The sequence below is a fragment of the Drosophila ananassae genome, chromosome 2R (genome assembly GCF_017639315.1).
Source record: "Drosophila ananassae strain 14024-0371.13 chromosome 2R, ASM1763931v2, whole genome shotgun sequence".
NCBI classification, from domain to species: Eukaryota; Metazoa; Arthropoda; class Insecta; order Diptera; family Drosophilidae; genus Drosophila; species Drosophila ananassae.
In genome coordinates, this window is record NC_057928.1 from 5,797,015 (window position 1) to 5,924,386 (window position 127,372).

At 41.8% G+C, this 127,372-nt stretch overlaps 11 protein-coding genes, 1 long non-coding RNA gene and 2 pseudogenes across 12 annotated transcripts; 8 read left to right on the plus strand and 6 right to left on the minus strand.

Moving 5' to 3' along the window:
* Window positions 1-34,900: 34,900 nt before the first annotated feature.
* Window positions 34,901-36,342, minus strand: LOC6493813 (60S acidic ribosomal protein P0). The gene is made up of 3 exons (XM_001958453.4): window positions 36,247-36,342; window positions 36,046-36,139; window positions 34,901-35,979 (listed from the first exon to the last, which is right to left on the minus strand). The coding sequence occupies exons 2-3, from the start codon at window positions 36,097-36,099 to the stop codon at window positions 35,080-35,082; spliced, it is 954 nt and encodes a 317-aa protein (XP_001958489.1). The 5' UTR covers window positions 36,100-36,139; window positions 36,247-36,342; the 3' UTR covers window positions 34,901-35,079.
* A 771-nt stretch (window positions 36,343-37,113) lies between these two features.
* Window positions 37,114-41,130, plus strand: LOC6506132 (dnaJ homolog subfamily B member 4). The gene is made up of 2 exons (XM_001958450.4): window positions 37,114-39,187; window positions 39,250-41,130. The coding sequence occupies exon 1, from the start codon at window positions 37,266-37,268 to the stop codon at window positions 37,656-37,658; it is 393 nt and encodes a 130-aa protein (XP_001958486.3). The 5' UTR covers window positions 37,114-37,265; the 3' UTR covers window positions 37,659-39,187; window positions 39,250-41,130.
* LOC123256975 lies at window positions 39,256-41,130 on the plus strand. The gene has a single exon (XM_044714395.1). It carries the CDS (start codon window positions 39,256-39,258, stop codon window positions 40,951-40,953), a length of 1,698 nt encoding a protein of 565 aa, XP_044570330.1. The 3' UTR covers window positions 40,954-41,130.
* Window positions 41,131-41,610: 480 nt separating this feature from the next.
* LOC6493810 lies at window positions 41,611-43,992 on the minus strand. The gene is made up of 3 exons (XM_014909057.3): window positions 43,331-43,992; window positions 42,157-42,444; window positions 41,611-42,094 (listed from the first exon to the last, which is right to left on the minus strand). Exons 1-3 carry the CDS (start codon window positions 43,377-43,379, stop codon window positions 41,967-41,969), a joined length of 465 nt encoding a protein of 154 aa, XP_014764543.1. The 5' UTR covers window positions 43,380-43,992; the 3' UTR covers window positions 41,611-41,966.
* Window positions 43,993-44,015: 23 nt separating this feature from the next.
* On the minus strand, window positions 44,016-46,104 carry LOC26514605 (annotated as a pseudogene).
* Window positions 46,105-46,960: 856 nt separating this feature from the next.
* Window positions 46,961-50,597, plus strand: LOC26514637. The gene is made up of 5 exons (XM_014910163.3): window positions 46,961-47,245; window positions 48,155-48,244; window positions 48,306-48,665; window positions 48,730-48,977; window positions 50,315-50,597. The coding sequence occupies exons 1-5, from the start codon at window positions 47,057-47,059 to the stop codon at window positions 50,394-50,396; spliced, it is 969 nt and encodes a 322-aa protein (XP_014765649.2). The 5' UTR covers window positions 46,961-47,056; the 3' UTR covers window positions 50,397-50,597.
* Window positions 50,449-52,757, plus strand: LOC6506133 (annotated as a pseudogene).
* Window positions 52,758-54,883: 2,126 nt separating this feature from the next.
* Window positions 54,884-59,041, plus strand: LOC6506135. The gene is made up of 5 exons (XM_001958445.4): window positions 54,884-56,137; window positions 56,245-57,007; window positions 57,094-57,797; window positions 57,864-58,429; window positions 58,491-59,041. The coding sequence occupies exons 1-5, from the start codon at window positions 55,403-55,405 to the stop codon at window positions 58,561-58,563; spliced, it is 2,841 nt and encodes a 946-aa protein (XP_001958481.1). The 5' UTR covers window positions 54,884-55,402; the 3' UTR covers window positions 58,564-59,041.
* A 251-nt stretch (window positions 59,042-59,292) lies between these two features.
* LOC6493809 lies at window positions 59,293-60,585 on the minus strand. Its single transcript, XM_001958444.3, has one exon. The coding sequence runs from the start codon at window positions 60,098-60,100 to the stop codon at window positions 59,477-59,479; it is 624 nt and encodes a 207-aa protein (XP_001958480.1). The 5' UTR covers window positions 60,101-60,585; the 3' UTR covers window positions 59,293-59,476.
* Window positions 60,480-61,455, plus strand: LOC123257039 (phosphatidylinositide phosphatase SAC2-like). The gene is made up of 3 exons (XM_044714396.1): window positions 60,480-60,605; window positions 60,818-61,189; window positions 61,255-61,455. The coding sequence occupies exons 1-3, from the start codon at window positions 60,595-60,597 to the stop codon at window positions 61,310-61,312; spliced, it is 441 nt and encodes a 146-aa protein (XP_044570331.1). The 5' UTR covers window positions 60,480-60,594; the 3' UTR covers window positions 61,313-61,455.
* A 746-nt stretch (window positions 61,456-62,201) lies between these two features.
* Window positions 62,202-91,336, minus strand: LOC6493808 (tyramine/octopamine receptor). The gene is made up of 3 exons (XM_001958442.4): window positions 90,260-91,336; window positions 63,165-64,689; window positions 62,202-63,054 (listed from the first exon to the last, which is right to left on the minus strand). Exons 2-3 carry the CDS (start codon window positions 64,548-64,550, stop codon window positions 62,662-62,664), a joined length of 1,779 nt encoding a protein of 592 aa, XP_001958478.1. The 5' UTR covers window positions 64,551-64,689; window positions 90,260-91,336; the 3' UTR covers window positions 62,202-62,661.
* Window positions 91,337-92,224: 888 nt separating this feature from the next.
* Window positions 92,225-92,464, minus strand: LOC123257040. Its single transcript, XR_006506965.1, has 2 exons — window positions 92,412-92,464; window positions 92,225-92,353 (listed from the first exon to the last, which is right to left on the minus strand). It is a non-coding gene; the product is annotated as an uncharacterized LOC123257040 (long non-coding RNA).
* A 5,380-nt stretch (window positions 92,465-97,844) lies between these two features.
* Window positions 97,845-98,181, plus strand: LOC6506137. The gene has a single exon (XM_001958441.4). It carries the CDS (start codon window positions 97,878-97,880, stop codon window positions 98,112-98,114), a length of 237 nt encoding a protein of 78 aa, XP_001958477.1. The 5' UTR covers window positions 97,845-97,877; the 3' UTR covers window positions 98,115-98,181.
* Window positions 98,182-99,056: 875 nt separating this feature from the next.
* On the plus strand, window positions 99,057-101,335 carry LOC6506139 (glucose-6-phosphate 1-dehydrogenase). Its single transcript, XM_001958440.4, has one exon. The coding sequence runs from the start codon at window positions 99,265-99,267 to the stop codon at window positions 100,873-100,875; it is 1,611 nt and encodes a 536-aa protein (XP_001958476.1). The 5' UTR covers window positions 99,057-99,264; the 3' UTR covers window positions 100,876-101,335.
* Window positions 101,336-127,372: the final 26,037 nt, after the last annotated feature.

Here is a 127,372-nt window from a genome sequence, read left to right on the forward strand (position 1 = left end):
GTGAGAGCCGGAGAGTGTGAGTGCGTCGGAGTCCGGAATTTGATTTATTGGAATTCGCCGTATATTTTACAATTTAGCGGCCATAATTCATTTTGTCGGTTTTGGCGATGCGCTCGCTCTGAGAGGAGCATTAAGATATGCATATGCACTTTGACACATATGATATGCACCCTATTCACATAAAGGGGATTATATCGCCCATTTACGGATGCTGCTGTCCAAGGTGCACCAGAGATGTGGGTTGAGATAAGACGTTCAAGTCTATACTCAATGTATGCATTCAAAATTAATTCTATTTTTAATTTCTTTTCCAGGTGGCCAGTTTCTATAATTTATTGTTCACATTTTAACCGTTAACCGTTAACATTTAAACCGTTTTGGTAATGAAAATATATATATGAAAATATATATATATTTAAACAAGAAAGGAAAGCTAACTTCGGGCGGAAGCGAAGTTTAAATACCCTTGCAGTTGAGTCGCAGTCCGCTAGGGGACGCCACGCATCTTACATTATTAGATATATAGCGGATAGCATATAGTCGGCCGATCCGTATGAAATTTGGCAAATCAGATTATTTTGTCCAAAATAGAATCTGTACCAAGTCCCATCTTTCTAACTTAAAAAACACCAAAGTTATGGCAATTTCGATCGTTCTTTGACAGCTATAAGATATAGTCGGCCGATCCTTATGAAATTTTGTACACAAGATATTTTGGTCAAATATAACATGTGTAGAAAGTCCCAACCCTCTAACTTTAAAAACACCAATGTTATGGCATTTCCGATCAATCAGTTATATGGCAGCTATAGGATATAGTCGACCGATCCAGGCCGTTCCGACTTATATACTGCCTGCAAGAACAAAAACGGATGTGTGCAAAGTTTCAACTCGATAGCTCCAAAACTGAGAGACTAGTTTGCGTAGAAACGGACAGACGGACAGACGGACATGCTCATATCGACTCAGGAGGTGATCCTGATCAAGAATATATATACTTTATAGGGTCGGAGATGTCTCCTTCACTGCGTTGCACACTTTTGACCAAAATTATAATACCCTTTGCAAGGGTATAACAAAATTACTTGACTGTCAAATAAACGGTGGAAATAATCGAAGTCACCGTAAAGTACATCGACTTGGTAAACTTTGCTGCTGTCTAATTTCCTCTGAGAAGGGCTTATGGAATTGGCTCGTTGTTTTTAAAAAAACATTTACCAAAATGTTAAAATAGTCATTAACAAAATTGAAACGGTAGTGAATATACAAACAGCCTTGGTAGTTTATAAAATTGTATGAATGCAAATGACCTAACTCCACTCACAGAATTAAGGGGGCAGGATGGTTTCAGAGGCAGAAAAGAAACAGATTTTTGCGAATTTTTTACACGATAAATGGCTATATCGGTTTCTACGCAAACTAGGCTCTCAGTTTTGGAGCTATCGAGTTGAAACTTTGCACACATCCTTTTTTTCCTTGCAGGTAGTATATAAGTCGGAACGGCCGGGATCGGTCGACTATATCCGATAGCTGCCATATAACTGAGTGATCGGAAATGCCATAACTTTGGTGTTTTTTAAGTTAGAAGGATGGAAGTTTCAATGGATTCCTCTTTGGGCAAAATATGCAAAATTTCATAAGGATCGGACGACTATATACGACTATATCCGCTATGTATATAATAATATAAGATGCGTGTCGCCACCTTGCGGACTGCGACTCAACTGCAGGAGTATATACATAAACTTCGGCTCCGCCCGAAGCTAGCTTTCCTTTCTTGTTTTGAGCTTGCTCATGTATGTGTGCAATAAACTTGAAAATATAAAGTAAATTCTTTCAACTTTTACTTTATTTGTCTATCGGACGACTATATCCTATAGCTGTCATAACTTTGGTGTTTTTTAAGTTGGAGGGTTTGGACTTTTTACACATGTTATATTTGGTCAAAACATCTTAAGGGCAAAATTCATAAGGATCGGCCCACTATTTCCACCAAACCATACTGTGGAATGTTTTTTTAGATGGAAAGATGGGACTCAGTAAAGATTGCATTTTGGGCAATCTTATCCGATTTGCAAAATTTTATTAGGATAATTGGCATAACTTATTGTTTTTGAAGCTAGAATGATGGGTCTATCTACCGTTTTCGTTTTGGGCAATCTAATCCTATGTTTCATAAGAATCGGCCAACTATATCCTATACCTGCCATATAACTGATCGATCGGGAATGGCACAACCTTGCTATTTTTAAAGATGCTTGGGGCTGTTTCCAATATTTTTATTAGAAATTTTTTTGATGGTTAAATTCTCATAAAGATCGCACTATATACGATCCGATATATATAATAATAATATAAGCTTCTGCTTAACTGCAAGGGTATATCAACTTCCGATACGCTCGAAGTTAGCTTTCCTTTCTTGTTTTTTTATACCCTTGCAGAGGGTATTATAATTTTAGTCAAAAGTGTGCAACGCAGTGAAGGAGACATCTCCGACCCTATAAAGTATATATATTCTTATATAGCATGTCCGTCTGTCCGTCTGTCTGTCTGTCGGTTTCTAGGCAAACTAGTCTCTCAGTTTTGGAGCTATCGAGTTGAAACTTTGCACACATCCTTTTTTTCCTTGCAGGTAGTATATAAGTCGGAACGGCCGGGATCGGTCGACTATATCCTATAGTTGTCATAGAACGATCGGAATTGGCATAACTTTGGTGTTTTTTAAGTTAGAAAGATGGGACTTGGTACAGATTACTCTTTGGGCAAAATAATTCAATATGCCAAATTTAAAAAGGATCGGCCGACTGTATACGATCCGCTATATAACTAATAATATAAGATACGTGGCGCCACCTAGCGGACTGCGACTCAACTGCAAGGGTATATCAACTTCGGCTCCGCCCGAAGTTAGCTTTCCTTTCTTGTTATTTTTAAGAAATAATTATTATTTATCCCGTGCCGGGCAGCCGGCCGGGGTCGCTTCAAAAAATTATTACAATATTTTGAAAAAAAAAATTTGTTGAAGTCTCAAAACATCCTGCCCTCCTACGAGATATCGAGATATATATATAACTAAAAAATCTCAAAGAGTTGATTATACATGACACATTTGAATGGGATAGAGAATTCAAATGTTCAGAAAAGTGAAAACGTAATACCGAATTTTAGGTCATAATATTGGTTTCAGACCCCACCCAAATTTTTTAAGAGATGTTAAGGGGGCAGGATGGTTTCAGAGGCGGAAAAATAGCAGATTTTTGCGATTTTTTTTTTTTATGTCTGAGTAATTATATCAATTCAATTTTTTTACACGATTAATGGCTATATTTGTAGAGTATCTAGGAATTTTTATTTTTAAGAAATAATTATTATTTATCCCGTGACGGGCAGTCGGCCGAAGTCGCTTCCAAAAATTGGTCTCTTGCGGTGCGTAAAGTCTGGCCTTACAGTGTTATCGGAAATAAAAAAATTGAATTGATTTACTTAAAATATTAGTTTCTTGTGCGGATGAACGAAACCATTTTGAAAAATATGCGATTTTGAATTTTTGGCGCGGTTGTAAAGTCGGAGGTACCATTTTTACATAAAAATCCGCCCATTATTGCCCGTAAAAATGGTAAAAAAACAATTAAAAAAAAAAGCGTTCGTTCATCCGCAAGTATTTGTTGTATTAAAGATGTGTGCAAAATTTTATTTAGATCCGAGCATTACTTTTTGAGTTACGTTACGCACCGACTTGAAAAAGTTGTTTTGAGAAAAACGCGTCTAAAGTTTTAAAAGCAATGGAAAGTTTATGGAGAGAAAGAAACTAGAAAATCGGTATCTCAGCAAGTTTTAGTCCGATCGACATGAAACTTTCACAGGATATTCCTAAGATAATGTTCTATTATATAAAAAATTTCTGAAAAAAAAATTTTTTTTAAGTCTCAAACCATCCTGCCCCCTTAATAATAATTTAAAATTAGTAAGGAGCCCGAAAATTCAACAACCGTTTCAATTAACAATATTTCTCGTTATGGAGAAGCAAATAAAGGTATGTTTAATAATAGAAATAATAAATTTAAAAGCACTGGTGGACTTTTGCACCAGTTATGTTTTTATAAATAATCTTGCAGATGGAAGGAATTGATGCAAAATACTTGGAGGCCAAATTCGAGTTCTATTAGTCTCGCTTCGAAAATTGTCTTTTAAAACAAAAATGGTTTGATCAATAAATTTCTAACAAAGTTTTTACTTAAATGCATTTATTATTTATTTTATAATGAAAGCTTTAAATATCATTAGTTTTTTAGAATTAAATTGTTTTCTTCAGTAAAGTTTATAAACAATTCATGCTTAAGCTTGTGTGATAATAGAAGGTATTAATCCAAGCCCTTCGGTGAATATTATGAATCTTAACTTATGTTACTTATGATACTTTGTAATACTTTTTGTAAGTACTTTTGTAAGGAACTTTGTAATGCAGAATTGATTTCTTTTAATTGTTTGTTGTACACCATAAATGGTGCGCCTAAATAGGTTCATAATATGATTCATAATATGATTTCAGACGTAAGTCTGTAAACCTAGATCCGAACTATTTTCCTCAGTTTTTAGCTCAATAGTTTTCAAAATTGTTAACATTTCCTAAAATAAATCGATGTCATAACTTTGCAGCATTTTTTTAAACCATATTTAATCTTCCTAAAACCACCGGCTCTGAATTCCGGCACCTTTCGCCCTTTTCACCATCTCTCTCTGGCCTTGGAGCGCATCTCTTTCGCACCATCGCCCAGCCATCACCCGGAGGCCGTTCCCGTGGTGTCCCGGGCATATTGCAGTTAGCAGGGCCACGCCAGAGGGCGTAGATTTGGGCCCGGCCTGCGGTTATGTTAATGAGCTTGCACACAATTAGCAGCTGCTGCTGATTCTGACGCCGCCGCCGCCGCCGCCGCCACTGCAGCAGAAGCAAAGGTCGAGGGGCGGGATCCCGAGGAGGACACTCCAACCATTTCCATGTAGTGGCATTTGCGCTTGTCACTTCAATTATAGTAAATATTTAATGCCGTAGCGGGACGCTGGAGGAGGTGGAAACGGAGCTGGGAACAGCGGCCAGGCTGTGGACAGCGGAAAGCGGAGGGCACAGGCCGTGACTATATTATAATCAACGCACAATCAGTTGAGCATTCTAATAAATAAATAAATAATCCTGGTCCTTGCTTTAATTACACAACGCAAAATTAAATTGAAAATAAAATGCCGCAGATTGTGTTGCGGATAGGGCTGGGATTGGTCAAGGGATAAAGGATACCAAAGGACATTTTAGGGCTGTTGACATACACCGGTTCGCATATGTTTTAAGAACCAAATGTTCAATTAACTTTGATGGTGGAATTAGTAACGGATTGTAACACAACGATTGTGCTTTTCCAAGTGTTTAATCAATATTAAATTAATTTATATTGCAATGCTAATGGCCAAATTGTGGTTGGGTAATTATTACATTGTTGTATTACTTCTGAATCCGATATTCTTGAGAATTGCAGCAATGTTTACAGAATATTTGAGTGGTCAGAGGTCGTTGTCGGTTAAGTTAAGTCACACATTGTGCATTCCAGGGCATTAGAATGTCTGGCATTGTCCCTGTTGCTCTGATTTTTTCTCCGTGCGATACTCCGATGAAATGCATTTGCAATTTTCATTTGAATATTTCAAACACGAATCTAAAAACCGCCAGCCAGCCCACCAGCCAACCAGCCAACCAGCTAACCAGCCAGCAATCCAAGTTCCTAGTCAGTCAGCCATGGTCTGGCATCATTTGAGCTATCGAACTGAAAAATGTCCTTTTAAATTACAAAATTGCAAATTAAACTGCAGAAGCTGGGACGGGCGAAGGTCCCAACAATCAGTTCGCAGTCTTTGTCTGCACCGAAGCACATTCCGTTGCTCCGGTTCTCGGTCACATAATTCAATTCCAGACGAAATACATGCAATTTCTTTTGCCAGAAGAGAGCAGGGCAATACATAAGTAAAACATAATTGAATTCAAATTTGTGCAATCGTAAGTAACTAAGATACAATTATGTACGTGGCTGGTCTGCTTCATTCTGTGTAGTATGTCTCTCGGTCTCTGTGACTTTCTCCGCCCCAATCCCCTTGCTAGACGACTGTCAGGTCTCGTCATGACTACATTTTGACACACAATTAAAAGGCGCCGAGGACACACGCACATGCAACACTAACACTAACCCACACAGGACGCAGGACGCAGGACTCGTGAGTCGGGGCTCAGGCAGACAATGAAACGTAATCACACTAATGGCTCCAGGAGCAATGAAGCGCACGTAATTGGTAAAGAGCTCTCCAGGATGCGACGTAGGAGTGTTGAACATCGCTGACTGCAGTGTTGTGTAGTGACGGGCCAGTGTTGCGCAGCGATATGTGACTAGATCCGCCCATGCAGGATGTTAATTCTTAATTCGAATCAAAAAAATTGTATGTTTTATTCAACTATGATTAGAAGATCCTTTCCGTTAAATGCATCTTCCATTATTTTTTTTAGATCAAATTTAATCTTCAGACCCTTTTGAGTTCCCACTTCAGAATAGAATTTTTGGAAACACCTGTACTAAGTACATTCTTAAATTAAGAATGTCATTAATTTGGCAATGGTTTCATATGTTTGTATGTGTTTACCAAAGTGAAATATTTAAAAAATGCACGTGATTGAATTATAAATTAGTAATATCCTCCATCCTCCTGTTGAATAAATAAGCAGTTGCCTAATGACTGCCAATCAAAAAATAAACTAAAAGGTTATTTTGTGTGGCACCAATTGCACTACATGCCGTTATTCGATAATTGCAATCTTCAATCAGCGATATTTCCTTGAAAATCACATGCACCTCAACCTGTACACCCACTGCACACCTCTCCTGCCGAACCTATTATGTAGAACAAGCTTTTGTGTCGCTATATTGGTTAGCTCGGTGGCGGTCCTAAAGAGTTTTCGGGGTCCCGCTGGGCTGGCATACATTGCATTTTCGTATAGCACAGTTTTTAGGGCGTAAGCAAAAGTCGTTGACGTTCGTTGCCAATACCGCACTCGCATCCTCAGCGCGACACTGAAAATAAAATCTCTGAGATAAATATTATAAATAACTGAACAATTATGTAAGACTTCAGAACTGTTTTCCCTTGCCGTTTATAAATATATTTAATTAGCTACTCATTAAGATACTTATGGTATTGGTAGACTTGTTGGTATTCTGGAAATATATCCTTTACTATACGATTTGTATCCTAAAGCAGGACTTGTTTCTTCCCGCCCAACGCCACATAGACGCACACATGTACACCGCTGCAGTCGTACAAATGATGGCATGTGATGTGATGGGAAGAAAACTGCGCGGCAAAGAAATGCAATTACATGTTACCGTTGCTTTCTCCGTGCGTGTGGGTGTGTGTGTGTGTGTTAATGCACACACGGCCGTGTGTGAGTGTGTGCTTTATTAATGAGTTGAGTTTCAGTTTGAGTTTGAGCTGGGGCTCGGATTCCCCCCGTGGGCCCCCAGTGTGTCCTGTGAAGTTATGCCCCGAGCAAAGTTGCAACTTTGGCAACGGCATATTGAAAAATGATGCAAGTATCTCCATTCTTCTGCCGCCTCCTCTTCCATTTTAATGCGAAAATGAGCGACTGTCACTGGGATAGATGGATAGATGGATGCGGGAGAACTTTGAATTCGGGAAAGTAATGGGAGGGTGGGCGAGTAATGAAAACTTTTTGCTCCTGCTGCTGAATCTCCAGGAATGTCGTGTGTGGTAAATTAAAAATCAATAACTCATTTGCCAAACGTTGTCGGGCGAAGTAACACAAAAGTTGTCACAACCAACAACGGCAATGATCATCAGCCCCCGGATAACCATCGTGATGGGGATACTGCTTAAGGTGTACGCTTTTGTAATTTGCATCGCTGCAGAAAGAGTTATGAACAATATTAAAAGGGTTGGGGGCACTGCATCTTGGATGGGAAGGGGAGATGGAATTGTGGGCTAATAGGCATCAAGGAAAGTTTTTCTGGATTCTGCAGAGACTCCATCCCTGAAAGTTTCGTAATGAGACTTTTGGTGATTAAAATGCGATTTTATGAATGAGTGAAATTGGATTTTAGGACATGAGTTTGCAATTTGATTACCTGATTTCAGCACAAGGTTTATGTATCCAAAGGTTCAGTATCCCAGCAGCCAAACGGAATGACAGCTAACTTTTGGCCCAGTTTAGCTCCTTTTGACGACAAATCGTTTGAATGCACGTCTAATCCCTATAATTGATGCTGTTAGCAGTTAACCTACATTCTAAATACGCCAAAAGCACTCCGCATTCAATCCAATTTCCTAGTCCAAAACCGCCCATCCCAAGGACCCTTCGATATCAGTTCAGACCTCGCACAGATAGGGCAGCAGAGGGAAGGGCCCGATCCGATAGTTTCACTCACTTTAGTCACTTTACCAGTGAAGTGGGCCGAAAAACCACACAACTGACAAATAATGCTAATGAGCGTACAAAAACTGCCATTTGCTAACCAATGAACTTCCGTCAATTGTCGGCGGGAGGGCGAAGGGAGGTCGGAAATCGGATGCAATGGCTGCAGAAACGGCGGCACTTTGCCAAGAGCCTCCGTCCAGACAGGCAACCGAAATTTCGCTACAATAATAGTTAGTAGGGCGACCGCACGGCCCGAGTCCCGCATCCCGCATCCGGCAGGGCGAAGCCCGAAGGACACGGCTGCAAGTAGCCGGGCGTTGATTGGACCTTCTGCCGCTCTCATCCACGTCGGTGTCTTCTACTAACTGCGCCTGCCCGACTGCCGACGGGCATTTATGTCAGTTTGTCACGATAGGCGATGGAAGCGCAGAGATTACCTTGGTTCAAGTTAACAACGGATCCAAGGCACGCCAGACACCAGGATCCACACCCCAGCCTTCAAACTCCCGTGCCGCCCAGGCCACAGCCACGTCCTGGACCGACCTCGTCCTCGCCCTCATCCTCATTCACATCCAGATCCACGTCATCAAAATTCAGCGCCAGCCAGTGCCTGAGCCCACAGGCTAGCTGGAAAAACAGTCGACACAATGAGGCACAGTGGGATGCAGAGCCACTCGAGTTGCAAACCCCCTTTCTTTTTCTCCTACAATAAGATTTAGGTCCACTTCGATGCAGTAACCGATTTCAACAATAAGGTATCCGAAGATCATATTAAGATCGTATTCCAAAATTTAAGAAAATATATCAGATAAGTTTAATGATGATTTGGTAAACTATTTTTGCAGAAAAAGAAAAAAAAAATATTTAATCATTAAAATGTAATTTAAGGCATAATTTTCCCAGATTATATAGACTGTTGAGAGGTATTCAAATATATGGTATGTATTTTGAAAATTATTATAATAAAATATATAAATATATTGATAGTTGATGGAAAAAAACAAATTACTCTGGATCTTGCTAACTTACAGGATAAATAACAAGTTCTTTTAAGGACATAAGCCCACTGTGCCATGAACTCTGTGAGGCTTTGGAGTTCGAAAACTGGCAAAACGTTTTGTGCTCGCGTGCAAAGCTGTTCAATCGCATTAAAATCAGTTTGCTGCATCTTCACTGACTGCAGTTTTCGGGGCAAGGACAACACCGGCATGCCATTGCTGTGGACTGTGGCGAACGGAGCCAGGGCCGAAGCCGGAGGGGCGGGAGGTCCTTGCTCCTCGCCTGTTCGCTCGATTGGCTGCTGTCAGCAGCATTTTATGTTAATTTTCATTAGAACTGCCGGCGTGGCTCTCCGGCTGCCCAATTTGTATGGAAAGTGAATTTGAAACTTGGTTGCCCACGTCTGGTCTCCCCGCCACGCATCTCGCCGCCTCCCGGCCATTCCAAAAAAGTGTGCCAATTCCTGGTCTTCAAATGTGTGTGTGTGTGTGTGTGAGTAGGCGGCAATAAAATTGGACAACAAAGTATTTTTCAATTAGCCATGAACCGGGAGTTTTTACGCTGGGGAGGGTGGAGAGGCCGGGATGAGCTCGTAAAAACAATAACTGTAAACCTGTATGGGCCTCCGCTCCATTCCATGGGGGTCCTGGATTGTATTGTAGAATTGCTGCAATTGTGACACTGAAACGGTCGGCAGAAAACATAAATTGTTTTATGGGGTTGTTTTAATATGGGGACTCTCATGCCGAACACCGTCCTCCCTTTGGAGCTAGCTCCATTTGAAAAACAATTACATCAACACCCAAGCACCATGAGAAAAAATTGGTCAGCTTTCTGGCTCATTTTTAATTTTTCTAATTAGTTTCATGATTAAATATTCTTATTTTATTAGAGGAATTAATTTTGAAATTGTGTTGTACTTGTCACTAGGGTTTTAAGAGGTGCAACACAAGTATATATTTTACTAAGTTAAAACATCCAAACGACATTTAAAACATAATTCCTGAATAAAACATTAAACTTTCTTAAACAGCATTTCTTTCTTTTTGTTAATATTAACTCATTGTTACCAAGACTATTTACAATTGAATGAAATCACTTATTTTAAGTAACATTAAGTAATATACATATTTATTATTAATTTTTTATGTTGTTCTCTGGGCAGTTAGGGGATATTGAAAGCTCATTTAAGGCAATTGGAATCGAAATTAACTGCAGAACCCAGCACATGCCGGATTTTGTGCTTTTTGATTCATTCGATGATTCGGTTCGAACATTAGGCACTCATCAGCGCGTCATCATCTTAATGAATTTCCATAAATTTGGCGATAATAATTAAACGATAGCATTTCCCCGGGCCTGTCATAGTTCATTAGTGCAGGGGTGCCACGACCACCCACCCATCCCCACACCCAAGGATCAGCAGCAGCAGACCGCCCACCCCCTGCATCAATCGCTTGCTGTTTATGGCTGCCTAATTACAGCAATCAGAGAACGAAACGAAACGAAATGGAATGAATGGTTACCAAAGGCAGTTGCTGCGCGATTTTCCCACAGTCTCACATACGGAGCCCGAATGTAGTTGAAAAAATAATTTCCACTTAATACTAATTAGTGGACATGGAGTGGTCGGGGCTGGGGAGTTTCGGGGGGCGTGTCGAGCGGCCTAGAAGAGCTCACAAATCGCGCAAGCAAGTCAGTGCAGTAGTGGGCTTTATAGGCCTCTGTGCCGCTTGCTTCATTAAGCTGCATTTTCAGGCCAGTCAGCTACAGAATCGACAGAATTGAGAACATTCATTATGCGCCCCACACACACACACTGGGTACAGTGTGCATTAGCTAATGGCTTTTCTTTAAATTGGTCACATAAACAGCTTTACTGGAGTATGTGTATTTTAATCCTAGACGCTACACTCTTAAGCGAAAATACTTTTGTTAGAAACAGAATCTATCTGAATCTGAATGTCATCTTTTTAAGATAAATTTTAAAGTTTAGGTTAGAGGATCAAAAAGGATCAATATATAAGATGAGAGTTAAAGACAAAAAATATGAGACCAGGTAAAGAATTAGTAAAATAAATAAATGTAGAAACGATGCGCTTGAACATTAGTATGAACCTGGAAGTGGATCCACCTTCGATCGTTTTCGATCGATGATTCCCTCTCGTAGGTGTCCGCACTGTACCACCTCCACACGTATGTACATATGTATGTAAGGGCGCAAGTGGCACTTGACTTGTTCGACATAAACATGAAAATGATGATGTCACATTTGCACAATTGGCGTACAGCATCGCCTCCAGCAACAACAACGAAGGGCCAGTAATTGTTATTGTTGTGGGCCTTTCCAGGGATATATATGTATGTATGTATGGGGTATGTATGGGGAAGCCCCAAAATCACCCAGGACATCACATCCCCTCGCTCTGCAGAGTGTACTTAATGTGCGTAGTAGATCGGGCAAGCGTAAATCTGTTGATATGGCGATTAAAAATCGAACCGCCAAATAAAAAAGCGGTTATAACAATGGCGGACACTGCCACACATTGGAGGGGATTTTATTTTTTTGAATCCAATCCCGCTTCGGTAGGAGTGGCATTGTTGTTTGTATGTTCTGCAGCCGACAGGACAGGCGGCGGCGATAAAACAAAAGCCGCTTTTCAGTTGAAAAGTTTAATTGAACAATGATAATGTTGGGCAGCGTTTTTTACTCGCCAGTCGCGAGCCGCGACAACCAAATGCCGGCGTATAAAAATAACCCCGACGTATAAAAACATACAGATTTATAAATGTAAAAGTGTGTGTATGGCTAATGGCTGGGCACTTTGCCATCACAACACACCGAATTGGATAAAAGCCGAGCCAATATTGTGATAGGTTAGAGATCGAGCACCGTAACGCGTTCGATAGTCGAGCCATTATCGGCACTAATCAACCCCCCGGACTTGCGGACTTGCGGACTTGCGGACCTCCAACCCCTTAACACTCAGCGTTCTGTCGTTATTTTCCCGGCACTCGCAACTAATTCGGCCCCGAGGCGCCCTAACTCCGTTTGAACTTATTGTCAAAGTTTGGCAACGCAGCGCAAAAGTGACGAGAAATCAGGAAAATCAATTCATTGCACTTCCATTTGCAGGGAGATGTCCGAGCGAGGACCTTATGGCAGCATAATTTCCTCGAGATGGAAACGAGATGGAGATGGTGCACTCGAAACATTTATTGTGCGAATTGTGTAATAAAATGTCTAAAAATATTTCTGTTTTCCGTTTGACTTTCAAAATATTATGCTTATGCCGCATTTAATAATGTGTCGCTTCATCAGATAATCCCTGGATTATTAAGTACATGTGGGAAGTGGAAAAAACACATCTATTTTTAAAAGTGCACTTTTCGCAATGAACTGAAAAGTGCCTCGGGATATACTCCTGACACTCCCTGCAACTGTTAAAAGTTTCTCCAGCGCTGGCACAGTCCCCCCGGTAAGACCCCTTTCGGGCTCTGCCAGCAGGGGGCTGCCTCTTAGCTCATTTGTTTGCCTTTGTTGATGCCACAACAATTGGCGAGGCATTTGTAATCTGAAATCTGAGGCTGCGCAAGTTGAGGCTGCTGCTGCTCTGAGGCCCACTCTCCCTGGCCGTGATTAAATAAAATCTATTCCGCTGTGGCGCCTCATCGTATATATATTTATACATTAATTAAGACTTTGCAGTGCGACTGACACATGCGAGCAAGGGCAAGGGGCAAGGGGCAAGGGCAAGGCAAATATGACAAAACAATAATGAAAGCTTTGACACGACTAATTGCCTGCGGCGTTTGCTGTCTGCTCGAGTTTCGCTTTCCGAAACTCTCTCTTCCGTTGGCACTTTCCACTCGGCGAATTTGTAATTGAAATAATGCAATTTCCGTTACTCGTTTCGAATACATTTCGCAGGAAATCTCAAAGGGCTCGTCGAGTCGACACTGGCCCAGCCCGGCCCAGCCCGGCCCAGCCCGGCCCGACCCTCGACCTCGCTGAAAACTTAAACCAAAATTCATTAAAACTTTGCATTGTTTCCCCATCAAATCCAGTTGTGCGTCTCCTTCCCGCCCACTGTCTAACTATCTCCCTCGGTTCGAGGCTGTGTGTGTGTGTGGGGTGTGGGGGTGTGCGAGCAAGCGATTCTTATTTGAATAGGTATCCATTTTATTGTTTATTCTAGACTTTTGGTATAAGCATGTCGCGACTAATTCCAATTAATTCAGCAGACAAATATCCTCGAACGACGGAAGCGCAAAACTTGCAAACTTCCTGCCAGGCCCCTCACTGCCCTGCCCTGCCCTGCCCCGCCCCTTTCCGCAGCCGCCGCCCTCGAGCACTCCTAGCGAAATGCTGACATGCAAGCTTGTTCACTCACCAGAGCAGCAGGGGAGGCCATGTAGGGGTAGTGGGCGGACTGGGTGGCCTAGAGGGGCTCTCAGCTTTTGGCTTCGGCTAGATTTGGCTAGTTGTTTGCCATTGATTGTTGCCGTTGTTGTTGCTGTTCTTGCAGCTGCCCAGGTTGCTGTTACTGTTGTTCCCGGGTTTGTTGTTGTTTTTGTTGGCAAGGTCGTTCTCGGTTGCAAGACCAAACCAACAACCTGAGAGTAACGCACATTGGTTAGGATCTCATTTTAAAAAGTTAAATATTTGCAGTCTCAATAAATAATTTTCAAAATATCATTCATACATAATATAATAACGAATGAGATTCACTCAAAATTTCGAAATTCTAATGCCTAAATTTCTAATTCTAATTATGGCTCTTAAAATGAATTACATTTATTTTAAGAGCCATAATAATTTGATTTATATTAAAAAGTTTTGCTAATATTCACAAAAAAAAGAAAGTTTTTCAGAAACTCTATTTCATAACTTTTTACTTGAACAAAAAAATCCGATTTTTATTTCTAGTTCAAATATTATAGTTTAGCATTAAAACTTTTCCAAAAATGAGTTTTTAAATAGAGCTATTATAGGATATTATGGAAGTCTTCATGCCATATATAATATTATAAGCAGATCCAGAGCGGACGACTCACACCTCAAAACTGCGCTGTTTGTCTTGGAATTTACCCGGATAGGCCTCCAGAGTCATTCCGGCTATTGACTCCACAGGTGTCGACGCATTTCTGGATGTCTATTCATATTAATATCACTGCACTCAGTCGACGGCTGCGGAAGGACTTCATTGATATGTCAGAGGCACCTTCTGACTCTCCGCTTGGATGTCGGGAAACTGGACAGGGTCTGTAAGTCGTATCAACACTATGTCGTTCTGAAAATCTCCTTCTATTTAATTCTGATGGAAGATCATCTCACCGACCGGAAATCAACCGGGACTTTCATGCACTCCCTTTTCCATCCAAATAACATGTACTCTTCAGCATCACTAATGCTTGGCTGTCCGATGCAGACACACAATGTGCAGTCGTCAAAATTATTTGAACAGACATTAGTCTGTTCAAGAAAAGTTCTTTTTGTTTAATTCACATTTTATATAAAAACTACCTAAAGTATTCAGAGTTCCTGTTTTGTATTTGTTATGTTTAAGTGAAGTAAGGTTAGCCACAGCCTGGTCTGTATGCTAACTATTTTGTCCTTAAAGACCTTCGTGTCATCTCAATTCTAATCCCTTAGAAATTATTGATTCTTCACAGAAAAAAGTTTTTCTCGACTGGATTTCTCTGCATAGTTTAAAGGATCTCGCAGCATTACTTCATTTTTTCAAATCACAACTGAACTCTTGGGGACTGAAAAAATTGAGGATGCTTGTTACTAACATGTTTTACAATTTCTTCTAGTTCGTTAAGATTTAGTTTAATAATAACTCATACCTTTAAAGCCAATATTAAAACATTCTTTAGAACTGTTTTTCAAAAATCTATTTCACTCTCCTTAGAAAAATAAAAAGAGAAGTATGAAACAGTTAAAATAAAAAATATGAAAATATAAAACACGTTACTTGTAATAATATTTTGATATTATAAGTTTAATTTTGTAAATCTATACTAAAGTTTTTCATGTAAATTGATATCAGGATGCCCATTCGTCACAGGATTTTTTACCTCGGCAAGACGTTTTTTATTTGATTTATAAAACACAGTTCTTAGACACAGATAGTAAAATTATATAATGTTAAAAAATAATATTTAAGCTTTTAAAAAAAATAAAACACATGAAAGTTTTATTAATTAATCCGAAAATAATACAAAAATGGACAGATAATACTATAGAATATTCATTGTATTTATAAATGAGCTCATATTGAAATTATGATCTTGAGGGACAAACTACAGGGATGGAAAAAATAATAGAAACGAATTTTCACTTTGGGTTTAAATACGTATTTTTAATAAGGATCGAATGAGTGGAAATTTTTAAATAAGAATATGTGAAACAGTTGCAATTGTCCTGCGAAAACTTAACACCACTGTGCCGCATAATCAAATGCGAGCGGAGCAGAGGGCAAAAAGGAATCATTCAGAATCAGAACCGGAGTCCTGAAGTTCCCAGAGTCCTGGCCCGGGCATGTGTGTATGTGTAAAAGCAGCTTAAGTCCCCGCCCCTGACTTTTCAGTGTCTGTGCCGCTCGGGGTTTATTTAAGCAAGTTGAAAGTTTTGGCTTGGAAGATTTACCTCAAGACAGCTGAAAACTTCTTTTTGCAGCACCATTGACTTTTGTATTTGTTACAATTTTCTCTGGGTAATTCAGATTTTAGCAGTCTGCAACGTGCAACCTGCCGCAGTCAGCCTCCTCCCTCCCTTTGAGTCATTCGGTCTCAGGGATTTTTCGTTTTTGCTTTGCTGGTGTAATTTGTTTGTGCTCGAAATGCTAAAATGCTCAACTGCTGAAGCCCACACAAAGATTGGGTCTAAGTGTAAGCGAACGAGCTGAGGTCGAAGGACAATGCTGAATGATATAGGGCTTACCAAGAAAGCAATGTTTTCATTGTTTCATGGAGCTCCGCGCCACGGTTCGAGTCAGCAATCTTGTCAAAAAATAAATATTTAAAGCAAAATAAATTCTGCTGACTTTTCAATCTCAAACAACCCCTTGCTAAGTATTTCATTAGACCATATCCAAGCTCATTAGATGTTCAAATATCTTTCGGGAACTTTGTGAGCAAACATGACCGAAAAGTTTATGGCCAGATTGAAAACAGGCACAGGATTAATTGGCTGCAACAGTGCCGAAAACGGAATGAAATGGATGCGACGTCGGATGTTAATCGTGTTATTACTCGGCATGGCAATTAATTAATGTGAGCTATTCATATATTATGCATCAACCAGATCCAAATGTGTCTGTATCCTGCCATCAGCGCTCCCTCCAACGCACAAGTCTCTGTAGTTAGAGGTCGGGAGGGGACTTGGGACTTGAGGGGGAAATGTGCTGAGCCAAGCTGTCAGAGGCTTTGGACATATTTGTTTTTATTATTATATGCAAATTATAATCACGACGGGTTTTAACTTTTAAAAAAATATATATTTAAACTTTATTAGGTTTCATTCCGATCTTAAGTCTAACAAGGCATTATATCTTAACCTAAGCTAGATTCCGACTGACCAGGCTTGAGCTGATTCTTTTCCTTCTTGGTTCGGGATCTTCCCGAAGTATATTACGAATTGAATTCCGAAGAGAATTTCCCGAATGGGATTGCTGTGATCAGCATGGAAAATTTGGGTATCAATACGGATGCTTAAAAAGGGGAGCCGCAGTGGCGTGATTCTAGCGGATGTTTAGTCTAATGTTGTTTTTGCCGTGGCCGGCTCAATAGGGGGAATTTGTTTATTTCATTTCTCAAGCTTGGTCTTCCGTTAGGGTGCTAGATGCGAGTGTGGGAATGTTTATATTATAAAGACTCAAAAGAGCTTGGTGGCAAGTGCCCAAATAATTGTTTATAATATTCATATAAAATATGGCTTAAACTTCTAGTTAATTCTCCCCCTCCTAAGATGAATCGTCCCGATTCATTACAATTGTGCGGTGAGGGAGGTGATTTTATTATTAAGTTCGGCAAATGTTATTTCAATATTTCTTTCAGATTCAACTTCTGCAATGGATTCTGCAGTGGTTTCGTTTTTTGGAATTTCTATTTCTTGTTCAATATTGGTTCGTTTTAATTGAATTTGTTTTAGCATTTTGAATATTATTTTACGTGATTTATATATGGCACAAAGGATAAGTATTACAATTAATAATATGAGTTCAAGGGATATTTTTGTATTTCCTATTTTTACAAACGGGTTTATAATGCTTATGTTGTCTAAACTTAGTTCGGAATCGTTGGAAAATATGTAATCTGTTATTATATAATTATTGTATTTATACTGTGATATATAATCCAACATTTTCTGTTTTTCGTTGATGTATTTTATATTATTGATAATTATGCTTTCATTAAATAAAATCAAAAATGCGCCATTTAGTTTTGTTTCGTTTACAATATTTTCTCCAGTGAGGAGAATAGCGCCTTCATCTAAATTTTCAAATTGTTTATTTTTTTCTCGTATTTTTGAACAGTTTGCCTTTTTTCCATTTAAGAGATTTATAAAACACGAGCTCTCGTTTGAGAGTTTACAATAGTTATTGAATATTTCTTTTTTAAAGTTTGTTATTTTATAGAATTTTCCATTACAGTATGCTGTCTTATCGTCTATTATTAATTTTCCATTATTTTGGGCAATTGCCCTTGATGTGTACAAGCTACAGATATTGTTTATAATTGGGTATTTTATGTATATTATAAGTAGGTCTTGGTTTTTTATTATTTTAAAAGTGGAGATGTCTAACAGATCTGATAGTACAACTGGTTTATTTTCGTGTCTAAATATTTCTTTAATATCTTGTTCGTTTAGTATTTTCGTATTAAAAATGTCTATTTTTGCTAAGGTGATTGTATCGATTAAATTTTGGATATCAAGTGTAATTAATTGTAGTCGGTGTTGTCTTACTTTTGTTTCTTTGTTAACAACGATTGTGTTAAGAATTTTGGTCATAAGTTGGACTTCTTGAAATATACGTGAATTTATTGTGAATTGTTTGTTATTGTTTTCTGTCAGTTCGTTAATTTTGTTTTCTATTCTTATTAAGTCGTCATGGTCTGGTGTACCTGCTAGCCATTTCCATGCTGTGCCCAATTCGTTAATGCCCCTTTTATTTCTTGATGGTATTAATTGGGACATAAGAATTTTAATAATGTTTAGATTTTGGGAAATGTCCCAGTCTGAATCTGAGTTGCTGTTGTTAGTATTTTTATCTTCTATTCTAATTATTTCTTTGTAAAAACTTAGGTTTGTGATATGAAAGAGGTCCTCGAATGAGTCATACGTCAATACCTCGTTTTCATTCTTCAGTAGTAGGTATTCGTTGTTAGTGTAGTCGATTATTTCGGAGTGGCAAGTGATTATCAAAATGGTGATGATAAATGGTATTTCCATTTTCTGTAAAATATGGCTTATTTAATGTTGTCTTTATGAATAACTCGTTTCCTATTATTAATGATTACTTTATTGGGTAAATTTTCCTGAACGACTTGTTTTTTAAATCTGGGACCTAATTTGTTTCTTTCTCCGTGTATTTTCTCGTATACTACTTCTCCTACATGATAATTTTTATCTAATTTATTTTTATTATGATAATCTAACATTTTAGTTTGTGCTGTTTGTAGTTTTAATGGTAAGTCACTGTGATCTATTTTGTTGAATAAAATGTCGTATGGTTTTTGATTTGTTACTGAATGAATTGTCATATTGTAGCTTTTTGAAAGGCTATGTCTGGGGTCTGCGTAATGGATTGAAATACCAGAACGCTGTAGGAAGGATTTAAATTGTGCTGATGTAAAGCTAGGTTCGTTATCTGTCATAATCGTTTTAACTTGGGGAAATGTTTGAAGTATTTCATAGACTTTTATATCGATATTTTTTTTGTTAGTAATTTCTTTTACAACGAGGTATTTGGAATAGGCATCAATGCAAGTTAAGAAGGTTAGATTTTGCGCGTAAAAAATGTCAATATGTAAGTGTTGGCCTTCTATTTTTGGAATGGGGGCTTCTCCAATAGGTATTTGAGTCGGGTTTCTATTATATTTGTTCGTATTACAAATTTCACAATTTGTTATATATTCTTTTAATTTTTTGTACAGATTCGGCCAATAGTATAATCTGGTTATTTGTTTATAATTTTCATCTAATCCTCGGTGCGCTCTACAGTGTGTTTCCTCTATAATTATTGCTTTATCGTCATTATTTGTTATGTCTACAACAAAACTTTTTGTATATACGAATTTATTAATGAAGTTATTTTTTAATTGAACTTGAATTTCATACAACACTTCAGGAGTACAATGAATCCCTGTATTAATATTGGGTTGTAGATATTCTTTAAGGACTGTAACTAAGTTTTCTGGTTGATCATATTCAATAATATGACGTTTATTTTCAAATACATTTATCTGTTCATGAATTGTGAATTTTCCCTTTGCTATTAAAAGTTGTTGTTTAAATTGATTAAGTGGTTTTTTTGTTTCGCCTATAATGTTACTAAAGCTACTTTCGGCTGAGTGTTGGGTTCCGTAATCCGTGGATTCTACGTCTTCATCTTCTGTAATATTATTTATTTCAATTCGGGACAGTGCGTCTGCTACTACATTGGTAGTACCCGGTTTATACAAAATTTTTGGCCTGAAGCTTTCTATGTAATTGAACCATCGTTTTAATTCCACATTTGGGTTTTTATCCGAAATTGCGTATGAGAGTGATTGATGGTCTGTATGTATTTCAATTCCTGATACTCCGTACAAATAGTTTCTTAGGTTTTTTAATGCCCATACTATTGCTAAAAGTTCTTTTTTGTTAGTCGCGTAATTTCTTTCAGTTTTGTTAAGGGTTTTTGATATAAAAGTGATTGGGTATCCGTCCTGAGAAAGTACTGCTCCTATGGCTACGTCGGATGCGTCAGTTGTTAATGTAAATTGTTTTGAATAGTCTGGTTGGACCAGTTCTATTTGGCAAATTAGGTGTTCTTTGAGTTCATTAAATGCCTGTATTGCAGTCTCGTCAAGAGTAATTAAAACATTTTTTGACATCCTCTTGGATATTTTTCCATTGGAACCTTCTAATAATCTAGTCAGGGGTTTGGCAATGGTTGCATAGTTTTTTACAAATTTTCTATAATACCCAGTGAGACCCAGGAAGCTACGCAGCTCTCTGATATTTTTGGGAATTGGGTAATTCGATATGGTGTCTATTTTTTGAGGATCGGTTTTAATAACGTTTTGCGCTACTACATATCCTAAAAATGAAGTTTCTAATTTAAAAAATTGAGATTTTTCTAATGATATTTTCATATTGGCTTTATGTAAAATATTAATGATTGAATTTAGGTCTTTGAAATGTTGTTCGAGGGAGTGAGAGAAAACAATTATGTCATCCATGTAGACATGGCAGAATTTACCAACATGTTCTCGAAGTATATCATCCATTGCCCTCTGGAAGATTCGAGGTGCGTTTGTTAACCCGAATGGCATTCTAATGAATTCGTACTTTCCGTTGTTAATTGAAAATGAAGTTTTTTCTACGTCTGATTCTTTCATCAAAATTTGGTGGAAACCTGATTCTAAGTCTATAGTACTAAAGTATTTAGCTTTTCCTAGATTTGATAAAATGACTGTCGGATCTTGCATGGGGTATCTATCTGGAATCGTGCTAAGGTTTAGTTTCCTGAAATCGATGCATAATCTATGTTTAGGGGTGCCATCTTCATTAGTACCTTTTTTTGATACTACAATTACGGGTGAGTTATAAGGACTTTTGCTGGGTCTAATGATTTCATCATTAATCATTCGTTGTATTTCTTGATTAACAAATTCGTTTACTGCTTGTGAGTATGGGTATTGCCTTGAGTAAATCGGTTTATCGTTTATTGTGTCTATTTCACAGCGAACGTCCGTCCGGAATGGTAAATTTGTATTTATTTCTGAATGTACTTTTTTTATTGTGCTTATTATTAGTTCAATGTAGTTTTCTGTATCGGTTTCGTCTATATTGTTTTTTACATTGTTTATGCCAAAAATATTTTCGGCCGTGTTATCTATATTCTTTATATCGTTTGAATCGGATTTTACATCGGCATCGTGTTCAGTGTCTGAGTACCCTGAACCACTTGAGGGGTAGTTGTCGGAAATCTGACTTTTGGTGCATTTGGAACCTGAGTATTCCAAATTTCTTGTGTCGGAATGAACATCGACGGCGTGTTTGGGTTTTATATAACCCAAACTATTAGATTTGAAATTGTCAGAAGTATCGCTGATGGTGCTCTTAGAACTTAAGTGTTTCGAATTGTGTGTGTCGGATTGAACATCGACGGCGTGTTCGGGTTGTATGTACCCCAAACTGTTGCATTTATAATTTTCGGAAATATCGCTGACAGAGTTTTTGGACCCTGAGTACTCTAAAGTGTATATGTCGGAATGAGCGTCGACGGCGTGTTTGGGGCTTATATATCCCAAACTTTTTATGCTAAGTGAATTCTTGCTTGACAAATTTTCGTAGTTAAAATATTTGTCTAATATATATTTTTTTAGTGGAAGTATGGTTGTTTCTTTGTTTAGTTCTAATAAATTTATTTTTTCATCATAGTGCAATTTTTCGATTTTTCCCTTACATTTTAGTGTGTCATTGTTCGTGTCAATGACTGCTCCTATCTTTTTTAGTAAATTGTATCCTATTAATAAGTCTGCCTTTAGGCCCTCTATTTCGTAAAAAATTTGTTTTGTTTGAAAAATTGTTATGTAGTGGCATTTTTTTATTGTTGAGTATCCATTAACCGTGGATACTCTTTTGTAAATGGGCAATTCTATCCCGTTTTGGTAGGTACCTTTTTTTATGTAACAGGCTGTGGCTCCTGTATCTATCATAACATTAAGTTTTTTATTAATTTTTTTGTCAAATCGTAATATGTGTGGCAGACCTATTCTTCTCCTAAAAAATGTTCCTCTTTGATATTATTTATGCGCATTTGTTTGTTTCTAGGTTGAGCAGATGACTCAATTTGTGCGCGTTTAACTGCCTGTTCTGGTTGTTGGAATGAATTATATTGGAGGCTATTTGTAGTTTGGTATTGTTCACCATTTGGGAATACTTGGTTACTATTTTTATTTTGGATTTGGATGCTGGAGTCCACTTCCATAGGTTCGCTTCTGTTTTGGTATGTATTATTCCTTTGAGTCCAAGTATTATAACTTGGATAGGGATTATACCGAGTGTTATTGTGTTGATAGCTATTATGGTTTTGGTAGCTATTACTATTTTGGGGGTTATTTTTATTTTGGGAATTATTATTATTCTGAGGAGAACTTCTATTGTTATGCTGATAATTGGGATTTTGTCCGTTATAATTTTTGTAATTGTCGTTGGTTCTGTTCAGGCGCAATTGATTGCCCTGATTCTGACCATCAGATCTATAATATGGTTCGTTTTGGTTTCGTTGGTTATCGTTATAACGGCGCTGAGGTGCGCTAAAACGATAAGCGAACTGTGCCCTCATATGATTGCTCTCCATTTCTTGAACTCTAGCTAGAGCGTTTGGTAAGTCTGGAGGATTTAGGGAAAATAACATGCCAGAAATTGGGCCGTTTAGGCCAGTTATGAATACCCTCAAGGCATTTTGTCTATGTCTGAGGTTTGCTTCTGTAGTTATTGGATTTTCTTTTCCGTACGTCATTATGGTTTTATTTATTAAGAGGGTTAACTTTTTGTTAACCAAATTATAAAAGTCCATAACAGAAAATCTGTTTTGTGTCAGCACGCTTAATTCTTGTTCGATTATGTGGATTGGCCTCTTGTCGCTAAAGACAAAATCGAGTCTGGCCAAAATAGCGTCAAAGTTCAATACGGTTCCATGGTTTGTTAAAGCGTCATTGGCTTTGCCTACAATCTTGTTTCTTAAAATGGTTAGGGCTACAAAGTACCGACGACTTTTGCGGACATAGAGTCCCATTGCTGTTTCAGCGGCTTCTCGCCAAGCTACGTAATTGTCTAAATTTCCAGAAAATTGGGGAACGGATTTGACTATTTCTAGTGTTTCGTCGCATGGAATGGTATCGTCAATCTGTTCGATTTGGAATTCGGTCACTAAATTGGATTTGGAATCCAAGAGAGAACGTAACGTTTTTATTTCCTCATGTAGTGGTGTTAGGTTGTTAGCTATCAATCGGACAATTAGGTCTGATGTTAGTGTTTGTTCAGGTGTTTGTCGGCTTAAATTAGCGCTATGGCTAGTAGATGGACCGTTTGAGTCTGTCATTTTAAAGTTTCTTAAAGCGTTTATTAATTCTTCCAGTATTAATCACTATTTAGCAAAACAGCAGGCAATTTTTTTCTTGAATTTAATTTAGTATATAATTGGTATATTATATGAAATATATATAGACATATTTTGAGACGGGGATTTATAAAAACACAATAGAGGAGGAAAAAAAAAAAGGTTACATATAAATTCAATATAGTGTCGGTGTGTAAAATAGGATTTACATTGATGTGTTTTTTATTTTTAATTATTTATTTTTTTTATAAAACTAAACAATAATCTATCTCACGTTTGTGATTTTTTTTTGGTGTTCCTCTGATGAAATTGCTTTTTTTTTTTTTCTTCCTTCCCAGTCCTTTTTCCGTTGAGTGGGGGGTCTTCTGCCGTTTTTTTTTTTTTTTTTTTTTTTTTTTTTTAAATATAGGTTTTTGGTTTTTAATTTATTTTATTTAATTTTTTTTTCACTTTTTTCGAGTTTGTTTAAGTTTTTACTTTTTATTTTTAATCTTTTTCTTTTTTATCTTCTTGTTTGTCGGGGTTGTTTGTTGTGTTTGTGTGTTTTTTTTTTTTTTTTTTTTTTTTTGTAATTTTATTTTAGTTAATTTTTTCACTTTGTTCGTTTGATTCTTTACTTTTTTGGTGGTTCAAAATTTATTCATTTGTATATTTTGTTTTTGTTCTCTTTTGTGTCACTTTTTTCTTGAAAAAATTCCACTTAGGGTGTTGAGGTTATTTTAGTTATTACCGGTACGTGATATAAGTTTTTTTACATAGAAACCTTTATTTTTCAGGTCTATGATTTTTATTTGAGGCACTCGCGAATATCTTTTTTTAATCGATATTTTTAATTAACGCGTGCCCCACGTTGGGCGCCAATTATAATCACGACGGGTTTTAACTTTTAAAAAAATATATATTTAAACTTTATTAGGTTTCATTCCGATCTTAAGTCTAACAAGGCATTATATCTTAACCTAAGCTAGATTCCGACTGACCAGGCTTGAGCTGATTCTTTTCCTTCTTGGTTCGGGATCTTCCCGAAGTATATTACGAATTGAATTCCGAAGAGAATTTCCCGAATGGGATTGCTGTGATCAGCATGGAAAATTTGGGTATCAATACGGATGCTTAAAAAGGGGAGCCGCAGTGGCGTGATTCTAGCGGATGTTTAGTCTAATGTTGTTTTTGCCGTGGCCGGCTCAATAGGGGGAATTTGTTTATTTCATTTCTCAAGCTTGGTCTTCCGTTAGGGTGCTAGATGCGAGTGTGGGAATGTTTATATTATAAAGACTCAAAAGAGCTTGGTGGCAAGTGCCCAAATAATTGTTTATAATATTCATATAAAATATGGCTTAAACTTCTAGTTAATTTGCATATGTTGACATTTACAAAGCCAACTGAGAATTGCGACGGTCGGTGGGAGGTGGGTGGGGCGGGTGTCTCCGCTTGTGCAAATAACTTTTGTATCTATGATCCATCAGCAAATGCAATGGACGACAAAGTTTTACCGAGCAAAAACAAGATTTTTCGGTCTGAACCCTCAACCATTCAGCCACCATGCCCATGCCCACCCATCGCCCACCCCCACTCCACCCCGGCGAAAACCATAAACCAAACACAGTAAAGACATTTAAACAAATCAAGCAATGAAGCTAAAAGTCTCTCAACCGTATTACACATGAGACCCCATGCCGCCTAGGACAGAGAGTGGAATGCTTCATTTGGCCCAAAAAAGCCAAAGCAACGAAAGGGTTAACAGCTCGCAGGGTTGGAGCGTGGGAGGGGTTGTGACTGGTTTTTGCTGTCTTAAGTGATGAATATCTGGAGAGAATTTGGATGCGCTTTAATGGATAGATGGCGTTTGCCCAATGAGACCTCTGGGACCGGGAACTAAAATAGGCTTCAGGGGCCAAGAACGATCCCATACAAGGGTTACTTTTCCAGTGCTAATTCGGAAAACAGATGTTTCGTTACTTTACTTAATTGACCGCCAAGTGGAATCAATCGAATTATTGAACAAAAGTGCTCATTATGTCATCATGTGAATGCTTTCCTTATCGAATCAAGTTGATGATTGAATATTTTTAAGTAAATCCCTTAAAACCTAATACACAGATAATAAAATAAGAGATGTATGTTCACCCTGGATGATCCCTTTACCCATTATTTTGTCCAAATTCCCAAATTCTCTTTATAACACAAAATAAGTGTTTAGGAGATAACCACCTACCATATGTTGGATTAGTTTCAGGTCAACAAAAAAAGGTTTTGTAAGTGCTTTTATTTTCTTTAATATTCTGTATAATTTTACTAAATTTTTAGAATATTACTGCGCTTTCCACCATCTCTACCCACCGACTGAAATTTGGTTGCTATTCTCGTTTTTGTCCTGTGCAGCTGCCATGGATGCTGCCAGAACTAGAGCTAAAGCCAATTTAAGCCACTTCATCGTAGGTTGAGCCAAAAGTGAATGTGATGATGTGGCAGCTGAATCAGTCCTTTTATAACTCTGGCTTGCCGTGAAACCTAGCGGTAAAATTGAACAATAATTCCAATAATTGAACATTATTCATGGAAATTATTAGATAAAATGTATTTCTAATAATAATTTTTCGCCTAGACACCATAGCTAAGATAAAACTATTATCGTGAGCGTATTACCCACAACGAAAAACTATTTTCCTTATACCTTTCGCAGCTAAGATATACGAAACCCAATTATGTAGCAAAGCTATCGACTGGAAACTTTGCACACATCCTTCATACATGTATGTTTGCAGGCAGTATATAAGTCCTAATCGGGACCAGAATCGGGATCGGTCGATTATATCCTATAGCCGGCATATAACTGTTTGATCTCAAAGGACATAACTTTTGTGTTTTCTAAGTTAGAACTCTGCACTTGGTACAGATTCCACTTTGGGTAACCTTATCCGCCTAATCCGCAACTGAACGACCAGAAATGGCCCAACCTTGTCACTTTTAAAGATGCTTGGGGCTGTTTCCAACATTTTAATTAGAAAATTGATTTGATGGTGAAATTGTCATAAGAATCTGTCAATTATATACGATCCGATATATATAAAATAATGTAAGCTGCCACCTTACTGAAAGGGCTCTTCCCGAAGTTACCTTTCCTTTCTTGTTTTGGAATAGTTTCGTGTCAACAAATAAAAGAAGAAGATATTTTGTTATGCCATTTATTTTCTTTAATATTCTGTATAATTTTTTAAAACATAACTGCGCTCTTCACAAGATCTAGCCTTGGACTGAAATGTCGTTGGAGTTTGTGTTCTTGTCTTGTGCAGCTACCATGGATGCTGCCAGAACTAGAGCTAAAGCCAATTTAAGCCACTTCATCGTAGGTTGAGCCAAAAGTGAATGTGATGATGGGGCAGCTGAATCAGTCCTTTTATAGCTCTGGCTTGCCGTGAAACCCAGCGGTACAAATTTCATATAATAGATCGCAATAATTGAATAATTAAAAAATGTTCATGGAAATTATCAATTAAAATGTATTTCTTATAATAATTTTTCGCCTACTTCTGAAGTTTTTCGTATAATATTTCGTATAAAAGATTTCGTAAATTTCGTATAATAGATCGCAATAATTGAATAATTGAAAAATTTTCATGGAAATTATTAATTAAAATGTATTTCTAATAATAATGCGTCGCCTACTTCTAAAGTAAAGTGGAACAGACACCATAGCTGAACCAAAATACTATTTTCCTTATACCTTTCTAGATAGCTAAGATATAGGGGTGTTATGAAAAGATCTCAGATTAAAGGATTAGGGAAATTAAGAAATCTTCTATGATTATAGTAAATCATATAAAAAAACGCTCTTGACGAAGTAAAATATCGGTGGCAAATCCGCATGCCACGCCCAAAATATCTGATATCAATTTTAGTGACGAAAACATTCTATATATTTATAAAAAATGACACATAAAAAATTCTTATTTATTTTATTGTCCCACGTGCCGAATATGTTTTGCCTGGGGTCATCAATGTCCCAACTATACCCAATTTAGTGAATCAAAAGTATTTTACATTTACACAAATTTCTTCTTTAAATAAAATAGCTTTTATTTGGTATATCACTCATTCAGATGGAAAGCACACAAAAATATATAGTATCTTCGGCTAGATGCAAGCTACCAATTATTTTGCCCAAATGAATAAATTCCTTACTTATTCTCTTTATAACGCAATATATGTGTTGATGAGATCCACCTACCCTATTTTGTAATAGTTTCGGGTCCTCAAATAAAATAAGGGAAGATTTTGAATTTCCTTTTATTTTCTTTAATATTTTAATGTATAATTTTACATTTTTAGAATATTACCGCGCTCTCCCCAGGATCTAGCCTTGGACTGAAATGTCGTTGGTGTTTGTGTTTTTGTCTTGTGCAGCTACCATGGATGCTGCCAGAACTAGAGCTAAAGCCAATTTAAGCCACTTCATCGTAGGTTGAGCCAAAAGTGAATGTGATGATGGGGCAGCTGAAGCAGTCCTTTTATAGCTCTGGCTTGCCGTGAAACCCAGCGGTACAAATTTCATATAATAGATCGCAATAATTGAATAATTAAAAAATGTTCATGGAAATTATCAATTAAAATGTATTTCTTATAATAATTTTTCGCCTACTTCTGAAGTTTTGGTTGGAACAGACACTATAGCTAAGATAAAACTACTATCGTAACTACTGTTCCTTTCGCAGCTAAGATATGGGGGCCTTATGAAAAGAACTTATATTAAACGATTTGGAAAATCGAGGGATCTTCTATGATTATAGTAAATAATATTATTCCGCAAGGCTTTGTAACGATACCGCTTGCGGTATAACTTTGTTTCCCATTTCACTGTGACAAAATTTAATTTTACACATTAATTTGTGTAAGTGGAAACATTTTACATGACATTTAAACTTGCGTTGGCTGGAGCTCGTGCCTGTCTTGGCTGCTGTCTGCTCCTTGGTCACAGCTCCTTGCTCCTTACTCCTTGCTGCTTGAGGTTGTCTCGTGGTTTGCGCTGCTCCAGCTGCAACCACCCGAAAGATATACCACACACATGGAAAGATATTTTGGAGCAGGGGCCGCATTGCCGCTTTGCACTTTGCCTTTTGGGGCGGAATACACCGCGTTCAGTTCTCAGTTCTCGGGGCTCAGTTCTCACTTTGAGCTTATTTTTCGAACTCCCAGCCCCGCCGGCAGGGGTTCGGAGAACCATCAAACTTTCCACGAAGCTGCAGTGGTGTAAGTGGTCCCAGGGGACACCCGGGGTGGTGTGGTGACGGAGGTACTCCCTCAATGCGGTCGTGTAGTCAACTTCAACTTCACTTAAAATCCTTTTTGCTATTACGTTTCGATGCATATGAGGTTTTGTTTCCGAGGCAAGTGCTCAAACTCCCTGCCCCATCGCCCCATTTCGTCCCGGTGCGCGCCTGTCCCGCCCCCAGCTTATTTATAATTTAAATTTGGCAAAAAGTTTTGCCAGGTTGCATTCCCAGCCATCCGAGTGGGTGAACTTTACTTTTATGCAAATGCCATACACAGTCCTCGGTTCGATGTCATTCGGAAAGTTTCGTTGCCAAAGTGCGCCGTTGCCGGGCAGGCCCAGGCAGTCATTATGGCCTATGATTATGGCTATTAGAGAGCAGCTCAGTTGGACTTAAGTCCTGACCGCTGGTTGCCCGTCGGATTTGGGAAAACCCATCCCTGGTTTCGAGGGATTTTGAACGGGGAAAGGCTCTACGGTGAACAGGCGGGGCTCGGCCCTCAAAAATAAATACACTTTTTACAGCTTTATCACAGCCGAAAGGCTGGCTCAAAGCCCCCGAAAACCCAGAGACAGTTGCTAAACTCCGACCAATAAAAATTAAAATATTTAAGCAAAGCGTAAAGATGCAAAGCTCCGCAGTAAAGAAAGACTCATGACCCGGCCAACTTTGGCCAAACAACACGCAGAAAATTTTCTCTTGTCTTTTACATTTGTCTTCAATATTCCGTATAATTTGTTTACTTTTTTTTAATATTAATGCGATATCCAGTATACCTATCCAGCGACATCAATTTTGTTCGTGTTAGTATTTGAGTTTCCTTTTTCTTGAGCCGCTGCCATGGATGCTGCCAGGACAATGGCAAGAGCCAATTTAAGCCACTTCATGTTAGTTTGAGACAATGGTAGGGCTGAAACAGTCCTTTTATAGCTCAGTTTGGCCGTGAATCCCAGCGTAATAAATTCCCAATAACAGATACTAATCGCAATATTAATTATATTATATTATATTATATGTAAATTATTCACGGAGCTGTTAAATATTACGTAATCCCAAACCTTCCATGAAATCAAAATGTAAAAAAAACAAATGTATAGATACTGATATACATTTTATATACATGATTGATTTTTTTCAGTGTAAGATCAGAGCAAACTCGAAGCCCGTCGTTGGGTTCTATAGAAGATTAAAAATTCCACACAACCTGGGTGGTTTCAGAAGGGGACTGAAAGTATCATTGCAAAAGTTTCATTCGCTCCTCAGCTAGAGATTTGGGAGCTGCGGTAGAAATGCCTGCAACCCAGGGCAGACTGCTCCTTGCCACTCTCGCACCTCTCCCCCTCCTCTGTATGTGCTAAGTATTTTCTCAGTTAATTATGCAAAGATATACGCTTAAAATTTTGCAATATTACGTGCATATTTCAAATACTCGACGTGAAAATTCCCGCTTCCAGCGTAAAACGGAGAGCCGTAAAAATGCCCCCAAGGAACAAAAACAGCCGAAGGATCTGAAAACATATACACACGCACACGGGCGCAGCGACAGATGTGCCACGGAGGGGCCAAAGGTTATACCTCGTACGTGGCAAAGGACTGGAGTGCTCCCCTTTTCGGAGGATGCTCCACGGCTGCAGCACTGATGTGGGTTATTGGATGGGAAGGCGTGGGATGGACGGGGTGGCGTTGAGGTGGCTTACTCCCCAGGCGCACGACATTTTAATTGCTCGTTTGCCTTGCAATCATCGCTCCTCGTAACGGCTTTTGTCGTTTATTGTTGCCGTTAGAGCCACCGTTACCACTGGCCTAAAAAGAGACATGTTCTGGAGGTGAGTCCCGGCCGTAAGTCTCCCTGTACTTTTTTCCATTTTTAGAGCAGCTGAAAGATTTTTATGCACGTTTTTCGTAGGCTTCGTCTGCGAGTGTTGCACTCGCGGCGAAAGCGCCTTCGAACCTCATTTCATATTAAATTTTAGTGTTCTTGGAAATCGACTAAATCTAAGCTTTAAGGATAGGTCTAAGGCTTAAAAGTTTATAGCCATAAAGGTCTTGATTCAGAACAATTTCGATTTAAGAAGTCCCTTGTTTAAGAAGGCCCCTTGAAATGTTATCACATTTTTTATCTGTCGGAAACCTAGAAAGTTGTGCTTCAAAGTCAAACTTGAAATACATATTTATTCTGACTCATAATAATACATCTCAAGGACCCACATTAAAATTTTTATTTCAGGTAAATAATAAGTTAGATGCCAACTAGAGGCTTATTTTTTACGGTGGCGATTAAGATCAACCCATTGACGGAACTAATTCTGGGGAACAGGCGTTTATTTTCATGGCAATTGAGTACAGACTCCTGTTTTTGGGTAGCAACACGAAAGGGGTGTTGGGGGCGGGGACTCGAGGGGGTGGCCCAATGGGCTGATGGGCCGATGGGCGGTGGTTGGATCCGCAATTGCGTGCTGTTGACTGTGATTTATGTGGGGCAGGCCCCAATTTCTGGCTACCTCAGCTCGAGCCGGTGCCGTTGTTGGCAACTCAAAACATATGCATAGATAAATTATACGCGGTAAGCGCCCACAAAGCATCCACTTGCCCCTCCGCTCCGCAACATCAGCAAATAGCGCGAAGAGCAAACATTTTGATGTGACGAGACTAAATTGAGCATGTTGTGTGGTGGGGGCGTGGCCAGGTGCTGCCCGGCCCTGCATCCCGTTCTAAACAATCCGGCGAATGTTGTGTGTTTGTCTGTTGTTTTTTTTTTTACTTTCCCCTTTCGTGTTTCTTGCCACCCGCAACCCTTGACAGTTGACCAAAAATGTATTTGTACTGCACGCCAGTCAGTTGGAAAATAGATTTCTGTTTCAGTTATCATCACGGCTCCAGCCACCAGATGCTAACAAAAGTTGTTGCCTTCAGCGGAGACAGATTATGCAAGGACCACTCGAAAAACTGATTTCAATGAAATTCAAAATCGAACAAGACGCTTTGATTCTTTAACGTCGAAAATTTGTATCCGTGTTAGGCTACATATTTTGGACGTTAAAATACTTTGAAAATATTTATATAGGAAATCCATACAAGGTAAAAATTACAAAAATTACTTTTTTATTTCCTTTTTATTGAAAATATAATTTATTTGTGAAATGGTTATCCCATGAAACGGGAGCATTTTATTTTCAAAAATAAAACAATAAAGGAATCCTTGTGAGAATGTCACCATCGAATCAAGTTTCTTTAAAAATAGCAAGGTTGTGCCATTTCCGATCGTTCAGTTATATGGCAGCTATAGGAAATAGTCGGCCGATCCTTATGAAATTTGCCAAATCAGATTTAAAAAAAAAAATAGAATCTCAAATTAGAATCTATACCAAGTCAAATCTTTTTGACTTAAAAAACACCAAAGTTATGCCATTCCCGATCGTTCAGTTATATGACAGCATAGGATATACATAGGTTGTACATCGATTTTAGACAAATATAACATGTGTGGAAAGTCACAAATCTCTTACTTAAAAAACACCAAAGTTATGTCATTTCCGATCAATCAGTTAAATGGAAGCTATTGAATATAGTCGACCGATCCCGGCTATTCCGACTTATATACTGCCTGCAAAAAAAAAGATTAGTGCAAAGTTTCAACGCAATAGCTTTAAAACTGAGAGACTAGTTTGCGTAGAAACAGACAGACGGACGGACGAACATGCTTATATCGACTCAGGAGGTCAACCTGATCAAGAATTTATATACTTTATAGGGTCGGAGATGTCTCCTTCACTGCGTTGCACAACTTTTTGACCCAAATTATAAAACCCTCTGAAAGGGTATAGTAATCTAATATCGGATATAAATCAAATATCAACCAATCATTATAATGATAATTTTGAATTCTGAAAAATTGTTTATAATTGGAATTTTGACAAAGGACCCCATGCTTTTAACTGCACAACCACAATAGTTAAGGCAATTCCGATCGTATCTATTCAGGATAACCGATTCAGTTAGCCGATCCCGTTCCGACTTATATACTGCGTGCAAAAGAAAGAATGGATTGTACGAAGATAAGTTAATAGCTTTTAAACTGAGTATTTCAAAGAAAAAAGCCATTTTTGACTTTTACTTGGTTTATATAATTTTCAAAAATGTAATGTAATTTCAGGGATGAGTTAAAGGCTTTGACTTTGACAATGAACGCATCTGAAAAAGTCGAGACCCACAAGTACGTAGGATAGCACCTTTTCTCACCCAGTTCAAGTGTCACTTGAAGCACCCTGCGCTAGGAAAAGTTAAAGTCATCCCCACAAGAATTAAACCGGTTCGCTCCAAATCTTTTGGCCAAACAAATCACAGCTGAGCACACACGCGCCCAAGGGGAACATGCATATCGGGATCAGGGGCAACAGAAGCATCGTTATATCGATGGCATTCACATGTTTAGCACACAAACGAAATGCCAAAGCAAAAATATGCATACAAATCTATCTGTGCACATGGGATGGCCAAAATCGAGTCCAGTTTCGAGGGTTTACCGACGGCAGGATGAGGATGAGGAGGAGGAGCAATATGGGAGTCCTGAAGTAGAGTCCTGAACTCGAATCTGAATCCAAATCCGAATCTGTCGACTGCTCCACATTTTGTTGTGCATGGCAAACATTGCGATGGAGATGGAGTGTGTGATGTGATGTGTGGTATAACGTACATTGTCTATATGGGTCTTCGACCATCAACCTCCCACCACTCCCCATTTCCGCCACATGGACGCTGTCCCAATCAATTGTCCAAATGTCCAAACTTCATTTGTTATGCGCATCACAAAAATTGAAGCAAATCATTTTGCCAATCGCATTTTGATTTCCAATGTCGCTAGCTGCTGATTGAGTGCCAAGCGATGGATGGTTACCGGGGTGGTCAACTGGGGTACTGGGATGCCGGCTCCCGGCCCGGCCTGGCCTGGCCGATCCACCCACAGTTTATGTTAATTCCCGTGTATATTTGCCGCCAGTGGCGCCTGAAATTATGCAATGTATTTATTAATTTATCCCAAAGCCAAATGGAATCCCCTAGGGATGACAGCGTGATTCCAAAAATGAAACAAACAATTTGTCCCTATCAAGGATAACATAATCTAAAACTTCTATTAAATGTTAGTTTTGGACTAAGGCTAAAGAGGACTAAAAAACTAGTTTAATAAAGAAAAATTCTCGATTTAAAAAATAAAAATAATGTTGATAATTATTTTCTCACGATCCCGCCACCAAGACTTAGTTTGAAAAGAAATTTATTTTTGACCAAGCCTAGCAATTTCATCCCGGCTATTTATGCAATGTTTAACATAGCCCTTGGCTTCACCCAGCCCGCTTCCGCATACCCATTCCTTGCCTTTCGCCCCCAGACTTCGGTAGGCGACACATTGACGTGAGGGCGTGGCACTTTCACGCCCCGGTCGCGTAACTCATTTTCGCCCCGACGAACGAGAAAGAAAAGCGCAGGGAAACGGAAAAGGGAGAGAAAGTTTCTTTTGCCCGCCACTTGGCACATTCTTAATTTCTTGCGTATTTTGTCAAGACAAATTGAATTTTTATGAGCGTCGCCGTCGCCGTCGCGTTTGCGAAAAGCAAAAGAAATCGCAAAAGTCGCAGACGAAGGCAGCAGAAACTTTAAACTTTTCTCATCTTGTGAAATTCATTTTATCACAAGTAATTACTTTGTAAATATCCGGAAAGCAAGAAAGCAGGAGCAGCTGCCACCCGGCACCTGCTGTCCGGTGGCTCCTTAAAGGGAAGTCAAAAGGGGTTTAAAACATAGTTAAATGGAAATAAAAGGCCGGAGTGTGAGCTTTCAAACAGTTTATACAATGTTTAGGGCAACTTGCCATTGGGTCCGTCAAACCGCGACAATTATTTGCACAAATAACACATAATTAAAGATCTTAATGGGTAACTGTTGAAAGCAGAAGCGCTGGGCTGTGGGAGCCGCACGTGCCAAGAGACCAGGTAATTCCGGAACCAGCTTAATCGAAAAGACCGAAGCCCATGTCATCGTCCTCCTCCTCGGACTCGGATTCGGCCTTCTTGGCCTCCTCCTTCTTCTCGGCAGCACCTCCAGCAGCTGGGGCAGCTGAGGCCGAGGCGGCGGCAGCAAACTTGCTGGGGTCCTTGATGTACTCCTTGATGGTGGTGGCCTCCTTGAATTCCACGTCGGTGGTAGCGGCAATAGCCAACAAGTTCTTGAAACCGTTGGCGATGCTGTGCGGGGCCGAGGCGATGGTTGGGTAACCCACGGACAAACACACGGCAGCCAAGTTGGCCACTCCCTGTTGGAACTTGGCGCGCAGATCCTCGGGCTTGATGTCCAGGATCTCGGGCGAGAAGATGGATCCAGAGTCGTACACCTGGTTGACGATCAGGCCATACGAGAAGGGCGAGATGTTCAACATGTTGAGCAGAGTCGCCTCGGAGGCGCCCACCTTGTCACCGGGCTTAAGGATAGGCACATCGTTGATGATTTCAATTGTTCCCTTGGAAATCTTGGTAGGGATGGACAGAGCCTGGAAGAAACTGGTCTTCTCGGGTCCCAGACCGGTGTTCTGGGCCGGGATGATGACGTTGAGGGGGGCAATGGCACCGGGACGAGCCGGGGCGCGAACCTTAGACTCGAGCAGCTTATCGCGCACCTCAGCCAGATCGCCCTTGGTGAACACAAAGCCCACGTTGCCCTTGATGTGCGGCAGCAGCTTCTCCAACTGGGGGTTGTTCTCCAGATGACCACGGATAGCCTTGCGCATCATCGTGTTCTTGCCCATCAACACTACGGCCAGGCCACGCAGGCTGGTACGAATGTTCTGCATCTGCTTGGAGCCCACATTGTCGGCGCCCACAATAAAACACTTGGGGAACTCGTCGAACAGTTCCTGTTGGAGAATTAGCCACGTTAGGTCAAACCCCGGATTTTGGAAAAGTGTAATTCAGGTACTTACCACAACCTTGATGAAGTACTGAGCCTTCCATGCTGCTTTGTTCTCCCTAACCATTTTGATGCTGTATCAGGGACTCGTCTACTGAATTTAAGAACTGTAATATAAATTGTATTACCGATTGTTATTTGCTGCATCTTGCTACTATTTTTATAAAGGAAGGGCCAAGGATCGCTCATATTTCGGGATATTTCGTGGACTTACCAAAGCAAAGACTTTTCGGTTTCGCTCACTGAACGGAAAGAGGGTAAGTTGGCGCCGGAAATAGCGATGCGGAAAATATGTGAAATATCGATATTTCCTCATGTCAAAAAATTCCGGATATCGATTGTATTTTGGAAAATTGTTCCGATACTTCCAGGTTATAAAAAAATAATGTCTTGGGCAGACGAGCCTGAACATTAAATATGATTTCTGAGAAAAAATGTCTGTCATCAAAATTGATTGTTATTTTGACGCTTATTGTCATAAACTGGCTCGAAATTAGAAACCAATGATGCCAGACAGGCGTGAATCAGCGATGCTATAAATTTAGAGATGATACTTTTCGATGAACGAGTATTTTTCTGCCAAATGGGCAATATTTTTCGATACCAATAGTATAACCAGACTAAGAATGTAAAGAATGTTTAAATAAATTTTCTGTTGTAATTTATTCTTAATTACTTTTTGTACCAAGATTCCAATTTTACTTTCCATGCGATACTACTTTCACCCGAATTGAAGCGCTCTCCGTTCGGTTGAGTGATAGGTGCACAGATTATTTTGAAGTTCAAATCCTTTTTTGTACAAGGAACTTTAAGTACTTAATCGAGCAGTCTGAATTTATTTCTTTAGAAATTCAAAGTTTGACACAACTACTATTCGTTTTATATTGCATTAAAACAAACAAAACTAAATATTTTTCTACAAATTTAAATATAGAAACAAATAAACGTAAATCTGCATTGAACATAAATATATTTATTTTATTTATTCATAATCTGTGTGATATTTTTGGGTTTTAATAAATTATTTAAAAAAAAGCAATTGTTTCAAATGGTTCCATCCAATGGCGCTGTCGTCTTTACTGGTCCTTATCGATGCATCGATAACTTCATAACTTTCTCTGGAAATCAAAACACAAGTTGAAATAAGATTCTGCAATAAATAAATTATTGTACCTGAGCACCCGATTAAGAGAAAAGGAACAAAGCGTTAGGGAGTAACAGTCGTTTATCACCATGGGTAAAGACTACTACAAAATTCTAGGTATCGAGCGGAATGCCACCAACGAAGAGGTAAAGAAAGGATACCGCCGGATGGCCCTTCGTTACCATCCAGACAAGAATGACCACCCACAGGCTGAGGAGCAATTCAAGGAGGTGGTGGCCGCTTTCGAAGTTCTCTCGAACAAGGAAAAACGCGAAATCTACGACCAATTTGGGGAGGAGGGCCTACGTTGTGAAGATGGGCCGGATCCAGCGACCTTCGCCCAGCCCACGTCAGACATGGTACCTTTCATGTGCGCCGTCGGGGGAACCGTGCTTTTCGCGTTTGCGGCGTATAAAACGTTTCAATTTTTCACTCGAAAAAAGGAACCAGCTTCAAATACAGATGGATCGTCGTCGGACTAACCCTTCTACCTAGTCAAAATCGATATAACTAATTATCTTTTCTCCGTTAATATTTCTCGAATAATTTCGGATCAGTTGGTTTTTTCTTTGAATTTAATGTTAAATCTTGTAAGTTTTCAAAAAAAGGACTATTCTTTATTATTGTATTAGAAAATATTTAGTGTAAATATCTTTTTCTAACAGAACGGTTCCTTTTTGAAGGGGCTTTTATTTTAATTGTTTAAATACTGGATATGTGATACTTCGATTTCGAAATCCTAATTTGTAACTGATCTGTACCTTAAGACGAGATTATAGATTTCGATTTCGAAATCCTACTTTGTAACTGATCTGTACCTTAAGGCGAGATTATAGATAAGTTTATTAACTTGTTGCATTGTGCAAAGAACAGATTTGTAAACAATTTTAATTGTTCTCACTCGTATTAATATACACACTTAATATAAACCCTTTCCCTTGAATTTGTATATACTATAGTTAACATAATTCCAATGATGAATTAAAAAATAAATGTAATCGTTATTCATTAAACCAATTTTTTTACAAGAGATTTAACACTAAGAACAGAAAGCCAGCTTCGTAAGGAGGCGAAACTTGGCAGAATACGGTTGGACAATACTTATTAGAATTTCATTACAAAACCAATAAAGGTATATATGAGCTATAGGTTATATATAGGTCGGCTGAATCTAATCTTATGTTGTAGATCGCATCAGTTGATACAACTTAAACAAAATTCCATCCTTCTAACTTAAAAAGCACGAAAGTAATGAAATCAGTTATATTTTAGCTATAGGATAAAATCGACTGATTCCGACTGATCTTTGGAGTCATGCTGATCTAGAATCATCACCAACCAGGTCGGAGATGTCTTGTTCACATTCACATTAAATCGCATTTGATGGGCCAGGCACAGCAAGTGCACATGAGATTGCGGAGATCTGGCTGATAAATGCTAAATGAAACAAATCACGCAAACAATTTTTATATTTGGAAAACTATTTTTAAACACTAGTATTCATAGCTTATAGACCCAAAAATTATAATTTAAAAAAACCTCTTGACGAGGTAAAGAACCGGTGACGAACCTGCATGCGAAACCAATTTTCAATTTTAGTGACGAAAATATGCTATATAGGTTTATAAAATTGCATATAAAAAATATTCTAATTCGGCACTAGAATATTTGATAGCATAAATATTGGACTACCGTCCACAGTGATGCTATCAAATTTTGAAAATAAATAAAATGTTAAAACTTAAAATGTTAAAACTTTTTTATTTAAGTAAACTATTCACAAAACCGATAATTTTAAAGGCTTTTGTTGTGATGTTCTGTGTCCTGTCCGATATTAAATAAATTGCAATCGATTTGAATTTCGATTTGGAGCTCGTACAGTGGCAGCTTAACTTAACTCTGCGATCTATCGAACCGCAGTTTACACATATGGATGTACTTATACTAATATACATAAATACGCACACGAGTTTAATAATTTGAGCTTTTACTTGGCTGTGCTGTGCGGATGGTGAAAATAAAATATCAGGGATTCACAAAATTGCTGATTCGCAAACTTCTTTTTTATTTTAGAAGAAAATGAATGAAGAATTTGTGGATTACTATGAAGTTCTCGAAATAAGTCGTGACGCCACACCCACGCAGATTCGTGAAGCGTTCCGCAGGCAAGTTCTCAAATGGCACCCCGACAGGAACCCGGTCGGAAATGAGTACATTAGGAAGATATACGCGGCCTACGAGGTCTTAGGCGATCCAGAAAAAAAGTCTATATACGACATGACGTTGGCAAATTTTCCCCGGACGCGGTCCAGGAGCTACTTTTTCATTCCATCTTTTTCTGATGGCAACGCCGGAAAGATAAAGCTAGTATGCTTTGTAGGAGGAGTGCTAGTGGTGGCCTACACTACCTACAAGCTGCTGCGACAATCCCCTCCGCCGCCGGTGCCACCACTACTGGCGCTTCCATCAGGGGAGACGCCGGTAGAACCAATTGCCACCATCGTCGAGGAGCTAAATGCACCACACCCTTCATCCATCTGGACGCTGATTTCATGGTTGGCCGCTCTAAGATCCAAAAGAATATTAAGAAACGGCAAACTTACACCAGGTCTTTCGCCATCTTCTTCCAATTCAACGGCTTCTTCTGCTGCCAATACAATTTTGAATGCTCTATCTTCTGGACCGCCCAACAGGATTCCATCAGCTGTAACTGGAATGTCGAAAAACATTAGCCCGGGACTGCAGAGCCAGGCATCTGCTGCCAGTTCAATTTCCCAACCATTAGCGACTGTTGCGGATAACGTGCTTTCATCGGCAGCGAAAGTAGTGCCGAAGCCCGAAGCTTCTTCGGTATCCAACATAATGTCGAAGACCATAAATCTTGGACCACCAAACGCCAAATCCTCAGCTTCTTCGGTATCCAACATAATGTCGAAGACCATAAATCTTGGACCACCAAACGCCAAATCCTCAGCTTCTTCTTTGAAGTCCGAAAAATTTACGGGATATATATTCCAACGGTGGAGACGAGTCCCTGGCTTTGCTAGTAATTTAAAGCCCTTTACGATTGCTTTTAAAAATAACATGGTTGAAGGAACCACCAACGCTTGGACATGGACTGCTTTAAAGGCACGGCCCTATATAGATTCTGTTCCAAACAATGTCATTGGCATCGCAATGGCTACGGCGTCTAATGCCACGTTAAAAGGAGCATCGAAAGTCAAAAGTCTGTTCTCGACGTCGAGGGCACTGAAGCCACAGCCCCGTACAAATCCCGTTTCAAACGAAGCAGTTGATGTGGCAACGGCAACGGCATCCAAAGACACGTTAAAAGGAGCCACCAATGTCGGAAGACAGTTGCCACAGGACGTGGGATTAAAAAGTACAAATGCCTCAGAGTCTAACTTTCATCCGCCTTCTCCGCTGAAGGCGACAATTTACATTGGCGGAGGCATTCTGGTTTTGTATGGAACTTACAAATTGGCAAATGGATACTGGAGCTCTCCTCCTCCACCTTCAAAAGCTGAAGTTATTTCCAGTGCGATGAGACAGGCTGGTAGTGCCTCTTACGATGGAATTAAATCTGTTGGAGGTGCCTCCTATAATGTATTGAAATCTGCTGGTAGTGCCTCTTATGATGGAATTAAATCGGTTGGAGGTGCCTCCTATAATGTAATGAAATCTGCTGGTAGTGCCACTTATAAAGCAATGAACTATACTGGTGAAGCATCAAAATCAGGGATTAGTAAGATCTGGAAGTATGCAACTGGTTCGTAAAAAACCCAATAATACCTTTGTCCTTCTTTCGTTTTTTTTTAAATAGTTATGTACGAACTTTTGTTTGTTTTTTTCCATAAACGCCACTTCAAAATGTACTTGCATGCTTTCATTAAAGCTTTAAGTAAACTATAAATAAACAATTAAAGGCAAATATATATATTTTTTATAAATAAATGACATGTAGTTTTGCAAAAAATTGAACACAATTCACTTTTCCTGAAGAGTCCTGTTTCTTATGCGACAAAATTTGGACAGACAATTTTTGACCTAAACCTTATACAGCAGGTGACATAAACTGCAGGGAATTTAATGGCAATATTATTAAGAAATATTAATTATGAGATATTATTTCAATAACTCAAAATCAATTATCATTACATTTATTTTAATCACATTTGAGGCACTTATTCAAAAAACTCTAAACTTAATCCTTCGGCTTTCCAAGGGCAAAGGGATCACTCGACGAGGTCCTGATGTAGAAGATTCCCTCTTTGTGGAGGGAGGGTTCTCCGGCCATCTGAACGGTTTGTCTCCGGCTCTGATCGCACTCCCATATGTCCTCCTCCTGGACACAGGGAGTGCCCCAGAATCCAAGTGGCGAGTTATTGGATTCGTCGAACATCTGATAGGATCGGATGTGGGAGCAGCCCAGGTAATAACAGACCAACCTCAATGACTTTAATCGTAATCGGTTTCATGGGTCATCTAATCGACTTTTTGCGGTTTTTCAAGGGAAATATCATTTAAAGAGATTAATAAAGATTATAATATAGATATTAAATGGCACAGTTGACGTGATTGAATTTTAAACTTTTCATTTGTAGAAAGAATACTCTCTGGGAAATCTTTTATTCCCAACATTTTCATTCTTTAATGCTTGTATATTACCTTGAATACAAATTTTCCAATACCTTTCTAATGAGGCATAAGAAAACTCTTTCTTTTTCTTATAATTATAACGTTATTCGCATTTAGGTAAAATTATAAACATATTTTTATGAAGAATAATTTCAAAATGTCTTAAGCCACAGGAAAAACTTCCGCATGGCCAGAAGACGCTGCAGATGCGCCTTGTTGGAAAAGAGCACGGCGTAGTTCTCGCCCAGGAAGTGCTCGTCAATATCGCATATCGCCACGTCTGCAAGGAAAAGTGACACAAGTGAGTCGATTGAGAATTGGGGTTCGTTCTTGAATTCTTACCAGAGGAGTGAGCTGCTCCCAGTGTTTCCCGATTGGGGGGCGCTTGGGTGACGACGCTTGGACGGCTGTTTGCCGTGTATAGAGTGCCTGACAGGGGCTCGCGGTACGGCGGCGGGGGCGAAGCTCGCAGCTGCTGCTGGTGGAGCTTTAGAGATCCCGACGTCACAGACATGTCAATGGGCCTGTCCATGCCACTGCCGCCGTCGTGGACCTGGTACTCGGCAGCCCGTTGGCGACGCTCTCGACGCCACTTGATGGTTGGCAGCTCCTTGGACGTAACGCGCATCTCTGAAAGGAGGAAAACAAGACGGGGGTGGGAAGTTAGAAAGCGATATCTATAGAGCTCGTTTGGCCATCTTTTTGGCCAGCCACCAATAGACAACATGATATAATGCTAAAATCGCATTTCAATAAAATACCATAAATTAGGTTTGGCTTTTGTGGTCTGCCGGGGTTTGGGCTCTGGTCTCTGGTCTCTGCTCTCAGGTCCCAATCCCAAGCTGGCACCGAGCACTACTCGCTGGGTTTACGTGTCGTCGTCTTGGGGTATCGATTATGCGGTCGCCGACAACTCAACTTCATTTCTGCTTGAGGACCAGTTCCAAATTGAAGTCAGCTACCTACTAAGTTGGTGCTAAACGAAGCCTCAGTAGAGATAGAATTTCAAATCTTTAGATTCATTATCTAAAGACTAATTTACGAAAAAAAGCTTAAATTGTAGTTAAATTATAAATTTGTTATAAATTTGGTTAAATTGTAGATATTCTCAGCTTTTTCAAGCACATGTACTTAGTTAAGGCAGCAAAATGTGTGAGATGTTTTAAAATAATACACAGTTTGTTGTACATGTACATCAAATCGTTCGAAACAACATGAAAAGGAAATCCTTCCTGAGGAGTTAGGATCCGTCACTATGTTCTTATCCACAACTTGCCTCACTAGGCAATAGAAAAAGTTCCGAAGCTTGCTTTAAATTTAATGTATAATTCTTCCCAGATTTCAAAGGTAGATTGAAATGATGGAGCTTTCTCTTATAACCCTTAATGGCTTACGGTTATACATTTAATTTCCATTACCACGATGCAAACTGTCAACCCGCTAAATAACCCATCATATTCGTTGTCAGGATGTGGACTATGACGCAAAGATCCCTTTGAATGCCCGAGGAACCCACCTTTGTGCGACTGCTGCTGTTGCTGCTGCCTGTAGAGCTGGTGATGCATTGCAGCTGCCTGCTGGAGATCGCGCCAGGGCTACCAGAGCAGGCTGTTGGAGGAGTTGGGATCGGCGCTCGGCTGCAGATGCTGTGGCTGGTGAAGCGACACTGAGTGGTGCGGAAAGGCAGGCTGCAGCTGCTGCTAGTGGAAGAACATGCTCGGCGGCGCCTGTCCGTGTCTCTGGGAAGCGGATAGCCTCTGAGTGGCCGCCAGGGCAGCTGTCGCCATTCCCTCGCCGTGGAGGTGGGCGAACTGGCCGTGGACGATGTGGACGGACAACTGGAGCAGGATGCGATCGAGGTAGAAACGGTGGAGGAGGCAGACTCGAAGGCGTTTAGTACGCAAAGGTATTCCATGGAGTGCAGACTCTATATCAGAGGTCAGACGGAGATCCTTTCACTGCGTTCCCGTCGATGCCAACTCAGCTGTTTGTGGTTGAACCTCGCCGGAAAGGCCATAGCACTACCTTCCTACCTCTCCACTTTCCGGGTGCTTATTTATCAGAGCTCTGATTGATCGGGAGAGACCGGTGCGGTGCGAGGGAGTTGCAGACTTGTTGTATTTGTTTCTTTCCCTTTAGATAGTGATTACTTTTTCGCTTTGTCGCAGAACGCGAGAACTGCCGCAAGTCGCGACTATACATACAGATAGAGATACATATACAGATACAGATACACTCTGCTTGCTCTTTCTCTGTTTTTCTGCGGTTTTCTGCCTTTTGCTCCTCCTCTGCCGTGCAAGGCATCTTGTCTTCAGATGTCAGCTTACCACATAGTCGAGGTCTATAAGGAAAACTATAAAATAAATACACTATAATCTCAGAGGATTATTAAATTACCACAATAAAAGCATAGGTAAGACCGATGCCTGATCCTGCCAAGACATCAAACCAGTGATGTTTGTAGTCAGAAATTCGAGTGAGGGCCGTATACCAGGCGAACATCAGCAACATAAACTGCAGCAAGTGGCGCAACATGCGGCAGCGCGACCACTGCATCCTGGCATAGCACGCAAAACTGGCATGTCCACTGGGAAACGATAGCCGCACATCCCTTATTCGCTTCGAAGTGATGTCCACCGCAGAGCAAGAAAAATCCTCGATATAAGGACCGAAGTTCTTGGGATCACTGCAAGTACTGCCCGGTAAAACAGGTTGATAAAGCTGTTGAAATAAAAAGTGCGCCAAGTTAAGAATGATTTCTAAATTTCAAGTTCTAAACTCACAGAAAAGAAATGCGGTCTTAGCCGCCCGATAGCATACTTGGCTATGTTTGTAGTTAGTTGTTCTACCCCCAGACCGAATATAAAGATTCCTATTTTACGATAGCACTCCAGCAGCCATTTCGGCAGCTCCAAGTGGCAGATGTGATAGCCACTGCCCGCCTTTTATTTTTCGCCACGCAACCGCTGATCCTGTGCTCAAAAGAACTCCACCACAAGAACCTGTGTGAGAGAGTTGAATAGTTTATTTCAAAAATTACAAATACCTCTTATATACTAAGTACTCACAACTGAAACTGGCAAGACTCCGCACATTAAATAAAGCACCCAGCTGCGCATATTGGACTCCTTTTAAGGATGTTGCAGGGAGTTATCATTGCAGAAGAAGCTTCTTTTAAAAGGGTCGCCCCAAACGGAGAATCCCAGCATAGGCAGTCCCACTGGAAAAGTAAAAAAGGGTTTAGGTAACGTTCTATGTTTTTTCCCATTCGAAAAACGAGACTAAAGGGCTATTTGGGTGGCCCAGTACCACGGAATGGTGTCCAATTCCCAGCAAGGTCTGCTACTCAAGCCATTCTCAATGGCTATTCTTTGTTGTTACCCTTGACCAGAATGGGATGAGTCACTTACCACAGCTAAGCTAGCAGAGGTCCACGAAAATCCGTTGGAATATCTGACGGGGACTTCGGTCCTGTGCCATTTGGGCGCTGGTTGCCCCCAACGAACGTGGGCATCTGCAAGTCGAGTTTCACATGGTTGTTATTGTTGTGGTTGGGATTAGACGTTGCCCCAGCGGCGGCTATAATGCTGGCCGCCGTCGGTGAAGAAGGCTCCTCATTACTGCTGCTCTGGCTCTCGAATCTCTGCAGCGGTGTGGAATCACCACGATGTCGTCCAGGCAGTTGAAGATGTACTTCCGCGCCTCCTTGCTCTTGGTGTTCGTCTCCGCCTCGTGCTCCTCGGTGGTCTTCAGACGCCGGAACGAACGCCGTGGAATCCACGTTGCGATAAAAGAACCTCGAGATCTTCGAGGCGCTGTTGGATGGGCAGTTAACACCTGAAAGGAATTGGAAGGAATAGTATGAGAATACTGACAGTAGAGATCATAGATGGTAGCTCTCACCTGCTCCAGAATGTCGAGAACTTGTTCTGCTTGAGGAAGACGTCGAGGTTCTGCTCCAGCATCTTAAAGTCCAGACAGGCGCCGCGCTTCCAGCACTTGAATGTCAAAGGCAAAGCTGAGCAGAGCCTTGGGTTTGGTATCATCCTGTGTTTCCGTGTCGGCACACCTCCATCATCTGCAGAGAGGGTGAGACGGGTGAATGAATCTCTGATGGTCCTGATCGATGGTCAGCTGTGAAAAAGTAAATAAATATTAAAAAAGGATAATCATAAACCAAGAAGTTCGTGGGTTACTCACCGTCATTCGCAAAGCTGAGCAGAGCCTTGGGTTTGGTATCATCCTGTGTTTTTCATGGGAGCCGGAGGTGGGTGGCGGAGGCGCCTCCATTTCGGCTGTAACAATAAAATAAATTATTATTTTTTGAAAATATTGTAATATTAAAATATTAATTACCTTCTGAGCGATTGATACAGTAAAAATTAAAAAATAAAAATGATTGCTTATTCTCTGTCTGCTTATTCTCAGTGCCTTATTCTCTGAAAACAAAAGAAAAAAAAACCCAAAGAGGAATCCATTGAAACTCCCATCCTTCTTACTTGAAAAACAACCAAGTTATGGCATTCCGTCAATTAATCAGTTATATGGTAGCTATAGGATATAGACGGCCGATGAAATTTGGCAGATCGGATAAGTTTGCCAAAATTATAATGCATAGAGTCCCATCCTTCTAACTTGAAAAGTTATGGCCGATCAAATATATGATAAGAAGGGTGTGTGAAAAGTAGAAAGACTAGTCTCTCGATAGCTCTAAAACTGAGAGACTAGTTTGCGTAGAAACAGACAGACGGACAGACGGACATGCTCATATCGACTGAGGAGGTGATCCTGATCAAGAATATATATACATAGTTTATAGGTTCGAAGATGTCTGCTTCACTGCGTTGCACACTTTTGATGCGCCGACGCAGCTATGGGCACATGGTATTGCTGCCGATGCACCGCTAACCGATACTCTGTGACTTTTTATTTAAATATAAATACAAAATAATAATAGTATTTTAATAATATTAATAATAATTAATAATAATAATAATTAGTTTAAATTAACAATAAAAATTGTAATTACCTACAATATATACACGCATTTTTCACTTTACTTTCAACGAAGTCCACTTTCAAAGTTACCCAAAGTTTTTTTCGAATTTAAAAAAATAATTGGCAACGCTTTTCTCTTCCTCACTTCCTTTATCGAATTGCAACCCTTTCTATTAAAAGTTCCATCACTATTGGTACCACGCCAATACTTTTGATTTGAGCAGTGAAAGACATAAACATAAACATGCAATTCTTGTGTAAATTGAAAAGTTTCGAAGGTGGGCTTCCTCCAGTGTTGGAGGAATGGGTCGTGACAAAGAAGGAAAATCTGGAAACAGGCTCTTGCTTGTTTTCCAGTAATTTCCAATTAATGGATGCAGCGGAAGATCCATTTTTTTTAATTTTCGGCGAATTTCACGTCAAAAATTTAAAGGTAAGGTAAGTTTAAGGACACCTATATCCTATAGGTGTCATAGAACGATCAGAATCGGCATAAATTTAGTGTTTTTAAGTTAGAAAGATGGGACTTGAAAGATATTCCATTTTGGGCAAAATGATCCCGACAATTTTCATAAGTATAGTGGGCCGCAGCTTATTTCGTGCGGGTGAATAATTCTGGTACTGGACTTTGCAAACATTCTTCATTTCTTGTAGGCGGCAGTATATAAGTCGGAACGGCCAGGATCGGTCAACTATATCCTATAGCTGCCATATAACTGATTGATCTTAAATTCAATAACTTTGTTGTTTTTTAAGTTAGACTTGGTTGGGATTTTCCGCACATGGTATGTTTGGCCAATATATGTATCTTATGTACAAAATTTCATAAGGATCGGCCGACTATATCCTATAGCTGCCATATAACTGAACGATCGGAAGTGGCTTAACCTTGCTATTTTTAAAGATGCTTGGGGCTGCGAGCTTCTGCTTAACTGCAAGGTTATATCAACTTCGGCTCCGCCCGAAGTTAGCATTCCGTTCTTGTTTTGAACTACATATGTATGTACATAGTTTCATGTTCTTATCCATGAAATGTTAGCATACATTTTGGGGCATTCCTCATTACTCATACGATCAGTGTTCACTACTAAGAACATGCATTTTATTTTATATTCAAAAAAGGAAGTTTTTTTTATAGGAATTTTACAAAAATAATTCCTAAAACTCCTCCATCGATTTAAAATTGTAATTTTATTTCCTTAAAAAGGTTTACCATTTTTACCCTAATAGACTGTGAACGAATTTGATTCCATAAAAAAGCAATCTTTCAAATACGGGGCAAAATGTTTATAAGAAAAAAACATTTTATTGAAAATCTAAAAAATATATTTATATATTTCAGAATGCACCCATTAAGTACAGCAAGTGGAAAATATTTTCCATTGCATGTGCCAATCTGAATGCCGATGTACAAATTGTATATTTTAAAACAGTATGTAATTTTCAATATATATTAAAAATTGTTAGAAATTAAAAATTTGTTTATTATTTAGACGACGACTGGAGTCCAAGTATTGGGCTCCGACTTCATAAAAGAGTGTGTGCAATTTGTGCACTCTTTTATAAAAGAGAGGCCTAAACTGCACAACAAGATGGCGGGTGCAGTGGCCAACAAGTGTGCCGCCAACATAAAGGCAATATCGTATCTGCAGATGCAGGGAATTCCTGTGCTATACGATTTAAGGCACTTTGAAAATACACTGTTGAGGGGCAGATATGTAGAAAAAACATTCTGTCGCTTCTATGTTGACCGCACAATCTGTGAGGCCAACATTCACGAAACGTTAAAAGTGACGCGGAGTATTGTGAGAGCGATTGTTCCCTCCAATTTGATTCATTATTATGAAGATGAAGTAAGTTTTTTTAAAATTATTAAATATTATTTAAATTTTATTAATAATAATTATATAATTTCAGCTTCTCAGCCTTAATTGCTTCCTGGGAAGAATATTCAAATCCTTCTCAGGAAAGAAACTGAGGATGAGCCATATCAACTCAAATGTATTTAAAGGATTAGGTGCAGTGCTCGCTCAGTACATCCATCCGGATGCGGAAGAAGCGTTCGAGAAGTTCAAAGAGCTTCATGACCCAAAAAAAGCAGTAACGTTTATGGCAACGTTAACTGCTGTGAGGTCGCAATTAATGCATGCCATATTAAGAGATGAGTAAGTTTTCTTGTAAGGATTATTTTACATTTTATAAATTAACTAGCAGTACCCTGCCACGTTTCGCTGTGGCATATTGTTGTTGCACGCATAAAAAATAAGTCAAACAAAAAAGAATAATTTCTGCTTTGATGACAACTTTATAGTCATCATTTGGCATGCGCTCTAAAGCACTCTTAAACAACCTGACCAACGCATGATGTTCATGAAGCAGACACTGCAAGTCTTGAAGAATTGCTCGCTTCATTCCTGCATTGATCCCTAGGCGTCGATCAAGTTGTTCTTCCATGTTGCCCATGAAATATATTTGTAAAAATTTATTCTGTGTATCTTCGAAAGGTAGTAATGATCCAATTGTCCTTGAATCTGTGAATCTGTCCTTGTATCTACAAAATAAAAACCAGATTCTTTAACTACATTCTATGTAAGTACAAAAATAAATACCTTAAATGTCGGATTAAAACCTCCTTCTTCGATAATGTCTGCCCCAAATGACGTCATTTGGAAACAACTATTGTATTTTCGAGTATTTGCAAGAAAGTGGCGTGATTCTTGTGTTTCGCCGCAAAGCAATGAATACAATGGCTCTTGTGGCGGAGTCAACACTGGCAATTTCACTTTACCATTAACGCAGCATAATCCAGGCGTTTCTCCGGAAAACTTTAATGCACCACAATACTCGCAAACAACGTCCATTTGCCCAATGCAAACGCTAGGATGCAAGCTGTAATCATTGCTGCAATCGTATCGAAACGCAGCTCGATTCAAATCAGCTAAATATCTGCGTCGCAAATTGAAATCTATTTGAGAAGCACGAAGTCGAGCCATACTATTGCGGCGCTGTTCACGTGCAATTTCTCGTTCTTCTTCAGTCCTTTCATATGCAATATTTTGTATTGTTCTTGCATTACGGCTTTGTCGGGAAAGATTCGACCGTCTTGGTCGCGGCATTATTAATTAAACTTCACTTCACTTCAATCCACTTGTTAATTATTTATTTAATAGAAATAGTTTTAATATTGATTTCAGCGCAACACAATCTTTTTGGTTCGTTGTTAAATTTGAGAGCCTGACTATGAATTTGACTTCGTTTGTAACTGACATTTTGACATTTGACATTTTCTTCTTAGCTGTCTGCCTAAATAAAAAAGTATGGGCCAGGGAGGAAAGGGAGGAACGCTGTCGAACGGGACAAAAAGTATCCTATGTCCTTCTCCTGGCTCTAAGCTACCTCCCTACCAATTTTCACTCAAATCTGTTCTTCCGTTCTTGATTTATAAGTTGTGTAACATAAAACACGATGTTCTTTTATATATATAGATAAATTTTTCTCTCAGACAAAAGATATTAAAAAGACTGCAAATGATGGACGACGATGATACGCCTGGACCATCCCAAAGAGCAAGGCTTAATAACTAACGGGAAGGAAGGAAGGATGACCCGTGACGCTCAATGACAGGAAGAAGGAAGGATGACCCTTGACGCACAGGATCGTACAGGATCAGGTAAGTATAAAGTGGACTAGGCCTCCAGGGGAAACCACTTTAAAAAAAACGCGCCTATCACTCTACCTCAAAGGTGGTGCGGAAAAGAGTGATTTAATGTATTGCATATTTAATTAAAGTTCTTTTGTTTTCAGATTTTTCTTAAAATATGAGTAAAATTCAAAACCCGGTCGACGCCCTCGAATGGCGCCCTCGACGCTGGGGATACCATAGACAACAACAACAATAATGAATTGAAACTTGTCCGCAAAACTGTTGAGCAGCCAATGCCCCGCCTGCCTATAACACCGAAACTGGTCAAAGGTGGCACTGTATCCGCCAAGAAGCCCACGGTGCACCGGGTACTAATCAACAGCACCCAAAGTCCCAGGATGGGGCGGAAGCAGCAGAACCAAACGGAGTCTTAGCCAGAAATCGAGGTCAATGGGCGGCGGCAGCAGCGGAGACGAGGGCCAGACGGTGATTGTGCTGGAACCGGAAGCCAAGCCCGAGGACCGTCGCACTCCCATCGACTTTGACAACACCGACGACTATGACGATGACGACGACCTCGACAATCGTGACTACAGCTAAGCAGAGTTAATCAAATCCCTTTCTTTGTAGTTTCGAATTTCGATGAAAGCGATACGGCAAGTATCTTGTCTGACACCGAAGACGGCTATCGTGCCTATGCCTACAAGCTAACCCACTCCGTGGGTTCGTCCCAAGCACCCCGAGCTTCTTGTCTTCCCAGACCTCTGATGAAGACCTCAAGAATCCCGACTCCCTGCTGGTGCCCAGCCTGTTTCCCTACGTTCCCCCGTATCTCTCATTCTTGTCAAACACCAAAAAGGGCCCCAAGGTACCGCCAGAACTGCATCGAGTGCTCAAGTGGCGTGTCACGAACATAATGCCAAAGGTGGTTCGTCTTATTTTGGCGAACAGCGGGGTGTGGATGTTAAAGAGTGAGTTCTGATCTCCAAATATTTTCTCATTACGTCATATTACATCTATCTTATCTTGCAGAAACGACTGGATGGGTGTGTGGGGCAAGCATTTAAAGTCGCCGTGCTTCAAAACCATTCGGTCGTATCAGAAAATCAATCACTTGCCGGGCTTCTTTTGCATCGGCCGCAAGGACTCGTGTTGGAAGAACCTCCAAAAGGCAGATGATCAAGCACAGCAACAAGAAGTTTGGATTTATGCCACGCGCTTACATTATTCCCAATGATTTGGCGGCACTGCGTCGTCACTGGCCGCGCTATGCCCAGCGGAATACGAAATGGATTATTAAGCCGCCGGCTAGTTCTCGAGGGGCTGGAATCAGGGTAATAAATCGATGGGGACAGATACCCAAGCGCAGGCCACTTATTGTCCAAAAGTGAGTCGTACTCTACTTTCTCAGTCAATTAGTTATTGAATGTTATAATCCTTGCAGGTATATTGAACGTCCTCTTCTGATAAATGGTAGTAAGTTTGACTTGCGCCTTTATGTGCTGGTAACATCCATGAATCCACCAAGTCGCTGTGGACCTATTTGGCCAATCGAGGAGTACGCACCGAGTGCCTTTGGGAAGCCCTCCGTGCTCTAGTCCTCCGAACGATCCTTTCCGGCGAGAATGGAATATTAGCATGATCAGAGCTAACGTTGAGTCCAAATACAGTTGCTTTGAACTCTGGCTTCGATGTTATTCTGGATTCTGATTTAGTTTTCTGGCTATTCGAAGTGAACATATCCCCGAGCTTGCACTCTGAACTGGCTGCCGAATTTTCGTTTCCCCCTGGAACTCAAATGTGTTATGACAAACGGCTGTACATAAATTATCTATCCCGCGAGGAGAAAGTGAAGCACAACACCTTCACAAGGAAGACCATGGAAGATCGGAATGAGGTAAGCCAAATAATCAATATAATGACTTTTTTTTTTAACTGTTTCTCTATTCTATCTAGTATGTTGATGCCATCTTGTCGAATCTGACTCCAGATGATGTTCGCTGTCTCATTATCGCCGAGGATGAGCTGGCGCGTTGTGCGCCTTTGGAGCGCATTTTCCCAACCGATCAAACGTACAAGTACCTTAAATATAACGATAGTCCGCGGTATTATAACCGTCTGTTGGATGCATGGGAGTCCCGGTATGCCAACAATCGTACGGAGGGCATTGCGCTGCTGTGAGACCTCTGCCTAAATAAATATCATCTTCAGGTCACCGCCGGCCAAAAAGGTGAGATCTCTATTCATCAATGGTGCAAACGCTTTTCACAAGACTCATTTGAATTAATCGGGAATACGTAATGAGAATCGGGATACTTGGCAAGGGGTATACTATTCATTAAGCAGATATTGATTTTGATTTTAAGCTTATTTTTTTGCCAAAATTAAAAAAATATATTTACTTTAGTTCTTATACTTATTCTCAAACCGTGTGCACTCTAGCACTCGGTTCGTGTTATTTTCCTAATAGATTTAATATTTCTCTTATCAACAACAATTATTTTTATACACCAACAAATTATATGAATATGAAAAGAAAAAGAAAATCAGTTTAATATAAAACATACATTTTCGACTTTTATTAAATTTTGGGGGCTGTTGGAGATTGGTACATTGAGAGATTGATTGATGTTGGCGCTGCTGTGCTTTTTGCCACCGTAAGTTTTATCTGTTGACCATTTTGGGACACCTTTTTGCAAAAAAATTCAAATTTTGGTGACATTTTTCGAACATTTTTTTTTTTAAATAGTTGTAATCAACGAAAATAAAAGTCCTTCGTTCAAGTTCTAGATAATCGTATCTCGAAGGCCTGTGCAAAATTTTATCAAGATCGGTTGAGTAGTTTCCGAGAAATCTTGACAACCGATTTCAAAAACACAGTTTTGAGAAAAACGCGTTTAAAGTTTGCGCTCTGCCTATAGCTGACCTCGAGCGTCTACCTTTTCAGGACTGTATCTCCGAAACTTTTATTCCAATCGACTTGAAAATTTGGGAGAATATTCTCAAGATTCTGGAGAATCTAGTACATTATTTGTAATTAACTATCCATATATCCATCAATATTGAAGAAATTCTAGGACTATTACTTGATAATTAAATCGTATATAGTTTTTTAGCTGTTAAACATTTTAATTTTTAATTATAATCATCTAACTAGCTTCACAGGCAATTTTATATATATTTTCTTGTAATTTGAAAATAGTAACACCTCCAAATAGACTGAAGATTAGACAAATGCAGTTTTAGAAACAAATGTTTACACTCAAAACTATAATTAAAATTCACTTTCAGTTAACTCTTACCTTTTTGTTAATATATATATATATTTTTATCAAATAGTAGTTTATTTCTACCATAACATATTCCAAAAAATAGGCACTGCTGCTAAATAAGCTCCTACTTCCAATATCCTCCAATAATCATTAACTTTTCTGAATCCTCCCTCATTGCAAAGATTTTTTGTTTATTTTTCTCTAATATTTACAAAAGTTAAATAGTATTTGTATTATATAATGTTGGATCCAAACAACAAGAATATGTTTGGTGTGTAATTGTAAAATTGAAGGATTACTTCATCAAGTTTATGAGATGGATATTAAAGTGACAGTCGCTGCCATCGTATTATTGTTATTGTTAGTGCAATTACCTTAGCCATAATAAAGTATGTATATATTTCATATTTATTATTAATATTAATAAATTGAAAAATATTTGTAAATAGGTTATTGAAATATTTAAGATTATATACGGGATGTACTGTTTTGGGACATTCGCCCAATTGCGTAATTCGTAACTAAATTGTGATTCCCGTTTTTGTAATAGATTGGACTAGTAATATTTCTATAAATGAATTAACTATTAAATTCTTAGATATTACTAAATTAATGAATCTGTTGTAATCGATTAATTGTAGTGAACTGCCAATCATTTAAACCTGAATAGATTGATGTATTTTAAAAACTAACAAAAATTTTATGAAATTAAATAAATTACACTCCATTTGCGTTTTAAGTATATAAACTGTGAAAAGTTACAAAATTATTAATATTTTAATATCGCTGATTAATTATTTTCTAAAATATTCTTTCCTACAAAATAGCATTTGTCGCCAACGACAATTCAAATCCAATTTTGGGTGCATTGTTTTGAATCGTTTGTTTTGATTCTTTATTCTTAAAAAGCGTTGCCACCCCGAAATTCGATACCGATTTAATCGAACGTTTCGATTGTTTTATTTTCATTCGATTATTTATTATGAGGGAAATATTAATAATAACATAATCCTAAAAATATTGAATCCTTTGTTTTTTTAAACATAAAAACCCAAATAATAGATGTTATGAAATATTATTTATTTGCATCACACTTTTACTTTCCAGCCCTGGTCAAACCACTGAAAATACAAATTAAAAATGACAACCAAAATATGATCCACATAAAAGTTCAAGCAGAGTACACCACAAGAAAATATTTTTAGCAAAAACTACACCAAAGGCTTTTAAAATACATTAAAACTAACAAAATCACACTTAATAATTATTCAAAGTATTGGGAATACTTACAATCCAAATTTTAGCTTGAATTATTCTAAACTGGCAACACTGCGGCTAGATGCGATGCACAGCAGCAAATTTGCGGATTCAGATGTTCAGCTCCTCTGCGCGCCCTGGAAATAAACAAAAGTGGAAGACGAGGACATTGCAGAGCTTAGTGCACGTGTGGCAGGAAGGCAACCGTCAGCACATCTTCGCCAGATTCGGATTAATGATCGATTGGATTTCTCGCTGGCATTGGCGAGTGCGATAAGAGCGGATAAGGGTAGAGGGAAGTCCGAATCTGCCCATTACTGCGCATTACGTTGTGTCAACGAGAAACCAACTCCCAAGAATCGGGTTTCAGAGCTCCGATTTGCCACTTAGAGAGCAGCAGCACCGCGGACCAAGCACGATGTCGACGGCACGCAATTCCACAGATCCAGCCAGTCTCTCCGTTCTGCTGGCCACTGCAACTATAAACGATAACAACAACGGCAGCAGCAACAACAAAAATGGACGCAGCCGAAGCAGCAGTGCAAGCAAGAACAACAACCTTACACCGAGGAAATATATGGCCCCTGGCTCATCGAACTCCATCAAAATGTGCCCCACCAGCGGTGGAGGAAAGGCTGCCAATCACACCAACAACAACAAGCAACTAATCTCGATCTGCCAGCGAGCCCAGTCGGGTCAAAAAGTCATGATCATTATGCGGGGACCGCCGGGCAGTGGCAAATCGACTCTGGCCGAGAGTTTACTCCGTCGAAGTTGCCTCCTCGATCGTTACGCTGCCACGGACTTCCTCCTCAGCACGGACGACTATTTCAGAACCCGCCGTGGATACGAATTTAATCCCACACTCCTGCCAGCCGCCCACGACTGGAACAAGGAAAGGGTGAGCGAGAAGGCAGCTCGTGGATGGAGTCCCATCATAGTGGACAACACCAATACGATGATCTGGGAGATGATGCCCTACGTGCAGATTGCTGTGCAACACGGATACATTCTAGAGCTGCTCGAGCCGCAGACCAGCTGGTGCAAATCTGCCAGCAAACTGGCCCAAAAGAACACCCACCAAGTGCCCCGTGAGAGTATTCAGCGCATGTTGGAGCGCTTTGAGCGTGCTAAAGCGGAAGATCTTATCCAGGTAGGCTCTCAGAGACAACATACTTAGTGGATCCAAAGGATAATAAATATAAAAATATACATTTATGTTAAACTATGATCATTAATGCTCGTCTCTCAAACTCACAGATGCTGAAGGAAACCAAGTATACAGTAGCTCTGCCACAACTCCGACAATGCCCGCCGCTTCCATCCGTTCCCGTTGTTTGTGCTTTGGATGAAGGCGGTGCACCCGAACCGCAGGAGTCGCCTCCTCGAGACGAGTCCAAAAACTTTAAACTGAATGCAAATGCTCAGAGCTGGGTGCCCTATGAGCAGGGGGCACCTTCCTACTGGTCCCAGGCAGCCAATACTGTGGAGCCAGCGGCTCCGGCGACACCTTCGGGTGCTTCGTGCGAGAAATCTTTGATCGAACTGCTGCGGGACGAGAGCGCGACAGGGGAGGTGTCCCCACCGGCAGAGGAAAGCGAAGATAATCTATTCCAGCGCCACGGGCTTAATTGTCCGAATGAGCCAGCGGGCTTCGCCCTGCTGCGCCAGATGTATCCCAATAAGCAGCTAAGTGGTCTTTGGGACCTTTTCGTGAAGTGCAAGGCGGACGTGGACTGGGCCGTGGACATCCTTCTGAAGGAAGACGAACTAAACTCTCAGACGGAATCAGATCCGTTCGGCATGGAAGCGGCACTAAGTCCAGAGGAGCTTGCCCAGTTTCAGTGCGAGTGCGGAGGGCCGCCAGTTGCTTCGCAAGCTTCACAAATTCCCGAGCAGGTCCCACTTTCTCCATCAACATCCAAGCTCGCCCCGAAGCCACAGCGACAGTCGCGAAGCAAACGCAACGCGTCGTCCAATAACAAGGAGTTACAGATTCAGATCCAGAACTGCTTCGTTTTAGGTAATGACTAACGTTTTAATGATGTTCAACTGGTTCAGAAAATTATCTTCGAGTTAAAATCCATTCCTTTTGTTTTTTACTTTCAGGCGACGAGCAATATTCCGAACACACTCGCAAAATTCGCGACATTCGCAACGGAATCCTCGATCAGCCCATTTTGGCTGAGCAAGAAGTGCCTGAGGAGCTGGAACCGGAAGACGATGAATGCGAAGACAACACCTTGTTGGAAATGGAACTGGACCCGAGTCTTATCCAGCAGCTGCGTGCCCAGTTCCACACGGAAGACGAAATGCTGCCGCCGGAGCAGGACGTTCCCGCTGCCACAAAAGTTTTTGTGCCGCTTCAGCTGGCCAACCAACTGTACATGCTATGGCGGGAGGCGGTTTACAACCAGATGGAGGAGCAGCGCCAGCGCACACTGCGGGACGACGAGCAGTTCGCCCGCTTGCTGAAGCATCCCAGCTACGCCGAGTGTAGCGAGTCGCCAAGCAATGTCGGGGAGCTACTGGACATGGAGCTGGCCTGGAGCATCTACAATAGTGAACAGTTGGCCGCAAAGCAGACGGCAGAACTTGCAGCACGCCAGCAGGCCCCCAACGATATCGCTACCCACCTGACCAAGATGAAGCTTTGCGAGAAGTTCCCCGACATACCGAGTGATACCGTTTTAGAGATCTTCGCGGCCACAGGAAGCAACTATGGCCGGACAATCGAAGTTCTGGACAGCAACGCTCAAAGCTCCCTCAGCGAGGCCGAGCTCTACGAGCAGGCTGTTCGTGAGGGTGAAAAGGTAAGGAGTACGTATGTGTTTTAAAAACACTAAGATGACATATTTCTTTCTTTGGCCAACCGACAGTTGAGTGCCCAAGTAGTGCTGGAGGAGCAGAAGCAGCAGCAGGAGCAGCAGCAACTTCAAAACCCCGCCGGCCAAGGTTCCAGCTCCAACTCATCCACAAACCGGTCGCCGCTACTCCACGAGGAGGCGAAGTGCGCTGCTCTGCGGGATTTCGAGGAGACCCGCAATCTAGCCGCCCACCACTCGCAGCTAAAGGCAGAGTGCTATCTTAAGGCCAAACAGGCGGTGCAGCGCGGCAATGGAAGCGTAGCCCTCTACTATTCGGAAATAGCCAAACTGCACAAGCAGAAGATCGACGTGTTCAACCAACGGGCGGCCAACTGCATCATGGAGGTGCACCGACACACGCAAAACAACCCAGATCTGCTGGACCTCCACTACCTTCACGCAGTGGAGGCGGTTAGCTGCTTGGACCTCTTTATCGATCGGCACATAACCGTCCTGCGCAACTGTACGAGGGTCTACAAGCACGTCTTCATAATCACAGGCCGCGGCTTGCACAGCGCCAACGGCGTCTCCACCATCAAGAACCGGGTGAAGGCTAGGCTTGGGGAGCGTCGATTGCGGTGAGTGCCATGCTCCACTCCGTGCTCTTATGCAGTAACGTAAAATCTTTTAATTGCATAGGTGGCAAGAGGTCAACCCAGGACTGCTGCGCGTGAAAGTATTCTCGGCGTCGCGCCACTCCAAGAACTTCTGATGGGGCGTTCCAAAATTTCAGATGGTCGCATAGGAGTAGGGACGATGAACAGATAAGCTTGTTTGCTACCTCATCTATTATTCAATTTTGTATCAAAGCTTACAAAATTCGTTGTGGAATAATCCTTACTCTTCTATCCTACTGTACTTACTTGCGTATGTGTTCTTAAAGCTACAAACAACATTCCCGCTCTTTTCGGATTTTCAGGCCAAAACTGTCTATATAGTTTTAAGTTTTTCCAGCTTCCAAATTAGGATTCGCGTCAAACGAGAATTCGTCGTACAAATGTTCAAGTGGTGCTGAATGAGTTGCTCGAAACTCAAGTATCTTCCAAAGGGATATCTATAGGTACATCTAGATTACATGTGTATTTTTGTACTCAGTTTTACCCCAATCACCACCACGTAGACTTAAGGTAATCGTAATCTTTAAATCATTAAAGCTTAGTGTTAGTAATAAAAATTCAATAAATTTTAAATAAATCAAAGCATATCTGGGTTTCTTGGAAACCTAATCTTTGGAAGGACCCTATGACCAAAGATCGTGATTTTATTCGGTGGGTGAAAAGTCCGGCTTATCCCGGATTTTCCTGCCTGGCCGGGTTTTATTATGATTAGCGATATTTCCCAGGTACAGAAGATTAGACGACACACTAGAACCCTCTAGCAGAAACTCCTGGCTGCGAGTCTACCTGCTGTGAACGGATAGTTTCAGAAAAATGTGTCAACGTTTTCGTTAATGTTTGAAACATGGAAAGACAATCTTTATTTCGCCACTACATTAAGCTGTAGCATCATATTTTGGGGGAACATCTAAGAATACACATGCATGTGTACGGGAATATCTTTACTTAGTCTAGAAAATCGATGGCAGTCTGAGCGAGGGCTCCATGGCTTTGGCTGGGGTTGACTGTTTAGGTAGGCTCCTTCGTTGGAGACTGCGCTGGCGAATTTGTTGAGCGAGCGCATGGCGACCGGTTTTCCTTTCCACCATTTAGCCGGTTGCCGATGGCCACCAGTTCCATAAGATTGGCCCGGCTGCGCTTAGGGGTATAACGAGTGGAACTGGGACTTCCAGGCGCGTTTGCCTTCTCCCTCGGCGGGGTGTGCAGGAAAACGCCTTCAAAGATGGTTTCAAGGTTGTTACTGCTCTTGGACGTGTCCGCGTCGCTGGGCGGGCTGATCTGGGCGTTTATGTCGTGCAGTGCCACGAATTCCGGATTGTTGTGGCGTAGCTCCTCTGAAGGCTGATGATGCAGCTGCTGTTGCTTGGGGGTTTCGATGTCCGAGAGGTTGAGGTCGTCTATGGGGGAGGGCGTCCGCCCATGTGGACAGAAGGCGCGAATCTCGAATGCAGGTAGTTCGTCGCAGCTGCCGCCAGACTGTCCAGCTTCTTCGTCTCGCTCAAAGGCCAGCGACAGGTCGCTTTCCGCCTCCAGCTCCATTTCACTCTCCATCTCAACGGAGGAAAGTGAGCAATGCAGGCGGAGGGAGCCGTTTACCGGGTCGTCTGCGCACGTATTTACCGAGGTGTCCATTGGCTCTGGCGTGCCTTGATCGAGCGTCGTTTCCTTATATTCATGCACGGCGAAGGCATTACTTGAGTTTTTCTGCCTGCCCGCGACCAGGTTCGCGGAATTCTGCGACCGCAGGTAGCGTCCTTTGATCCTGTACGGGTCGCTAATTTTCCGGGGAAATAATTTGAAAATTTAAAAACCCAACAAAAACAGCTCGGTAGGGGTGGAGAAACATCGGCAACATCGAGGGTTGCCAATTTAGCTATTGTCAAGCTAATTTAGCTCTTTTTAGCACATTTCTACGATAGTGTCATCGCTAGATTCAATTTGAAGCTTTGTTGCCGGTAGTGTCTTTAAAAGTTTTCCCGGCATTTTTCATGTCATCCCATGTCTTGTTCATGCCCTTGAACAGCTTGGTGCTTTTCGAGGAGGCCGGACGCGCTCACGTTGGAAAATGGAAATTTGAAAATAAAGTGTTGGAAATTTGAAAAAACGTGTTGCAAATGGGGCCCTGAATGTTTTTAAGGTTTGAAAGCCACTGTGATAGTTTGGAATCAAAACGGTTTGAAAGCCACTTTGATTTAAGGTTTGAAGATTGAATTCTAGTTCGTGGCTTGACACATAGATGGCGCTACTAGAACTAAATCTTCAAACCTCAAATCAAAGTGGCTTTCAAACAGTTTTAATTCAAAAACTATCTAAGTGGCTTTAAAACCTTACAACCTTAAAAACTTTCAGGACGAGCCTCAGGAGCAACCAGTCCACGCCCACCCACTCCGCCTTGAACAAGAACAACGCGTCCTCCAGTGGAGGGACCACCTCCTCGACTAGCACCAAGCTGTTCAAGGGCAGGAACAAGACAAGCTCCGTGCCTATCTACTGGAGCCAGCCTGGCTATAAGTATCGCCCTCCACCGCGTCTCGATCGCGGATCGGTCGAAACGCAGCAGGCCTTCGAGAAACACTTCACCAAGGAGTTGAATATCTACAGTCGCGTATGCATCGTCAATCTGGTGGAGCAGAGCGGAAAGGAGAAGCTAATTGGAGATGCCTATGCCGATCATGTGATTAAGTACAACAATGAAAAGACTTTCGATTTTCATGATTACTGGTAATTGCTTGGCCCCATTTCAATGGCTTACTTACCAAACCTCAAATAACATCTTTAAATTTCAGCCGCGGTATCCGCGTCGAAGAGCGGTCATTGCAGAGAATGCGTTTATTCTGGCATTAGACGGAGACATCGACTTCCAGCCCAGGGCTGATTGACCGGATGAAGACGGTGGAGGAGCTTAGCGCCGAAATCTCATGCAAAATAGCTTCATGGATGCGTAGTGATCCTCCGAATCTCAAAACAAAAACTATGGGCATATTTCTTCGTAACTTTTATTCGAATCTGTCTTTTATTTGTTTCGTTAATGCTCAGCTTGCACATGCCCGTTAAACACGTTAATTATTGAAAGTATCGTACATCGTTAAAATTCATAAATGGGGTATATACGATAGCATGTACTTTATTTTGGTTTATACATCGATTTATAGTTCTCTGACTTGCTAACTCGTTTGCATTCTGCAAAGTGCAATTAAACTTTTCCTATCTTGAGAAAGATTTGATGCGCAGCTTTTAGCTGCCCACTCAACACATTTGTTTCTCTGTCATAAAAACAATTAACGATAAATTATTTAACAAATAGTTTAAAGCGTATTAAAAGTATACATTAGGTTTAGTTCTTTAGTTTTCATTTACCTACAATTAAATTACGATTTAATACAAATTTTTAAAGTAATGTCTAGAAAACATATTTTATTTTTGGAAGTTTGTATTTCGCTTATTTCTTTAAAATATTTTGAGCGCAGATTTGGTTTAACTACATTTTTGCATTTTTATACGCATAGAGTGAAACACGTAAGTTTTGCCACAATACTTGTGCCTAAATATTTAATTTAATATTATTAAATTCAATTTGATGCATTCTCGTTTGGGTGTTGCTTAATTTGCGTTTAACATAAGTGTATTATGTTTAATATGTATGTATGGCTATGAACTTTTTTATGAGTAATTTTGATGTTCTCTTCACTGGGCTCGCATCTGGATAAATGTTTTCTATTGACCCACCACAACCAGCTTTTTCATGAGTATTTAACACTTTAGTTTATTTTCGTTGGACTAGCTGCTTTGGAAAAATAATTTTCTAAAAATTAATCGGATCCAAAGTCTGTCCTGTAAAGAAACTTAGCTTTAAAAGTGTTTTTAAAACATTTCGACCATGTTTTTTAAGAAAAAAGTCTAGAAAAGCAATATGGATCTTATAAATGATTGGTTTTTAAATTAATTCACCCTTAAAGAGCTGACGAAAAATTATAAAACTATGAAAACTATATTGCAGACGCTTGATACCCATTTTTCAAGTAAACCATTTTCCATTTTCCTCTGAGATCTCTACTGATCGGATACGGTCAGGTGGTCACCCTTTAAGTTTGGCACTAGCTTTGAGTAATGCTCTTCCTTTCACTCCTTCCTTCCCGGCGCCCGCGCCCCCCTCCTCCTGCTCCTCCGGCTCCCCCCCACACCCCCCGTCGGTCTCAGTTCAGGCCCAGCAGACGCTTGAAGGCTCGTCGGTAGTCCAGGTTGAATATCGTGTAGATGACCGGGTTCAGGCCAGAGTTGATGTAGCCCAGCCAGGTGATGAAGTTCTTGAACTTGTTCGTGGGACAGCAGCTCTGGCAGAATGGCAGGATGACGTACATGAGGAAGAAGGGCAGCCAGCAGATGACGAACACGCCCATGATGATGCCGAGTGTGCGCGCCGCCCGTCGCTCCTTGGACAGCGAGATCTTCTGCTTTTCCTCGATGAACTGGTTCACGCCACTGGGCTTCTTCTGCAGGGGCGTGGCGGATGCGACGGCAGCTCCCGTCGAGGATTGGGGCGGGGTCAACTTCAGCGAGGTCTGCTCGTCTGTCTGTGTTACGCAGACCTGTAATATTCCATCATTAGTTCATTCGAAGTGCAGTACAAGGTACAAAGGTAATGGCAAAAAAGAATAGTAACAAGAACAAAAGATTTGATATTTTGCTAGTTGCCCACCTGGATGCATCCTTTCGGGTCGCTTCCGCTCTCCGTGCTGATTTCTGCGTCGGACTTTCCGCCGGCAGACTGTCCGCCTCCCGTGGCTGGCAGCAGCTGCTGCTCCCCATGGGGCTCGCAGGTGGACGAGGACTGCGATTTACGGACGCCTCTGGCCTTGCCATGCTTTATCGAGTCCTTGATCTTGGAGCGGCGCGACTTCTTGACCAGCACCACTACGTGCTGCTGCTGGTCGCTGGAGATGTGCGAGCCGGGTCCGGTCTTGGAGGCCTCCTGAGCCGGCGGGTGGGTCTCGCTGCTGATGCTCTCTTGGTCGTTTTGGATCATGGGCGCCGCGAAGGGGGCCCGATCTCTTCCGCAGCACAGCCAGCTGGTCAGTAGGCGGGACTTGGACCCGGAAGCGGAAGCAGAGGCCCCGGCCGGCGAGGAGTTAATGGGCTCCAGTTCCGTGGACTTGAGGGCAATCGTATTGAGCTTGTTCGCCCTGGCTCGCTCCCGCAGACGGCGGCGTGTTGCCACGAATATTTCGATGTAGACCAGGGTCATGATCGCCAGGGGAATGAAAAAAGAGCCCAACGACGAGTAGATGACATAGCCGCGCTGCGATGTAAGCTCGCAGGGTGTGGCGCTGGTGAACTCGTCGGGCCAGTCGTTCCAGCCGATCAGTGGCGGACTGCTGATGAGGAGCGAGAGCAGCCACACGCCGGAGATGAGCAGCAGGACCCGGCCCACCGTCCGCTTCTGGGCGTAGTTGATCGGGTCGGTAATGGCCCAGTAGCGGTCCAATGCGATGGCACACAGGTTGAGAATGGAGCTCGTGCAGCAGAGCACGTCGCAGGTGAGCCACAGCTTGCACAGGTGAATGCCAAACTCCCAGCGGCCCAGGATCGAGTAGGCCACGTTGAAAGGCAGCACCAGCAGGGCCACCGTGAGGTCGGCCACCGCCAGCGAAACGATGAAAAAGTTCTGGACGATGCGTAGGGGCTTGTAGGTGAACACGCTCAGGATCACCAGTATGTTGCCAATAATGGTCAGGACGATGATGACCGACAGGACCAGGGCGGTTAGGAGGGCCTCCCACTCGGGCACCGCCAGATGGATGCCCAGTATGCTGGCGTGCAGCTCCTCCACGGCGCCTCCGCACTCCCCGGAGTCCCCATCCGGCTGGGCGGTACCTAGACCCGCCGCCACAGTAGTCAGACCCTCGACCAGTGACCCGGACACATTGGCAGACGTCGGAGTCGTGCCCTCCAGCCGCTCGAGGGCGGATCCAGCATCATTACTTCCGCCGGATTTTACGCTGCCTACGGACGCTGCCGCGGTTAGGGCCGCCGCCGCCACCGTAGTGGTGACATTTATGAACAGGATCTGATCTGCAGAGGGCATGGTCCGCCTCCGCTTTCACTTCCGCCTCCACAACCGCAACCGCCTTCGTCCTGCGTCCTTCGGGCTGCGGTTGCCCTCACATATGCGGGGTATCTGACTCGATTTCCGGAGTTGGATTGTGGCTTCTGATTTAGTATGCCTGCGGAACAAATGAAATGGAAAGCGGTGTCACGTTGGATTTAAACTTGCATAAAAAGTGTTTTCCGTAAAGTTTTGGCAATGGCCGTCATAAATAAAAAGATAATACTGGTGAAGTTGAAGTCCATGTGTGTCTTGATTTAATAGAACTGGTTTGATTAAGTGTTTCCTTAAGCTTTATGGATATAGTTTAGAAAGGTCTTCATTTATTAAGGGTTTTATTTTTTAACTTTATAATGGGAAAATGTTTATATGTAATCTACACCAAATATATTATTTATTATTAATAATATAAACAAATATAAAAGAAAGCAAATGGGCTAGCAGGAATCCTTTTCCGAAAAGAACATAGGACCGTGTACATTCATGTTTAATTCTATTTAAAGTTTGATTCTAAAACAGATGTTCAATAAATCTGTTCAGAAAACTGAGAAAAGCTACAAGGTTTAGAAGGTAATTTTAAATTTATATGACAAATCTTGTCGCACTTCTGCCCCCATGGATGAAATGATTAGGGGAAATTAAAAATTCAAACCTTCAGATGCTAGCTGGTAGCTGTTTTCCGAATAGGGGCATCCAGGGAGTAACCCTTTATCGTCCCTTTCGTCTTCCGATAATCATCAAGTAATTGTTGCTATGCTTTTCCCTCTTTACTTGACACTCCTGCTTATGCTCGCTAAGCCCTTGCCAACTTTGCTGTATTGGCCCTGCCGCCCATGTCCTTCGCCACCCGCCTATGCCCGATGTCAGTTGAAAGAACATTAATCAAAATAACCTGCTCATAAACTGAACTCCCCGGCTGAGCGCGCCAAATGAAGGGAAGGAAGGAACAACTTTGAAGCAAACATTTTCATTCAGCCAAAAATTGTTTTGCGTTTTTTGGGCACCCGGATAGCGCCGGAGGAGGAGGGCAGGAGGGCAGGAGGATGCGAAGGCCAGTGGGTGGAACTGGCGTATTGCTAATGCCCCTGAATCCCACCTTGATTTCTGTCTGTAAATGTAAAGCTTTTAGCCGGAGAGCGAAGGAGTATTTTTGCGATTTTTTTTCACCTACAAATAGATTGGGGAAAAAGTTTTAAGCGATTTTTAGTTGGTTTGCCAACCAGACTTGAACGCGATTTCAGTTCAAGGGTGCTCAAAGCGAGACCCTAACGTATTCGAGCCCATCCAGTTAGTTCTCTTAAGGGGAGTCGGCCAATTTCCGTTCCGACTAGAGCCCGAAAAAAGGCAGCCAGTCAGTAGACTTATTACTGTTGTTACAAAAATACACAACTACTTTTTCTCATAATTTCAAAATGAGTTAACCAGGAGAGCCTTCTTTCGGTGGGTCTTTAAATTAATTTAAAAGTTTCCTTGGGGCTTAAAATTTTATTATCGATGATTTGACTTTCGGGGTCGTCATGGCCTAGTTCTGATACAGGAACAACTCGTGGGCGCAGAAAACTTCAGAATCGCAGCGTGAGAAAAGATTTGACATTTTGCTTTTGGGCCGGCCTGGCCGCCGGGTGATAAGCTTATTACAAAGCTGCTGATTACAGGGCCCGAAGAGCCGGCCGGGGACTGTGTTTGTGTTCCTGGATGCCCAATTGCGGGCGACTGAACAGCTTAGGATAGTTTGGGCCTGGCTCCTTGGCGCCTGGTTCGTCCGTTCCGTCCGGCGCTGGAGTGGGGAAAAGTTTTTGAACTTGTTATGCAGTCGCCCGCAAAGGAGGCGACCTTGACTGGACGGCTTTTCCATACATGCTTCTTTCTGAAGGCGGGTATACTTTCCCTTTTGCCAAACTTGTCATTAGCTTTTGCTTCAATAGGATATGGCTAGGAATACCTCTTGGTCAAGGTTTAGGATGCACGCAACTTGCGTTCAAGATAATTAAATTATGAGTTATGGTTCTAGCAGGAGAGTATCCGATCTTCGGGTCTCGCCTTCAGCTCGATGGTTCTTCCCAATTTCGGGCCGTGTCATGCTCATTAAATATGCAAGAGTTTCGGCATATCTGCAAGATACACGCATCCTTGTCATCCAGCCACCCACGCTGCTTTATTTATAGCCAACATTAGCCACTTGGCCGGCTAAAAATACAAGGCCGAAACGCCTTTGATGCTGATCGACCCTGCCCCCTGGAACAGAACGAAAGAGATACTAATAAAATATAAACACGGCCACATGCAACTTGGGGAATTTCTGATAATTGGCATTGATGGGTGAACGAGCCACGCCCCCCGCCCGACACCCAGAGTCCCGCCCCTCCTGTTTCATTTCATTTGCATGATTAATGTGGCGTACAAGACACACACACACACCCGAGCACAATCCGCCCAACAAATTCGACCCAAAGGAAAATTACGAAATTTATAACAAACAATTTGAAAATGGCTTTGCTTTGATTGCGGGACGAGCTCTTTGAGCTCCGGCAACTTTGAATATTTGACGCGTAATTAAATCGTGGGCAATTGATTGGAAATTATGAAAATATTTTGTGAAATGCCCAAGTAAACAGTTCTGGGCATCAAAGGAATGGTGGGTTGTTGCCCCTCAATGTCAGCTTGCCGGCCAGTTGACAACTGGCTTTGGACTGGCGTGTGCCAGTTGCCATTTCCTCCCGGCCACCTGAGCTCCTCCACTGCTTTTTCATATTCTGCCATTACAGGAACTGCGGCCCCAAACCAGACTAGACAAGGCCCCTAAATGAAGGTCGACCGGAGCTCAATAAAATGCAATCCAAGTCGAGTCGATTCCATTCGATTCGAGTTCAGTTCTGTTCCGTTCTCTGAATGGAAAATTGGTTTGGTGCAAGAGGGAGGTCCTTATCCGCACACGGACAGGCTGGGCAGCCCATTCAGAGCACTCACGCACTGCGTCCGCCCTTCAACCACCCCGCTCACCGCTCACCGCACCGATGCAATTTTGCGCTTTTATTACAAAGTCGACGACTTTCGAAACAGTTTGGGCTAGAAATTGGATTAAGCTTTACGGGAACCCGCTTCCAGTTCGGCCGGAGTGCGCAAAAATTAAACAACTTTCGGGACTCTCGTCCTTTTTATATCCTTCCACATTTTGCAGGTTTAATGCATTTTTAAGGAGCAGTGGTGGAGCCATACATCAACACAAGGACAGGTTGCAAATTTGTTTACGTGTTGGTGCGAAGCTCCACTCACGTCGAGTAGTCCGGATTCTTGGGTGTCCTCTTCGGTTTGCCGATCTCTGCTGCTGGCTCTTGTAGGTTCCGTGTGCCATGTGGGAAATTTCCTCGCCCGATGCCATTCTTTTTGCTTTTTGTTTGCCACTGACAATAACACAGTGATGTGTCTGAGGAATAAGCTCTGCGTCGAAGGGCTGCGACTGGCTCGGAGGCGGGGAGTGCGGTCGTATATAGATACGTGGTGGGCCCGGGAGTGGGACGGACGCAGGATAATGCATGTGTGAAATCGGAGGCTGCTTGCCAAATGAGCAGCAGATTGATGAAGCAGAAAATATTCGTTGGAAAGTAATGAGCGTTGCTGCCAATGGACTGATTGAACGAAGACGGAACAGTGGAGTGAGAATCGGATTGATTTTTCCATTCATTTTCTTATTAATTTGTGTACTTACAAGCATAATTCATTTAGGGCAGTCTGCGATTTTGTTCTTATTTCATTCATTTAATAACCTCTCACAAAGTTTTCCATTCTTCCTACAAATTGGTCCATGTTCGGGCATCTTTTTTCGAAATTTTTCGAATGTCTCTGTTGATGTCAGTGCTGAAATGTCAGCAATTTGTGAGCTCTTCAGAACTCCTGTCCTGGGACCTGAGTCCTGACACGTTTCTGGTAGTTAATGCGGGCCAAGCTATTCGAAAATTGATGCGTCCTATTGAACAATCGCGGTGACACTGACAGTAAAAAGGAAGAAGTGCCAGTCAATCGGACAGGAGGACCGACAGATTGATGGACACTGAAGGACGGCAAGGTGGAGAACGGGAGGCGTATCTATCTGTCACTGATAAACATGCAAATCATCCTCATTGGCAAAAATCAGACCTACCATGGGAACTGAAAAAAAAAGGTTTTAACAGGTACCCGGCATAGATATTTTAAAAACTTCAAAGTTCATAGAAAAGATACCATACGTTTTAAAAATAATACCAATGGTAGTTGCTACACCCGGTGCTTGTATAGAAAGGAATCAAATATAAGCTCCAAAATATAAACGCTTTTAAATCATTTCGTTTTTGTGAGAGATTGAGATGAGATGAATTTATTAAAAATATGTACCATTTATAGATTTTTGAAAGACTATTATTGGATATATTAATTATCATTAAAGGAGAAAAGCTGAGCTACGAGACTTTCATGTTTATTGGTTGTTTCGAAAGTGTTCTAGAGTACTGCTTGCTTGTTATATTTTTAAACAATTACTTCGTACTTAAGTAATTAAACTAAAAAAAAATAATGTACAAAGGAAGCGTTTTAGTTTAATATAATTCAAAGGTGCTGTGAAACGTAGAATATGTTCTCCTATGCAAAGCTAAAGACAAATTGCTCTGCACCCACATACTCATATACTTGCAGGGCATTGATGCCTACATACCCAGCTGTCAGTCAGTCAAAAGTCACACTCGAATGCACATTCTCTGCTAGTGGCGGTGCCAAGCGAATCGAACCCTGGCCCAAGACCCATCGAACAGCCAAACATCCGACGTCGAACTCTGAGGACTAGGGTCGCCCAAAAGGATGCGATGGCCTGACAGCTCGCCGAAAGTTGCAAATGGAAATGCATTTTCCGCTGGCACACGTCCAATGTGGGCGCTTTCATTGCAGATTGCTCCTCCAAGTGCTTTTCGGCGATTGGGGATGGAATGCTGGGACTATTTGCTCGGCACTTGCATATTTAAGCCTGATGAGCATGTGCTCAGCATGTTTCGGATAATATGTGTGCACTTTGCTTACCGTTTTTAACATTTTAAAATGGCAAGTTGACACATTTGGCAAGAGTCAAGTATAAAGCAAGTTCTTGTTAGCCCTGCCCCTATTTCGTGGTCCACGATTGCTGCTTTAAATGATTTCCATTTACAATTTCCTCGCGCTTTGATGTGTTTCACACTTTTTAATCGATTCAACATGTGTTTGCTTTTCTGGACGGGGATTCGTGCGGCATCGGGTGCCGTGAGGGTAGGGGCAGGGTCAGGGGCCTGGACGTGGGCGTGGGCGTGGGTGGCTTCCTGTTTCCATTAATTCCCAGTTAGCTGACCCTGAAAGTTTGGTTTTTGTTTCGGCTTACGCCAAAATGTTGAACTATTCATGAATTCTTTTCCCCCGCAGTCTGTTTGCCTGTCAGTGGGGTGCTGGCAGAATCAATTTGTAAAACTAATTAAGGATATCATCTCTCTGGCCGAGCTGTGTAAGCCAGTTGTCGCCTTCAATTAGCTAAGAGCTATGAGGGCTCTGAATATTGTCTTGGCCGAATTTCGAAGGGTCCAGAGTGTCGACCAGCCAATTAATGCGACCCAAGGAGCCTGTGAATCGAACGGAGTGGCATTTGTTTATATGTAGATGCGTGTATGGCTTCAGTTGAACTGATTTGATTGATTTGCAATTCCGCTCCACGTTCCACCCATGCCAAGTGTTTGATTTTTCCGCATTCGACTGTTTGCCACTTTTCGTTTTTTGCTCAAACAAATCCGAATGCCCTTTCGGTCTTAAATTGATATGCAATTGGTTTGGTTTTGTGTGTCTGCCGATTGTGCTGTGAGTGGTCATGGAATTTGAAATTGCGATCGAGTGGGTTGCTTGAAAACTTTTTGATTGCAATTTAGCTCGGATTTGATTTGTTGGACAGCAGCAGATGGACTAGAGCCAGTCAATCCTTTGTCGTATTGAATATAATGTTTTTTGTCATATTCGAAATCAATATATGCCCTGTCGTGTTGGAGTGTCATTCTTTGAATAAATTCTTCATTTGATTGTGGCCAGACAAATTAGGCTCTAACATCAGGTCCCCCGGCCTTCCCAGATTGGCCAATAAAAACATTAGTGTATGTGCTCCTTATTGAAGGTGTAATATTACGGCTTGATGGCGCTGCGACCCAGAAACAATGGCAGCGCAACCCAAACTTAATAAGCTTTGTTATGGGCAACTTTCTGCTCCCCAATATGCGAAAAATAGAGTCCGGCAACCTTTTACTAACCCCGACTGCCTACGTGTCGAGAGGTTTGATTGAAAAGCTATGGACGATCCTTGCAGTCGTAAAAACTAAAAGGACGTCGGCATCCCACAATACAAAATCGTTTGTAGGGAAAGTGCCCACACACTGGGTCAATGTGGCGACACTCGGTCTACACTGATAAAAGTTAGTTAGCTTAAGTTAAAATATGAAATGAAAGATGTTCTTGCCAGAGGAGCTTATCACTTAGATTTTAATCCAAAAACAATACCACTAATATAGCTAAAGGAATATTTTAAGATTCGAAGTTCTCTAAAACCGATGTAAAATTCTTTGTAACCAACATACGACATAAAAATGCAACATTTTTGGAAAGTGTTTCATGTATGCCCCTCGGACGACTGCATTGGAGAAAAACACAAAGACCCCATTTCTATAAAAGCTTCTGCGGGGCCCCATAAACTGGGACTGTTTATGGACTTTGGCATTGATTGGCGGACATGTCTGGGCATTAGGCAATCGAAATCCTAATGCGACTTGATTCGAAATCGTTTCGATTACATTTTTTACTTTTCTGATTACGTTTCAATGGCTGCAAATGTGGCGTAGAAAGTAACAGAATTAACGAATGGGATTCTTCCACTTAGCCAGCTCATCATTTCCCGATTTGGTGCCGACCGACGGCTGGGTCTCTCCAGTATCCTTCCCCTCTCACTGTTTCAATAGATGCATCAAAATCAGGATTCAGTAGCAGCATTTTGTTTTCCGAATTTTCCTTCCGCCCTGCTGGGGTGCTTTAAAATTCATTGCATTGCTCTGCAATCCAGTCTATAGTTGATGACGTCTCATCAATATGGGTCTGGGGCAGAAAGCAGAAAGCTGCTGCTCCTCCGCCTCGGATCCGGAGAAACTCGAGTCATCCCCGCAGTGGCAGCTTTGACATTGAGCGTATTTGTCAGGCACCCAGACTCCCGCTCCCCCAACAATTCCCCAATTGATAGTCGACTTTCTTGGCTCCCTGGGAGTTCCTCAGACGGAAGGGATGACGTTCTGGGAGAGGCTGGAGGTGGAGTCCTGTACGTGCCTGGCAGAGGAATCGTTTTGCCTTTGCCTTTGACTCTGACTACATGCGACAGAATTTACTTGTTCGCATTTATTACATGCAATTTGGCGACCCACTGGTGTTGCTTTATTTTGTTTTCTGAGCTAACTGCCATTCCCCAATTCTTAGTCATGCCGAGGAGATAGGAAATGTACCTACTTTTAAAGGCCCCCATGCTACACTTTAGTGTGGGTTAGCAAGATTACAAGAAAGTATCTTTGGCGTATAAACTAGTAAAATATTTTTATTTAAAACAGTCAAATTTACATTTGAATATAAGACCTTTCTGATATCTTTCTGTAATGTTTATGAAAAGATTAAAGAATTCAATTAAAAGATTTCGGAAAGGTGGTGTCAGTATCGGACGCAAACAAATAATAAATCTCATGAATCCAATGTGTCAATGTGGTTTCCCAAAATTACCAATAGTATTGTTTAGTTATTGTTTTATAATCATAAAAATATCAATAAATAACACTCAATTTGAAAAAATATTTGAAATATTAAAGGTAAAAACTTAAGCTTGACTGCAATGCAAATTTATTATATATCTGGCTGTAAATAAATCTGCTTTTACTGATATCACTGCTAGTTGTAAAAGGAAGCTCATTTTAATTAATAAAAATGCTGTGACCAACTCTGGGCCTAAAATGAGCCGAATGCATCGATCTGGATCGGCAATAATCGGTCTCACTCTGACAGGTGTCAGAAAAGTGATGGATTAACTATACACTACTCTGCTAATGTACTATTCGACCGTCGGAGATAATAACGCTGGAAGATAATGACTAAATTCCAGGGGCATTACCTATGATTCCTAGTATCAGAGATAATCGGCATGAATCGTTTCGCAGGAATAATCAGTGATCGAGCAGCCCTAGTGGTATTGGACATAAATGTCACAAAAATATAACGATTTGTGATAAATCTATGTGTCAGTTCTGTCTGAGGTTTTTCTCTGGCCATAAATTTTCCCTCGATTAACGCGAACGCAACAATTGCCTTCCCCGAAGCTCTGCTGTATTTTTAGTGACACATTGCGTACTTTCGCTATTCGTGACATGGACACGGCGTATAAATCATATTTGGCAGCCCATTGGCGTTGCCCTTTGTCCCCCACTTCCCACTGCCGTTGCAACTTTATTGATAGAAATGTTTGCATGCATCCATGCTCTCACAAAACACTTGAAATATAATAGCGATCCGAGAAATTTGTAAGCATCAAGAGAAAAATAAACATCGATGTATGGACGTGTACATCGTATAAATTAAACAATCATGCCGCACCAATTGATGTTTATTATGTGCTCGCCTGACAGTGCCCTCCCCCTTCCGCCTTCTGTGTGCGGCTGCACATGCCCAACTTATTTTTTATTTGGCAAACTTTTCCCTTCTCCCTCAGCTCCCCAGTTCCTGTGATGTCGGGGCAGCTGCAGGTGTCGTCCAAATTGAACATCGAGGGGCCCAGGGCAGCATAGCTTGTATCCGTTGCGAAAATATAAATACAAAGAGCAGGGGAAGCTCCTTCTTCAGTGCAGGTTGGGTTTCAATATAATATTTAGAGTCTGGGGTCTCATTTCACTTCCAGTGTATTTATTTTCAATCGATAAAAATATACATAGATATCGTCAAACAGATAAGATTACCTCCACAAGGAGTTTATTTTAAACAAACGGCTGCAATTGAATCTTAATAACCTGCTATTTTTTTGGTATTGGTGTTTGAAGGTCTATTTTTAAGACTAGATTTAATGTTTTTCGTTGCTATTACCCAGAGGATTTTGTAAAGATGCTTTTACAAATCTGGTGCTTTAGTTCTGGTGCTCTTTTCTTCTAGCTTCTATCCATAAAAATATAAAAGGCACACAACTATAAACGAATAATATATAAAATGGGATAAAATAAATCTTTATAAAATCAGAATAAAAACTTAGGAAACTTGTTGATAATATGTGTCTAAGAATTATATTTTCCTAATAATTAAAATAAACTATTTTAATGATTAAATGCATATTTTTTACTTTTTTCAAAATATCTAAACACTGCTAAAGTTTACAATTGGCCATACCAACCCATTTTATTTTTTCTTGTATATTTTTTAATTCTCTTGTGGTTATTAGTGTTTATCTAAAAGCTTACTTATAGGGAATTATTAAATTGATGTTCAATTAGTGCTTCCGTTGATAAAACTGGATTATGAAATAGGTAAATTTTTTTTTAAATTAAGAGCCAAGAACATAAGAGCCCTGTTTTGTTTATCTTGTGGTTCAGATCTGCGCCAAAGAATCACATTTTTCATAACTCAATTGGTGCCTATTTTTCCGGCAATTGCCTAAACTTTCCTTAGATAATACGCTGCTGTTCGCCGCTGAACGCTGATTTCCCAACAGAACTGAGAAGTTGGAAAAAGAACGCTTTCCCATTTCCCTCACATCACCTCACCTGCTCAGTTCTGGGCCGATACAATTGTCTGTATACTTAGCGCAATGTTTTGTCGGATTTATATTTTTTGTCTATTTCTCCTGTCTGCCTGCCAGCCTGCCTGCTTGGGCTGAAGAACAAAAAGAACCAGAGACATCCATAAATAACTGATTCGATTTTTTAGCCATCGCCAATGCCTCAAGTAGTGTGTCGACAACTTTATGGCCCGCAAATGGGGTCGGCCCGGGGCGTGGGCGGAGGTGAAGTGCCCGGGTGCCTGGGAAACTTTCGGTTTTCGCCTTTATTTTCCTGATGAATTCAACAAATATTGACAACGTGCGTGCCAAACACAAAATAAATCATAGTCGATTTTCGCTTTTATTTCCAGTTCTCGTCTTTTTCTTGCCCTGCTCTCGTATTTATTTACATGCCGGAAGAAGAACGCCGAGCGGCACCGAAAATGAAAACGAAGTCTCCGCCGCTGCGGCATCGACGCACGTCATTAACAGCTCGTTTTCCCCGGGGGGAGGGGGTGGTCGGCAGGGGGCTCCATGGGGGTGGCGGGGGCGTTAGCCTTAGGCGCATATCTCAGTGTCATATTTGGTTGCCCCTCGGGACCATATACGAAATGGAAATCAGTTCATACATTGGCTTGGAAACTATTTTGTACTTGGTATTGAAATTGTTTGCCATTTCGATTTGGTTTTGGGTGAAAGTAAGCTGTTTGTTTGGCCAGTGTGTCAATAAACCCATCATTTTGGGGGGTTTTACGCCTTCGAAAGGGGTATTATATTTTTGAGTACACAGATCCGTCCGTCTTTGCATTCGCAAATATTTGTTTTCTGGCACGCCGTACTTATGTATAGATCGGATAATACAAAAGGTTATATATCGGATATAAATAGAACCCTATAAGCCTGATAATTTATTTATATCAACAAACTTGTAATTATTATAACGATATATTATAACGAGGATATGAAATACAGGAAGAAAGCTTGTTCTTCACAGATTCCTTGAACGAACTATGGGCAATATCTATATCAAATATTTACTTAAGGACTTCGGGCTTTCCATAATTGTTTCTAGACTTGATGGGAAATCAATAGTGGGGGCTTAGCTTTTCTTGTTTGGTTTGAAACTGATTGGTAGATATATCTAATATTAAAAAATAATGATATTTACACAGCCTTTCTCAAACAATCAAATATTTTTTCATTTTGCATAAAGTCTAGGAGGTCTTTAATTAAAGGATCAACAAAAGTATTGTTATTTCCGCTAAATTTGTCCTGTTTTGTACATAAATTGGGTACATAAATTGTTGACCTAATGTTTTTCTTTGCTGCCTAACCTCTTCTGCCTGGCTTACCCTCAATATTTGCAATGGGACAAGTTTTGGCATAAAAATTAACTGAATTGTCCAACCAATTATCGCAACTCGATACCAATTAGTTTTCGTGGTCGCATTCCTCGGGCAGAGCCCAGGGGGACTTGCTTTTGATTCACTTTTATTCTGCTGCGGAAATTCTAGCACAACTCCTGTTTGACATTGGGGAATCAATGAGCCTTGAATGTTGCCAAATTATTGATAGCATGCCAAATATAAACTCAAAGTGGGATCCACTTCTGCCTCCTTCCGATCGGATCCCAAATGCGTTGCGCGGAGCACACAAAGCAAATTAGTTACGCCTAATTTGCAATTCATTGCAGGCAACAATTGACTTTGCCAATGATACAATTTGAATAGGCCCGACCCCGACCTTCAGGGGGCCCGCACTTCACACGTCTATGATTCTTCGGCTGTCTATGAGCAGCTCACTTTCCACGCGAACGCCTCGGAAGCCGTCTAAGATGATTGATTTTGGGTCTTAAGTGGAGCGGGGTGTTGGGAATTAAATTAAAAAGGCTCACACTCAACCTAAAAATCCAAGGACAGGGACTAAGAACAAATTTGAGAGTTTAGAGAAACATTAATGTCTTAAAATTAAGCATTTAAACTCGAAACTATATGAAAAATACACCTTTCATGTAAGTGATATTTATGAAAGTGAGCATGACTATTAATACCTGTTACTTCTCTCTCTTCTCTAGATGCAATTAAGAAAATTGTTAATGCTGATTAAGAAAATATCTAAACGATTTCTACAAGTTACATATTGTATAGCATAGTCCAATTCCAGAAGTACTGGGTTTAAAAACTCTCAACCCTAATGAAAACGGATCTAAACCTGAGCTAGAACTGGCATTTGCGACATTTTGTAATGTATGCAGGCTGTAAACCTTCGGTTAATGCAAACTTGCATCCCGAAACCCAAAGGGCAGAAGGAAAATAGTGAACAATGGACTATAAATTATATTGGCTGAATTAATTTAGTTTCAGAGCATGGCTTGCAATTTTATCACCTGCTTGAGCTGCAACTGCAAGGACACAGTCTTTGGGGCGCCACTTGGCTTCCATGCAACTCCACAGATGCACATCGTATGCGAGGGGTCGTGTATCCATTTAGCAAATGCAACTCTCGCCGGGGTAGTTGCAAATATTTAGCTAAAATATGCCACACTTTAACATCCTCAGACAGCAGAGAAATGAAAGGACTCCTCCTTCCTCCAACCAGTGGCCCATCCCTGAGGCTCCTTTTGTTGCCGACTTGGTTGTATAATTTAATAAGGTCTCGTAAAAGGTATTGGTCCGGGCACCAGGCTAAAAGGAAGCACACCCGAACATACACTCTGGCAACGAGCTCTGTTATTGTTGCACGTTTTGTAGTTTTCGACAGGTGGGTGGTGGGCTGAGTGGGGGAGTGGCAGTGGGAGTGGGAGTGGGTAGGGAATGCATAATTTCATTACGCCCAACGAACAAAGCAGACAGACGCATGGGGGTTCTGGGAGCAGAGATGCAGAAAAATGGGTTAAATATATGAGTACAAAAATTGAACTAGGATAAATCAGTTAGAAAATGTATTGGTTTTGTCAACTGATCAGATGCTTTTGTATTCAAATGGTTGGATTTGCTTTCTCTAACCTTAAAATAAATTAAATTTGTTACTTGATTTGCATTCTGTTTGGAAGTAAAGTCACATTAGGCAACAAAATTTAAACAAACTTCCTAATCTCATTTCCTCTCAGTTGAAAACAGACTAAGACCATCGTGTTAGTAAATAACCGGGTAATAGTTTCCTTAAATCATTATTTCAAGTCGAGACATTATCCTGTGGACTGCTGTTATTGTGCTCTCGCCTTGACAATCTGGTCTCTTTCCTGACTTCCCGTGACTTCCTAGCTGCTTCATAAATTTCAATTTATCTTTTAGGACCTCTCCGACACGCCCTCCACCGCCCACATTTATTTGCCGCAGTTGACAAGCAACATTAGGCTTTAAGACAGCAACAGAGCCGAGTGTGTCGCGTTCGCCCTACAAAGTGCTCCTAATGGATAGTGCGCCTTGGATAGTGTGTCCACGGCAAGAGGCCAGTGAAAGGATCAAGTCCGGAGGCTATCGTTTTTTACGACAGGCCATTAAGTTTATTCTCCTCCCACTCGAAAGCCAGGTGAGAATAATAAATCGTTAAGTTTCTTCAGGGCTTCAACACTTAAGACTTTAATCGATTCCAAAAATATTTCTGAAACAGAACTTTTCATAATCGAATCGATAGAAGAGACTACAACTTGTTATTTAGGTTCCCCCAGTCGAATGAGAAATCCATTGATTAATTCCAGGAGACGGAAACTTAAGCAGTTCTTGTTTCGATGTTGAAGTTTTTCATTAAAGTTTGATCCACTTTCTGCACCTGCAGGAAAGTTGAGCTCTTCAAAAGGAAAAAAAATGGAAAAGCGGGGGCGAAAGTTGTACTCATTAGCATGCGGTCCGGGGTCCTGCAGAGGATGTCAGCTTCTGCTTATGCGTGAGCAACTTTCAACAGCTGACAACAGTTTTGGCTGCTCGTGGGTTAAGGAGTGGCTGCGGCTGTGGCAATGGCAGTGGGTGTGCTCCCGGAGGGCCCGAAGCCTAACCCTTTGGCCCGTCCGAGTCCAGAGACAAAAGTGAAACAACACGCAAGCAAAAAAGTTGTTCAACGCTAGTTGTCGTTTTGTGGTTGCCTCAGTTTCAGCCTCTCAACCACAACCCCTCCAATCTCAAGTGTGTGCATCTGATGTCCTGACAAAACTGTCTGCAGCAATGAAAACGAAAACTGATGCCGTACACTCGGAAAACAGGTTGAGTTGCAATTGGGATGTATTTTCGCTGATTTTTATCGTTATACTCAGGGCTTGAACATTACTCAAGCCAAGTAGTTTTTGGTAGGACTGGCTGGTAGACCCTTGAGTCCTGTTAGGCTGCACCCGTGACAAAGATTTTCGGCTAGTGTCCCGGGCCACTTTCGCTTGGAATTCCGCATCTCTCGCCTGCCCCACCGGCTCACTTGCCAGACAAGTTGAGAGCAATCCACATGCATAGTTTTTCGAGTGCAATTAAGTGAAATTCGTATTAGTTAGTGGCAACGGGAGGTACAGGCGGTTGGCAGGACATGTGGCAGCAGCGAAGGGTCTTAGCCGGAGGATGAGCCGACACACCAGAGAACCAAACTTGGACACGTTGCCACGAGGAAGCTCAACGCTCAGCCACAGAGCCGCCAAAGGAGGCAAAGGAGCTACGGGATCTGCAGAGAAATTCTGAGAAGCTGCAGAAAAGTTGTCGCTGCTGCTTCCTGTTTGATAATGTGAGTTACATGTACCACGCACTCGCATACAAAGCATGTCATTAAAAGTTACTCCGCTCACAGGCGCGGCCTAGCCTCCAGTCTCCCCCGCATCTTTATTGGTTGATTTTGGGTTACTTTGCAGCCAGCCCCAATTGCGCCAAATTATGCTCCTGTCAGCCATTAAGCTGTGGATCCTTTAATTTGGGTCCTTTGTGCAAAACATTTATCGAGCTGATAACATTTTGATTCAGACGCTAGCGGGCTTGAGGTGCTTTATTGGGGGGAACTATGCGATTTCCTTTTAAGTCATAAGTAAAATATACGGAATCACGGATGAACAAACCACCATAATTCGCAAACCACCATCTCCAGAGATTAAGCTTTAAAGTGAAAAGTATAGGAAAGTAAAGAAGAAAACTAGAAGTTTATAGTTACAGATAATAGTTTCCGTAATAGGGAAAACGGAAATATTTAACTGGGACTGTAATTTACAGAATTTTAAACCATTTTTCAAATAAATTGCTTATAAATTTAAATTTGTGCTTAGCTGATCAAAGAGCTCATAGGAACTGTTGAGTGGGCGAAGTTGTTTAATTAAATTAGAGTTTTATCAAAAATGCTGTTAATTTTTTTGCATTTCTTCCGCAGGTTCAGTTTTTAAGCAATTCTAATATTTCTAATGCCAGTTTGCATTTCAAAGTACTCAATGAGATAGTCCATCAAAGAACTAACTATACACAAAAAATTGTTCAGAATACACACATTCTTCAATGGAGGAAATTAGTCCTCTCGGCCGTCAAGGCAACTCCATTGTTTCCATTATTTTCTTAATTCGATCTAAGGAATTTCCTATGTTAAAGTTCGGTCAACTTTTTTAATGGGGCTTCATCGCAGCCTGTTCAGCTCTAAAAGCTTTCATAACAACGACCGGGACAGGAAAAACATTTGCAACAACAGCAACTGACCGACCACCCATCATACGAAAAGTAAACGAGCCAAGACAAAATTACATGAAAATATGTTTGCACAACTGGGTCGGGTCGTGTCCAATAAGTTCGTCGCCGGGTTTCTGCAGCTTTTGTCACCGGCGACCGGGCATGTGCCTGCGTGTGGCATGTGACCGCGTATTTCGGTGTCCCAGTGTACCAGTGTCCCGGAGTCCATGTGTCCTAGTGCTCGTTCGTCCATTTGGCCAGGAGCCGCACATCCGAGCCGGACACTCGCTGGGCCCCTTCGCCGGTGTATCCAATTCCATTAAAATCAATTTGTCTATTTATTTAACCGATAATCTGGCGAAGCTTCGACGGCCGGCACTGTAAAGTTGCGCCCCCGCCTGAGTGGGCGGAACTGCAACTGGAACGGGGCGTTCGTAAATTGTAGATGTATTGAAAGGATACGACAGGTGACAGGATCAGAGGGGCCAGGGGAGCCGGAGCAACCACTATACTGCACTACACTACGCCATACTACTGACAGCCTGCTGCCCAGGGAAGGCTCTAATTTGTCAACATCAGGCCGGGTGAAATGTTTTAATTTTCTGCTCACACTTTGGCGACCAAACGTCGATTTATTACGGTCCCACCCGCAAGCCGCCTCCTGTACGCCTCTGCCTCTCCTTCCGCTCTCCTCCAGCTCCCTCTAGCGACCTGTGGGGGTCGTCGGGGTCACCTCTGTGTAGTCAATATTTGCGTCAAAGTTGAGCATCTCCTATGCAGGTGAAAGAGGTGAGACGGCTGGTCGGTAGTGCGTTGTCGTAGTTTTTACGACACTATTAACATCATTGTGTATGTGTGATTTATGTTGGGGGATGTGCCCCGTTGCACCCGTCACCTCGCCAACCCCATCCCACAGTGTAATCGTGCCGCACTTGAACTTTGATGGCACTGCTTTCTTGTTCTACTCCGAAGAGCTCTAGCTCGGGCTCTGGCTCGTAAAAATTGACTTGGCGCCCAGAAAAGTAGGCAACATTAAAAGCATTAGGCCAAGAGCAAACACAAAGGACGATGGAGCGACAGACCGAACGAGCAGCTGCCAGCGCAGATTTTGACATATGAGAAGCATTTCGTCCCTATATATACCACTTAATTATATTTTAGGATTGGAGTGCCGCCTGTTCATCCTTTTGCGGTTATTTGATGATATTTTCGGGCTATAGCTCGTTTAATGAGATGAGTCGATGGGTCTCGATTACATATTGATTTCTGAGAGGGTCATTTAGTGCCATCGACTTGGTATTCATGTGTAGGAGGAACGATATTGTTGGCGGCACCACTTTTCGGGCGACTTCTTACTCAGAAGACTAAGAAACAAATACGAGAGGCCTTACAATTTAAAAATTTTCTCTAAAACTTAAGTTTCTTTAAAGCGCCATAACATTTCAAGACCAAAACACAGCTATGATGAGCCCACATCAATAAAAAAATGGGAATTCTTGGTCCTCCTAAAAGAGGAGAGTGGGCGTGGGCCATGACTTCCACATCAGCGCGTCCGTTGACAGATTTTCCCTTATTTCAGCAGCTCCAGCGTCTTGCTCTGTTGCCGGGCACTTGAAGCGCAAATAATTGAAATTAATAAATTGAATTTAATTGAAAAGCATTCAGAGCCGACTCGGAGAGCTAGCTCTTCGATGGGGGCCCGAGCACCAGGCCTCGAGTCAATGAGTTGTGCATTTTCCAGTTCCATTTTCGTTTTACTTTCCCCAGCTGTGACTTGGCCAGGCTTCCCCCCTCTTCCAGGCCACTCCGCCTGGCTTTCAATTTCCGCTGCATAAATCTTTTGGCGCCGAGCACTTGCGCGTCGAACGCAGAGGGACGAGGCTAATCGTCAGTGAATATTTCGTTTGGCCTCCCAGCTTGGCTTTTCTTGCTTCTGACCATTTGATTTTTTGGTTTGGGTTTATGGCTGGCGCCCCTTTTTCGTTCCAGTGCATTCTACTCCCTGCTGTTGTTGCAGAATTTCTGGCAAATTGACCAACAAAGCATTAGCAAACACGGGATCCCGAACCTTGGGCTTGTTTATGCGGCTTCCTAAGTGCAACATTTGCACAATGCAGCCTCGACAGAATGAGAAGAACACTTTTAAAGAAATATTGTATTTTCGGTAAACGGTTAAAGATTTTTAGTTGGGACTTGGGGATTTAAGTGCTTCCTTGAACAGCTGGCCCCAGGCTGGATTATTGATTTGACAAAGGGCAGTGGACTCAATTAGTTGGCTGTGATTGATGGTTGAAAACAAGAGAAATGGCAAACAGAAACATATCTGAAGGGGGTGGGGGATTAACTTAATTTCTAAGCTTTTCTGCTATAATTCGCGAAAGTTGTTCGGCAAGTTTCGAGCTTATTCCCAATGCTCTGGCTTATTTAGCCTATTAACTGCTGCAAATAAACAGTCTTAAAGCGAATTCAGGCGCAATATGATACATAATCTGTGCCCACTTGGAAACGCCGCTACTTCCGCCGCTTAGAATTCGGGTTATATGGTACGTTCGCGCGCAATCTGGTGACTCGAATGTCCTGATGATTGCCTTGCTTGACGTCACTCTGCCGACATTTTAATGGCTTAATTATAACCTTTTTGGCAAGAGTTCCGGCCTCGTCCCTGTATTAATTGTGGCAGCGTCTCGAATATCCTGCCGCTTCTGTTGATTTATCTGAAAGCATGTTTCATTAATCGCCCGAGCCGGGTGCGTCGGTGAATTATTGGCACACTCGGCCCATGGCACACTCGCGCTCGACAGGTGGAGCAATTGATGGCCCCAGAAAGCATCATAATATCTGTCCCCTACACAAGGCCCTCCAAGATCCAGCCCCGCCCGGCAGAAGCATGTGGTTCGCAATGGCGGCGACAAAAGCGCCTTGCCAGGAAATTTGGCAGACAGGCAAAGTTTTTCTCGAGGCTCGCCGGAGAGACAAAAACTTGAGCCTTAGTCCTTGAAATTGCTGCAGCGGCATACCCTGAGCCCCTTATTTTTAGATAAGACCCTGCCGAGTCTTCCATTCACACTCCTCGGGAGCTTAGGCCCAAAGACTTTGCCAAGTCCTCAAATTAGAATTTCTCTAATTTTGGCTAACTTGGTAAGGAATGGCATTTCGGATAGCAGACGTCTAGTATTTTTTGCCTTTTTTGCCTAAAAATGTTATAAGGGGATTCTACCATTCAGTGCTTATTACAATCCTGTAAGATGATTCAAATTGAAGTCAAAGGGTGTGAAAAGCTGAGCCAACAACTGTAGAACAGCTCTCTAAGTCTATAAATCCTTAACAAGAATTTTTCAAATAAATGTAAATTTATTTTTCAGGAAACTCACTTAGAAACTTGCACTTAAAACATACTTCAATATGAATGTTTTATTTTTGTGTCAAGTCCAATTTCCTTTATGGTTAGCTAAGCTTGGCTAAATTAAAATCAAACGCTTGAAGAATACCTGAAAGTGTGTGATTGATGAGGTGGGGGCTTCGAGCTTAAGGGCGGGAGCTGTTCACTTTGATTGCAGCCGCGGCTGATGTGCAAATCATTTTCTTATTTGCCTTCTCTTTTGGCCAAAGTCATTCAACACACGCCAGCATTTTAGGAGAAATTCTTTTCTTCTCCTGCTCGTCATCATCTCCATCAACATCGTCGTGTGACATAAGTTTTGGTGGAGCCGTCGAGGGAAGTTCGGTGGGGATTGGGTGTTTTTGGGGGGCCTGGAGGTGAGGCTGACGGTGGCATCCACCCCCACGTATGCCAGTCAAAAATGCAGTCATGCGTAGCTCAATTTCTTTCACTTACCCCGCCAAACGCGATGTCTTTGACATTTAAATAAACCGAAAATAGCGCAGACGGAACCGGAAACTTAATTGCAAATATAAACAGTTGAGGAAAGTGCTACAGAAACTGCAACACTATGGGCGGAAGGAAGTCGCTGACTTGCGCTGATCGCTGTGAAATTAAATATATTAAAAATCCTCATTTCGCATTCTCTGACTCCCATGGCCAATTGACTCTGCAGTGGTCGCAAATGAACCGCCTGATTGTCTTCGTTGAGACTCCACGCCCATCCTGCCGCGACTCTCGGCGGAAAGGTGGCAAAGTGCTTCATTCCGTCCGATAATCAGCTACATTTATATGCGGCAGCAAGCTCCGAGGAGCGCTGCCAGCTGCCGACATTTAAAACGAACATAAATTAAATCATAAATTGCAACAATTTCCGGTGAAAAACGCTTGCTGGAGCAGAGCGCGAAAGCGCCATTGGAAATGAAGGTCGGGGGAAATCGAAAGGGAAATGATTTTTCAATGGCTGGTAAATAATTATTGTTCTGCCAGGCTCCTGCTTCTGCGGCTCCTCTATCCAATTCCAGGTCTCTGGGGCTTGCCTCGGTCTTGTTTTTCAAAATCCAATTAAACGTCAGACTAAAAGTGTCGATGGGCGGGATGGCTGGTTGTGACAGCTTGTTTTGGCCGAGGATTGGCCAGGATGGCAGAAAGCCAAACAGCCAGTCAGCCGGCCATTGTCTAACCCACTCAAAGAGGTGTCGCTTGTCATCCTGCGAACAAAGCCGTAAAAAACAACAAGCTTGACTATATAGATTCTCAGCGAAGCATTTTGATTTCCAAGCTGCTCTTTTTAGCAATTGTTGGGGTGTCACCGAGGGATATTTTATATATAAAACTTATAAATTTGAACAAAAATGTTTGGTTTATAGGATGAACTAGGATCTTGTAGAGTATCTGCCCGGTTCTCCATCTTTCCTACACGATGACATTCCATAGTTTGAAGTGCCACGGGTATTTTGTGGCCTATTCATTGGCTGAGTGCCTAAATCCATGGCAACCATGGGCCTGTGATAAAGCAGAAGCCTTCACACTGAGACACCCAGTGGCTGTCAAAGGATTGACCTTGTCCTTACCCTCTGCTCCTTGCCCTTCGCAGCTGGAGCTTGGGTGTATCCGAGGCGCTTTGTTTATGTGCTTTGGCTCGGTAAGCGGGTCTCTGATTGCGGAAATTAGCTGGCTTCTAGTCCCTATCTGGCGTGTGCCGTGTTGTTTTCTTTCCACTTGATGAATATGCATGCCAGCCATTGTGGCCCATCTGCCGTTGCAACGTTGGTGGCGCAACTGCCTCACCTTGGCGGAAGCCAGATGGCTGGCGGAGTTTGTTTGGTTTACGGCGCTGCGGTTGGCGGGGGCGGCGTTGCGGGATTGCGGTTATTAAAAGTGTCAAAAGCGTGCAAATAACGATGACAGCAACCAGAGCAATTTCAGTTAATGTCTTTCTGGTGCGGGTGAGTAATGTCATCCAGGTGTCAATCCTGTGGCTGTGGCTCGCTTTAAGGACGAGCATCAGATTTAATTGCCTCTAAACATGGGCGTTTTGGCATTTTTGACAAAGATTAAAGAGTTTTTCATGAAAGTTCATGTGATAATTACTTATTTTAAATTTTAATTGGAGGGAAATGGTACATGACACTAATTTATTTGGTAAAATTATGCACTATCGTTAAGTCTGGATGAAATGAAAAAAGTTAACTCAAGTTCTCTATTCTAAAATTTAATCTAACTTAACAATACATAACTGCTCCTTAAAATTCGAAAACAAACTCGAGCCCACATAATAATTTCCAAAAACCGACAGACTGCTTGGCAATAAAGTAACCGGAAAGATAAAAAACTTCAAATGATAGTGAAACAAAAGAGAATATTATTTAATTCAAACTTAATTTCTAGTAACTGTAGAGGTCGCCACGGTCGCACATTCAAATACCTTTCTTTTTCTTTCAATTAGCAAAGAAGCAAAAATGAACACTCATTAAAAAGGCAATTATTGTGTCGTTCTGGTATAATATTCGCCCGGAATCTCTTTTTCTGTTCTTCTGAAGGTCTGAAAAAGGTGAATAAAGCTTGGCATTTTGATAATGTTTTTATTAAAGGCAAAGCTTTAATTGGTTTGCCAGAAAATACTTTTTGTTTTCTTTTCAAAATAAAATGCAGTAAAAACAAGTTTAAACATTGGGAAGAATCGGCTACTACCAAAAAGTCAAGAACGGTGCTGTGCTTATTTTGAATTTGGCTGACACCGCGTGTGTTTTAGGACTCGGAATAGGCTCGAAAATGTGAATAGACTTGGAGAGGCGGGCGGGGAACCCCAGAAGGCCATTGAGAATGGGGGCAGGGAAGCGTCGGCTTTTTGCATTCACATTCCAATTTCATTTCCGTTCTCATATTTGCAACAAATTAAGGTGCCTCCGGGCCCGAAAAGCCCTACATAAAGCCCACATGGTTGGGCGAATTTAGCGAAATTTTCATGCGTCTGCCTTTGGTTTTATGGTTCGCGTTAATAGGTCCTGGGAAGCATGTAATTAAAAGTCGGATAAGTGCACAAAGGACTCCTTTTGTTAGGCTTTGCCCAGGCAATCAAAAATCGCTACCCAATATCAAAAGGTGCAGTGATATTATAACAAGCTTAAGGCCGTTTCTTTTGTCTCCTTTGCGCGAAATAAATATGTATTTCTGCGAGCCAAAGAATGAGCAAGAGGGGCGGCCAGGGATGCGGCTGATGAGATGCCTTTGAATGCAGCTTGACAGTGCCGCGGTGGTGCATGTACTCTGCCTCGCTGCACTCCCATCCCCATTCAACGCCCATCCCCACCCTTCCGTTGGGGAAAATGCAAAAGAAAGCGGCGAAAAGCAGATGCTGTCGTCGCGACCAAGCTGAGTGAGTGATGTGGCAACAATTTTTTATGCGCGTCCAGCAAACAGCAGCTACAGTGCGTATTGGCTAAGTTGTGCAGCCCCAATGAGGCGTAAATAATCCGATCAACGGGAAAAGAGCGGCCAGCGGTAGCTTGCTAACAGTCGGCTTTAAAAATTTCTCTTAAATGTGAGTCATTTTCTTGCGTCTTCAATAAATGCATTTTCCTGAGCGCCCTACTTTAGTTCGTTCCACTGAATGTTATATGCATCATCTTCAGTCTGGCGCGCTTGTTCACACAATCTAAAAGCGAGAAATTAAAATCTTAGAGCAGCAAATTGTGCGCATTGAGGCGACAGGGCCAGAAGCGTCCAAAACGGGCTAAAACGGATGAGAGGTTCAGGGACTAATTGAGGAGCCCGCACATGAATTGGACTGGCCCGAAGGCTGGTGATTAATGAATGATTTATGCGCTAGAAAGTGTGTCGTAATTATCATATTATGCAAATTGAGGAAACCAGCAGAAAAACATTATTTTTGGCTAAACAAGGGGGCGGAGAATCCAGATTAAGGCATGTCAGTCAGGCTGTGTTTTCAATTAAAATTCGGCACGCTCCATTTGGCCCAAACCATAGCAGTCGGCTGATAAGCGGCAAGTTCGTTTCTTAGCCCTCATAAGTATGCAAGGCCACTGGCTTACTTTTTTTTTCCTCCAAAAGCACCGAGACAGTCAATGTTTAATAATTGCTTTGTTGTAATTAAAACTTTTTGTCAATATTGAGGCAACGGAGAAGGGCTTTTGGTAAACAACATTGCCCAAAAATACCAATTGTCGAGGGCACAGCTCGAATAAATGATTTCACTATTGATACCCCCTACTATGTTTTCTCAAAATACAATTTTAAAGATATTGCTTTGAGTTGCACAGCCATTTTCATATATATTCAACCTATTAGACTTCCAAACGACATGAACCTAACGAATTTTGGCTTGGGAAAGCGATGAATGGGCGACATGTATTAGAAATAAAATGGGAAAACGGCAATGCTGGCTCGGAGTGAAAGGGGTTCTTGCTAATTTGTATCCGTATTGTGGTCGAGTGCATGTCGAGAAAGCCAAGCCACCGAAACCGAACAGATCGGATCCGAGGAGTCGAGCTCAGTGCCTGAGCACGTACTGCTGGCCAAAAAGCAGTGAGCCGGAACCCGGAGCTGAGCTCTGGTATAGCCCTGACGAATCGCATTATTATGCAAACCGCAGCCCAAACTTTCCCTACTTTTATTTTACTCTACTCTCCTTTCATTTCCTGTGAATGTTTTTGGCTCTTAAAATAATTTTCATCACGCCCGCTGATTGATTGATTGGTAGATGGATGTCCCCGGCCCGTTCGGGCCATTCAATTAAATGAGTGCATTAAGGCCGATGTGCATCGAGGAGGTCGGTATTGTATGTAGATTGCCTGCTCTATTGAATTTATTTTAATTGTGGTTATTGGGAGTGCCGAGCTACCACGCGAAGGAAAATAATTAGCTGGTGAATCAGTATATCCACCGTGGCGTATGCGTGATGGGGGGAATAATGTTCTGCCATCGACGAGTCGCTGGGGCGAGTAAGTAGCTCGCAAACACTCGATAAGCCAGAAACAAATGCTTGTTTAGTTTATGGATGACTTTCCAAACAATTGAATGGATTAGCTGCGGCCGCGGGGCGTATACGCGATGTTAAATAGGAATATCATGGATTTATTTGGAACACCTATTGATGGAACGGCTGGGGCGCAGCGGGAGCCGCTTCATTTCCCCACAGAGTACACAACGAAATTCATTCATTAAATCACCGATGATTTCACTCGTAATGCAGATGAGCCCGAACAACTTGCAACTTAATTTGTATATTTAATTATTTTTCAATTACCATTTTAATTGATTTATAGGACAACATCATTTACCATTCCGCAGCCAACCCGGGCGGGCTCCAACGTGTCATTAATTTCGGTTGGCAAACATCTTCGGGCGCCAGTGTAAATCATTGTCAGTTTAATTGAAAAGATTAAACATTAAAAATATCAATATTTTATTGATTGTCCAGCGGACTTAACTGCATTAATTTTGATGCCCCAACGAAGGTCTGTCCCTGGGTCTGTGTCTCTGTTTTGTGTGTACTTTTTATTAAATCTCTGTCAAAGGTAAATAAAATGTCACCGCAAATGTTTGCCCCGAATGCAAATGAAATCGCTCGGACCAGATAATAAATGATGGTGTGGACCTTAAAGATAAATTTACCATTCTAGCGGAGCAGAATAGAGTCGGATGGAATTGCAGTCTCATCGATTTTGTACTTTTTTGGGTGTTTGGCTTGCTCAGTTATTAAAGAGTCGCTTAATCAACAGACCCAGGACAACCTAATAAATATGTAAGCGTAAAAACACATTGAAACAAAAGCTTAAAGAGTTGTCGGCCGCTGTGACAGACAAGCAACAAAACACCAACTTGTGAATTATTAAAAATGCTTTTAGAGTTCATCGAGCCGCAAACCGTCGTTGACTAAACGTTGGCCTCCGACCCGATGTCGGGCTGTAAGTTAAGTGCAGCTCATACACATACTTTTATAAATATATATGGGTATATATCCGCATGTTGTTCGTATGGGTTATACGTTTACGCAAACATACGAGCGTACACGTGGATTTGCGTCTGTGTCAAAGTCTTATTGAAATTTTCATGAGACGGCGGTCCGAGCAGATAATGTGGCATGCCTTTTGATTAGATTTTATGTAAATACTTTCTGGGAAGGAGCCGCCACAGACCGCAGACCGCAGACCGGAAAAATCAAATAAATATATAATCATGCGGTTGGCGCGAAAGAAAGCCGCGCTTTTCAAATTGGTATAAATGCGGCACGCACTGGGACAGTCGCCGGGGTGCCTGCCCCAAGGGCGTGTATCTGGGACTTTCACTCCGACTGTGCCCGGACTAGGACTGTTTCCTGAAAGCCACAACATGAAGTGAAAGAATATTCATGTTGCTGAAAGACGAATCGCGGCCCCCGAGAAACACTCGCCCCAACGCCGCGGCCGCCACCTGAATGAACAGCCTTGGCCCAAGAAGTTTTTAGGTGGCCCGCACTTGGGGAGCTGTGCCGTTTAATTAATTAAAGGTGTTCAAATAAAATACGGTGCCGCACTTGGGAAATTTGCCTTTTCCCCCGTTACACACATGTTCCTCTTTGGGCTTCCGAGTGTGTTTCCTTACGAGGTGATTTAGTTATGCCAGTTATTTGTGCGCTTTTTATTCGACAAAAAAACACAAAGGCAGTACGGTGCGGTCAGGTCAGGCAGGGGAAAGGTGAGCTGTTGGGCTTAGGTTACCCCTGTGAAGTGCTCCTTTGATGATTTTTGATTGATTCTTAATTATATTGTAAACATGCTCGCATGTGAATAAAAATAACGAGGAATCTCAGCAGTTGAAAGCATTGTGCGTTTATAAATACATTTTTCGTCTAATAAAATATTTGAATATTTTTTTGCCGTTAATTGCTTACCTGCGAGCTTCAAAGAAATGTTTGCGACGAGTTTCTTGACTTTCTTTGACCTCTTTGTGCTACTGCCACTACACGTTGCACGACTATGTTCGCAGTGGGTGGCTTTTAACGAGGATTGCCACAAATATTATGTTTGACATTTCATTTGATTATGCCCGAGTTGCACTCGCAAGTCATAATTGTTGCCAATTTATTTATTGCACAAGAGCAGGTCCGGTTAATTGGTTTATTTCTGGTTTGGGAGAACTCATTTGAACAGTTTTCGGTTTCTTCACGCTTGCACTGCCACACGAACAGGGCCGGACTAACTTTTCACTGGAAAGTTTGCGGTTGCTTTCTTATTCCTGCGCGTAATGAATCGATGAAGATCGAGAGACAATCGATTCGAATTCAATTTGCGTTGACGTTGTCGGCAAAGTTCTTATTGGCTGGGAAATTGTCACTTGAACTTTTGCGGGAATTTCTCGACCTGGAGCCTGCCGTCTGCCGCCTGGTGCTGATGCTGATGTTGATGCTGATGCTGATGCCTCCGATGCTGCTAATGCCGCATCATCATTATCGTCATCCTCGTTGTCAGAGCCACGGCAGCTTCCGACGTTCGCGTCCACACCCAGCGACGGTTCAACGGAATTAACGGAACTAAGTTCAACTAACGGGAAGCGAAGCCTTCAGACGCCTTCACTCGCCTCTCGGCTGTCGGCTCTTGGCACTCGGCCATCCGAACCGAGGAGCGTCGCCCTTCGTCGCCGTCGGAAAAGCAGTGCAGCGCTCTCTTAGGCCCGCTCTCTTAGTTGCCAAACTGTTGATTCTGCTCGTAGCGCGGAACGCCATTAAACTGTTGGGAAGCCGCCAAAATGGTTGAAGCCTGCAACATGGCTTCCAGTCACTTAAGGGACTAGGCAATATTTATGTCTAACCATTTTTAGAATTTCAATGGTATTTAAGCACACAGCGCTTGATATATTAAATATATTTTCAATCATTTGAGATTACGATTTTGTCATTGCCGATACTCAATTGTGTATTATCATCTATTAAAAAATACTTTTCAAACGTGTAGTTGACGTTAAAATTCTGTGTTCCTTTTTAACCTATTTTTTTTGCCGCATTGTGATGTTTTTAAAATTTATGTTTTTTTTTCCAAGTTCTTTGAATTAAGGGTCAAAGACTATTTTATCTACTAGCAGTACCCTGCCACGTTTCGCTGTGGCATATTGTTGTTGCACGCATAAAAAATAAGTCAAACAAAAAAGAATAATTTTCAAATTAATTAAATTCTGTAATACTTGTGGGTATACAATATTCTTTGTTTCTCCTCCTTAATCATTCATTATTATTTCTGTATTTTAGTACATAGGTTGCTCTTCACTTAAGCACCTTGTGATACACGACATTTTTTGTTTTATTATCAGGCGCAAAAACAAACAACGCAGATGGTCTTCCGACCCGAGAACATGCCACGTATAATTGACCATGGGAAAAACATGAATGTTCTAGATTTAAACCACAAACTTTTAAGGATTGGCCTTGTGATTTGTTGATTGTCATGGCAAATGCAAGACGTATCGGAAATTGAAGTCTTTTAAATTCAAACGGCATATCGGTTGGGATCATCGGGATCCTCGGAATGAGAACTTCCTCACCTTTGAATTTTCCTATCATTATCGTAGCGTAAATTACATTGTTCATCAATTTACTAACCACCAAACGCGTACCGTTGCACAGTTTTCGTTGGTTTATGTTTCGAAGCATGATTACTACGGAGCCAACCTTTAGGCGTAAATTGTGCGGTGGTAAGCCAGGCACGTCCAAAGAGTTTAAAAATTCAATTGGATAGTTGGTGGCTTCATCTTCATTTGTGACGCAGTCAATAGATTTGAATGAATGCATTGTTCCAATGATCTTATTTTGAATTATGTAGTTCAGGTCATCTACATCTTTATTCTTAGCCGCTAAAATTGCTCGCTCACTCAACCATTCATTATTTTTGTAGTTAGAAATAATATTTGGAAATACATTGTTGATAAGTTCGTCTTTTGATGAGACAAAATTACAGAAATTATTTGGAAATGATATTAAACCGCTCGATTCTATCTACAAAATAAAAACCAGATTCTTTAACTACATTCTATGTAAGTACAAAAATAAATACCTTAAATGTCGGATTAAAACCTCCTTCTTCGATAATGTCTGCCCCAAATGACGTCATTTGGAAACAACTATTGTATTTTCGAGTATTTGCAAGAAAGTGGCGTGATTCTTGTGTTTCGCCGCAAAGCAATGAATACAATGGCTCTTGTGGCGGAGTCAACACTGGCAATTTCACTTTACCATTAACGCAGCATAATCCAGGCGTTTCTCCGGAAAACTTTAATGCACCACAATACTCGCAAACAACGTCCATTTGCCCAATGCAAACGCTAGGATGCAAGCTGTAATCATTGCTGCAATCGTATCGAAACGCAGCTCGATTCAAATCAGCTAAATATCTGCGTCGCAAATTGAAATCTATTTGAGAAGCACGAAGTCGAGCCATACTATTGCGGCGCTGTTCACGTGCAATTTCTCGTTCTTCTTCAGTCCTTTCATATGCAATATTTTGTATTGTTCTTGCATTACGGCTTCGTCGGGAAAGATTCGACCGTCTTGGTCGCGGCATTATTAATTAAACTTCACTTCACTTCAATCCACTTGTTAATTATTTATTTAATAGAAATAGTTTTAATATTGATTTCAGCGCAACACAATCTTTTTGGTTCGTTGTTAAATTTGAGAGCCTGACTATGAATTTGACTTCGTTTGTAACTGATTTGACATTTTCTTCTTAGCTGTCTGCCTAAATAAAAAAGTATGGGCCAGGGAGGAAAGGGAGGAACGCTGTCGAACGGGACAAAAAGTATCCTATGTCCTTCTCCTGGCTCTAAGCTACCTCCCTACCAATTTTCACTCAAATCTGTTCTTCCGTTCTTGATTTATAAGATGTGTAACATAAAACACGTTGTTCTTTTATATATATAGATTTTTCTCTAAAGTATTAAAATTTGTTTACTTGGAAATCTTAGAACAACATTTTTCGCGACGAGGCCAAGCTGATCCGCCACTTTAAAGATGCTATTTTGATATTAAAAAAATAATAATTGTTAAAATAATAAAATACCAGTAAACGATCAAAATAAGAAGCTCGTATGATTTTTTATATTCCCACAATAAATATTGGTCTATTTAGACCAAAAAGAACAAAGTTACCTTAAGTCTTTTATTTTTTTTAGTTTTTGGGTTCATCCATGCTTGTTTTCCCATTATTTAAAATAATTTGTTATATATTTCTAAACATTCAGATGAACAAGCTATTTTGCCCATTGTTTTATAACAAAGTTTTCATATTTTTATAGAACCCTCCAGTTTTAATTATTTTGTAGTATTCATATATTCATATTTTGTAAAAGTTTAGGCAGTTGAATTTGATTTCAACAAAGCCAAAAGTTCCAGTAATCATTTCCATAAATTATTGTGTTGCAACTTAGTAGCCCTAGTCGGCCAGCCCTATTTCTTGTTCAAAAGAAACATTTCTGCACAAAAACTCCAGATTTGCCTTTGTTTTTGTGCGATTTTCATCTTTCGTTCTTGAAATTTATTGGGCTTGGGTGATAAAAACCTCTTATATCAGAGTAAGCTGCAAAAGTGACAATTCACATCAGACACTCATGGCTGCAGGACCTGCAGTCAGATGTGTGTTGTTGTTGTCAGAATGTTCCATTTTATTTGCCTCTAGGTTACAACAATAATTGTTTGTTGAGGCTGCTGCTCAAATTATTGCCTTGGTGCTTCTGAAAACTCAATTATCCTGGAGAGTTGGCCTGAAAAGATGAAAAGTTCTGCCCGGCTAATGTGAGCTGCCACCTTGTTTTTCCCATTTGACCAGCCGGATGTAGTCCAAGTCCCAGTGTTGTGGCTCTGGCCTCCCTTGGTCGCTGTCAATTAAAGTTTCAGCAGTTGCATGCCACATCAAATTATCTTACACACGCATATACATCGGCAACAGTGACAAAAAGCATATGTCATGGAGAGTCCTGGTCCCACTGCTATTCGAAAACTTGACTCGAAAATTGGGCTTCTGAGGGGAAAAGTAATCCCATCCTATTGCATTTTGCTTAAAAGTTTAAATCCTTTTATCTAAGTCCTGATTTACTCTCTCATGTCCTCCAATCTGGGTCACCTTACTCCCCCACCTTACTTCGAAAGCAATTACTTTTCATATTTTAATAAGTAAGGTATCTCAAAGGACAAATAAAATAATCCTTTGCCGCATTCCATGGAAAACTCAATTATTGTCCTCAATTGATTTAAACATTTTCCTTAATTTCATCCTACGGCCATGAATAATTTATGTGGCTTTGTACTTCAACCACCCATCCCCACGAATATGATTTATTTTCGAGATGAAAAAATAGAAAATGGAAAAGTAGCAAATTACAATGGAGCGGATCGATAGTTGGCCAATGCACAGCGTTTATACGAGTATGCATATGCATTCTTTATCCCCGGCCTCATCCGAATGCATGTATTCGGTATCTTGTGTCTGTTTTATTGTTGCTGGGTCCCGATTGTGTTTGTTGTTTGTTTATGGTACAAATGAATTGGCATCTTTCGAATACTTTCGGTGTGCCAGCCCTGCGGAGCCCACCCAGCCCACATCCCCCATGCGATTCCCTGTATCCTTTTGTCCCATTTACCCTCCAGGATGCTCTTTTTCACTGCATAATCGCCGCAGAGTTGGTTGCCTGCTTGTTTGCTGTTTTGTGTTTTGGGCTGCCTCGCTGTTAGCCTGCGAGGGTTCTGGCAATGCATTGAACCAGAAATATGTAGATATGCCAATGAGTTTCTTTCACTTTGCCCCTTTGTTGTATGCCGTTGTGTGCTTTGCGCCTATAAGTGTGCCACACAACTGCCTGTCAGCAGCTCTCGGCCCGTAACTTTCTCCGCCCGAGGGATAATGGGCCAAAGTCATGATGGCAAACCGAACTGTTGGGCTATTCCATTATTTAACTCCTTCCGCTTACCAGCTTCAAAAGTAACCCGTTGGGCTCGTTATGCCACAACAATCAATGTTCTGTTATTTATTGATTTTTCGACTCTAAGTGGGGCACTGCTTACTAACCTTTCCCAACAATTTTCCCCGGAAACTTAACTGGCCCGAACTCTGGACGTACAAAGGACTCTGGACGCACAAAGGTCAACTGTCTATTAAAAGGTCAGCTGTCAACTGCCAACCTGCGGGTCGGAATTTTAAATTATCCAAGAAATTAATTACTTTAACAGTCCTGATGGCTTTCGTGGAAATTATTTTTTAAATTTACCTCCTACAGACATACATTTTTAAACAGGCATGGCATGTTTTACTTGTCAATAGTATCAGCCTCAGACCCGAAAACCGCTTTTAATGGGATCTCTTAAACCTCGAGAGCCCGGGGCGCGATTGAGTGACAAACAAATGGCGGGATTCCGATGCAAACAAATCCTGCTTCTCTTGATAAGTGGAAGCAACGGAATCCGCTTTCGTGGCTGCGGAATCTCATAAAAGATTGGCCACAAAAATGTTGACCTCCCAGTGGCGGCGCCCTTTAATTATGCGAACAGGGATTTCTTTCTTTTGGCTTCTTTGTGCGTCTCGTTTGGGGCGGAGATGCTGAATTTGATGGCAGTTGGCCAAAGGAATTCCATTTGGCCTCGATGCAATAAAACAATTTAATTAAATTTTATGTGAGCCAAGTGAAAGTAAATGAAAGCAAATAAACCACAATAAACTCGTAGCAGATGGCACATATCCCGGGTTCCCCAATCCATCCCGTATCTCCATGTGGCAATTATGAGCTTAATGGTGTGTCCAAGTCCGTCGTCTTGACTTTCGCCCTGTGCCCCCTACCCTGCGCCCTGCATTTTCAATTTGACACAAACTGTCACACATCATCGGAGCAGTAGAGGGACCTCCCAGCCTAGATCCGCTCCCGACCTGTTCATGGTCACTTAAAACTTTGGCTTTAAGCAACTGTTTGCCAAATATTTCATTCTACTTCCTCAGTTCCTGTGTGTTTGTGATTTATGCATGTGTTTAAAATGCTTAGTCTGTGCATAAATCGTTGGCAAAGTTCCGGCCTCGGCTGCTCCTTCTTTCGGCTTCCTGCCCCATCTTAGCCCAGTCCTAGCTAGTTTGCCTAGGTCATCCATCCGGTGCTCTTCCCATTTCGGGCTCATTGACCACTTTTGTGTTTGTGTTTATGTTCTGGCCTAGAAAATTCCATTGTTTGCTGATTGAAATTGACTTTCAAGAGGCGCCTAGGCGACGACCCCCGCTGAAGCCAATAAGAAATGAGGGTAGAAATGAGTTTTGTGGGATACTGAATGGATCGAAATAAGGCCGTGTGATTCATAATCAAAATAATTCAGCTGTTTGAGCTACTCCCCACCATACATTACAATAAGCAAGGGAATGCTTAGTATGCTGAAACACAAATATTTTGGCCGATCATTTCCCCAGATGAATTATACAAATGACAATACAATAACCTTTAAATATTTTAGGATTTTTTAGTCCCACATGCTGTTTACTACCCAACAATGCTCTTAATAACCTCACTCATTCATCGTCACGCATTTAAGTTGATTTACTTTCCGATTATTCCTAATACGACTATGGCCAATTAATCATCAGGTTCAGCACACACAAAATGGAATCTATCCAGGGGATATCTGTCCATTGAGGACTAGGCTTATGCAAATGCAAGACTTCGACCTCAATTAGTTGTAAATACAAGCTTTCTTGACCAATGCTCCTTCATGATTATGGCAGAATAACAAGTATACGCCAGGTGTGCCTGGAATGGCTAGAACGGATGTATCCCAGCTAACATTCGTAAGACGTTTTTGTGTCAAGGGTGCTTAGGGTTTGTTCGCAAACAAAGCCAATTAGCAAAGCCAGTGGCAACAGCAGACACATGAAGTTCAGAGTAGGAAGGACTTTGCTTCCGTCTCCTGGCGACTAATCTGTGCTTCGATGAAAACGAGTTTCGCAGTCACGTAGCTGGACAATGGGATGGGATATCAATGAAAGTGAAAACGACATTGTTTAGATATAATATGGATAGTTCAATTGATAAACCTATTGCTAAAAAAATCGTAAAAACTTACTTCGTTAGTCACAAAAAAAGGTTTCATGGTGTAGGAATTTCTTAATTAATCTTCCATATTGTATAATTTTCTTATTTAATGTATGTATATTATTCTAAACGCCAGCAATGAACTGGGTATCACCTAGTCGATAAAATCGACAATGATCTCTAATAGGTGGAACTAAATAGTGCTATCTTCAGCTTAGTTGATATTACAGAGAAATATTTAATAAAATTTTGGACACACTATTTAAAATCTGAAAATTCCATTTATCTTCTAAGCCTGAATAAAAAATATAAAATAAAAATTTATAATCATGCATTACCATAAATAAGATCAATAAGTACCGTGAAATGTCACTAGCTTAACTTCATTGGCTACACTTTACGAGTGTAATATAAAGAATTTTACGTGTTATTATTAAGCTTATTATTCCCGAATCCTTACAGCTATGAAGATCTTCTTGCTGAGCTTGTGCATCGTCACTATATTGCTGCTCGTTTGCAGTTTTTCAGTTGAAGCCGCACCCGGAAAGTGTAAGCCACCTCAGAAATGGAATGCCAAGGCGAAAAAGTGCCTTAAGCCCGGCAAGCCCGCTGGAAAGACAACGGCTGCTGCCAGTACAGCAGCAGGAGATACAACGGCGTCGGCGGCGGCAGATCCGGCAACCACGGCGGCTCCGGCCTAAAAGTATCCTGGCTAATGACCTTAAAGGCTAATAAAGATGGGGAATAGTGTTCCACCTAAGCAGGGAATGGGGCTGTCGTCTTTGGTCTCGTTCTTTTGATTGTGTCTTGGGCCCCCTCTCTGATGGCTTAATGGAGGAATTTCTTCTTTTCGAATGCACTTTCCACACACGAAATTTAATGATGACCCGAAAGAGAAGCATCAAGGGTGGCGGAGAAATGCAATTGCAATCGGAGCGTCTGACTATTAGCTGTCTTCGCATGTGTAAAGGAGGTGGGAGTGCCTTGAATCCCAGGAGCCAAAGGATTTCGCTCCTTGCTGGCACTCAAAGGTGGCTCAGGGAATTTGTAATGATTGAATTTGAATTGCCGGGCAAACGGATGCAACAGCATCCCGGCTAGAAATTCGTGTGAAACTCGAGGATTCTCTTGCCGGCATCTTTGGTTCCAAGCTGCTTCCCTGGTCAGGCATCCGTTCTGCCTCCCGCCGGGCTCTGCCTTTAAGCATCACTGCCTTAGCGAAAACCATTTTATTTGGCAGAGCTAAAGCTCTCTGGAATAAATAAAAACACATACCAAAGATGCCCACTTCAAAGGGTCGTTCTAAGAATGTAATATACCCTTTAAAAGGATATATTTTATGTAGAATTCTTTAAAAGCATTGCCCATGTTGACCCTTTTTAGAAAAATTTCCTGAAAAGCAATCTATAAGGTGCTCTAGTACTCCAAAAGTTTAAAGGCTTGCCTAAAATAATATGTGTAATTTTAAATATCTGTTTACACTTGAGAAGAGGTAAGTTACACAGAGAGTTATGTAATGTATTATAATAAAATTATAATTTATACATTTTTGGGAGCTTCACAAAAAGAGTTTCGAACCCCACTAATGTATAATTCGATATGTTTTATTAATCCAACCTTATTACACTAATTCGCAATCGAGTGTATGTTATATATTTAATTATTTTATTGCAAATTCCAATGTATCATTTTACCAAATTATACATACATATTTCAGACGATTCAAAATGTATTGGATAATCAGTTAAATTCTTCCCTCCGACTAGTCCCTTTTTCGTAGAGCTTTCTTTCAGCCAAAAATTTATTCTCCTTTCTGGGTTTAGCTGTCAAAATTGAATAAAATCCTATGAAATGTTACCCATCGATCTCAACAATGAGACCGCCTATTCCATTGTGGTCTTCGGGGCCTCCGGGAAACTGGCCAAGCAGAACATTTTTCCGGTGCTCTGGAGTCTTTACCGGGACAACCGGCTGCCGCAGGGTACCCGAATATATACGTTTTGCAGGACGCCTCTGCAGACGAAGTCGTACCGGCTGCAGGTGATTCCGTATATGAACCTGGACAAGAACCGCGACCCCGCGAAGTACAACAGCTTCTGGATGAACGTGCACTGCGTTCAGGGGGAGTATGACAAACCCGAGTGCTACGAGTGCCTGGTCTCGCTGATGGCCACCCACGAGGTGAAGCACAATCAGACCGTGGCGAACCGGATCTTCTACTTGGCCGTGCCGCTCGCCGTCTTCGACCAGGTGACCCTCAACACCAGCCGGAAGTGCAGCTCTACCACGGGCTGGAACCGGATCGTTGTGGAGAAGCCCTTCGCCCGGGACGACGTGACTTTTCGGTCGTTCCAGTCGTCGCTGTGCAACTGTTACAAGGAGTCGCAGATATTTCTGATGGACCAACTGATGAGCAAGCAGGTATTGCAGAACTTCCTCGCCCTGCGCTACTCCAACCACTTGTGGGGCGAGACCCTCAACAACCGCCACGTGGCGGCCGTGATGATAACGGTGAAGAGTGCGGACCCGGTGCCGGCCAGCCGAGCGGAGTACTTCAACCAGTTCGGCATAATTCGCGACGTAATGACCAACCACATGGTGCAGATGATGGCCATGCTGACGATGGACCAGCCGTACTCCAACAACCCGGAGGAGCTGCGCATCGAGCGCCTGAAGGTTCTGCGCGACATCCTGACACCCAATATGGGCGATGTGATCATAGCCCAGTACAAGAATAACGGAGTTGAGACGGACCCGGACAAGTGCGGCTACACGGAGCACTCATACGTCCCCAAGGACTCCTTCACACCCACCTTTGCCATGGTTGTGCTGCAGATGAAGACGCGGCGCTGGGCGGGAGTGCCGTTCATCCTGCGAGCCGGCCGGGCCCTTAACGACACAAAGGTTGAGGTGAGGGTTCAGTACAAGGCCGCCGACTGTGACTCCTTCCACAGTGATAGCTCAGATGTGCGCAACGAGCTGGTACTGCGCCTGCACCCCTTCGAGGAGGTCTTCATGCGGATGCGACTCAAGCGGCCCGGCGAAGATCTTTGCTTGCGGGAGACGGAGCTGAACCTGCGGGTCGACGATCGAGGACCCCGTGTTCCGACCAGCCTTGCCAGCCTGCTGCTTGACGTCTTCTCCGGCAACCAGTCGCTCTTCATGCGCACCGACGAGCAGTGCGAGATCTGGCGCATCTTCTCTCCCATCCTGTCCGTAATCGACAATGACCGCCCCAGGCCGCTCTTTTACGAGTTCGGGACCCGTGGCCCTATTGCTGCCTACCACAAGGCGGAGCGCGCCGGGTTCCTCTTCTTCGCCTCCGACGAGTGGCACCAGAGTGTGGATACCCTGGCGTACACGGTGCAGAAGAGCAAGCTACTCATTGGGCCGCACACCGGCTTCAAGCCGCTCCGAGCGATCAAGTCCAGGAAGTCATCGAAACGGGAGACTCGCTCCTAGTCCCCTGGCGGAGAGGACTAATAAAGTCAACAACGAAAGTTTTTTAATTAAACCAGTGGCACTGCCGGCTGGCCCAGTTGGCCTCCTTGGTGCCCCTTGGTTCGACAAAGTCAAGCTCATCAACACATATTCGTTGTTGTGAACTGCAGTTTGTTGGCGGTGTGGTTGTTCTCCCGGTCGGGTATAAATAATATGCATGATTTGGCCATTGTCCCTTGGCCGCACTGGAGGCCCCAAAGAGTCCATCGATGGAAGCTTTTGGATACTCTGATACTGAGGGATTATGGATAACTCCACTAAATTTGTGTATACATTTTGGTACAAAGGGTCACTCTCTGTTGAAAATAGTAAATACAATTAAAGCGGAGAACTGGCTTCTTTAAAGATGGAAGGAATTTGTTACCAAAAAGTTGTAGCATCCTCTTAGAATTCTATCAATTAAATGATTTTTGTATAGTTATTTTTCTAAAGTTTGCCAAGGAAAAGCTATCCTGCATGCCTCAAATTTCGATATACCAGGCTCAACTTACTTTCAACTTAGTGTATTAACTAGTCCTAGTCGCAGGCAGCTGGTCAGTTGTTTGTTGTTTATTTCTGTTCAACTGGCAAGTTTCCCGGTTCAGTAAAAGTTTCCAATAACTGTAGTATAGCAGTTGATGAAAAAAGTACACATAAAGATATACAGCCCCCGGCGATTGGAAGGGGAAGGGCAGTTTCCAATAGTGAGCAAAGTTACTTTGATTTCTTAAGCGCAACTTTGGCCAAGAAACTTTGAACTGCTCAATCACCAGTCTTTGACTTCTTGTTTACCCCGCAAACTTTGCTGTGGTCACTAGCTCAGTCCGACGATGACTCCGCCCTGATTTGGCCAGTTCTCAGAGCCCACTAAATAATTGTAAACTCATAACGATCGACAAGATATCAGACATGAGTTGTTCAATTAACAAAACTTAAACTTTCAATTGAAGGAGTGATCATATATTTTTCTTTTATCCTTTGGGATTGAAACTTTCAATATTTACTTGGGATGAATACAATCTAATTACCTAATGCACAAAATGGCCACGAACACTGCATTGTTATCCCAAGCTGGCGTTTGCTCAAAAGATTTCCATTGCACGCAATCCGGAAAATATCCGAGACCACTTCCCCATCTTAAAATTCCCTTTTCCTTGTTGATTTTCCATGGCCTTTGTAGGTCTGTAGCTGGCTGGGCTACAAACCCACTCCACACCACCCACGCATATGCTTTGTGTTGTTTTCTTTCCCTGCCGCTTGTTTTCCTCGCTTTTTGCCGGCTCTGCTCCCTTCGGCAGCCAAAAAGCCAAATAAAAAGATTTTCCGCCCCCGCAAGATTCCAGCGCTCTGTGTCTGGGCTATGAAAATCATTAAAAACAATATTGTCGCTTTCAATTGAGATTGCCTTCGGAGTTTATTTATTTTATTTGCCTTTCTGCTGCCTGGGGCGTTTCTTTCATATGGGACTTCTCCTGGCTGTTGTTCCGGGAGGATGTATGTGATTGCCTATTTAATTCTCAATAAACATAAACGGCACAAACGCAAACCGATTAAATCATTTTGAAGGTGCTTTCGAAACAACAAAAACGCCATAAATGCTTTAAAGAGTCAATAATTATCATGAGTTTGGATAATCTCCCAAAGAGGTCATTAAAAATGTCTAAAAGCATTAAGGAGCTATTTTTGAGGACTGGATGAATCTTTTCAATTACCTCAGAGGCTATCGTAACCAGGTTAGTTCGACTTAGGTAACCGTAGCGTAACCCAGGCTGTATCTAATCGACCCTATCCTAGACTCGGGGCGAGACCAATCTTGGTGAATCTCAGTCATGCCGCCCAATGTCAGTTCAAATCCGAGATCTCTCGTATTCCGCTCCCCCAATCCCCCACTCATCCCTGCTCTTCTATACACATATATGACTTGCATCCTTCTATGTCCCTTTCGGGTTCGGACTCTACCATTTCACTTTTTAATACCCCACAAACAGGGGACCAAGCAAACATGCCTTCCACCAGGAAGGGAGCGCTCGGAGTGAGCGGGCGAGCTGGGCAATAAAAAACGAGTCCCGGCTACACACCTAGTGGCAAAAAGGATTTCGTGTTTGGAAACCGTAAAGTGAAATTAAAATGGTTGGGCCAGCGCTGAGCTGGCCAAAGCTCTCCTCCGCAACAAGGACCTTCCCAGGGAATGGGTGTGGGGATGGCGAAGCAAATGGCCAGCGCGCTTACAAAACACGGGCAATCAAAAAATTGTAGTTAGTTGGCCATCGACTCATCCTTCGACACGATTCATACTCCTTCTCCTCCTGCGTCCTGTCCCCTGTCTTCCGTATGTCGGTTACGCTATCTTTACGGCTATTGCCAGTGGTTCTGCTGTTCCTAACCAAGTTACAGCTACCTACAACGACCGATTACAGCCCGTGACACTCTACACAAGTTGTGGGCCAACATTTTGCGGTCTGGACTGGAAGCGAAGCAATGGAAAGATTCCCTAGTCAACATTTCAAATTGCTTAATTTAAAAGTGACTGGCAAAAAAGGAGCAACACTCGCAAAAGAGCAGATATATGCGACTGTACACCGAGTACTATCCGGTGGGAGGGCCCAGGCCCTGGTGTCGGGGAGTGTGAAAAAATAGTTGGCTAAATGCTGACCAGTTCGGTAGTTGAGGTCTGTGGCTTCGGAGGTGTTTTCTGGCCATGGTGCGGACTTGGGCCCTGGTCACGGGTCTCTAGCAGCTCCTGGCATCAACAGCAACAAGCTCGTAATCAAAGCAAACGAATTGGGCAGATTTTCAACGCCTGCCCCACCGAGGACGGTGCGAGGCAGCCCTCGAAATATGTTTCTCTAACACGAAATGGAAAGAGTTTAGTCGGAACCAGGCTCTGGGGGTGTGAAAAATGGGATTAGTGACGTTGGATAGAGTGAAGTGATGTGGCAGTTTGGATTGAGAATGAGAAGGGTATGAAAAGTAACAAGAATTGAGGCGAGTTTTGTGGAAAAACAAGTTTAAGATCTTATATGGGCTTAGTCGAACAGAAATGAATTCGAAAAATTCTCGTTGTTTGCTTAACTTTAGTGAAGTTTGAAAAAAGGTACACTGCAAGATGGCTCAAATACCATATAAAAAAGAATTTATTTTGTCAGTCTAGTGATAAAATTATAATGAACCTCAAATAATAATATTAAGATTATTTAAACCAAAAGACAAATCAAAGGCTAAAGTAAAACTAAAAAAAAGAAAGGATGGCTTTAGTTGAGTGTCCCGACTATATGATACCCCAATCTTTGTTTAACCTTTTAAGGTGTGTTGTTGCATACTTTTAAATTTTTTGAAAAAACAACTCAAAAAATCCTGTGAATCCTCTGAAATTTCATATAAATACTTAAAAGTTTTTCGTCCTTTAATTTAAAATTTTCCTCAGGTTGTGTAACCTGAAAATTAAAAGTTGTGAAGGGTGAATGGTTTGGCCGGAGCTTGTCGAAGACAAATATATTGGCAATTAATTGCTTGTTTGTGTTGGCCAATTTTGCATTGGGCGGCATTCTAAGAACCTTTTTGGCTTAAACTTAAAGAGTTTTAAGGTTCGAATCGGCTTCAGTGCTCCGGCTGTCCTCCCTTCCTGTGGCACGTAAAAATGCGGTTTATAGTCCATGTGCACTCGCGGCGGCATCTTGGCTCCTCGTTCCACTCTCATCAGCGCGGTGGAAATTGCAATAGAAGGATCTGGTGATGTGTCTGCAAAGCACAGGGAAAAAAGTGTAAAATGTTTGTCTTCCTGCGACGAAGTGCACATTTAATATTTTACTTGCTTGGAACATTGTCAAGTTTGTTAGTCTGTTGACGGGGCTTTCTTTGTAATCTAAATGAATGCTGCCAGGATTAGGAGAAGAAGACCGACTGCGTTTCTCAGTGCATCACACAATGGCCTCATGCACGTCTTCAGCTCCTGACATTGCCGTGGTCATGGTGGATGCCTCTATGAAAGTGAGTTCTGTGTATCCTTCGTATTTTTGTTGGTGCTAAAACGTGTCATTTGATGCGTAGGGACTCTGTAATATGAGCTAGGTGCTGGCATTTTTCCTCTGATCTCAGTTGACTTTTTATGCGCCCGTTCAGTGAGTCAGCTGCCGACCCCTTTCCAAAAAATAAAAACTGGGAAAAAGAAGTAGAAACTTCCCCTCAGTGCATCAGCATGCAAATGGACTGTGCTTTACGACGAGTTCCTCCTTCATGAATATTTATGTCCGAAATGCTTTTCGGGATGTTTTGATAATTTAATAATTTCGCTTAATATGAAGCACCTAGAAATGGGTCACAGGAGTACTATTTAAAAGTTTTGAAACGCTTTATGGTTAAACAATTTATTCTGATAAAATTTAAGAATTAATGCTTATTATGGTGACATCACAAAGATTTATTGTTTGCAAACTATTTCGCCTTGAAGCCATTCAATTAAAAAGCATTAATGCCTAACAAAGATAAGAAAACAAAATACATTTTTAATGGCAGAGGGTCTGCCCTTTTTGACTTTATTTTTCTGCCCATTCATGCATTTTATGGCTCATTTTTATCGCCACATTAACGTCATCTGCCACGGGCTCGTGCTGGGGCTTCATCTCCAGAATCTAATTCTTACTCTGACCTATTAAAAATGACGCCGGAGAAATCTCGATTGTCGAGTCATCTCCGTTTGATGTGGGCTCTTTGGCCGAGTGCGGTTCGGCCTCACTCGATTATCCGTTTTCGCAAACAAGTATTATGCGGCAATTCGTCATTTATTTACGGATCGTAAATACGTTTTTATGTTGCATATCGAGGATATTTATTTGTTTTGCGCCTTCGGTTATCATAAACAGGAAGCTGGAGTTGGCCCAGGATCTTGGATCGCAGCTGCCTCTCCTATTTTTATTGGCCGGAGGTGTATAAGCTGGTTGAGTTATGGCCAAAGTGCGCGGTAATTCAGTCGTGGGTCGATGCTCCACCTCGAGGGTGTATTATAATTTCAAAATAGTTCTTCACGCCACAGCTCGTTGAGCATTTTCATAATGGCAATTTGGCTGTGCAAATCCCAGAGCGGGGCTTCGGAGGCCGGAGAAGGCAGGATTGTGCGGTTAACCCGACTTTACTTATGGCTGTATTATAAATTTCAAATGCAAACCGAGACACTTGGATGCTGAACCTGCCCAGTAACCGAGACCATTTGTCAGTGCTACATGCTCTTCGCGCTCCTTGGCATACGTTGCGGTTTATGGACAAGGCAATCTCCTTTGTCGGCCCGAGATCCTCCACCGCCCCTTCTTCCGGCGCGACAATCGTCTAGGATGCATTACGCTAATAACCAGAACCGTGTGAGTTATGAGATGCTAACTGGATATATTCGACCTGGTGGGAGGCTAAGGCCGCTGCATTTGCACAATTTTCGACCTGGCTGGTGCAGCGATTAAGGAATGTGGAAATAAAATGGGTTTTCCCTTAAAGAAATGTTTCTTCTATATATAAAAAGTAATGATACTTTTTAGGTCTCAGCTTGAGTAACGGGTGTTCGTTGTACGGACCTTGAATAACTGACAGTGTTCTCTATATTTCGATGATTAGAGGATTAACTTTAAGCAGGTAATGGTGTGGGATAACTATACTGTCCTTTGTTACATTTTAAACCTGCTACTTCTGTACCCTGCTCCCCGTATCCTGTATCCCCTCTACTTTCCGTTTGCTGACAGTGTTCAACTTCGACTTTTTGGCACACTTCCGCTCGCCTTGAAGCGGAAGTTGACCAAACGCTCCAAGATTGCCCTGCCCTTGTGCCTGTGTGTGTGTGTGCGTATGACAGGAACTTCCGTGGCGTGTCCTGGGCCAAGGGTCCTCATTGTCGGCTCCCCGGCCATTCCCCTCCCAAGGCCAGGCTCCTCATCTGCTTAGCATATTTGCGTTTGACAATATGTGAGCTTATCAATGACCTCTCCGGGCTGTGACTTCCAAATCTTGACGCACATAAAGGTGCAGCGGCGTATCGTGTACGTGCACATATTCGCTTGAATGTGGTGTCCTCGATTTCGGGAATTTCGCATCCACTCGAGCTGAAACGAAGCGGCCATAAAAGATGATGATGACCACATCAATTTGGTTTGCCCTTCACTTTCCACTCCACTTAATTAGTGGTCGGGTGGGCTCATTTTTTGTCCTCTCGTGGGCGAAAGCTTAATAGCGAACATAGTTTGCATGCCAAAGTGAAATATCCTTGTAAACTCTGCGTTGAAACCCAGCATAATTTTTTGATAAAATTTTTGACTTCCTTTCCGTCTCCCTTAAAAAATAATGGGTATAATAATAGTTTTGAACAATTTATTTCAACAGTTTCAGGCTTGTGACCACAAGCCAAGTTTCAAAAAGGCCTTCTAACCAGGGGATTTCTAATTTGAGCTTTCTCTGACATTGAGCTGAAAATGAGAATATCAAATATTTTCGTAATTTTGCTAAGCTCTTATTTTCCACAAACTAAGCCTGGTGATTACCTTGCGTACTTGGGATTATTAACACATTTCCCAGATAAATTCCCCAGCATAAGGCAAACTTTATTTAATCTAGGAATAAAGTTGCCAAATTTATCATCTCGTTGGGCTTAAATAAGTTTGCATAAATCAGAACTAAAAGTGCTATGTATGATCCGCACATATTAACATGCCTCAGTCGTAAATTCTCTGGACAAAGCCAAATATATAAAAATCCTGGGCATGTTCGTCTGTGGCCCGGCCTTGAGGCCAAAAGTCGAATGGAAAAATCCCCAAAAGTCCAGACGGTCTGGGAAAAGGACTCAAAGACACTGAAGGCCGAAGGGTTTTACTTTGTTGGTAGGTTTGTTGGCTCTGGCGCCATGCGGATTCCAGCCAGCGGCCACCGAAAGGGAAATCATTCCTGATTTGGACTGTCCTGGCTAAGAGTTCACGTCTAAGCCTGCCAATTTGGTTTATTGTGTGTGAGGAAACTTTGCTCGATTTGCGGTCATTTGGTCTTTGTTGCAATGCTGCAGGATTCGGAGGACGTCCTGACGTTCCATGCACTGGGGGCAGCTAATTCGGCAGCAGGTGCGGACTTTATTTAATTGCATTTGCTGCCGCAGGATCTGCTGCATTCTGGAATTCTTTTACGCATTATTATTTAACTAACAAGTAACTAGAAAAGTTTTAATACTTGGGCCAACTTTTGTCCTTAAATTGTTTGCTGCGCGCACCGAGCAAAGGACAAAGCGCCGACGATGTTAGCCGCAGGGTAAGTGGCAGGACGAAAGGCCGCCGAGCAGGAGCAGAAGCAGGAGCGGACAAAAAGTATGTTTAAATTAAATAAGATAAAATCTCATAAAAATGAAAATAGTTTGCCGTCGTGTGGTGGCTTTTTCCGAGGCTCTCAGCTCTCGTTGGCCTGGAAAGGCTTGAATCAAAAATTTATCTCATTAAATCCGCGTCTCTTTGAAACATTTTTGAGCCTTCTTGGCTCCTTTGACATTTGCTTAATATGCAAAAATAATTTTCCTAACTCGTTTCCATTTCACAATCAGTGTGACTCGAATATATTAATCAAGAAACAGCAAACATAGCACTGTCTCTGATTCACGCTTGTTTCCCCATCCAAGATTTTCTTTATATTAATTCAGTTTTGGGCTTTACACGAAAAAGAAACATGATGTGTATTTAATATTTTCTAGTATTTTGCACATAGACTCTCTGGAAGTCTGGTTCTCTTGCATTCCAGCCACAAAAGCTTTCATCTGCGCTTGGCTGCGTTTCAATTAATTCACATTCGCCTGCAAATCGCATTAGCAACTACCAGAGCAATGGCAATGGCAAACGATTTTCCCGCATTCAAATAGGCAGCTAAAAACAAATTGGCCAACATTTTCCCGCTCGCTCATTCATTGCCCGGGAAGAGATTTGCTGGCAGGATAAGCCCGCCAACAATTTGGTCCTGGCTGGAGGAGCTACCTCGAAATGTTCGAAGCTAAATGGAAAAGTGCAGGATATGTGACAAATTGCATTTTTATGCAAACTATTTCAGCTCAATTATGGGCCGACCTGGGGGTAGGACTCACACGAGCCCCGCGGCACAGCCCAGAGCCTTCCCCTGGAAATGATGTCTTTTGCAGCTGCATTTACGTTTCATTTGGAGACGGGTGCGTGACTACTAAGAGGGGAATAATATGGGCGTGAGAAGTGAATATATTTGAGAGTGACAGGTATTTTTAGTTTTAGCTATCTGTATTTACCAAAGCGATTAATTTTTTTTCATTTATTTATTCAGCTGAATTTTATTTCTTGCGACTATTTTAATTAATATTCAGCAGGCTTATCTTAAGCTTTTAGAGATTCAGACTAAAACTTTTGATCAATAGCTAAATAAAACAACTATTATATCAAATTAAAACTCCCCTAAAATACAATTGCATTTTTATAATTTGTTAATCTATTTAAAATTTTTTTATCTATATACATATCTTGTTACCTTGTAATGAATTTTTAACTTATAAATAAAAAATTGAAAGAATGTTTAGTTGTTGTCTTATGCCACCAAATGAATTTAAATTATTAGAAATTTTCAGTTTAGAATTAAAAGTCTTTGGGAACGAAATTATACTTTTCGCCACTCACGATCGCGGGATCAACTCACGCTTTCAGCTCGGCTGTTCGTCAGAGGAAAGGTGAATAAGAGCTATCCAGGCTTGCGAGAAACACATTTTGTTTTGGCATATAAAACACGCGCGACTGCTCATGCAATTCACGAGGGAGGTGGAGAGGTGGGCGCCCAGTGGGGTTCAGTGGGACACAAAGCTCCTCGCATAGGCTTGCACATAACTTTGCATACTTTGTGTGTGTGTGGCATGCGGATGTACGAGTGTGTATGTGTGCTCTGCATAATCTATATGTTTATAGAGAATTTATGCATTAGTCGCACCTGCCACCCCCTACGCCCCACGCCCCAGCCCACGCCCACAACTCAAACGGGCGGCGCAGTCGTGCGCAGCTTTATGGCCATCAGACATGTAAATTAACATAATAACCATGAGCCCTAACCTGAGGCTGAGCCTGCGGCTTTTTTCCAGTCAAATCTAGACACTGCAGAGTAAGCTCCGAGGATGATGTCCTGGGGGAGGAGCACTTCGGGGCCTTCCGCCCCGGTCGGGTTGCTTAAAATGCGCTTACGGCCTGATGAGGCGACGCCGCAAATTATGCAATGTTTTCCTTCCCTAACTGGCTTTGCTTCCATTTTGTTTAGAATTCAGAATTAAGTGAAAAAAATTATGCTAAACTATGCCGTGTCTGAGGGATGAGCAACGGATTTAGTTTTCCCTGCACTTGTTTGTAATTTTTTTGAAAAAAATAAAAACTGTTTACCATAAGTGGCATGTATGAAAATAGTGCGAAATATTTTCAGATTGTCTTTAAAGTTACATTATTAAAATTTTTGTAATTTTAAATTAATATGAGCATCGAATGGGATTAAAGAAACTAACTACCGACTTCGGAACTTACGGACAGGTATGTAATAGCTGTCATTCACTCACTCTGAATGCGGTTTCTTACTGCTCGGACATGTCAATCAATAAAAGATAGTAACTTGAAAACAACTTATTTCCACAATTTTCTAAGCTCTAAGTTTATCTTATGAATTCCAACTTCCCACTTAAGGAATAACACTGTAAAGTTTTCGATGAGGTATGAGATGAGACTGGATTTCATTCGTTCGCCATGACTACGGGCTTCCGTCTCGAAGCCATAATTGAATGGCATGGTCATTCCGTAGTCAAGTGAAGTCTTTCATCAAACTTAGTTGCAGGCTCTCCGTCCAAGCCAGCCTCGCCCCATCTCTGTTTCCCACTTTTTGCCCCTCACCTGCTCAGACTACCACTCCTGCCAGTATCAGTTTATTAATCTGCGTGCCTGGCATGTGTAAAAAAGCAAACAATCGCTATCCCTTGTTAATTAATAGCCATTGCATTGAGTGCGCAAAAAACGGAAGAGCGGAAGCAAAAAGCGCCAGAGGTTGGGATTTTAAAATCCCTATTTACGAGCAGTGGAAACATCATAATAAGCATCACGTTAAGCGCTCATGAACATGCACAGCCACATCCACAGCCACATCCACGTCCGCATCCGTACAGGACACGGGACAGCGCAGCAGCTTAAAAATAATGTAAAAAACTTTAAAATCAGCAAAGATCAGGCCACAGGGAATGCGGAAAAAAGCAAAGGCTTAAAGCTGCTGGGCCATTAAAGTTTTGGCGGGCTCTTTAATAAACGGTTCGGCATTTTGTAGTATCGGGGGTTGCTGTTGTTATAGCCGCTGTTGCTGCCTCTGCTGCATGCAGCTTAAATATTTTTAATTGCATTTCGCGTAATCACCGACACCTACACAACACAAACGCCATCAGCAGCAGGCACGCCCCCCTTGCCACCTCCACCTCTGATTCAACGCCCACATCAGGGTCTGTGTCTCTACTCGATACCAGGGGCATGGGCCACGGGGCAGGGGGTAGCATCAGGAGCGGCAGCAGGAGTCGAAGCCAAAGTCGGGCCAAGCGATGCGAACATTTTTCCAATAGTTAATGGCAATTTGCTGTTTTGCTATTTACGCCAATTATCCAGCATTTCCCAGCAACAACATGAAAGCCAAGCCAAGTCAAGGCACCGGCGCTGAACAGCACGGAACCAGCACCTACCAGAAGCATACAAGCCACGCCCACGCCCGCCCACGGAAGCCAACCGAGTCGTGGCAAAGTGCAAGTAGAGCTGCGGTCGGCTCGTGCCTGTGAACATGTCAGGGGCTTAGTCAAAAAGGGGCTTAGTCTGCCCTCAAGATGGGTCCAGCTTGGTTAACAATTCAATTCAACTATGGGGCCAGGGGATATCTTGAAATTTGTCAATGAATTGAGTTTGTTCTGAATATTTTGTTTGGGGTACAAGTTTTGTAAAATATTCGAATATGTAACATGAATAAAGTACTATAACTTTTTCACAACTAATATTAAAAATATTAAAAAGTATCTTTTCAAGTATTCCTCCATATCGCCCCTTCCAACGACAGCTCTGTACCTTCTGCACCAATACACGAATGTTATATAAAATCATCATAATTGGAGCCTTCAACAAGTTTCACAAACAATTACGGACACCTTTTGCTGGTCCTGAAGCACTGAGAACAGTAGAGCCCGGAAGTGTGAGGGCTCGAAGGGCGAGACCCATTGTCGAGCGGTATGTTCCAGATGTGCGACACGGCTGCAATGGGTCCTTTGTCATTTTATCTAACCGGTAGTCGGTCAATTGTATTACCGATAAGGGTTTCTGACAATTCTGGACTCAAAATGTAGCAGGGAACTTCGCAATCAAACACCATTTCAAGTCACGCATTATGTAAAGCCTACAACAGGGGCTTATGCGTAATTAGTTAACCTTTAACCTTTGGTAATGCTATTTAAGCAGTCATGCACATTACTTATATAAATCAGGAAGAACGAGGATTCCCTCGCAGCCGCATTCATTTTAATCCACTCATAATCCCCTCGGAGTTTATGGTAATTGACTATTTTCGCCAAACCGGCAGTACTGGTAGGACTGCCAGGACTCTCATGAATTTCGACAAAGTGCAACTTCTGCCGCCACTTTCACTTTGGCAGTAATCTAATTAAAGCATTCAAGTTTTGTCTAATTTGTTGCGCACAGTTAGTTCTTGTTGTTGAGCTTAGTGATTTTATTAGCATTCAACACACAGCGCCAATTAATTCCATTAGTGGTGACGGTGACGATGTCGACGATGTCCTTGTCCTCTCCCTTCCAGGGATTTGTGGGCGATGAATGGAGCGACTGGGGCTTTAGCGAAGAGTAAATAGCCGCCAGTGGGCGCCTGGGAGTTGATCAAATCGGCTAAAATAAATTCCCCCCCTACAAATCATTTCAACTTTTTAATTGCCATAATTATTTGCGCACAGCTCTGTGGGTGGCCCAGTCAGGTCACCTTTCTATTGTAATTAGCGGCCTTGGGGAATCGGAGAAAAGACTTTGCCAGAAGCGGCTTATCAAAGAAGAAAGTTCCATTTTATTTCCTTAATTTATGCAGTAAAATGGCAGTGAAAAATAATATTGTTTCTATCGATCGCAGGGCTGCTGGACTGTTACGACCAAAGGTATCCGCGAGTGAGAAATAATATTTCGTAATAAATCATTTTGGATGTTAATGTTTCTGAGTTTGTCAAGAACTATTTTTCAAACGAAGAGAGTTTAATTTTAGCTGAAAAGTTCTCATTTGCCTCGTCTAGTTGTCACTAAAATCTTCACACTAGTCCGTGTTTTGCTAAAATTATTTTCAAATTATACTGCTCGTAATGTCCGCCACCTCGCCAGCCCCACCCCCTCGTTTTGTGTGTCGCAGTGGATTTATTGCTATTTGATTGGTTTTATTTATTTACTCTGGCCACAAATGACAACTGCCGGGGACAGCCGGCCAGTCGAATGCGTCACAATCACATGTGACGGCTTGTGACTAAATACTTTTGGCTGCAAATTCGTGTCGGGCATTTGCATGAATAATTCATGGCCCGGGACTGGAGCAGGAGGACTGTAAGCCAAAATAAACATGCTGCAATTATACAAGGCTTTGGCTGTGGGTCGGCACTTTGTTTATGCAATTTGTTATTGCAGAATTCAATTTTGATTGTTGTCCGGCCCAATTTAACACGATCATCGCTTGGGCAGGATCCATGTCCAGCAGGGTCGACAAGTGCTGGCCGTTGGCACAATCTCATTGCAAATGCTGTCTGACATCAATTTGTGAGATTAATTCATCTGCATATATTGTCTATATAATCGGAGACACTCGCACGAACTGCATGTGTCTTCCGGGCTCCAAATATGTGCCTATCTCCAGTGTGCTTACGGCCAACAATGGAATCCCCATTGACACTCGGAGAGGAGGGCGTGGCGGGCTGGCAGTCCACTTGGGCTGGTCGTTTATCGAACTGTGTAATTTATGGCATTTGTTGTTAATTTGTGCCGCCCCTATCTGGCCATCTCTGTCCGTCTAATACTTTTCGGCCAGCACAAAGCCGAAGTCAAATAGTCGGCCAACCGTGCGTATACTTGATATATGGCAATGGTTATTTAGAGCTTAGAGTCCCGCCTGCTTAAGCGGCCCATAAGTTATGGTCATCAAGCGTTAACCATAACACGAATGGCTTATTATGCCCTATTATGGCCTTCATTCTCGCACAAAATTACTAAATAGTTTAGAGCTTTAATTTGATTTTAATAGAATTATCCTCGTTTGCCCCAAAGATGGGTCGTAATTGGCCTCGTTTGTCAATCCTGGCCAATGACGTTGAGACTGATTACGCAAGGATGCTTGCCCGTTTATGGCTTTCTCAATCTCTTGTTAGCTTCAACCTTCACTACCTGTTCTTCACGACTCAAAGACCACAAGTAATTGCATTTAAGCTTTGTCAATGCATTTTATAAGGTTCGGTGCAAAGAATATTGGGAAATCGACTGGAAATTGATTTTCAGATGCAGCTGTAGCTGCAGGAAAGAATGGGGATCTGAAGCTGACACCAGAAGAACATTAGTTAAAGAACCGTATTAGCTAAATCCTGAGTATGTAATTAGCGGGCCGAGAGACGAGAGCCGAGTGCGCCGTTGGAGCGGGGCGTGCTTCAAACTTTTGTTGCACCCCCGAGACTTGTTTTATTTTGTTCCGCACTTGTTTTCTTGGTTATGCACACAAAGGAGCTAAAAGGAGCTGAAGGGGCGCCTCGAGAATGCTTGGGGAATTGTTTTTCGCATCGTGTTTGCAACACTCTTCGCCGAGTCGTTGGAGCAGATATGCAGATGTTCATTGGACCGGAGCCGGAGAGGTGCTCGAGAACTAACTAATCCGAACTGAATGCACACGGGATACGGCTGGATATGCATAGTATGGCTGAATGTACATCTAAATACACTCCTTGGGACGATACTTTGACCGCCCAACCCCAGTTCCCAGATGGGATGGCTGTCTTGTGCCTGAAAAACCTTACCTTTTATTGGACACCTTACATGACAGGACATACACGCATTTCCATACGAATTGCTCTCCGCATATTTCCACTGAAAAATATTCACCTCTTCCCACACAAAAGTTATGACCAGTGTGCGGGCTCTGTGGTGTGTCCGGACTTTGGACTCCGGAGTCCCAGTTCCATATTTCACATGCAAGATGCAATTAAAACGTTGTCAATGCTGCACTTTGTGTGGCCTTGCCACAGCTCGCAATTTTCAATATTTATATTCTTTTGTGGCGGCTTGCACGCAACAAAATCCATTCACAGAATATGTTGCTTGGGAGATGGCCAAAACGAATGCACCTCCCCAAAGTCAAAGAGCCAAGCAACCGAAACCCAACCCTGCTTCTCCTTCCGTCCCTGTTTACACAAGTTCACACAGCTCAGTTGGCTGTTTGTGTTTGCGCTTGCTGTTGATCTTCAAGCTTGATTTTAGTTTATCCCCATCCCCATCCCCATTCCCGTCCTCTGTGTCCTTCCTCGAAAAAGATGCGCGCAGTTGTATGCTACGCTCCCTGCATTAGCAATGGGCGCCACAGGGAGGGGCGACACTTCAGCTGCACGCGCTGTTTATATTGCTGATGTTAATGCCATCGCCAGTTGAGCAGACTCCTGGAACGGCGAATGCATTTCTCTCATAATTGGATGGGATTTGCTTTATCCACATTCAGCGCTGGCTTTGGGGTTTGCGATTTAATATTAAGTTAACATTTGCTTTTATCCACGAGCGGATTCGGGGAACGCCAAATAACGAGTTGAGGTATGGGGTTGCTCCTCATTTTGTCCCCTTGGCTTAACAATTCTGGCTCTCTACCTTCGTACCTTGAATAAAAGTTATTTAAGCTTGCATCTTCTAAAATTCCACAAATGGTAATTGCACAACAACCAGCAGCCCTCAGCAGGGCGTAGAACAATGCGAGTGACAATTTAATTAACACATTTCACACACAAAAAGGCAAGGGAGAACTCCATTTTGTGGCAGCAACAATTGGTTTCCTTTTGGCATTTTAATTATGCATTTGTTGGCCCAACTCCCCTGTTGTCCCGCACCGCCTGTTTACAACTGCCGCTTGACATTTTTGTGATTGCATGTTTAGTTAAACAATTTAATGGGGCGACCGATATGTGGTCGGGGCCAAGTAATTTATGGCCACCGGACTGGGAGAGACCATAATTTAACACGCAAACGAACGCTTAAATAACATTTTGCTGAAAAATGCTTATATTTTTTCAGCATTTTAGTTCTGTTCTTAATGCACTTCTATAGCATATGGAATGTGCTCATCTGTGGAACCATTTACCCTTCAGCTGCAGACATTTTTGTTTGGAAACATTTAGTTATATTAGCTCATGGATATATTTTCAAACCGTATCGGATTGTAACTGCTTGTACAGCAAGCCTTGTACCCATTAACTTTTATTGGACATCCTAAAAATGCATAATACAATTAATGCAATATAACATGCAAACGTACTAGTTGAAATGTTTGAATAACCTTCTCATGAATCCTTTAAAGAATCAAGTAAAATACATTCAAGCTGTGTGATGAATCTCGAAAAAAATGCATTTAATTTAATCTCTATAGAGAGTATTGTGGATTTTTATACTAAAGTCACAAATCCTCCTTTGTATCCCCTTTCAAGTTGATTTTCATTTTTGACGTCATGTGCAGTTCATTGATGTTGACGACAGCCAACAAGGATTACACGTCGTTTGCAGTTTTGTTTTGTGCACTTGAACGTTATGTTGAAGTTGTAACTAAAGTTCAGGACCACGCACGATTCAGAATGATGAGCAATTGCAGATTCTGGAAAACTAAGAACGAGCTTGACATGAAAAAAGGGCACGAAACTACACAGCTAGATTAGGCAACATAATGCGAAATGCACATTATCCCTGTCATCTTTACTCGGGTGTTCCGGGTATTGGTGATTGATTACTCCAGAGAAACATTTGTCTCCAGATACCTTCCGAGTGGTTGTCAGAAGTCGCATTTTAGTTTCGTATTGACACCCAATTAGGGTTTGTCGACGTGATTGATGAATCTCGGCAAAAGTTTCGAAATTTTTAATAATTACATCTCGAAACTACGCTTGGAAGTGATAATACACCGCGGCGGAGAAGATTGGACCAAAAAGCTTGGGCAAGTGATACAAGAAGTTTGCATATACACGGCACGTCCTACAATTTAATTGCAAACTTGCAAGGAGAATTAGACGACGCGCAATCATAAAACAAACTGTCTGCCAGCCCAGTGGCGCGCCTCCCTCTCCGGCATCCTAGATTCCGGAATCCGGATCCAGGAAATAGCAGCCAGTTGAGTCAACAATAAACGACGATAGGATTTCAGCGCAAAGTTTCTCTGCAACTCGGCACGGGGGCTGCAACTGCAACAGGACGAGGGCCGGAGGACGACAAGGAGGACGGCATCCGTTGGCAACATTTCATGGCATATTTAGTTGGCGGGCTCAGTGACTTTAATTTGCCTGGCCAGCCACCTGGGGAAATGCGAAACGCGACTTGCCAGTCCTACGACATGCGCCTGCAGCCTGCTGCCCCTTGTTTGTTGGCCCACTCACTTTGCTTGTTTTATGGTCGCAGTGCCGCCAAGTCGGCAATTAGAAGGGCGAACCTGGCAAGCACATGGGGCGTATGCGGAATTTCAAAGGAAGCAACCAGGAAGCCACTAAATTGAATTAAAAGAATCCTGCAATTGTAAATTCATTTGTCTGACTATTTTATTTAAAGCATTTGGTGGCAATTTATGAGTCATGAAAATTTAAAAGATTCAATTCAAATATAGGTTTTCTAGAATTGATTTAAAAATAAATCCGAGTTCATGACTATCAGATTAAATTTTGAGTTTGATGGAGCGATATGGCTAATATGGAGTGCGATAATAATATGGAGATTTAATTTTCGTTAAAGTGTACATACATGGTTTTTTTGTAAAACTGATGATTATCACTGATGATATAATATTAAAACGTTAAGCCCTTTGCACATTTATAGATTTTTTGTTTCTTTAAAAATTACCTCATTGTTAAAAGTGGACAGTATTTAATGAGACGATCGTTCCTATAAACGCTGGAGGATATAGTGCTTAAAGTTCATCCCAAATCGAGCTAGTGGGGATATCAATCCGAGCGTATCCAATCAACGCTCCGCCCACGCCTGACAGAAGTCGCAGTCATGTGAACACTGCCCCAAGCCACCTCCTAGCACCTCGTCCGCCGCATCTCCACCTCCACCTCCAGCTGGCTTCCATCACATTTTGTTTGCCATGTTGCCACACACTCATTTAGCGCTGAGTTTGTTTTGTAATTGCTTTCCATTGTTGGACTGAAAATTGCAAAATGTTTGCACTACACTCGCAGGATGAGAATGTTGGGGAGCAGGCAGTTTGGCGGGGGAACAGCAAGTCATCCTGGGAGGGATAAGGGAGTTGTTCGAGGGCAGACTCCCTCATTTGACTACCGGTGCGCATAATTGTAGACTTGGCAACGCTAAACGGCAGTTGTCGACGGCCGGCGCGGCGGAGCGTTTGCCGGGAATCGATTTTAAAAACAAGCAGCAGTTTCCCCGCCACTGCCACCCACCTACTGCCATCAAAGGTGGCCGCCGAAGACGTTTATTAATAAATTCGCCGACAGCTGGGGCCACGACAAAGGCAAAGCCTTTCAAATTATGCACAAAAGACGGTTTATTATTAATAAATTTAGCTGGGAAAGTCGGCGTTGAATGCTCCCCAAATTCGAAGGAACCGCAACTGTCGATGACACTTGCCAATTGTTCGAGCCTTGTTTCGACCACCTTTCAGGCAGGCCACCAGGTCGGGCCGGGCCACCAGGTGAACGATCAAACTGTGGCTCAAGTTCAATAGACCAGAAGGCCAATGTTAAAGGTTGTCCAGCCGCTTAATGGGATTTCCTGTCATTTATTGTACGTAGAGTACTAAGCACCTAACCAAGCCATTAATTAATCGTTGATTGTGCTCCTCGTTAGGCCCCTAACACAATAAGAAACAGTTAATGGAGTCCCCAAAAGCAGAGGCTTTCGAGCCAAATGGAATAAACTTATTGAGCAATTAACGGACGAAAGTTGTGGCAGCAAGCCATAAATTAAAGTCCTTTGATAATGAGTTGGAGGCACTTTGTGTTTAAACTGATTTACGATAAACGCAGTAGCTCACACTGAACATTTTAATCTTTGGCGCTGAATCAGTTTTGTGGAAGCCCAGTTTTGTTAGCACAATGCATATTTGATGAATGCCAAATAAGTAATTAACTATTTATCGCAGGCGGAGCACTTCAAGTCGCATGGTCTTGCCAACAACCACATCAAACCCACCGATTTCATTCGGATTCATTTCAGAATTGAAATTCACATTCTGATTCATTCCTAAGTAAACCAACGAGCGCGCGACAAAGCTATTAAAATTAACACATGCCCGATGTGCCATGCCCCCTTTGACTCTGCCGCCCCAGATCCCGCTCCCATTTCCCAGCTCGCCTTTTCCCCTGACAATGTATGCTGACTAGTGTAAATAAACAATACGATGCACATCCACAATAAAAGGCCAATAAATAATGCAGGTCTGCTATTAGACACGAAAGAGTATTGTTGAATTTCTAATATTTAAATGCTAAATGTTAAATGGAATATGGTGTGAAATGGAATTTCAATTGCTATATATTCGTTTTTCATGTTTGCAAAGGCCAAACAACAAAATAAAACCTACAAACCTGTAATGGAAACTAAAGTCACTCAGTGTCGAGTCTTTTATACTCTTTAAGTTAAGTAAGTTTAAAAAACGGCTATTTTTGTTTGAATCTGATAGTTAAATTCAGCTTGAAATATCTTTTATGGCACTTAATAGAATTTGTATTATTTATAGATTTATAATTTATATAATTATAAATATATTTATCCTTTATTGATTATTATTTTATTGAAAATATTTATACCTAATAACCGAATAATTTATAATCAGTTTGGTGTAGTTTACATAAATTTGAAGTATGTTTGTCTTCCGTTTAAAAAGTGCAAACTAATTTTAAATAAAATGAGTCATAAAACTGTTACTATATTGAATGGGATATACATATCTCCAACAAAAGAGTTTTCTAAACAAAATCGTTTTTTTGTTAAAAGAATTAAAAGAAGGCAGTTACATTAATTGGGACACCATATAGGAAGGCCCGATATTATAAAACATATGTTTTGAATCATCGCATATAAATGTACTCATATATTTACCTCTTGTTAGGGTATACAACTAAATAAAAGCAAAATAAAGTTTCAACTGAATGGGTAGCAATATATAAACAAATGCGTTGTGCATTTAAACTGAAAATTATATATCAAAAACTGTAATCGAGAAGTAGAGAAGTGTGCAGATGCTGAGGTGAGATTTGCCGCACCTTTTAATGAAATGCCTCCGGAAGCCAAATTGTTAACGTACACAAGTTCTGATTCGCTAACTTCTCCCTCTTGGCCAACTCGATAAGGAGTTCATTAGGCCTAATGGGTGGATGCGGCCACGTGGAGCACTTGCTTGATGGAAACTTTATGGCTCCAGGTCCCGGCTGATAACTTGCTTGCCATTTCGCGTCCCATCACTCATATTCTGACGCAATCAATCTTCACCGACTCTCTGTCTATTTGGCTTTTTGGCTTTCCATTCATTTGCATGCGACCGCCGCTTGTTTGCTCATTTATAATGGTCAACGGCCTTGATACTCTCAGCTGGCCCAAACAAATCCAGACCCATTTGTAAACATTGTGTCAAATTTTTGCTGCATTGCTGCAGAATATTTATAAATATTTTCTATGCTCGCCTCGCCTATATATCATATTTGTCTGGTGGCCCTGCCCCTCCGCTTTGCCACATCCTCCCCGGATCGTTGATATTTATAAACTGAATGACAGTTTTTTCTTCTGCCCCGACACATGTACGCTGTTGACTTTTGATATAGGTCAAGGAAGGACGGAAAAGTTTTCTTACTCTTCCGGTCGCCTCTGCTCGGAGACTAATGTGGCCTACACGTGCTGGCAATTAGTCTGCGATGGGCGCTTGCAACGTGACTGGGACTGTGGGACTGTGTGCTGGAAGTCGGCGATTAGAACGAAATGAATTCGAACTTTGTGAATTAATTTGGCCCTCCGGCATTCGTATGTAATTAGTTTGATTAATTCCCAAAAAATATTTTGCATTCCTTATCCGATGGTGACACAATCGCTCTCTGCAGACTCCGCTTATCACGCATACGCCACCGTGTGCCCCAACATCGCACCTTTCCTCGGTTTGATGCCCTTTTGAGGACGCTGGGCAAATATTTGAGCAACATAAACATTTACGCTTCATTCGGCTCAAAAGGCAGCGATGTTTCAGTTGCCGCGCTGCTGAAATATTTGCTCAGTATCCGAGCACTCGAGGATGCCGCTTAGAAATGAAATTTATGAGCTGCAGCTTAACTTTCAAGCATCCGCAAGTAAGCCGCACAAAAATTTCGCTACTTAAGGCAGCCACAAAATAAAAGGAACACGACCGACAAAAACAAGGGCCAAAATAAAACTTTCATTTGGCTCCGGGGGAGACTAATTTTAGAAGCAGCCGCAGCTGCCACTTGAGAGCAGAGCTCTCGGACTTGCTGCACACTTTTAATTTTTGCGATGCAGTTCCTGGGCCTGTCCCGGGGGTCTTTTTAGGTGGGCTAAGCTAGAGGTTGGATAAAATGACCAGAGCTCACAGGTCACCCTTTCGGCCATTCAGGCCAGCAACAGGGTATTAAGCAGCTTAACCTCCGAACTCACAAAGGAGTTCACCCTTTTCAGGTTCGTTCGTGGCGCTTGACCTAATGCCTCGGCTAAGTTTAATTAGTTGGCCAATAAGCCAGCTATTCGCCAGATTAAATTGCCCGAAAGCGTTGGTAGCCTTTCCCATTACAATTTCTAATGAAAATTTAATGAGCTTCGGTTACAATTAGTGAAAACCCATAAATAAACACCTATCTAATTTCATTTAAATTGGCGCGTACTTGTAATCGATGGAAACATAATTTTATGGGCGGTTCTTAATTCAAGGCTTTGTCTGTGGTATTAGTAAAGACAGAGGATAAACAACGTTTTAAACAGGAACCCTTTTCGTGGCAGCAACCAAAATATTTTAATTAGTAAAGAATATTCAGCGGAAAGAACCCTTTTTTCCTGACAAGCAGTCATAGGAAAATATGAAAAATGGGCGTTAAGTAGCGTAAAGTATTTGCAATGAATTTATAGTATGGGGCTCTTTGGAAGGAGACGGAAGGCCTCGAATAACAGAATAACGGAAAAGCAAAGGAGTAATAGACAACGGTTCAAGGATGTCTGGCCCCTGCATTGGACTGGGCCTTTCTTGAAAATGCGGAATTTTAATTGGGTTAGCTGGCCTGAACAGAGCCTGGCTGGACGAAGGCTCCGTAGAAGACAATAGAGCGGCCTTCTTGGCCATTTAAAGACTGCACAGGAAGTGCTGGCCACATAGGAAATTGAAATCCAAGACATCCGCATTGTTGGTTTTCCATTTGGCCCGTAAACCTAGTCTTAGGCCAGAGACTTATCAGCGAAAACATCGAAGCCTACGGCTCCCTCTTCTGGCTCTCCACAATAATTTGGCTCACTGGGCCAACGCATTTGGCAGGACAAATGGTTAGATGGACAGCAAGATGTTTGAGCATGGCCGACCATAATTTGTGCTGCCAAAAACAAACAAGCAAACAGTCCGAAAGAACTCTGGCAGAGAGCAGAGCGAGATGTCTAATAAGGCTCTCGTCCCTGGGCTTTTGATTGATTAAGTGCCTGCATTTGACGCAGCCCTTGACGAAGCTGAGGGCTTTGCCGGCTGATGGACTGCGCTGGATAAAGTTGTACAAATCTATAAAAGCGGCCCGTTCGGCCATCCGGGCATTCGGGCCTAAACACATTGTAAACATTCGCGTTTTACGAGCGCCGGCCGTGTGGACACTTTCATGGACATTACATTTATTACTAATACGCCACGTAAACACTTAAAGCGCGGCCCAGTAGGTCGGCGGGGATGCGGCGTGGCAAAGCCGGGCAAACAAGCAACTTCCGAGCCATCAAAATGAGCCACATGAACACAAACAGACAAACAATCCAGCCTGCTGGCGAACGGAGGGTGCCGGCGGACAGGGTAGGTGAAAGGCGGAGAAAGCACCGGAAGTCGCACAAAGCCTGGCTCATAACACGGCAGTGGCCCGATGTCGGCTCTTTATTTAGATTGTGTTCAGCCACTGCGCCGTCTGCCTTCTGGCCTCTGGCTGTGGCACATGCCAACGCGCTTCAACGTGCAGTGGCACGTGTGCTTGGTGGAAGGCGTAATTATCAGCCCTGTTCCAGTTTTCCCTTTCGCGAAATGCTAAATTTTAGTGGAAAACACTTCAATCAACAGGCATTTCTTAAATAAATGTTAAAGTTAATTCAGTTAAATTTGAGAAATGCACCTAGACATGGGTTTTAGACTTTAAAATTCAACTAATGGCTTAATTAAATTATGTTTCTTATTTGAATGTGTGCTTGTTCACTCATATGAGTATTTTCATGTCGGCCCATCATCTGTTTGTGGCTTGTTTGTTGTATTCATCCAAAATTTATTCGAACGCAACGCTCGACCGCAACGTGACATTGTCAAATGTGTCTGTCTCCGAATCGTATCCTCGTATGAGGTTGGGTCTCGAGAGGGGGAGGGTTAGGGGAGAGTGGTTATGTGTCAGTGGCAAGACCAAAGTTAGCATTTCCGGGATCACCGGTGTCACACACACGCCAAGTCGAGCCAAGCCAGTCAAGCGTCGTTTCCGAAAGAAGAATACCATAAACTGCGACGGCGACCTGCTGGGCTCGTTATTATGCAACAAAAAATAATATAAGTTCGGAACGGTAGGGCCCAGTGGAGCGCAGGGGGCCTGACAAATAGCAGCAGGTGTTGCCAAAACACGAGAAGAGCAGAATCAACATGAAAGGATTCTAGTCCTGCCTCGCCAGGCGTTTCCTTCCTGGCCAGGGAAGAGCAAAGCAAGAAAAAGAAAATTTCTCTGACATGATGCCTGTCTGGGCCAACTTCGTGGCGTGCAATGATTTTTCAGGCAGGGGCGCTTGCAAAAACATTTCAAAAAGGGGCAAAGAAAACTGTTTGCTCGGCGTTTATTCAAATCCTCTTACAATTGTACATTCATAAGTACTGTATTAAAACGTTTGATTTATTAAAAGATGATTGATTCAATTTATAAATATTTCCCATACGGCTTTGAAAAAGAGAGTTACAAATATGTTATGTGTATTCTAGTACTCAGTTTTCATTTGAGGAATGGATTTATTGGTTTTAAATTAAATTAAGTTATTCAATAAAATAACAAGCAATGGCTGAAGTCGAATATTTATTACCTGTTTTGAACCATAACATTGCATGCTTTTGTTGTTCAAAGTTAGACCACTGCAAGAATCCTTGAAGAAGGATACCGCATAGAACTGAACTGTGTACATAATATAGGAGTATTTAAATCGAAAATCTTATACCTCATTCTCTTGTAGTCTCTGAGATCAACGAGTTAATACAGACAGTCGGACTATATTTCAATGGGTCGGAGTTGATTCCTTCTTTCTGTTGCATACATTATCAAGAAAACAATAGACCCTTTTACTCTACCGGGTAAAACTGGAGTACCGGGTAGAGAAAAGGTTGAATCTTTGGAAAATTGTAAATTAGAACTCTTTAGAACACACAACTTCTCAAGTAAACTGTGACTTAAGCCTGAAACTATAAATTTTTTCAACAAAAAATTTAAAAATGTATTGTTGTCTAGTTTCTGTTAGAATCTGTTAGATAGACCTCTTATCTATACTCTTCTATATATATCTCTTGTCTATACATATACTCACTGGATTAGTCGGCCCACCAAGGGACGCTCTTGGTCTCGGCCGTATACGGAATCGTTCTGTTACCCCGACACGTTTCCGGCCCAACTGTTTGTTTGTGTGTTTCTGGCGGCTGTTGCTGTTTGCCGAAGGCAGTACATCAGCCCGGTGCAGAAGCAGACGACAAGCCGTGGTGGGACGGGAGAGCCATCGGCAGCAGAATCATCCAACGTTTGCATTTTTGCCAGCACTTATGTTTGTTCGGGAGGATTCTGGGAAACAGCCCGCCGAATGTCTGCGGAGCAAAGTGAATGTTTTGGGGAAAGCGTTTCGGGGAACGGCTGCTGATGGAGGCCGAATTTCCATTTCTCGGCCATTTGCTGCATGTCTAAGCTGTTGCTGCTGTCAGAGGGCTCTTCATTCTCGGCTCCCCTCCCCGGGATAAGTGTGTGTTAATTTTACGCCTGTGTGGCGGATGGAGGGGCTGGTGCGCTAGCAGCACATGTTGAGGTTAAGTTTTTGCCATTTGAATTAAGTGCCCGCCCCCGCCCCCGCTCCGGCCATCCAACAGTCAGAGTCACCCACTCGGCGGTAATAAGTCCCCGCATGTGGCTCGCCTCTGTGATGTTTTTATTGCGGCTAATTGTTCATTTACAGACGTTGTCAGCCGATGGCCTGCGCCCGAATTAAAGCCCCGACTTCTGTCCGTAATCATTGAACCCGGGCTGTGTGGATTTGTGCTGGTGGCCAGGAGGAGGCTCCTATCAAATGGCCACACGTGGCCGACTCTTGATAGCGGCAACCAAATTTAATGCGTTTTTAATTTGCAGCGTTTTTATGGCCCAACTTCCCGCAGAGCGTGGAGCAGCTCTGCCGGGACAAATAAAACAAAATGCGAATCCGCTGACTCGGCGAGGGGCTCTCAGGGTGCAATATACAGTTCGCCCTTAAATACGCTAGACGGATCAGGGGCGGGGACACTTCCAGAAAGGGCTATCTGAGTACTTCTGAAAGAAAAGCAAAAGCTTCATCGATAATTTAAAAAAAAGTGTGCTACAAGCTAAGCAATTGGACTCATTTCTGCCCACCCCCCTCAGGCCGACACTGGGCCTGTGTCCTTCGCCGACTCCTGTTTACAGATGTACATTTTTCGGACAACTACGGCAGCAACAAAAACAGGGCCAACAAATTTGCACACAACGTTTATGTAAAATAGGCAACATTTGTTTTATTGTCATGGGCCTGGCCTGCGCCTGGGCCTCTGCCTCGGTTTCTGCCAACCCAACAACCGTGGACCAAGTGCTGGGGAGCAGCGAGCACGCTTTCATTTTAATTGCACACATGCTTATCATTTCAACAACAGCGCAGACCCGACATCGGACAACAGTTATACGCTGTACATATAGAAGGTCCTGTGCCGCCATGCCCCCTCCGTCATGCCCCACTACCATGGCCCATCCTCTTCATAACAGCTCGTTAGCTCTCGAAGGGAGTGCAAAAGCCAAAAAAATGTTGCCGGGCTATTTCTGCTATCCAATTCACTTGTTTTTCGCCGCTCTCCCCTCGCCGGCTGCCGTGCCTCCTTGCCAAAATTTGCAAACGGCAACACTGCGAACAAGAGCCAACAACAACTGTTGAGCATACGCTTATATAAAGAAATAAGGGGTCCTGTCATTGAATCGAATCTGCGAGTTTCCTGGAAAAAATTTTAGACATAACAACCAAAAGCGAGAATTTAAAAATTACTAAGTTCATTCAATTTCTAAAAAATATATTGAAAATTAATTTAAAAATTATATATGTGTGATGTTAGTAAAAATCATGCATAAATAAATTGAAAAGTATCAATCATTGATTTAATCAATTTTGTAACCTAAAATTAAATTAATAGTTGTGTACTTTTGTTTAATCCTCAAAGGCATATCCTTCATTCAGACCAATTTTTATATTTTTTCTAACTATTAATTTTGTTTATTATATCTAAAAATTGAAAAACTTAAAAATTAGTGCTCAGTCAGCCTAAACTCCTGACAATACCCTGTAGAGACATCAGTATACTCATACATACATACATATATACAGACAGAAAAGACTGCAGGCAAAACCATAAAAGTCAGCTACTTAAACGCAATTGAGCTTTAATATGGAAGCGGAGCGGGAAGGAGTCAAGGAGCGAGGGGCGGTTCTAGGGCCATCAGCAAATAAACACCCGGCACGGACAGATTTTTTTAGGGGGCGGAGAACCCGCTCGACTATAAAAAAGATTTACTGTCTACAAATGTATGACCTTCCCGGCAGAGCCTTCCTGCAATAGAAACAAGGTTAAGCTAACCCGGAACAAAACTCGCTTTGGTTTGTCCTGGCATTTTAACTGACATTGTAAATCTCAATTAAATTTATCCCCTCCGCCCCTCTTTATCAGCCGGTGCTGTATCTGCGGCTGCCGGGAAATGTTCGGCATGCGATGGCCACTCAATATAATTGAA

What these genes read in the sequence shown, in the direction of transcription:
- LOC6493813 (XM_001958453.4), bottom strand. Translation starts at nt 36,099, where the DNA reads ATGGTTAGGGAGAACAAAGCAGCATGGAAGGCTCAGTACTTCATCAAG. An exon ending in AGTACTTCATCAAGGTTGTG is followed by an intron (nt 35,980 to 36,045) that starts GTAAGTACCTGA and finishes ATTCTCCAACAG; the next exon opens with GAACTGTTCGACGAGTTCCC.
- LOC6506132 (XM_001958450.4), top strand. Translation starts at nt 37,266, where the DNA reads ATGGGTAAAGACTACTACAAAATTCTAGGTATCGAGCGGAATGCCACC.
- LOC123256975 (XM_044714395.1), top strand. Translation starts at nt 39,256, where the DNA reads ATGAATGAAGAATTTGTGGATTACTATGAAGTTCTCGAAATAAGTCGT.
- LOC6493810 (XM_014909057.3), bottom strand. Translation starts at nt 43,379, where the DNA reads ATGCATCACCAGCTCTACAGGCAGCAGCAACAGCAGCAGTCGCACAAA. An exon ending in ACAGCAGCAGTCGCACAAAG is followed by an intron (nt 42,445 to 43,330) that starts GTGGGTTCCTCG and finishes TCCTCCTTTCAG; the next exon opens with AGATGCGCGTTACGTCCAAG. An exon ending in GGGAGCAGCTCACTCCTCTG is followed by an intron (nt 42,095 to 42,156) that starts GTAAGAATTCAA and finishes TTTTCCTTGCAG; the next exon opens with ACGTGGCGATATGCGATATT.
- LOC26514637 (XM_014910163.3), top strand. Translation starts at nt 47,057, where the DNA reads ATGCAATTCTTGTGTAAATTGAAAAGTTTCGAAGGTGGGCTTCCTCCA. An exon ending in AAATTGTATATTTTAAAACA is followed by an intron (nt 48,245 to 48,305) that starts GTATGTAATTTT and finishes TTTATTATTTAG; the next exon opens with ACGACGACTGGAGTCCAAGT. An exon ending in CATGCCATATTAAGAGATGA is followed by an intron (nt 48,978 to 50,314) that starts GTAAGTTTTCTT and finishes TTTTTCTCTCAG; the next exon opens with ACAAAAGATATTAAAAAGAC.
- LOC6506135 (XM_001958445.4), top strand. Translation starts at nt 55,403, where the DNA reads ATGTCGACGGCACGCAATTCCACAGATCCAGCCAGTCTCTCCGTTCTG. An exon ending in CTGTTCGTGAGGGTGAAAAG is followed by an intron (nt 57,798 to 57,863) that starts GTAAGGAGTACG and finishes GCCAACCGACAG; the next exon opens with TTGAGTGCCCAAGTAGTGCT. An exon ending in CTTGGGGAGCGTCGATTGCG is followed by an intron (nt 58,430 to 58,490) that starts GTGAGTGCCATG and finishes TTAATTGCATAG; the next exon opens with GTGGCAAGAGGTCAACCCAG.
- LOC6493809 (XM_001958444.3), bottom strand. Translation starts at nt 60,100, where the DNA reads ATGGACACCTCGGTAAATACGTGCGCAGACGACCCGGTAAACGGCTCC.
- LOC123257039 (XM_044714396.1), top strand. An exon ending in TTCGATTTTCATGATTACTG is followed by an intron (nt 61,190 to 61,254) that starts GTAATTGCTTGG and finishes TTTAAATTTCAG; the next exon opens with CCGCGGTATCCGCGTCGAAG.
- LOC6493808 (XM_001958442.4), bottom strand. Translation starts at nt 64,550, where the DNA reads ATGCCCTCTGCAGATCAGATCCTGTTCATAAATGTCACCACTACGGTG. An exon ending in ACCCGAAAGGATGCATCCAG is followed by an intron (nt 63,055 to 63,164) that starts GTGGGCAACTAG and finishes GGAATATTACAG; the next exon opens with GTCTGCGTAACACAGACAGA.
- LOC6506137 (XM_001958441.4), top strand. Translation starts at nt 97,878, where the DNA reads ATGAAGATCTTCTTGCTGAGCTTGTGCATCGTCACTATATTGCTGCTC.
- LOC6506139 (XM_001958440.4), top strand. Translation starts at nt 99,265, where the DNA reads ATGTTACCCATCGATCTCAACAATGAGACCGCCTATTCCATTGTGGTC.